At 26.2% G+C, this 144,179-nt stretch overlaps 4 protein-coding genes across 4 annotated transcripts; 1 reads left to right on the top strand and 3 right to left on the bottom strand.

Annotated features, from left to right (window-relative positions):
* Nucleotides 1-44,864: 44,864 nt before the first annotated feature.
* On the bottom strand, nucleotides 44,865-45,906 carry LOC145839828 (uncharacterized). The gene is made up of 2 exons (XM_082947246.1): nucleotides 45,452-45,906; nucleotides 44,865-45,183 (listed from the first exon to the last, which is right to left on the bottom strand). The coding sequence occupies exons 1-2, from the start codon at nucleotides 45,904-45,906 to the stop codon at nucleotides 44,865-44,867; spliced, it is 774 nt and encodes a 257-aa protein (XP_082803372.1).
* Nucleotides 45,907-66,618: 20,712 nt separating this feature from the next.
* On the bottom strand, nucleotides 66,619-78,418 carry LOC145839812 (ATP-binding cassette sub-family C member 3-like). The gene is made up of 25 exons (XM_082947245.1): nucleotides 78,293-78,418; nucleotides 77,923-78,084; nucleotides 77,566-77,724; nucleotides 77,225-77,362; nucleotides 76,673-76,819; nucleotides 76,239-76,323; nucleotides 75,935-76,001; nucleotides 75,746-75,872; nucleotides 75,170-75,403; nucleotides 74,661-74,828; nucleotides 73,994-74,192; nucleotides 73,263-73,395; nucleotides 72,824-72,929; nucleotides 72,631-72,714; nucleotides 72,284-72,413; nucleotides 71,544-71,698; nucleotides 71,263-71,418; nucleotides 70,425-70,624; nucleotides 69,939-70,065; nucleotides 69,544-69,645; nucleotides 69,333-69,479; nucleotides 69,002-69,160; nucleotides 67,479-67,645; nucleotides 66,887-67,081; nucleotides 66,619-66,730 (listed from the first exon to the last, which is right to left on the bottom strand). The coding sequence occupies exons 2-25, from the start codon at nucleotides 77,998-78,000 to the stop codon at nucleotides 66,619-66,621; spliced, it is 3,375 nt and encodes a 1,124-aa protein (XP_082803371.1). The 5' UTR covers nucleotides 78,001-78,084; nucleotides 78,293-78,418.
* Nucleotides 78,419-99,910: 21,492 nt separating this feature from the next.
* On the bottom strand, nucleotides 99,911-125,808 carry LOC145839796 (ATP-binding cassette sub-family C member 3-like). Its single transcript, XM_082947244.1, has 30 exons — nucleotides 125,789-125,808; nucleotides 123,206-123,263; nucleotides 113,614-113,751; nucleotides 113,093-113,154; nucleotides 112,802-112,930; nucleotides 111,822-111,999; nucleotides 111,452-111,613; nucleotides 111,041-111,199; nucleotides 110,700-110,837; nucleotides 110,237-110,383; nucleotides 109,806-109,890; nucleotides 109,502-109,568; nucleotides 109,313-109,439; nucleotides 108,736-108,969; nucleotides 108,187-108,354; nucleotides 107,520-107,718; nucleotides 106,789-106,921; nucleotides 106,348-106,453; nucleotides 106,155-106,238; nucleotides 105,808-105,937; nucleotides 105,064-105,218; nucleotides 104,782-104,937; nucleotides 103,939-104,138; nucleotides 103,454-103,580; nucleotides 103,059-103,160; nucleotides 102,849-102,995; nucleotides 102,518-102,676; nucleotides 100,776-100,942; nucleotides 100,176-100,370; nucleotides 99,911-100,022 (listed from the first exon to the last, which is right to left on the bottom strand). Exons 1-30 carry the CDS (start codon nucleotides 125,806-125,808, stop codon nucleotides 99,911-99,913), a joined length of 4,044 nt encoding a protein of 1,347 aa, XP_082803370.1.
* Nucleotides 125,809-142,914: 17,106 nt separating this feature from the next.
* Nucleotides 142,915-143,211, top strand: LOC145839779 (uncharacterized). Its single transcript, XM_082947243.1, has one exon. The coding sequence runs from the start codon at nucleotides 142,915-142,917 to the stop codon at nucleotides 143,209-143,211; it is 297 nt and encodes a 98-aa protein (XP_082803369.1).
* The last annotated feature ends 968 nt before the right edge of the window (nucleotides 143,212-144,179 follow it).

Here is a 144,179-nt window from a genome sequence, read left to right as displayed (position 1 = left end):
GTTGTAGCAATAGTAACTAGTTACAAAATAAGAGTCAATAATTTAGACTATTCATAATTCATAACTACTAGAAACTAGTAGCATTTAAAAAAAGAACAGACATAATGTTTTGTTGTTATAAATGTTCCATTCAAAAAGAAACTATGCGTGTATTTCAACGCTTCGTGATATTGAGGAAAACATTAAGAAATCAAAGAAAAATCCTAAAATAAAAATATAAAAGAGCAACAGGCTCATAATAGGTAAATAATATATTATTTGGCATTTGGCATTTGACATATGTTTTTTTAAGATATTTGGTTGCCGTGTTACGAACAGCTTTAGTTACAATGCTAATATTTATAGGCCTCAGTTCATTTTTAGTTTTCAATTTGTTGGTTTTACCTGAAGCGTCATTTAAAGTGAAAGTAAGACGTGATAAGTAGACTCTACTACACTTCAATTTATAATAAAAGAAAACCCCGTAATAAATTTAAGCATCTGAAGTTTTTACTCTAAAAATTAAATTTTACTTATCGTTATTATATATATTTTTTTGTTTTTATTTTTATCTTTTTTTTGTATTTTTTAAATGATTTAGACATTACAAAGTAATTTTTTTATTAAGCTTTAAGTAAATGGTGCTATGTTTTTGAAGAAATATTACAAAAAAGCCTATTCCTAAAAAGAATAAAAAAAAAAAGTTAGAAAAACAAATAGTACACTATTACATTAATTTCAAAACTATACAAAAATATGAAATAAATTACGAAATAACAATAAATTTCATCAAAAAGTATAATACTTGATGATAAAAACGGTGTTAGTATAACTATTTATAGAAAAGACAAAAACATTCTTTAGTTTTCAGAAAAAATTAACGTAAAACATTATTGTTAAATTTGTTATGTAATATTACTACTAGTTTAAAATACAGTTTAATTTAAATAATTGTTAGTGAGCTTACCTCAAAATTTTAAGCTTTATATCAAATACATAAATTTAGAACTACAACTAAAAGTTTTAAAAAATACTATAAGATATTTTTTAGAAATATACAAGTTTTCTGTCCAATTATTTAGATATTCAAATTGTTGTTTTTTAATTTTATAAAATTATCTTAATTATATAAAAAAAGATGCATTACAATAAACCAAAATCAGTATAATTTTTATTGTACAAAACGTCAAAAAACTTATTTTCGACAAAACAATTAAGACAGCTCGAAATACACGAAATGTTCTTCGAGAAACGTCCACAGCTGCTGCTCGAAATTTTCGGCGGTGAAACGAACTGGTGCGTGAGAGGGCGAAATTGCGAATGCTGCGGGCCGCTCCCCCTCACTCGTTGCCCCGCACGCCAAATCGAACCACCTGAAGAAATCCGAGGAATCGTTGGTTGAACACCTCCACACGTTGAAGTGGTTTGATACGAGGTCTCTGAACTTTTTTTCTGTAAGACATTTGAAATCAAATTGCCCCTCGATCGTCGGGTTTAACGCGAGCAAAAATTTCATCTTTCAGATGTTACTAGAAAAAAATATTTTACTAGTACATACAAAACGTTACTAAAATTGTTTTAACTTTTATGAAACGTTGTTTGAGAGTTTCGTAGGAGTTTTCGACTGTAATTTTTATTTAAAAAAAATTGCTTTATTTACAAATTTTATAATGCTTGTCAAATAGTGTTTAATTAAACTAGTTATAGAAGTCACCTAAGTACTTAATAAGACAAGTATCTAAGTAAATAAATTAGTACAACTTCCCTTAAACGCCAAATACGAACATTTCATAACATTAACGTGAATTACATACCAATTTTTTACTAACGACTTATAAATACTTTAAAAAAATTTTTCGCTCCTACTAAAACATAACAAGTTACAGAAATATTTTTTTTAAGTAATAAAATATAGTCAGTTTGTAAAACGTTTTTTGTAAACTTTAGTTACAAATCAAGAATATTTAGACTTACTTTCCCTCAAAATTAATGTTATGTTAAGAATTTTTTTCTATGTATTTTATTTAAATTTTACCTAAATTTAAAAAAAATTGTATTGTTTACTAAATCTTAAATCATTTTGTAACGATTAATAAAATTAGTCTGTAACAACAACTTTTATTAAAAGATTATATTTTATTAAAAATATTTTGAACAAAACTATTTTAAAGACAAAGAGACAGAGATTTTACTAATGCAATAGATCGTTAAACAGTTATTTTTAGGAGCCAAAATATTAAAGTAGAGTTTACTTAGTTGGTTAGAAACATTGATGATACTCTGTAATGTAGAGCTAAAATAAATTTCATTTATAAAAAAATCTTTTTTACAAAAATTCTGTTTCTAGTTTGCATTAAAATTTACAACTTGTTTGTTAAAATTATAATTATATTCAAAGCAGATATTAAACTTTTTTATAGTCATGAAATATTTTTTATTACACGAATATAAGAGAGATTTCTAAGTAGTAAAAAAAAAGAGGTAACAAAAAATAAATTTAGGTATAAATTTCGAATCATTAGTAGAGTTGTAAATTTAGCGGATGTACTTCTATGAAAATAAGTTAGTATTTTTATGGTCTATTTTCAACCAGTATCAGAAATAACAATTATTAGAAGTCTTCGTTTAAAGTTTCTATAAAAACTTAAACTTAAAATTAAATTAAAGATATTGTTATTTGTAAACTATATCAGAAAACTACTAATAGTAGTAATATTACATAATAAATTTATTTCTAATTTAAAGAAAGAACAGTCTAATTTAAAGAATTGTTGGTGAGCTTACCTCAAAATTTTAAGCTTTATATCAAATACATAAATTTAGAACTACAATTAAAAATTCTAAAAAATATACTATAATATATTTTTTAGAAATATACAAGTATTCTGTCCAATTATTTAGATATTCAAATTGTTTTTTTAATGTAATAAAAAACATTAACTGTATAAAAACAGACGCATTACAAAAAACCCAAATCAGTATAACTTTTATTGTACAAAACGTCAAAAGCTTATTTTTCAAAAAACATTTAAGACAGCTCGAAATACACGAAATGTTCTTCGAGAAACGTCCACAGCTGCTGCTCGAAATTTTCGGCGGTGAAACGAACTGGTGCGTGAGAGGGCGAAATTGCGAATGCTGCGGGCCGCTCGCCCTCACTCGTTGCCCCGCACGCCAAATCGAACCACCTGAAGAAATCTGAGGATTCGTTGGTTGAACACCTCCACACGCTGAAGTGGTTAGATACGAGGTCTCTGAACCTATTGCTTGTAAGATATTGGAAGTCGAAACTTTCCTCGATCGTTGGGTTTAACGCGAGCAAAAATTTCATGTTTCAGATGTTACTAGAAAAAATATTTTACTAGTACATACAAAACGTTGCCAAAGTTGTTTTAACTTTTATGAAATGGTGTTTGAGAGTTTCGTAGGAGTTTTCGACTGTATTCTAAATTTATAACTTTTAAAAGATAAAATAAACATATTTTTTTACAAATTAAAAACTTAATTCAAAAAGTTATAACAAAACAGTATAAACTTTTTAAACCTTACTTCACTATGAATTTCAACTTTTTTTAAGTTTTTTGAATTTACACAGAATGTAAAATGTTATATTTTTAGTTTTTGTATACTGGCACTAAGCATGTTTTTCACTAATGCCAGACTAAATTACACAAATTAACTAACATAATTTAGAAAAATCTAAAGTTACCTATTTTTTATATAATAAGTTCGAATAGTAGCTATTCAACAGTTCATACAAACAATTTTATTTCAAAATACTTTTAAATTATTACAACAATATCACTAATCGTTTTAAAATTACTTTTACAATTTACCAGAATAACATAAACAAGATTGCAAGAAAAAATTAAGTTTCATATAAGTCTTTTTCAAGTCTGAGTAATTTTACTCGCTCTATTTCAAAAAAGCTTAAGAAACTATCTTCGTAGTAAACAATATTTAAGTTTGTTGTGTTTATTAATCTTAAGTATTAGAAAATTGCAACATTTTGAAGAGTATTCTTTTTTCATTATATTAAAGTAAAGTTTAAAAGATTCAAAAAAATGTTTCACCGGTTTTTAAAAATAACAAATTACTAGGGCTTTTAAGATAAACATATCCTATCTGCTTGTTTCAATATCTTTTGTTTTGAGTCATACAACTAAAGCAAGTATGTTAAGTTACTTTTGTACTAAAAATTTTATACTCTGAATTTGTATCGCTATGTTTAGAGGATGATTTGATAAAAAAAAGAGCTTAGTATTCAAGTTATCATTAAATCATAACTTACAACTAACGTTCAAGCATTTAAGGATATTTGATTTGAATAAAGTTTTATTTTTACTTCACTAAACTTTCCTTAGCAATCTTAAAACAATTGCATCAAAAAATTTTTTATTCACAAATCTTTTAATGCGTTTCAAATAGTATTTAATTTAACTAAAGATAGAAGTCACCTAAGTACTTAATAAGACAAGCATCTAAGTAAATAAATTAGTACAACTTTCTATAGACACCAAATACAAATATTTCATAACATATTTATTAACGTGAAATACGTACCAATTTTTTACTAACCACTTATAAATACTTTAAATTGTTTTATTTTGCTCTTACTAAAACATAAGAAGTTACAGAAATAATTTTTTTTAAGTAGTAAAATATAGTTAATTAGTAAAATTTTTTTGTAAACTTTAATTAAAAATCAAGAATATTTAAACTTACTTTTTTCTCAAAATTAATGTTATGTTTAGAATTTTTTTCTTTGTATTTTATTTGAATTTTACCTGAATTAAAAGAAAATAATTTGGTATTGTTTACTAAATCTTAAAACATTTTGTAACGATAAGTAAAATTACTCTGTAGTAATAACTTTTATTTAAAGATTATCTTTTACTAAAAAATACTTTGAACAAAACTATTTTACAGAAAAAGAGACAGAGATTTTACTAATGCAATAGATCGTTAAACAGTTATTTTTAGGAGCCAAAATGTTAAAATAGAGTTTATTTAGTTGGTTAGAAACATTGATGATACTCTAAAATAAAGAGCTAAAATATATTTCATTTATAAAAAAATCCTTTTTTACAAAAACTCTGTTTTTAGTTTGCATTTAAATTTACAACTTGTTGGCTAAAAGTATAATAATGTTCAAAGTATACAGATATTAAACTTTTTTACACTCATGAAAAATGTATTTTTTTTAACCAATATAAGAGATATTTCTAAATATATAAAAAAAAAAGAGGTAACAAAAATAGATTTAGGTATAAATTTCGAATCATTAGTAGAATTGTAAATTTAGTGGATGTACTTCAATTAAAACAAATTAGTATTTTTATGGTTTATTTTCAACCAGTATCAGAAATAACAATTACCACAAGTTTTCGTTTAAATATTTCTTTAAAAACATTTAACTTAAACTTGAAATTGAATTGAAGATATTTGTAATCTATACTAGAAAACTACTAATATTTATATTTAAACAAACTACAATAATAATAGTTCTGCACAAAATAGAAAAAACTTTAATTTTCAAAAAAACTATATCAGTTTTTAACAACTTAAAAATAATTTAAAGTTCAAAACACTGATTTTTATTTTATCTAACTGTACAACTACTATACTCTTAAATGTTTGACCAATAGAACATTCTACACAAATTTATAGTGTTAATAAATGAGAAAGCTGTAATTGTAGAAAAAATATTGCATACAATTTATTTTTGTATTAATAATAAATTACAATCAGAAAAAGCTGTCTATTCGTGTAAAAATACGAATGGGATTAGTAAATAATTCGACGCAAGAAGGAAGCTGTTATTTTTAATCCGCTGAAATCGTCTGTAAGACAATGTAAATATTCGTGATGTATCAAGTGATAAGATTTTTGGTTAGTTTTTTATAAATACGAAATCTTACTCTACAGCTATACAGTATATGTTTTTTTATTCTAAAAAATATTTATTAGAAGTTAGTTATTGAAGGTTAACTTTTCTAATTTTTATTTGCAATGTGTATTTTGTAAAAATTAAATTAAATAAGCGTGTATAAATGAAAATCTGTCAATTTTCTGGTGTCTAACAGTATATTTTGTTCAAAAAATAGTATTGACAGAAGCACAAAAACTCAAAAAAAAATATTTGATTACGAATTTACGAAGTAGTAAAGTTTAATTTTGTTTTAATATTTCTTCAGTTTACTTTAAATACTGTTTTTTTATTTCGCAAGTATATTTTTATGTAATTGTTCAGAAATTTTAATTCATCAGTACTATAGCCTTATTCCTTTTTAACTAGTTACATTAACAAAATTCTGATAATTACATTCTATTTCAAATGTTTTCATAGACTTTTTATTATTAATATTCACGTTTATATAGTTTCAAAACTAATTTATATACTCTTTATTGTAACATCCTTTTACTATCTTAAGTTTTCTATTTACTTACTTATGCTTAAAAGTCTTGTGTATTTAATTTATATCAAATTGTTATCTAAACAGTATTTATTTCACATTTTTTTATTCAAACGCATCATAACGTATCCATTATCTCTATATGTTAATATTATACATGTCTTTCACACATGTTAATATTATATTTTATAGCTTATTTAAACACAATAATTGTCGATAATTTTGTTTTGAAAAATTTTCTATTAAATAAAAAAAAAACGCAACGTATTTGTCAACATTTTTTTGTAAATTTGTACGCCAAAAAAGTTATATCAATTTAAAATTGAGTTTTTTTTTAAAAACTAAAACTTTAAATAACGTATAAGTAATAAAACGTATGCTTGAATTAATTAATTTTCTCATCAGCATGGCTTTATTAACATTAAACAAGAGCTTAAGAACGACACTCGAAGTTTGTTAACATACTATTTTACAAAAATCAATTAATATAAAATCAATACATGAAATTAAAAGTCAAATTTTATTTGTTGTAGAACCCTTCTCAAACAAAAAAAAACTTAAATAGTTTTTCTTTGAACTAAAAAAGTAAAATAACACTACAATAATCCTTTCTTTTAAAAAAAAAGCATATTTGTATCTACAATTTTATATTTTAAGCGGATTTTAAAGTAAGTTCTGACATAAAAGAACAATGATACTAGATCCTTATTTTATCGGGTATTAGTACATTTTTTGAATTAGTTACATACAAAATGGCTGTACTGTAATTATTTTACTTCTAATTATATTTTAATCTAGCTCTTTACTGTATAGATAAAACTGTGCGATTGTTTATTAAATTAGGGTTTTGTGCATCAAACTTCATATTTGAAAAATGTTTTTATTTGTCAATGTTATTAATAATAAAATATTTTTAATCTAGTTTGTTAATACTTTTTTTAGAATGATGACAAAAAGATTAGTATTAAGAAAATTAAGATTTGATTTTTTTTTACTTTTTGTAGTTTTAAGCATAGAAAAAGGAACTACTTTTAGTCAGAGGTTTACTATGATAGTTTATCATTATCACATAATAGTAATGTATCTTATTTACTTTCGATTGAACATAGGTAAAGTTTCACTTTCAAGAGTTGTTATATTAAAGAACATATGTGAGCGTATGAAGTTTTCAAAAATGCCGAACTTTTTTAAAGAATGAAAGCATTAAAACTTATTTAACAAGCATAAAATTATTAGTTGTCACTTTTGAAATTTTTTTTTATGACTAATTCTAGTAATTTAAAACTTTTTTGCTAGTTAAAAACAAAATATCTTTAATAAAACTTAACAAACTTTATAATTTTTGTAAACATAATTGATATAAAACTTTTGTATTATGAATCGAGAAAACTAAACAAACATTTAAAAAAGTATTTTGATAAAGAAAATATATAAAAACTTAGAGTAAACGGCTTTGATTAAAAATTGTTTCAAAAGGTTGTACAAAAACGTACTTGTTCAAGCAAACAATCAATATTTAGTGGTTAATGTTAAAAATGTTTTGAACTCGGAAAATATTAATCTAAAGTGTATAGCAAGAGGTTTGTTATTACACAAAATATCATTTACCGACGAGATCAAACATAAAGTATTCATCAAACTTTTATTGTAAAATGAAATTTACTTACTTTTGATAGTACTTTAATTTTTACACGATTATACAAAATGTTACTTATAAGTTTTCAACTCGAATGTTTTACGGTATTTGATATAACAAAGTTAATTTTTCTAGATATATGAATATAAGTTGTCAAAGTTGCTAAGTATGATGTATTTTTAATATTTTAAAAAGTTAACTTAACTTTTGAAACGAAATTTAAAAAGAGCTGATGGAGAAAGAATTTAGAATGTTGAAAAGTAAATTAAATATTTCAAGTTGTATAAACAGTTAAAACATAGTTAAAAGGTAAACTTATAGAGCGTAAGTAGCTTAATTTTAATGTGTTTAGTTTAATCAATTTTATTTATTTTAACTTAAATAACTTAAACAATTATTAGGATGAGACTTTTATAGTAACTAATAAAACCTTATGCCAAATTAGTAAAAAAGTTGTAGTATTAATTTAAACAACCATGTAAATAAAATCATAAATAAATTATTAAGCGTTTAGAAATTAAAATTTCAAGATTTTCGTATTTTACAAAAAGAAGTTGGTTACAATAACAAGTATACATTTGATTTAAATTTATTAAGTTCATGATTTTATTTTTAAACCTACTTAAAATTATACTTTTTTAAAAACTGTGACACTAAGTGAACGTTTTTTTACTAAAATCATGTTAATTTTGACCAAACACTGAAATAAAAGACAATAAAAAATAATTTTCTTTACACTTATCATGCAACCACATGCAACAGCGTTGTTTAAAGTGTTTGACTTTATAAAACAAAAACTGCACAAAGAAAAGAAAGTATTTTGTTGTAGTTTTTAGTTAGTAAATCATTTTTCGAAATGTAGTATAAATTTGACCAATTAGAACAACGATTTCTTTATAAAATTAAACTTGTTTTTATTAGTTTTCGTTTGCTGTTTGATCTGCGAGAAATACAGCTACAATTGTTGAATGAACAAAGAAAAAAAAATTTAACATATTTATACTAAAATCGAACATACTTACTCAAGATAGAAAGGAAAATGGTAAAGTTTAAAGACAAAATACTTATAGCATTTTAATAGACAACATTTATAGTATATAAATGTTAGTCATTCGGTTAGGTATCTTAAATAAAAAAGTTTAAGGTTTTTTATATTTGATTAAAAATTCGTTGTATAAAATAAAACTTGAAGCAAATTAAGATTTGTATTGCAGAAAAGTTGTCTTTTGATGAGTACTTTAAATAAACTGTCAGTAAAGAAATTTATATAATATAAAACTTGAAATTTTATCTATACTAACACGATGTTGTAAAACAAAGTGCGAGAAGATTTTTAAACAGAATGAAAAGTTTCAAACAAAAGATGATACGAGAAATTTTCTTTTAATAAAATCACATGAGACGAAAAAAACAAGAATTTTTTAAAAAAGTAAATTTTTACTCATGTGCTAATAAGGCAATGCAAGTAGTACTAATATATATGATTTGTCGTATAGAAAATTAAAACAAGACAATTTTACATAAATTTTAAGGTGGAGTTCTCTTTTTTTTTTGTCACGTGAAAGTAAACAAGTGTTAAAGAATTTTAATTTACTTCATTAGTCAAGTTTAGACAGTTCTAGTAACACCTACTTTACTATGTACTTAAATTTATAATACAAAATACAGTTGATTACTATTAGAAGTATATTTTTGTGATTATTTAGTGGTAATATTTTAATTATTTTTTTAGTAAAGTTGGTAAAATAGTCAGTTTATACTTATTAAATTTTATATTAAGTAGAACTTTTTGATTGAAAATATGTGAAAAAACGGCATAATGTTTTTTAACTAAAATTTTGTACAATTTTTTAAAGTGGTAATTAAACTATTTATCTATTTGTAAATATTTATTGATAAATAGAAGTTTATTGTGAACAGGAGTTCGCAGCTTTTTATAAGGAACTAGCCATATTTACTGAAAATAAAGTTGCAGACCACAACAAAAATATAAATATCTCACCGGGCGGTAGTATTTTTAAAAGTTTAGCTTTAAAATAAGAGGTATGAGTTAAATTGCAATTGTCTAATGATCAGTTTACTCACAAGCATAAAAAGGGCGTATTTTTAAAACTTAGTACAAAAAACTTTAACTTAACTATTCTATTAGTTTTTATTGTGGTAGAAGCGCGTCGAGGGCTAGAAGTTTTTCCTCTTAGACCGTAGTTTTCCGACCCTCTTGTAGGCAGTTAAAAATTACAACAAAGTTTTTTTACCTAAACTTATATTTTTACAATTGAATATTTTCACTTAAATGATATACTTTTAGCATATATATTGGAAATTAAATTGTTACATTTTAAAAAACGTTTATACGCATTTGAATTGAGATGAAGTCAAAATTTATTCGGCTTAAAGGTTTTTAAACAAGTTTTCGTGTGGCAACGAAATAGGAAAAAAATAATTATAACAAAAGCTTAAAAATCTGTTAAGTTTTTATTAAGTCGCTTAATATCTAATTTATGAGAAAGTTGTGTATACAAACTGTACTTTATAAAACATCTCCTTGTTTAGTTTCGACTTAATAAAACGGTTAGTTAGAAAGTTTTTTGCTTAGCAACTGAAGTACTTAAAAAGTTTTTTATCAACATCAATTTAAGTTGTTATAGAAGTTAGTTTATTTATAAAATACACATTTAATACTATTACTATGCTAGTTGACGTGGATTTAAATATTTTTAATTTTTTTTTTAATGTTGGGCAGTGTACGACGCTCATAAATAAACTTCTAAAAACGCAAAAACAGTTATCTTTTTTCAAGTAGGATATTGTTTGAAATGCACAATATACTTTTTTTAAAGCGTAAAGACAGTACTGTAAAAATATCACTCATATATGTTTTCAATAGTACATCAAACTTTTTTTTGCTTTGTTCACATACTTATCTATTTTAAACGGAACTGTTAAGTGAAAAAAAGTAAATTAGTAGGAAAAAACTAAACAGTAGTGTTATAAAGACAAAAATAGTTTATTAAGATTCAAAAACATTCTAAAAGCTCGAAACCGATTATATATTACCGATCAACCTTTAATATACTGTAAACTCATTAAATAGCTAATAAAGGTTTAAGTTTAAAATAAGCACTACATATATTTAAAATAACATTAAATTTAATGATTTTGTTTTTAAATGTTTATTCTAATAAAAAGCTTGTAATGATGTTTAAAACTTTAATGAAAAAATTTAGTAAACAAGTTAGCCGGTTTTTTTTAAGCTTTTAAAACTAATAAAAATAGTTTTTAAGTAAAAAAAGGTTTTTGGTATCAAACTAAAAAACTATAGGTTTTTATCATAACAGACAAATGTATATACTTAGTGTAGATGCGTTTGTCAAAAAACTTTCAAACTTGAATTTCAAACTCAGATTTTTTTTAATGAATTTCTTTCTTTTAGTTTTAAAAGTACAAACATTTGAGCATACCTAATTCTTATTAACCTTTTTGAAACTTTGATACAACGTTTGTATTGTTTACATTCCTTAGCAAACTAGTGTATTTTTGTTGTAAAAATAAATTGTCAAGACATAACTAAAAAATACCTATAACTAAAAAATAGCTATTTAATCAGGTAAGCCTGTTAAATAGCATGAGCTCTGGTATGAACTGCAAAAAGCACGAGGCAGCCGAAGAACCGGCTGATCAGACAAACGAAGAATCTGAACAAAATACTTGCGCCGATAAGTCAACCCAGACTGAATTATCGACCCACACCGAATGTGCAGTTGATGATCACATCTTGTTTCTGCCGATAACTGTTCGCGTCGGAGTCCATTCCGACCACCAGGAGTCGCAGTCGATCGACGAGTTTTGCTTCGAAGCTTGCTCGAAGCTGAAGGAGCTTTTGCCGAGCTACTGCCCTCCCACTTCGTTGAAAAAGATCGCGGTTGAAGAAAATGACAGCGAAGATGATGGTTGGTACGATTAAATTATTATAAAAACATTTCTTCCTATTTAATTATAAGAATTACATAGGTATTGTTTAATTCAAAAACTTTGAAAAATAAATAGATAACTTTGTAATTAAAATCATAAATAGGTAGTCTAATCGATAAGTGTAAAAGTTTTTAATTTCTACGTTTTAATAGTTTTAAGGGATTACTTAGAAAGTTTAAGTCACATTTACATAAAATATTATATATATATATATATATATATAAAACGCTTTTATTTTAATTTGAATATATTTCAAAGATTCAGAACCGCCATCAAAAGTGTTGATCATTGACCGGGACGGAAGAATCCCGGATGTCATAAAGGACATAATCAACATGTTTGCGGAGTATGGAAGCATTGTTGATTCCCTTTTTATAAACGACGAGCTACTAGGCGTACTTGCGATTATATATTATGAAGAAGAACAATCTGCAAATACCGCGAGTGCGGAGATGAACGGAAAAATATTGGACGACCTCTTTTTCGAAGTTAAGAGATTTTAATTGAACTATCAGTTATCGTTTGCGTAAAACGGAGTTTTATGTATTAGCTTACTTTTACTTACATTGGCAATCGTTAAGTTAATAAAACAAAGAAAAATATTGAGTATATACAAATATAAAATGTTATTATATTTAAATTTTGTCTACACGTTTGTACGAAAAACATGCTGTAATTATTTTAATGTAGTTAAAACTAGTTTTCTTTAAATAAGTTTTACAAACAAACCTGTAAATGGTATATATTAATTTCTAGTTTTGGTCATAGCCAATATTTGTTTCGGCCATCATCAACAATGTTGAGATGTTTTATGCCATCGATAATAAACAATGAACTTTACCGCAAGATCAACAACAACAGCATCCGAGATTCGTAGGATTGTCTCGGATGCTGTTGTTGTTGATCTTGCGGTAAAGTTCATTGTTTATTATTAGTTTTGGTCATAAAATGTAACTTTTAAATTTAATAAATTTTCTAACAGCATACAATAAAAAAATGTTCAAAACAAGTAATAAAAATGGAATTATAATTCTAACCTAAATATGTTAAACAGAAACTTTAATCTGACGAAATAATACATATATATATGTCAATACAGCTTGTAGTAAAATATATTTTTAAATGAACAAAAATAACAAAACAGATTTCACATTGTTATTCAAACTTGTAACTTAATGTTTTAGTATAATAATACAATAAAGAAGTTTTTTTTTTCATGGTAAATTTGTTTTTAGTGCTAGGCTTTAACTTTTTGGTTTATTTGAAAAGAAATATTAAAAAATAAAAAAATACAAGGGTGTTAAAATTTTAATTTTAAGCGTGTTTGGCATAACAAAATTTTTCTTTAGAATGTTTATATTTTTACGGTGTTAAGTTTATAATGGTAAAACTATAAAAGTTTTATTTTAAATGACTAGGTAACAATTAACAGTTAAAGTAGTTCTAAATGTTATATACACACAAAAGTACTGATATTTTATTTGTTGTAACTGTTTTGAAAAGTTTAAACTAATTACAATGTTCACTTTAAAAAACATAAGTTTAATAGACAAAACATTAAAATTAGAAGAAGAAAGTACTGCGATGAGTTGAAAATAAAACACTTCTAAAAATAACTACTTTAATGACTATACTACAAATGGATCAGTGTAGACGTGTAGTACTTTGGTGAAAAGTATATTTTAAGTCCTATAAGAAAACTATATAAGAAATGTAATTTTTGACATTTTTAAAACTTTAAAACATTTTTGATATTTTTTTAGATTAAACATCATTTATTTTATAACGTTTAATGCTATGAGACTTTTTTAACAAATTAAAAAGTACTAGGATAAGTTAATGATAAAGATCTACTTGCTAATTGTTAAATTAGTTTATATGGTCTTAATTTACTACCTGTTTTTGCTTTTTAGTTTACTAAATGTTATTAAATCAAACAACTTAAGTTTCAGAAGAATGTCTAGTTCTATGATTTTTGCTTTCAAGTATCACAACTAACTTTAGTATACTAAAACTTAAATTAGTTTGTAAAAAAAATTTAAATAGTTTAAGAATGTATTAGACTTTATGGGTCTCAATAAATATTTCTGTTTTTGTAGATTATTTAAAGTTTAGGTTTAAACAACAGTTTCGTTTGTTTCCTTAAAGTTTTTGATTCACACACATTTTTAATTAAAACATTAAAAAGTTTTGTAAAACATTATGCACGTGACTGTACAACAATTCTGAAGAGTTATCTTCATGAACTAAAATTTTTAAATAAAACTTTGTCATCAGGATAGTATTAATAAAAACTCATTACACTGTAAATATCCAGTTTAACTTTCTAAAACTTTATTTTTCTGTGCAAGCTTACAGTTTTCTTAAGTTTTAAAAATCTCAAACAGAAATTATTTTTTTTTATATCTTCAAGGTCAACTGTTTTAGATAATACATGTTGCAGTTTGTTTTAATTGTACCACAAATATCATACATTATTATGTTACGAATCAAATCTAGTAAACTTCTAATTTTAACATGAAAACCTTCAATTTTAAAGTAAGGGTCGACAAACTGCGACCCATATACCGAGTCCGACCCGCCAAGCAAAAATATCTCGCCCTCGATGTGTATTTGAGTTTGAAAATATTTTATGCATAAGTATTGTTTGTTTAACGACAAAAGTACGCTTAAAAAGTTTAATCCAAAGACCTGGTCTATGAAAAAACCTTTTGGTTGTCGAGTCGTACACCAGAACAGTTTAAATTCATGTCCAGGACAGAACAATTTACTTTAGCTTTTCTTGCAACAAACATGTACAGATGTCCTCTGATTTTAGTTTTGAGTAAACAGTAGCAATTATTTTATGTTTATTTTATTAGAACTCTACTTTAAAAAACAATTTTTTTTAAACTTTAATGGTATGCAAAGGCTTTTTTTTAACACGTTTTGAAAAGTTTTTGTTCAGTTACTTACAAAGAGTTAACGATCCCTGCTTTTAAGTATGATCATGTACACTAAAGTAACTGCAGGTTGTGCTTTTGATTTTTTTTATGAACAAATATGCGCAGTATTTAGGACTTTGTTAAACTTTAAGAACTGTTGTTAAACCTTTTTGTACTTAGATAAATAAATACTAATGTTTGCTTGACAGACTTAAGAAATTACAGTAAACAATTTCTTTTGAAAACTTTTAAATTGTACTTTACTTTTTAATTTTATTTGTTTACAACCTTTATTTTGAAATTCACACTTACTTTATAAATATTACAGGTTGCCTTAAAATATTAGCAAGGCCATCTATAACAAAATCTTAACTTAGCAGTTTGTTACAGTATAAAGTAAGTATTTAAGCGATGCAGAAAAGTTGCTAATTTTTTTACAAATCATTTCAAGCTACAGAAAGTTCTAATTTGTTAGATGTTGCCAAAACTTTCTGTTCGGACCAAAAGGTCATATTCATAAGTAAAGATTATATTTGTGAAACACACACCATTAAATTTAAAATTTTATTACTGACTTTCAATACATATTAATTTTAAGCACCACATCAGTTTGTAAAAAGCTTTGATTGAAAATTTTAACTATGATTTAAGTTATAAAACGAATTACTTTAGTTTCCAGTATAGTTAATAGTATGATAAAATATTGGAAAACCTGGCTTTAAATAAGTTTAACAAAAGTTTGTTCACAATAAATTCGTCAAAAATAACGTTGTTGAACTTCATCTTGTGACTTTTGTTACTCGACTAAAAAAATGAACAGATGCTTAAAATACAGGATTAGTTCTGTTTGATTATTGCAAAAACACATAAAGGAGCTTTTAAGGTCATGTCCTTGAAAATGGTTTATGATTCGATCATAAGACCAATTATTTTGAGCGCTTTTCACCTCGTTCAATAAAATTTTTTAACACTTTCATTGAATTCTTAACTAAGCTTCAGGTTGATAGCTAATCAAAAATTCACTTATAGAAGTAACATATCTCATAAATTAAAATGATGTCGGAGATTTGCATCTGTTTGACAGTGAACTAAAAAAATTGTTATAAGAAATTTATAATCAAAAATTCCTTGTTAACATTAATCAAGTCTAAACATGTAGTTCGACATCTGTGTAGATTTTTTAGGAACTTTTTGGACACCATTATTCCCATTAAAAATATTTTACCATTAAATATTGTAAGATCACCTTTAATAAACTATTTTTTATTTCGTAAAAAAACATTTAAGAAAGTAATCACAATCTACAACTAACTAAAGTCAAAAAAAAAAACGTATCTTAAATATTATTTGTTTTGGTGCATACACTGACCTTACATTGAATATAGTTTTGTGTGTTTATTTTAATATAAAATTGCTAAATGTTGCCAGTACAGTAAGACAGAAAAATTATATTTATTTGCTCTCAAAAAAAAAAACAATCTACAAACAATACGCAAAAAAAATGGGCTTTTAGCAACTGTTATTGCATATTTATAGTCTTTCAGCTTTGCTTTATTTTGCAACTTTTCTAACTTTAACTACAAAGAATTGAATTATAATCTAGCAAGTATTTCAGGTCACAGTATCATTTAAAAAGCCAAGACTGCACTGTCGCTAAAAAGTCGTGCTAGTCAAGCAGAAGCTATGTGTATTTGCACGAAATTTGATGTTTGGACAAAAACCACGTTTTAAGCACTAAAGAATAGTTTGTGATTATTGCGACTACAGATACTTTAGAGTATACTGAAAAAAACGCAAGTACTAGAAAATATATGGTCGTTAATGAATGCTCACAAAGATGCTTTAAAGGCAATAATTCCTCACATGCTTCCTATGTAAACATAAGCCAAAAAATATAAAAATTCAACTTTTTCTGGAGATTAACAAAAAAAAACACTCTTCTAAAATATTTTATGTAGTCCCCATGTAAGAATATCTTTAAATAGAAAAACTAAACACTAAATTAGTTCTTCTTAAAACTAACTTAAAAGATGGATATCCAGAGCAAGGGACCTTTTAACATGTTACACAAAAATATAAGCCTCTAAATTACAATAGTCAAGTTTAATAAACATTTGTTTGAAAAAACTTGAATGTATTTCTGGCTTTTTTAAATTGTGCATCAGTGCTCAAAAAAATTTTAGAATTCTTTAACTATAAGTACTTTTTTAAATAACTAATTTTTTAGTATGATTTATCGAATTTGATATAACTTATAAGAAAAACTAACTTGCTATTAAATTTGAATAGGCTATTTAAAATCATTAAATAGTCAGATTAAAAAGTATATTATAGATCAATAATTAGTAGTTTTTTAAATATATAATTAGTTGTTCTTAAGAACAAAAAATAGCTGTTTAAGAGAACTTATATAGACCATAATTTATAAAATATCTTTTTTTTCCTCTCAATCTATTTTGTAATTTACTTTAAATTGGCCATTCATTACTAGTCACTTCTTTCGTTAAGCAGGTTTATAAATAGTGTAACTTTTAATAAGGGTTGCCAAAAGTTTTTTTTAATTTTTTCCAGGTTGTTACAACTTTCTATTATAAATATAGTTGAAGGTAAAAACTTTTTGAAGTAGTATAAAAATATTGAAAAGATACAGCAATGCTACTTCAATAGTATTTTAAATTAATTAAACCTTTAAACGATACAAAAAAAAGTGTTGTATATCATACATTTTTCGTACATTATCAAAATTTAGTCTTTTTAAATATAGAATTTGTTTAAAAGTCTGAATTTTAAGTAATTTTTGTTCAAAATTATATGTCTTTTTATCCAAAACTTTTTAAATTTCTTTTTCTTTTGCACAAAATGACAAATTCCAGGTGTTTTGGCACCCCGTAAAAAGTTTATATAGTCATCTTTTTTAGTTAGATATTTACTAGTCAGACAATTTACTATTAAAATTACAAATATTTTAATGATAATTTTTACTAGTTTCTATTTGAAAACTGGTCTACACATTGACCGTTAACTAGCTCTATGTTCAAATATAAATTTAACTATTTAGTTTCAAAGAAATTAAACACAGAAATCGATACACAGGGGGGATTGAAAATTAATAAATTATAAAACTATCTTTTAGATATTATAGCAAAGAAAAAAACAATATGAAAGAATAGTTAAATTAAATACCAAATTTAAATAAAATTTTATGTAAATAACAAACATTTACATGAAAATAGTAAACAAACTTTTCCTCAAAAACTAAGAATAAAAAAGTATTTTGTGTTATACTACAAAAACATTTTAGTTTTAATGAACAAATAAATTCAAGTATATTACTATTTTTAGTCAAATAATTATTACTTATGTATAATAATGCAGCAGCTTAAATAGTTTAAGTTTGAGAGTTAAATGATTTTTATCCTTGAATTCAAGTGATACTCACGATAATTTTTTTATATATATTGAACTTTTAACTTACATTTAATTGCATAGCTAGTTTTATCAACAAGATGTAAAAAATACACGTAAAAACATTTTATTAGATAATAAAACATTGATAAGTAAAGAGCTTATAAATAGAAAATTTTTAAAAATAAAAATATAAAATGCTACTTTCCAAATCTATAGTTAATGTTTTATTAACAAAAATGGCTACTAAAAAATAAAGCTTTCCTTTTATATTTTAAAAGTAAAAAGTAACGGATTAAAAAAATTTTTGAAGCACTCAAACAATTAAATGTCTTTTTTAATAAAAAATGGATGGAATAAATTATTTATACAATATTTCTTTTTTCTAACTTAGATTTTCCTCTTCAAATTCCAGACCTTGTATATAAAAAGTTTTTATTTTATTTAGACTTTAATATCAAATACTAGCTAGACTTCAAAATATAGTATCTAGAATTAAGATACACCTAGTTTATGTGTTGCTAAAAACATGACCACTATAGGCTTGCCACTGGTTTGTGGCAAACTTTTTTCAGGTTTTCAAAATTTCTTCCAGGTTCTTAAAAGTACTTGTTTTTGAGTTTATATTTAATTAAAAGTTAAGTTTAAGGAATAAAACTATTAAATGGTATAACAACGTTGAAGAGATACTGTAAAGCTACTTTAAATCTGTTTTTTAATAAATAAAAAATGATGATGATAAATTCTTTCTACCTAATTGATAGATTCTATGTTTTATATCGAAATTTCTTTACTTGACCTGAAAAAAGCTCAATATTCCAGGTTTTTATTTTTCAAATTCCAGATTTTTTTTTCATGATTAGTGGCCACCCTACCACTATCAAACTAAATAAAACGAAACAAAATTTTGAAATTTAAGTATATGTACAGTAAGATCTTTAAAAAAACTAATTAATTAATCAATCAATTACCATCTTAACTCAACTCTTTTACACAACTTTTAAAATGATTAAAAACAAAATTTAAACATATAATTAGTTGATTTATTTTTGAAAATAAAAATAATGCGTACTATTAGTACCAACATTATCGTTATTTTTAAATAACACTTACTTTAACAATGATTATCTCTATAGTTATATATACATCAATCTTTGATTTACCTTTCAAGTATATTATTTCAAAATAAACAATAATATTCTATATTATAAAAGTAAGTGATATTTCGAAAGGTAACTTATTTTAAATTATTTTGTTATGTAAATTGACAATTTAAACAAGTAAAACTATTTATCAAAGTGTTTATTTTTAGGTTCATATACAATATTTGTTTACTAAACGTTCAATTGCGTGTATTAGTACGGCTAAGTTTTACTAGCTAGTGGCAGATCTTTAAGTACAAATATTATTATATATATTTATAACTGAAGATCTGTCATTAGGTAGCAAAACTTCAGTTGTACTAATAAACGTTTAGTAAACATTCTTGCTCACCATTAGCGTTTGAGACTATGAATTGTCCAGTTTAAGACTTTTAAAGTCTATACAATAGTTGTTAAAACATTTAAAAATATTTTTTTTTAATTTAGTTTTCTACAAAACCTCAAAACTTATAAGCTCTATATTAATGCTTTTTTTTTTTTTTTGATAAAATCTAGAATAATCGAGTAGTGGGAACAAGTTAAAATAAACGGTGTTATACTAGAGTTATTACAAACAAAATGTAGTACTACAATAAGTTTAGATGACTAAAATTGAAGAGCAAGAAGTTCAATGCTACTGATTGTAAATATTAGGTCATGGATGGGAAACTTAAGACAAGAATAAAAATGACAGGAGCAAAATATTTATAAATCTTGAAATCTAAAGATGGAAAGAAAAATATAGTTTAGAATTTGAGAGTTATAATTTTCACTTTAGTTAAAAACAAAGGTTTAGGACTATTAGGTCAATTGTAAAACTTAGGGCTATATGTCGAAACTTACTTTAAGTCAGGGTTTCCCAAAGTGGACTGTACTGCCCCTCTGGGAGCGATTTTAGAAAGTTGGGGGGGGGAATAATTAGTAAAAGGGCAAAGGGATGGGGGGTTGGCGATTTTAAAATTTACACTAGATATTCTTGAGTTGCAGATGAAGAGCAAAAAAAAAGATCTTAGGTGTATTTGTTAGTAATTTCGTAAGTTTTACTAGATATTCTTGAGTTGCAGATGAAGAGCAAAAAAAAGATCTTAGGTGTATTTGTTAGTAATTTCGTAAGTTTTACTAGATATTCTTGAGTTGCAGATGAAGAGCAAAAAAAAAAGATCTTAGGTGTGTTTGTTAGTAATTTCGTAAGTTTTACTAGATATTCTTGAGTTAGTTGCAGATGAAGAGCAAAAAAAGGTCTTAGGTGTTTTAAATGGTAGTCTTGTTGGTGCAGGCAATAACCTTATTAATTTCTTCAAAGGGGGCAACTTGAAAGAAAAGTTTAGGAAACCCTGCTTTAAGCAATAGTTATTATGACTTACGGTAAATAACATATTCACATATTATCAAAATGTATAATGGAGGTTAGGGTTAAGTGCAAAAGTGGCATTCGAGTAGAAATACTCACCGTGCTAGTCAAACACTTACCCTGACTATTTAAGTTCACAGACTAATTTATCTAATTTTTATTTTATACATTTATATTACATTTATAGCAAGATTAGTATTAAAATTAAGGGTAACATTTAGACCACTAAACTACATAGCTAAATTGGCATCTAAAATGTGGATATAATTTTTAAAGGCCAACAGATAAGCACATACTGCCTTAATTTAAGTCTTTTTCAGTAGAATTTTAACAAGCTTAGCATTAGAAATATTTTGAATCATTTAATTTTGCTTCGTAGTTAGATTGTGTTAAGATAAATTATTAAATGTGTAATTAAATTAAAATACATAGTTACTTTATATCAATAAAGTGTTGATAAACTTGTCATATACAAAATTGCATATACAAAAAACAATTTGTTATGGAAAATCTTAACTACTGACAATAAATTTGTCATAACAAATTGTTTTTAATTCTTTTTTGGCTGCAGTTAGTGCAATTTTGTATATGGCAAGTTTATCAACACTTTATTGAATTAAAGTGACTATCATAATTTATTTATACATTTAATAATTCAGTTTAACACAATCTAACTACGAAGTAAAATTAAATGATTCAAAAAATTGCTAATGCTAAGCTTGATAAATTTCTACGAAATAAGACTTAAATTAAGGCAGTATGTGCTTATCTGTTGGCCTTTAAAAATTATATCCACATTCCACATTGATAGATGCCAATTTAGCTATGTAATTTAGTGGTCTAAATAATACCCATAATTTTTTGTTAAAACATTAATCTTGTTATAGATGCATAAAATGAAACTAAAAAACGTCAGTCTGTGAAAAAAGAATTAAAAACAATTTTTTTGTGGAAAACTAACTGTTGACTACTGTAGAAATTTTCTTAACCTCTAAAAAAGTTAAACGCAAGTATAGTCTGACTAATTACAGTTGTTAAATACCTAATCAAAATACTTAACTTGTTTCTTTAGTTTTTTTTATGATGTATAAGAACATTAGCAAACTTTATAGTGTATTTGATAAAAAATCATTTAATACAACACAAAGTTTCTCAAAATTAATACAGTACAGTTTTAGTCAAAGTTTCTCAAAATTAATAGAGTACAGTTTTAGTCAAAGTTTCTAAATGTTTTATTTACTGTAATCTAGTTGACTTCTTTTTTAACAAAAACTAACTTTATCAACAACAGAGTTTTTGAAGTCAGGGCATGAAGACTACTTCTGTTTTCTGTTCAGTGATAAGTTCTATTGAATGCATGCAACAGTTAATACTTTTTTGCGAGTGTTTTGTAGTTGCTGACTGCTGTATTTATTTTCAATTTATTATACTTATATAATAAAATTAAACATTAAAAGTTGTAAATTAAACATTTAAGTTTCTCTTCTCTCATTCAAAAAACAAGAAATTTTCAAGGGCTTTAAAGATAAAAGACAAAAATTTTAGGCATTACATTGTTACAAACGCTAGAAGTTAAAAGTGTTCATTATATAAATAAGTTTGAAAAAGATCTTTACAGAAACAATCAAACTTTGTAACTGTAAGGATCACTGTGGAATTTTTAGCGAGAAAGTTTTGATTTTAGTTAGATAAATAATCTCTAGTTCTTATTTTTTTAGTTTTACTTCGGACCAACTTTTGTATCTGGGTCTCTTGTTTACGGTGAAAGTAGTTGCCTAACTTCTTGGTTTCGTATTTCTAATGGACAGCGAATTTCTTCAGGTCATTTTTTCCTTCGTCTGTGAGCAAAGTTCTTACTTTCAACATAACTAGAATTTTGAACTGTTTTAAAAACTATTTCAATGAGTTGTTTTGACTAATTTAGTATACTTTTTAAATTTGTAGTAAAGTTTAAAATTTTATGCTAAATGTTTTCCATAACTGTATCTAAGATTTGTCAGAACAAAACTGTCTCCAATTTGTTGATATAGTAATAAAAGTAGGTAAACTAAAACAAGTTGTTTTTTATACTTTACTAAATGTTTTTGTGATAGTAAAACAAACTACTATCAACAGAGATACTTAATTAGCTTGAAACTTGTAACACTTAGTTGTTTGGTTTATTTAATATTAAAATATAGCTTTGTAATGAATAACATATATCTTTAATAACATTGATCTAAACTGCAAACTTGTTATTCATAAGTAAGTATTATCAAACATTACCTTAAAATTAATTAAAGTCAAAAACTACAAACACGATAAAAATATATTTGTGTAGTAGATATGCTTCAATCATTATAGGTTATAAATTAAACGCTTAAATTAGTATATCTTAAAAATTTGTGAAGTTAATATCTTAAAGATATGAAACTGAGCATATCATCAATATGCTAAGTTTATTATTATTGGTTAAAAAAAATAAAAATTTATATATACTAGTTACTTACATATAGTTTGCTAAAACAATCTATTTATTGAACATGTAATTGTATGACAAAAGTGTCTAAAAGAAAAAAAAAAGGTTTCAATCAAAAGCAAATAAAAATATATTCCACTTAATTTAATTATTCAACATTCTTACCAAGGATAGATCCAGCCGAACCCTAAGTATCTGGACCCGGATCCGGTCAAATCCAAACTTTGTAGATCCGTTAAATCACTAGTTTTAGCATGTGTTATCCTAAAAGTAGCAATTTTATTAATGCAAATCTGAAAAGTGGCCAGAAAAAAGTTACAAATTTTAAAAATACCAAATATCAGGTATAATGTCATAATTAAGGTAAAAGGAATTGGTTGTTAACTAAAAAATTTTACACACAGTTTCGAGTCAAACTAGACATTGGTAGAATTACTAAACTTTAAATTGTTCGTGGCTTTCTAATCACCATGAAATTTTTTCTGAAACATTTATGGTTATCACTCGTTATTTCCAAATTTCTTCTAGGTTTCTCAGACTTTCTTCCAGCACATGTTTTTTTGATAAATTTTAGTAGTAAGTTATGATTTAGTTTAAAAAAATACTGTTCAAAAGATATAAATTACTTAAGAGTTACTGTAATTATTGCAATTTCTTTTATTATGTTGGAACCTGTACTAAATTCTTCTAAGATGGTTGTTCAAAAACAGTTATATTGGTTTAATACAAATAGCTAAAAGTCTACTTGAAATTTTTCTTAGTTTAAACGTGTTATCATTTATCAATTTATGTTAAACTATTTTTAAAATGATTATTTGATATTTTAAAAGTTGCAATAATTAGTTAAGCCCTGAGTTAAGGGCATGGGGGGGTTAACACTAATACAGCAAAACTAGATTTTTTCACTAAAAATCTATCTCCTCCTACGTTTCTTGAGATAACTACCTCAAACTTTCAGGAAATGTTCCTTGCATGATTTAGAAAATTCAGTCGCAAGGAATTTTCTAAAATTAAAAACAAAATTACATATAAAAAAAAACAAAAAAAAAACAGTTTATTAGACTCGAACATTAATTATAAAATATGATAATGTTTCTTAATCTCTGAGATAATTATATATTTAAATGCTATTCAAATGTTTTCGTCAACCTAATAACTGTATTTAAAACTTCACCAAAACATATATATGTACAATCTTTCATAAATATCAAACAAAAAATACTATAAGTAAAAATATTCTTATTTAAAACAAAAGTTCAAACTGTTGAGTTTTTCATTTTCTTTTTTAGTAGTTATTGTTTAGCAGATTGCTATGTTACAAGCTAGCTGTCTTCGAAAAAAAGATTTATTAAAATATTCATGATAAAACTTCGAAATTTGAGGGTTTGTTGTTTTAATTTAGAACCTCAGCCACTTAAAAAGTGAAGTTTTTGTGAAATGACTTTTATATTATCCCATCAGCATTAGTAAGCATTATGTAATGTTCAAAATAAGTAACTCTACAAAACACAACAGACAAAACTACTTAACTTAACTTGGTTACATGACATTTCAAATTTGGACAACTCAAATTCTTAAAAAAAAATTAAAAGACTATATCTCAAAAAGTTATATAAATTTGAAAAAAATAAAAAATGCGTATGTAGATCTTATTAATATCTACAAGCCACTTTTATCTTTTTTGAAAATCTAAAATATTCTTTAACATAGTTTAAAATTACTAAAAATAACTATATTTTTCACTTTAAAAAATCCATATCTCAAAAAATATTTAATTTTTTGCAAAAAGAAAAAAATGGCCTGTAAATATTAAAATGATTAACATATGCGTTTTTTATTTTAGACAAATATACCTTGCTTTTTTTATTTTCAGCCCTTTCAATTTTTTATTATTTCAAGAATTTGAATTGTTAGAATTTGAATTGGCCGAATTTGAATAGTTGTGTACCCAACTTAACTTATATGACAGTTGATTAGAACAAAAAAATAGTCATCATTATTTAACTATTCATAAATGATAATTTTTTTACTATTAATTTAAAAACAAGGTTTAGATTCAGATATGACTGAATCCGGCCTTTTTCACTGATATTCGGATCCGGCTGGGCATTATTTTTTTATTGATCCGGATTCTAATTTTTAAAATAGATCTGGATCCGGCAAGATCTTAGTTTTGTAGATCCAGTAGATCTTTAATTCTAACATAACTTTTCAAAATGAAATAACATTTTATATTATTATACAGCAGACTACCGCTTAAGTACGTAAATTGAACCCGACCAAAAAATGCGTACTTAGCACGGGTAGTGCGTACTTTTTGACGACATAGTATAATATGAAATTTAGTTGTTTGTTTTCTTTTTTACAACTAGCAGCCAAATATTTAAGCCAAATGAACAAGTCTTTTTATTTTAAATAACATTTTATACATAATTCTAATATGCAAATTTTTTTAATAGATTTTAAAATGATCTATATTTTCTAAAAAAGGTTTCTACATAATTAATACATACATTTAATATAGAAAGTCAATGATATGAAGAAGAATATTAAGCCATATTTTCCATATTTTGTTTTGTTAGAGGGAAAGTACCAAACTATATTGTGTTTACCAAACTATATTGTGTTTACCAAACATTTTCACAACATCAATGTGTGTACATCTAAATTAAATTACGACTTAATTATGTTGTATTTGTAGGTCTTTTTAACTTTGTCATCTAGATTTATTTTATATTTAATTTTTCTAGTTTATATTAAATACTTTTCAATTTTTTTTAAGAGCATTGAGTAATGTCAGCTGCTAAAAAACGATTAATTGTGTTTGAAAGGTTGGAGATCATTAACCACCTTGAAAGGAAAAATCCACCTAGTAAGCGTTATCTTGGAAGAAGCTTTAATGTTAGTCAATATGCAGTTAGAAAAATTTGGCAGAACCGAGATGAGATTAAAGACGATCTGCTGACATGTCTGAGCAAAGAAAAGGCAAAAAGCTAAGATTTTCTTCTGCTAAGTACCCTGAGTTAGAGTCTCAGTTTTATGACTGGATTTCAGTGATCAGGAAAGAAAGTTTGCCAATTTCACATTCGATCATAATTGCAAGAGCCAACGAGACTCCGTAACTCGTAAGTGCGTACTTAAGGCGTGGTGCGTACCAAAAAAAAAGTACTTAATAGGTAGTCTACTGTAACAATATTATATAAAATAAATGCAAGATCATAAAATGTAATTGGTGATTATGTCTCAGGGAGTATAACAATTGTACAAAGAAGAATACTAGCACAAGGCATATTATTATAAATAAACAAATTGTTCACCTAACTTTGCTGTGAATGCTTTACAAAACTAAAAGTCCGGCTGTTGTTGTAGTTCTCAAAAAACAGCATTTGTGGAAAGTTCAACTATGATTGGATTAGTATAAAAATATTAAATACATTAACAAACGAGATTATATCAAATGGAAAATTTAGATTTTCAAATACCATTTATTCTGACCATAAAAGAGAATTATAAATTTCTTTTAAATAGTCATTATATATATAAGTTTTATATAAAGAACAAATAATGATAAAAATTTCAAAAACTTTTAATTCATCTTTTATTTTGTTTTAAAAACAACTATTTAGTAAAATTTTAGTAACTTGTGAGTACATTGCACAGCAATAACTTTTTTGTTCTAGGTAGATAAGTTTAATAATTAAATGCACATTCAGCTGTTTAAAAATCAACTATAATTTTTTATCAAGTATAAAAAAGAGAAGTGTTAAAATAGTCTATCATCAACTAGGGTTATCACTTCTTCAGGTAGAAAAAGAAGCAATAACAAATTAGCCAAAAAACAATTTTATAATAATAAAAAAATTCTTTTTTTTTTTGTTAATAACAAAATTTGCATTATTATATTGAAAATTATTAGTACTTATATTTGTTAAGCTTCAACAACGTTTTTGGCTGACTATTTATTTTTTTATCACAAACCGTAATTTCAGCACTTAAAGAAAAAACAAAATTTTAGACAAAAAAGAATTACTTAATTAACTCATTTATTAGTGTTTAAATGAAAACCAAAGTATATCAAGAAATAATTAAATTAGCATTAAGTTCTGAAACAAGAATAAAACTAGCCTGAGTAAGCCTAACTTTTTTAATAATATCAAACTAGCCTAAATTTCCTGAGTGTATGGCAAAAGTATAAATAGCCTTGCTAATTTAAAATTCAAATAAAGCTGAAAAAAATTGGTTCAAAAACGATATACAAAGTAGTTCAAAGATGAAACACAAAAACTTTTTTAATTAAATTCAAATGAAAAAAAAAATACATTCTAATAACTTATGATTTTAATATACAAAATTTTTAAAATTTAGTCTATTTTTTCATTGACAAATACTAATTAGTTTACTAAACATTTCCTGTCTATGATTAAAAGCTATTTAAATAAACATAAAAGAATATTCGTATTATGTTGCTTTTAATAAGATCTAAAACAACAATTCAAGAAAGTTGAAATAAAATAATCATAACATATATAATAAAATGATAACTTGTTTAAATTAGTTTAAAAAAGCTTGATTTTTTATAAACAGAGTAGAGCAACATATATTTAGTATAAACAAACACTAGTTTACATATTTTTGGACAAAATGTTCAATGTATCAAGACTTTTTCTTAATAAGCGTTTATTTTGACGTGTAATTAGCACGTATACATTCTTTTGAGTAATATGAGTATATGATGTAAGTCTGTAAGTATATTCTGATAATATAAGGTAAATTTAAAGCATGAAGTTCAAAAACATATAAACTAGTGTATGTGTTATATCAAATAAATGATGCCCTACTTTTCTATTAGGTGTAGGCACTTAATTAAAATTTTAAAAACAACATACTATCTGTGTACATTTTTTGTTTATTTTATTTGAAGCTTCTAGTAGGGATAGGGAGTAATCAATTGTTTCTTTCATCTGTTTAAGCTTTAAAATTTTTAGTTCTGCAACCCACCTTTGCTCCATCACATTCAGAAATTTTACAACTTTATCAAATATTTTGTATGTTTAGACAAGATGGACCACCTCATGAGAGTTCAAGATAGAAATAATTTGAAGTTAAAACACCCACCTAAACACAATTTGCTGAACTTGCATATAATTTTTATTCTTGTACGTAAAATTGAAGGGGAATGGAATGTTTCTAATGAAAGATCTATTACCATTTCATCGAGAAACCATATCCAAGTAGATTTTTTTAGTAGAACAGATGTCTTATACAGAAAGTTAAATGATAGTTTTTGAAATATTTAATAGTATTATGTTTACTTAGTTATTTCAAACAGATAGTCCATTAGATTTTATCAATCATGTGAAAGTTTTTTTATAGTAAAATTTAAAAAAGTATCAGTCATTTTGCAATAATGTTAAGTGTCAATACTAACTGATACAGTATAATGTTCGTTTTATTTCGAAATATTCTTTATTTCTCTGTTAAAGTCTTTATTTTGCAGTCATTAACTTAATGTTGAATGCCATACAACATTATCTTGCCTATAGTAAGTCTTAACTTTTTAATATTTTGTTAATTTGTTGTAATGCTAATTGAAAAATTATTTAAGGTTTTTTTAACACTTAAAGCTAAATGAACTATGACATCAAATATCCCGCTAATATACATACCACATCACCTAAATTTTTAAAGGTAAGTAATTATACCTAAAAAATATTGTTTTACAATAATTTTTTTTTTACTAAAATCGGTACCAAGCTATGCTTTTTAGTTTTCAAAAAGCACCATTTTACAGACAAAATTTGCACATTTAGGGTGATTATGACGTCATAATACATCAAAAGCAGTTGATATGTCTTTAAATCTATGTCAATAAGTATAAGCTTTAAGATATAAATTATAATTCTAGTATATGTATATGTGACTTTATCACTGTTTAAGTCACTATTGAAAAATATGTGATTTTTGGTGTCAAAAATTTTTTTTGTGCAGCATACTTTTTTTTGCAAAGTTTTTTTAATCAGATTATTTTTAATGAAGCAAAAACACTTTTATATCATATGGACTCATAAGTCCAGCAAACATCACCTAAGTACTCCCCCCTACCCCTAAATCTAGATACTTTTTAAGATTAAATATCATATTTCTAGGCATAAACTTTATAAAATGTTCATTAATTTTTCTAAAACTATGCTATTCAGGGAGAGCTGCAACTTTTTAAAGCAAAAACGCTAGCCTGAGTCAGCCTTATTTTTTTAAACCTTTTAAACCCTTTTTTTATTTTTGTGTGTTTAGTGATATAAAGGGTTAAAAAGGGAAGTAAAGCAGCAAACAATTTTGGTTACTAGAAAATAAAACAAGTACTTAAACATAGTTAGATAGAATTTTATTTTTTGGTTTTAAAACTGACTTTATTTCTATTTTGCTTCAAGTATTTCAGAATTTATGTTATAAGTTTAAATACAAATAGTTTTTGCTATTATCAGTTCACAAATTATTAAAAATTTGTCATAGGTTTTGTTTTTAAGTTACTAACAAAAACAAAATAAAAACACGAAAAACACCAATCTACTAGTAATCTTTTAATAGTTGTTATAAAATATGGTATGTTGTCTTGATAAAATAAGATAATCTGTTAAAAAAAAATGTAAAACTTTAATTTATTTTTTTTAAAATATATTTTTAAAACAAAAATAATTCTATAATGAATTGCTTACAGAAAACTAAACAAAAATTGCTTTAAAAGTAGATTTTTTAATAAATTAAATGATAGCTTCTGTATGATACATACTAAAAGTGTAAGTTAAAGTAAAAAAAATATAGGGTGTGTACATTATAAAATTAAATTATAAGACCCTTAGTGTTAACTAAATTATCTTATCTTAATTCCTCTTAAAACACTCCTGAATTTCATACAAAACAATGGCAATTAAAAAAATATATACGCAAAAACTTTGAGTTTTCAAATAACTTATGATATTCTTCAATGGGTACTATAAAAATTAGGATAAAAAATGTAAAAATATTAGACATATATACTTATTTCAGGTATTTTTGGTTAGTTAATCTTTTACAAAAGTAAATGTACCTCACAAGCTAATTACAGGCTTGTTAAACTTTTTTTTCTAATTTTTTCAAGGTTTTTTAATTTTAAAAGTACAAGTTTTTTGTCCATTTTTAGTGTAAGGTTAATTAAAAGTAAAAAATAGTCATAAATAATATTTACATATTAAGAAGTTACTGTGTTTGATAGTACTTTAAATGTGGTTTATATCATATTTAACTCTAAAAACTACAAAAATTTTCTGTGTATATGATAGATTTTATGTATAGTTTTGAAAAAATGTAAAAACCTCTTGATTTTTTTGTATTTTTTTTCTAATTCTTAGTTTTCTATGTTTTTGCAAAAATTGGTGAATTCAGGATTTTTGCAACCATGTAATTAGAATTTTATATACTTAGAAACTGACTTATAGTTTATACTCTAGCTTTCATACAATATACAAAGCCTTTAAATATTTATAAAGTTTGTAAAAAAAAACTTTATAAAAAAAATAAAAAAGAATGAACTATTTAACAAAAGAAACTAAATTTAAACAAAATTTAAACTAAATTTAAACTAAATTTAAACTAAATTTAACAAAAGATAATATCAAAAACTTTATGCTATCATTATTAGTCTTAATTGCAGCAAACTCTAATTGTTATATTATTATAAAGCTAGTTGCAATTTTTTTAATTATTTTTGGAGATAAAAAATAAAATTAAAGAAAACTAAATTGTAGAGAACATGAACTTAAAAATAAGGATCACTAAAAACTGTGTTAACACAATATCATTTTAGTCTTATCAGTATAAGAAGTACAGTTTTTGTTAAAATTATAAAGTTTGGTATAAACACTAAACCAGGGGTGGCAAAAGAATTCAGAATTTTGTTTCAACTAATTTTATACTCTTTTTTTTTCCAAAACAAAATTTTAAAAAAATAAGTTTTTTTATTAAAATACAATAAATTGCCAGTTTTTTTTTAATTAGTAAAATATGTTTTTTTAGCAAATTTAAATTGATCCTTTTTCAACTAGCCGGCCCCTGTACAAAACCAACAATTATAATTTTGTTTTTAAATAATATCTTTGTAATATTATTAGTAGATAAAAGTCAATTCCAAAGTTTAAGGTTCTATTTGAATAAGATTTCTTTTATAATTTTAAAAGTACAACTTCCAAAATAAATAAAAGTTTAAGGTTGACAGGTTAAATATCCTTAGACAGGCCGGAATTTTGCAGATAAATCTATAGTTTGGAAATTTACAAACATTAAATTTATATAGCCTAAGATTATAATTGCTAAACTATTTAAACTAATATTAGAATATATTCTTATTATAGCAAAAGATACTGCTTGTGAGTTTGATTTTTTACAAAACTCCATTCTCTATTTCCAGTCAAATACCAGTTGGGCCCACTGTAGATCTAAGGTTTTTGTATGCAGTAATTTTCTTTAGGAAATATTTTATACAGCTAACTTTATTTTTTGATAAACACTATACTATATTTAAAAACTGAATATTATTTATAAATAATCATTTTGAGTTTTTTTAGGTAGCTTTACAAATCACTTAAAAAGTATAAAAAATTCCTTGTAATTTTTAAACTGATAAACAACAAGATTTGTTAAACTTCAACTTTGGAAACACTTGAAGAAAAAAGAAACAAAACCAGTTTTGAAAACAAGCAATAAAGTTTAATTATAATCGTGTATAACAAGTGGCTTTATTTTCTATCCTAATAATTATTACTTTGTACTCTGCAGCTTGACCACATAATAGAAGCATTCTTGCTTTAAAATTATAGAAAAAAAAAGGTAAGAAAATAGTCAAAAACAAGTACAAAACAATTTAGAAATTGTAATTTGAGTTATTTTTTTCAAACAAACAAACTTCTTATACTAGACAGGGTTGCCACTCTTTGAGCCAAAAAATCTTCCCTGAGTGACCAAAAATTTCCCTGAGTAACCTTAAATTTCCCTGAGTTTCCCTGAGTATTTTTCAAATCTTAAAAAAAAATTTCCTCTTCTAACACAAATTATTAATACCTCATTCTCATTTTTCTTCTTTAATAATAAAAGGAAGGTTGTATGTGTATGCTTCTGCATTAAATTTATGAAAAAAAAACTGTTTTCAAAAACTCAATCTTAAAAGGTTTAAACCAATTAAAATTAAAAACTAAATTTTTGCACAACTTTGTGTAAACTTGTTAGTTAACTTTCTACATAAAAGAATAAAGTTTAATTTGTTTGACATTTTAATTGACAAAATTTAATTATACTATAATAATAATTTCACATGAAGAACTGCTACTACCATTACTGCTACTACTTTTGAAATTATTATTTATAAAGAAAAATTTAACCTCTATTTTTTTAACAAAAGTAATACAAGTAATAAAGTAATCTGTATTCATTTTAATTTTTTTTACTGAAAACAAGTAGTTGTAACAAATAACAAATAACTTTATTATTTAAAAAATAAGAAATAATAGTAAAACATAGTGTTTTTTAAACTACATAAGTAACTAAAAATAAAAAGTTTATTAGAACTTTTCAATGAATAGTTAACAACAACTTTCATTTCTCTAAACTGTTTGATTTTACTTAAGTAAATATAAATTTAAAACTAAAAAAACTACAATGTTAATACTAAGAATATTGAAGAACTAGCTGCAAGGCTAAACAAATTCTAAATAACGACTTAAATAATAATAATTACTACTTTTGAACAAAATATTGAAACTGGATTAACTAAACCTCATTCTAGATCTAGAAAAAAAATTCCCTGAGATTTTCAAAAACTTCCCTGAAATCTAGAGAAAAAATCAAAACTTCCCTGAGTTTCCCTGAGTTAAAAGAAAAATACCGAAATTCCTTGAGTTACCCTGAGATTCCCTGAGTTTCCCTGAGATTTTCTACAGTTTGAAAATTCCCTGAGTTCCCTGAGTGTGTGGCAACCCTGACTAGAGAACTAGTCACAACTCAGGCCGTCAATTAATGCTGAACTCCTAAAACTTTTCAGATTTAAAATTTAATTGTTTAAAATATTTTTTTTTTATTTTTGTATTTTTTCAGAAAATAGTTTAAAAGGTTTCTTATAATGGATTTTCAAAAAATTGATCATAAAATATCAGACTACAGGGTTTCCACTCTTTGAAGCAGAAAGGCCAGCCTGAGTTACATAAAACTAAGTCAGCCTCAATTAACAATAGTATCTGAAAAATATTATACTTTATAAGTCTAAACTACATAGGATGAATAAATCATAAACTTTATTTATTTAAAAATAGACAACTAGCTAGAGTTTAAAAAAATCATTGAAACAAATTAAATAAGACATGTATGTTAATGTTATATTTGTTAGTTAAATTTGATAGTGCAAACACTACATTTGCTTAGTATTTGAGTTGTACAAAGAAAATAAGTTCCTTAAAAAATTTAAGAAGGGGATAATGTTTAGAAACTTAACATAAAATAAAAACATAACAGTTTTTTAAAAAGAACTTAAATGAAATATTTCTATTTTAGTCAAAACAGTTTGATAATAATTGGTATAAGAATAATAGTACTTTCAAACCTGTATAAATGCACGCTAAATTGGTTTCAATGCTGCTTGATTTTTCTTTCTCATATTTTTCAATAATATTTGATTTGAAAATATCCTTAAGATTATTTACATGATTGATTTTATGCATGAATGATCGCTCAATAATATATCTAATAAAATGTCACATTAGTCTGTACAACATTAAATCAAGTACAAACATTTATAAGCTCAACTAGCGAAATAAAAAGTATAGACGAAACAAACACAATAAACTAACACATAACGCTATGTTCAACTTAACTCCTACATTTTTATTATTATTTTAAATATCCTTTAAATGTTTTTTTATTGTCCTGGACATGACATTAAACTGTATCCTGGTGTATGATTCGTAAACCAGGTCTTATAACCAAATTTTTGAGCTCTTTTTTTCGTTCAGTAACAATTTATTTCTATTTTACAATATTCAATATAAAATAAACAAAATCGATTAATCAATATTCTTTATTGAACGAAAAAAAAGCGCTCAAATACTTGGTCCCAGGACCTGGTGAACGAAAAAACCTTTTGGTTATCGAGTCATAGACCAGGATAAAGTTTAAAGTCATGTCCAGGACAATAATTAACAAAGTTTTTTAAATGAAACCTTTCTAATGTTTTTTATAATTATTTTCTGTCTTGCAAAATGATTTCTAAAAGTATTGTAGCTTTTTATGTTGATTTAAAATAGGGATGGAGTATGGACAACGTTGATATGTATGAAGAAGTTTAAATGTATAGCTAAAAAAATGTTTCTTTTTACTTAAACCTATATTTTCTTTGGGTGCACGACTATTAAAATTCCGACAATTCAAATTCTTAATAAAAGATTAAAACAACTAAAAATAAAAAAGTAATGTGTATTTGACTTAAATAAAAAATGCATATGTTAATCATATTAATATCTACAGGCCATTTTTTTCTTTTTGCAAAACATTAAATATTTTTTGAGATATGGTTTATATAAAATAAAAAACATAGTTATTTTTAGTAATTTTAAAATATCTTGAAAAGTATTTTAGATTTTGAAAAAAAAGAAAAAAAAGTGGCTTCAGATATTATTAAGATCTACATATGTATTTTTTATTTTTTTCAAATTTATATTACTTATTGAGATATAGTCCTTTTAATATTTTTTAAGAATTTGAATTGTCGGAATTTGAGTTGTCCGAATTTGAAAAGTCATGTAACCATTTTCTTTACTGTTTAAGTAAAATATTAATTTTGAACACAAAGCTTTTCAGGTCAAAAGGGCGTACTTAAAAAGTCTACCTACACTAAAGAGAAAGATTACTGTACTAGTTGATTTAATACTATACTTGATAATATTTAAGAATGATCAAAAGTCTAGTTTAATCAAACAAAAATTTTTGTTTATTGAACGACAAACAAAAAAACTCGCAAAATATTTGGTCTCAAGATATTTGGTAAACGAAAAACCTTTAGTTTACGAGTCGCACACCACAGGGCACAGATACCTTTTTTATGTCTGTCCAGGACTTAATAAAAGACTATAAGACTAGTTCAAAAAAAAAATAAAAGCATCAAATTAATCCTTAAGCAAAACAAGAAGAAATCTTTTATAAAAAAAAAATTTTTAACTTAAAAAAATTTAAGATGTTTTGTTTTTTATTCATTGTTCTATATAAAGTATAAAATTCTTTATACTATCAAAACATATTTGTAATAACAAACATCTATATAGTAATTAATGTCAAGAAGAAATATAGCTTTTCGACTTTTTTTATTTAGTACTAAAAAAAGAACAATTGTCAATGGCAAAAACTTAATGGTTTTTGAACTAATGTTTAAATAAAAAAAAATTAAAAAAAAAAAACAGTATTCAGAAATCTATAATTTAGTAGCAACCATGCTAAAAGGTTATATAGTTTAAATTTGTCTTTTGAAAGTATGACTGTGTTTAATTTTTAGTACTTGAGGGGATAGTTTTAAAAATTATGTCAGTCTTGCTTAAGCACAGATTCAGAAGCGTCTTAATTTTGCAATCAACAAGTATAACGACTTTAATACTCTCTTAGTAAAACTAAAGATATAGACGAAATAAGCTCACTACAGTAACTTGCAGCATAACTTCGATTTAAGTACAAAAACTACTTACATTTTGTTTAAAATCAAAGTTGTTAATTTATAAAAAATATGTTTATGAAATGACTTATCTTAAGTAAAATATAAAGTATACCTTAACTAGTTTTTTAAGTTGCATATTATCTTGAAACATGTTTTTTAAAATACTGCAGCTTTCTAAGTTTACTTATGAATGTAAAACCCACCGACAGCAGTCTCTGGCCTGCGAAATAACTTTTAGACTGAGAATAACTTGTAGGAATCAAATACAATATATATATTGTTAATTGAACGATAAAAAAAGCGCTCGAAAACTTTGGTCTAAGAACAATAGATTTTTTTTAACTAGCTATTATTAGTATACTCTTACTTAGATTTTCAGAACAAGTTTTATTTTTATTGTAAACAATTCGTTAGGTACAATTTTGAATGAAATGCTTTTGTTATTCGTTAAAGTAAATGTTTTTAAGCAACTTATTTTTTAAATACCCGTCTTGCCATCAAATTTTTTAAGAAGTTCGGCTGTAGATTTTTTCCGGTAAGTATTGCCGGTAGACAAAAAAATTTGCCTATCCTCTAGTCAAAAGCGATTATTTTAACTAAAACAACGGTTAAAGGGAATCATTGCCTACTTAAGATGGTAATCATTTAAAAATAGAAAATGAGTCAGCAGTGCGTAACAATTTTCACCTAAAATTAACGATATACTACCCTTTTTGAGAAAACTCAGATCTTTTTTTATAAAATCAATGTTTTCAAGCATGGTAACAGCAATCCTTTGCTTGTATGTACGGTTTAAATATAACCCAAAAGTGCGTTTTCTAAAAGTTCTTTTCCAAGTTATATACACCACAAGTCAAAAAGTAAATTATAAGTTAATTTGTAGCAATAGACGATGATACTAGTCATGTGTTTAAATATAAAGTTTTGAAAAAACAAACAGTTTTTTAACAACAGCAAGCATAATTTAAAATGGAACATTAGATAAGCAAGAACAAATGAACATTGAAATAATTAGTCGATTGTTTCAAGATAACAATGATATTTTATTCTAGAAGGATACATTCTTTATGATAAATGCAAACTTCTGTCGGAAACAATTATGAAACAACTTATTTTAAATAACTGTTTAAGTTCTTGAAAAAGAACTTCTAACCTCAGAGGAGTCTGCAAAATCAAATCTCAAGGCATTTTTCTAGTTTTAAGTAAATGTTAAAAGCCCTGTTTTTTTATTTTCGTTTATTAAAGTTTAATATGGCTTAGAAATTACTTTGAACATAGTACCATAGAAAACTGCTGTAATTTAGATATTTATTTTAATTTTATATTTTTTAAATCAGCTCAAATCCCGATTCCGAATAAGCTTGACTAGTCAAACTTACCAAACCAGATGCTAATATATTCCGAAGAACCGAGTCAGCCATTTTAATTGGGCGAAAACCATCAAGGTATTAGTATATCTTTCAAAACAGCATTTTTTATTCTTAAATATTTTTATTGGAGTTTGTTTGAATAGACTTGATATAAAGAATTTACTTTTGTCGTTCAGAAATTATAAAAGAAGAGCACAAAAAGACTTTTTTTTAGAAATTATAAGCATACCGTTGTTTTTCTGTAAAGATTTGTTTTTAGTTTGTTTATAACTTGTAATGTTTGTAAACTTTTGTTGAGCGATAAAAAAAAGTTTGGTCTAACGACCTGGTGTAAAAAGAAACCTTTTGGTTATCAAGTCAAAGACTATCTATTACAAGCTATTTTAATAACTTTTGTAATTTTAAGTTTAACTTTTAACAACAAGTTAAAGCACACGATTTTTCTTTGTTTTTTTAAGGTATTATAACAAAGTTCATATGATAGTTAATATTGCGTTTTTAAAACGAGTTTATTAACATATTCTCAAATGCCAAAGCTCAATAATCAAATTACTAATGCATCAAGTAAAGATTTATGATTTGCGTAATTTAAAATCTCATCAAAGTTATAAGTATTATCATAAAAACTTGTTTGTCTCAAATAAAATTTATGTTCTGACTGGAAATTAAAAAGAAGTTTTACAAACTATAATTTTATTAAAAGTAAAATGAAAAACACTTAAGTTTTAACAAATTCTACTGATGAAATAAAAACCTAACTTTTAAAATAACAGCTAAAATGAATAGGAGAGTAAGACTGATAAACCAACTAAAAAAAGGCAAAATTGATAACATAATTGTAAATTGGGAAGAGCATCAATCAAGTTTTTATAGAAAAAATTTTCAAGGTAATGTTAAATTTTATTATAATTATGAAACTTTACTTTGTAATTTTTTCAAACCAACTGTTAAGTAGAGAAAAGATAAAATGTTTTAGTTTTGAAATTAGTTTAAGATTGTTATAAAACCGCTTGCTTGGAATAACGTTGAAACCTTATTTTTATCTTATGAAAGATTTTTTGTGAACAAAAACTTTGAGAAATTTTGATTTGTAAAAATATTTTTAAACAAACAACCTCAAACTAGCATTACTGAACTGTTTTCATGATGTCTTACTTATTGTTAATATTTTAGAAGAAAAATAAACAGCCAATGAAAAAAGAACAGCAAGTCAGCTAACGGCAAAAAAATCAGAAAATCTTAAAAACTGAAAACTTTGAGATTTTTGTTATTATACAACCTCTTCAACCAAAACCAAAGTTCGCCTTATTGAAAACAATTTGACAATAGTTTAACTTACACGAAAACTTTAAACTTAACTTTAGAATAAAGCAAACACGAGTACAAACAAAAACTAAAAAAACATCCTAGTTTGAGTAGTAAAAACTGTTCTTAGCTTGACTTTTTTTAACTGAAATTTCAGTGGAGCAGCTGTCAAAAATGAAAAGGACCAATTTCTCGTGGTCTCCTATCTTATCGCCATCAACAACGAGGCTTTTGCAAAAAAACCCTATCTTAAACCATCAACCACGAAGAACCAATAAAGAAATATTAAATCAACGGATTCCTTAAATACTTGTAAATCTTCCGCACCTATTAGCAAAATCACCACGCATCTCCAGTGGTTGTAACTTAGGCCAATACTCTAACTAACTGCATAAGCCAAAAAAATGCTCTTAGTTTTCTTACGTTTTACAACTCAAATATAATGCGACCAACTAAAAATAAAAAGCCTAAGAAAACTTTTATTAAATTAAATAACAAATTGCAACATCACAACTTTACAAATGTTGCAAAAATTTTGAAAAAGTTTTGAACGAACGAAAAGCAGTAAGAGATTATCAAATAAAGATGTAAGAAAACTATTCAGACTCAAGTGAATTTATTAAGAAAAAATTGATGATTTTATTTTATCTGTTATCATAATAACTACTTTTAATCCAAAAAGTTCTTAAACTTTATAGTTCAATTACTTGAAACTTGGCTTGACTCATTTACTTTTTTTTTTAATCTAACATTCAAAATTCTAAACTTCACAAGCAGCTAAAGATTAACACAACTTAAAAAAAATTATTATAACTTGTATGACCTGGTTTTTTAAAGATAAAACACAATTATGCGTATAATTTGTAAAAAAAGTAAATACTGAAAAATATGTCTTTTAAAGTTTCTTAAACTACTTATACATGAAGTGATTTAGATAAGAAAATTAAAATTTAAAAGTTTACTTTTGAAACTTTTACTGAAATCTATTTAAAACCTAATCTATACTAATTTACATTCTACCTAATCTACACTAAAACCTTTGATCAGTATAATAGTTGTTTAATAATTCAAAATTTAACTTTAAAACTTTTCAATGACCTTTGGAGCTTTATACTTAATAACAATTACAAAAAAATGCATTTCTCGTATTTTTCTACAATGATATTAAAGTTGAAAATAAAACATATGAAGTTAAAATTCCAAAAAAAAAGTCTAAATAACTATAACTCAACTAACTATCAATTAAGCCCACTTACTAAGTTTTGACAAAAATACAAAGGTGCTATAATCGTTTCAGTTGCTAAAAACTTAGCTGTGGTAGATAAACTATTATTTTGCTCAGGACAAACACAAAAATCTTATTTATTCCGATGAGTTCTGCATACTTTCTGTCTCTTATATTTATTTAAACTGAGTTATTAAAGACTTTATTAACCACTTAGTGTTACGAGTGTTTATCTATTTATTTGCTTTTTTATTTCCGAAGCTTATTATTAAGCAGGTAAGGTTTTTATTTCAATTTAGTAAAATTTTACAATTCAATACAGTTATTGCAAGAAACATTTAATGTAATAACTAGAGGTTTGTAAGTAATATTGGTTGTATTTAAATCAGCGCTATAACTATTTCCTACTTAAACGGTTTTTATCATTCATTATTTGTATCCTTTCAAATTCGATCAATTAAGCTCGATTATATCTAAAATTAGCACTAGTTAAGTTAAGTTTACAAATTTGCTATCATTTCAAAATAAATCGGTATAAAAAGTATCTTAAAAATAAAATATCATTTAGAAAAAAAAAACTAGTGTATAGATAATTTAATCAAACAACTACACGAAAAGCAGAAGAAGTACATACATAAACGAAACAAAGTATTACTTTAGAGTTTGCTGAAAACGTTTGATAAAAAGAATATTTAAAATTGTTTTAAATAATAAAAAGATTAAGTTTTTTCATTACTAACCACAAAACTTTAACCAGTAACTAAAAATAAAACAACTTAGCTATTGAGTGATAAAAAAAGTTAAAACAAATAACACTAAAAATATATTTTCCTCGTTTATGTGCCTTCAAGTTTTCGAATCATTTTCTATTCTGCATGGAGCCTAATAAAACATATTAGATGTTAATTCACATTAGACCTTAGTTTTAAATGTTCAAAAGAAAAAATATTAATCAAAGTATGAACTATAAAAGCTTGAAATGACAAATTTATATATATATATATATGTAAGTTTTTTATTTATTTCTAGATAAAGTAGTTTTAAACTTACTGTTCATACGTTTCCATTGTTTCATACGAACCGTTGAAATGCTCCTCTGCTTTTTGCTTAAGATTCATATAGGCTGCAATAAAAAGAAATAATAAAGCTTTAGCAAAGTTTAAGTAAAAAAGGAAACTCATTATACTCTAACCAAATAACTACAAAAGGAATTGAAAAAATAATTACAGTTTACAATATGCTTGTCATTTACATTTACAAGCGTTTGCAAAAACTAATCGAGCATGAAATAATAGAGCCTGCTAAACTAAAACATTAAATCTAAACTGAAAAAGTAGGATTTATTTCAAAGCAGTTTTTCAACTAACTCAGTTTCAGCCTGAGACTAAAATGGCCGTCGGTCGAATGAAGTGGCTTCCCCGTCCTCTTCCTGGCGACCACGCTCATCATGACGTCGAACAGTGTGACGTCATGGGAAATCAGCGGGTCGCCTCGGCGCTCGTACCATTCGTTGTCCTGGTCAACGATGGCATCCACGTATTCTGTTTTATTTTTTGTCTTTTTCACTTTTTCAGTATTTGCTAATACTTGTTTTCTATAAAGTACAGGCGTTTAACTTGAAACACGAAAAAAAATTTGAAAAAATTTAACTCAGCTTTGGTCATAAAAACCAATCAAGTGAATTTTAATAAACAAGTATATATGTTAAGTAAAAAAACATTACCATTTATTTTGAAAGCTTTGCAATAAATTTCTTCTATTTTAATAAACTTACGCGGCTTAAATTCTTTTACGTCACCTAACGCCTCGAAAGTTTCGAACGTCGGTAAGGCTTGTAATGCTATTTGCCTAACGGTTGTCCTATCTTGCCACGTCTTAAAAAATTTCGCAAAATCCCACTAAAGTTAAAATAATTACTAGTAAAGTTTTTTGCCAAACACCTATAGTTATTGAAAACAATGAATATTAATTAAACGAACCACATTAAAATTAATTAACAAAAGCTGCAACTAACCTCTTCACCCGTCTCAGTCCAGCAGTGGAGGTCAACGAAGCAGCCTTTTTCTATCGAGTCACTCTCTAAGTATTTGTATGCACGCGGGTTTTTGAATATTCTGTCCGGCTCTCCGTCCTCGTAGTCTGCGTTTGGAGCTTCTTCGTTTAAAATGATTGCTGAATCGCTTTCATCGTCAGTAGTTACTTCCATGCTTTCGTTTTCCCTTGCGACGCCTTCTTCATTTGTGGTTGTTTCTGCCATCGTTCTCAAATTTCTTAAAGTTTAAGTTGTCTGCGCATACTGTTATGTTTTTGGACCAACACAGATTAATTTTAGTTTCTTATTTTAACAACTAAAAACATTTTTTTAATTGCCCTAAGTTTAAACTAAGCATTGTTTGTTAAATTGAGTTTTTCTTTAAATGTATTGAACTTATAAAATTCGGTCATTTACATTTGATACAAAAATATAAAAAAATCAAAACTCTCATGCGTACGACTTTGCAATTGGTTCTGAGTAAATCAATTGAAAACTAAAATAAAATAGTTTAGTCATTGCTATACTTTATAAAAATTTAATGAAAAATAAGTTTAGGGGTACAACTTTTTGTACTACATAACACAACTGTTAACTTTGTAATCAAGTTTTAAAAATAAAGTATATAAATAAGAAACAATAATGTTATTACTATGAAATAATTTAACTTATATCCAACTGATGTGTGAACATAAAATATCTATTTGTAACTTTAATAGCTTTAATTTTAAGCTGAACACTTTTTCCAAACATATTTTTTGTTTTACCAAGTTGTAAGAAAAGATAAAAAAAAAACTCTAAATATACAACTCAGACAGAACATTGCTTATTAAAACTCGAATGAGTTAAAAAAAGTTTTTCAAAGCAAGTAGTCCGTTACACTTCATTGAGTTTCTGCCCAACTTAAAGCATGTTGATGCTGAAGTTTTTCTTAAGTTCATTTTGTTAGTTGGTATAAAAAAGGTATACAATTTTTTGTATCGAAAATCAAACATTGCTAAGTGATAATAGTCATAAATAAAGAAAAGCTAATAAATCTTGCTGTTAAACCTGATTTGGTTTAAACAAGATTATGTTTTCACAAAAACTTAAATTCTTATGTAAATTTAATAACCTATTGAGAAATTACTGTAATATACTCGCATCATTTGTAAACTTTTTTGAATGAAAACAACAGATTTGTTTTTTTTTTCTCTCTCTCCTATTTTTTTTTTGTATTTTGTTTCTATAACGATCTTATGATGTTAACTAATACATATTTTTTTTCTTTTAATTTTAAGTTTCTTTAAGAATTTTGTTATAGTGTAAATTTTTGTATGGAAAAGTACAAAAAAAAACTGTTTTGATTGAATTTTATTTTTTACTATTTTAAATACTTTTTTTTGAAGGTTGTTTTAGTTTTTAAACAAGATAAAAAATGCGCAAAATTATCTAAAACTTTTAAACTATATAAATGATAAAATAAACTAAAGTTTGTTTAGTCAATTAACCAGCAGAAACAAAGTTTTTTAAATTTAAAGTAAGTTTATTAAATAAAATATTTACATACTGATGATAGTTTACTAACCGTTTGTTTTTAATTTAAATCTTCAATTCAAGGCTTTCCAAAGTATTAGACCTACTGTAATTTTCATTTAAAAAAAAACTATTGTAGAAGCTTTAGTTTTTTTTACAGTAAGTATTTAAGAAGTATAGTTTTTAATTTAAATTTGATGAATAATTATTAAAATATTTTTTATTAAACATGTTGCATTAAAAAAAAGAATATTTGTTAACTTTCTGATACATAATAAATGTATAAACTGTTTCTTAACTTTATAAACAATCTTAATATTTCGAAAAAGACATTTCAGTTTCTTTTTAATTTTGTAAAAACTTTGATTTTGTTTCTGTTTTTACAGTATAACTAGTAAAACATAAAGCCTTTTTTCTCTTATCATTTTAACATTAATAAAGATTGAAGCGACATTGTAAGCTTTTTGGTTAGCCAAATTTTAATATATAAATGTAACTGATGTATTGAATCATTATTTGTACAAAAGTGAAAAGTTATAAATTCAACTATTTTACAACTATAAAAGTCAAACCCTAATCCTTAGGCACAAAATAAACTAAAACATTTGTTTATTCTAATACTTAAATCTAAGAAAAATAAGTTCGGTTTCTTTAGTTGATCTTTAGTCTATAAAAAAAGCAAACTAAATTATTTTCATTTCTTAATACTAATAATGATTATTTTCCATTTAAAAGAACGGGTGTGTGACGCAAAAGGTCAAAAACATTGCGACTGGAAAAATTTTGTTTAATCAAGGTCAAATGCATAAATATCATTTCAAAAAACGAAGTTATTAATTATAAATGTTTTTTAGCAAACGGCTGTTACAGAGAAGCTGTAAAAGTCGAATAGTTCTTTGAGCTTTGTTTAAATGCTAAGATAATTTGTTCAACAATTAAGTTTAATATTGAAAAATTTTAGAAGCATAACATTTAAAACACTTACAAGCAAGACTGCTCAATAGTCGTTGTAACTTTCCTACTTCTTAAGTCTTATATGCACAAATTTTGGTTATACAATTTTGTGGAAAAAATATTCAATTTTTAATTTCTAGCGAAATATCTTTTACATTCTTAAGACCCAGGATTAATGATTAAAAAATAAGAATTACTAATAGTCAGCAAACAGTAAGTAGCATAATATTTCCTATCAGCTAACTTTTATAACTAAGTTAAACTGAAGATTTCTACCTTTTTGAATCATTTGAAGCATGTTTTTACGTGTTATTTATTTTAAATCTTATTAGAATCTAACCTTTAATTTGAAAATAAGCTATTTTTATCTCGTAAACAAACTTTTACATGCTTTATCAGTACCCTTCTAATTTTATAATAGTAAACACACAATGAAAATTTCAAAAAATTTTATTAAACAAGTCAAGTCAGACTCCACAGTCGGTTGCCGAAAAACTCCACGTCACTGAGCCGCCTGCAGAGAAAGAAGTACAATGATGACGTCATTTCGGCGTCAGCACCCGAGTTGTGCGCGTCAGCGGGAACTTTCAGGTGGAAAATTCCAACCAACTTTGTCAACCCGAACTGCCTGACGTTGGTAAGAAGGCAATGGTGCGTGACGAGGTATTTGAGGTCGAGGAAGTCGGGAAAGTAGGTTTCCACCTGAATCAGGAAGTCATCGACTTTTTCGGGGAGGTTTCTGCCCGTCAGCGATTTTATGAGGTACGCTTTGTCCTTTATGCTGTAGTTTAGAAAATGTATATAAATAGCTTGTTTAGTTAAAAAAACATTTATAAAATTACAGCTTATGAAAGTGTTTTTGTTAGAAAAATTTTCGATACTTAATTTTGTTGTTTATGTATTTAATTGTAAGGAAAAAGTTTAAATGAAAGCTGTACTTACCGTTTGAAATAATTAACATAATTAAATAGAAAACAACGCTGTACTAAAATTTTGCTTTTAAGCCTTTCAAACTTAATTTTGCCTTCTAAGCATATCAAAACACTCACCCCTGGAAACTGATCCATCTCCTGCTTTTATCGGACATGATGCACCTCAAACCTTCCGCAACCTGCTTCTGGTCGCACCCGTGAACTTTCAACCTTTCAAAATCAACCCCGTGACCCCTAAGAAACTCCAACGAGCTCGCGCTGTGCGTCTCAGCGTCCAAATCCCACTTCATGTTGAAGTGAAACGTGTGCAGCTTTCCCTTGTTGCCATAGCGATCGCTAAAGCTTAACCCCAAAGTGACCATGTTGGTCGCATTGACGTTGTTGCGCATGACGTCATACGCCCCCTGCCTCCTCCCCGGGATCATCCAGCACTCGTCGCTCCCCAACGGGTCCCCGGGGAACTCGGTGTCTATGGCAACCAGTGGGTTGGTTCGAGACACCATTTCCACGGTGACCAGGGCCGACTTCAGGTTTTGGGCCCACACGTCCAAGTAGCCTTCTTTGCCAGCCATTTTTTTTTTGAGAAATTCTTGCGTTTTGCTGCAACTTGCTGCTATAAAAACTAGCTTTTGTTAATAATTGGTAGTAAACTTCTTTTATACTTTCTGAAAGGATTAAATGTCTCGTGACTGCTTTTGTTTTCACAATAAAGTTACTTACTTTTAAGTCGTTTTGTTTACTTTAATTTGTATTAAAAACCAATCATTTTTACTTTTAATTAGTTTATGTTAACCAGTTTAAACTACAAGAACGATTAGAAGAAAAGTGCTAAAGTTGTATTATTATGCAAAAGTAAACGCAACTTGCTGACTACTTTATTAAGTAGAAAATATTATGAGCTTTATCTAATCAATAAAAGTAGCTTTTTTTTATCTGTCACTTGAAACAATCTTTTAATAAACACACATGCCGTAGACAATACAAGTTTTAGGTTTGAAAGTGTTAGTCATTTTTAATCAAGTTATTTGTAAGGTCTTTCTTTTAAATATTTTTAATATTAAGCGTTGCTATGAATTCGTATACTATATACTAAAAAGTTAGTTGTGGTAGGTATTTATAAATTATTTAAATTATTAACTTATTAATTTAATCTGAAATAAATGTAAGTAAAAAATAACGTTTTATCGAAGTTAGTTGTTTTCAATTTTAAAGCTTTATCAATCATTTTTACACTGTACTAAGTTTGTTTTACTATAGATAATTACTTTTAAATGTCTTAAGTAAAATCTGTAGTTAAAATCATTATTTTTCTTTATAGGCATTGTATAAAAATGAATCGCAATTTATGCTAAGTATTTTATAATAATTCCCACTTGGTAGAGTTTCATATATATAATTTACAAAACACGTTCTTTACAGTACCTAGTCGTCCTGTATAAACTATTGAACAAAAACTTCCATTTCAGTGTTTTCTATGTTTGATAAGTAAGTTTTACTGTTGAAAAAAACACAGTTCTTGAACATAATAAGCTAAATAATCAAACTAGTAATTTTTAAGAACCTTTAAACAAATTTTAGTCATAGTTTTTTAGCTGAAGACTAAAATTAATGTAAAATACTTCCTACAATGGTTAACACTTTGTTATATAAATCTATAAAGTTTGTAGCGTTTGCATGCTCTGCTAGTTAAATTTAATAAATTACTGCTTGAGCAAAACAAAGATAGTTAACAAATTTAAATGTTGTTTTAGCAACTAAACGTGTAAAATTCTTTTTATCTTAATGGAATCGTTTCAATGGTATTTGCTTGAAATTAATTTTTGCTAGTGAAAAGACAAAGCTCAGAATTACTTGGGTCGGCTTAATCCAAAATTCGGCCTATTAAGCAGTGATGTTTGTCCAATAACATCTTTTGTAGACAAATCATATTTGACTTGAATAATTTCAGAATTTTTAATTTTATACATATGTATTTCATAAGCTTTATCAGTAGTTAGTTAAGTTAAAAAGGTCTTGAGTTTTATAAACTGAACTAAAAAAGTAAACTAATATCTTAAATCATTATGAATTTGTTAAAACTATTGACTCAACTTGCTTAGAAAATTATGCAAAACAAGAAAATTAAAGAGATAAAGTTAAAAAAATTATAAAAGTTTGTTGGTTACACAGAAAGCAAACTATGCAGTCTATATCTGTTTGTTTTTACAACCTAGTTGTAGGTTGAAGATTAATTAGTTGTGTTGATATATTATGAAGTTACAGTGTTGCTGATGAAGCCCAGGCCGTTTGCTTACAAACCTTTTCATAGAAATCATGTTTGTAGCAAATCATCATAGTTTGAGTTTAAATCAAGCAGTATCAGTCGGTAAGTTGTTTTTAATTATTTTTTGTTTATATGTTATTTAATTTCTTTTTTATTTATTTTTTTTTTACTATCACTGTTACGGTACAGTTGCCAGAATTTTATAGCTATTTTTGCCCTTATATCATTGTTAAGGTAAATTTGACATACAAATTATTTTAATCGTTTTGTATCGCCCAAGAGCTAAATTTGACTTTCTTTGAATATCAATGAATGCTTAGCTTACTGTTAAAAAGTTATAGTAAAGTGCTTTTCTCACAAATTTCCAGATTATGAAAGTAAACTTTTTCATGACTAAATACTTAAGCTATAGCTTTTGCATCAAAGCAGAACAAATTACTATATTGTTTTTAGGTGATTGAAAAGCTACTTTAAAAAGTTATAACTTTTTGTTTATAAAACTAATAATTATTTCTAAATGGAGAATTTTGTGTATTCGCACAGTCGCTTAAATGTTCAAGTTATGAGTTCGCACTGCTGCTTAAGTTTGCATTTTAAGAAACTGTGTTAAAAGCATTTTAAAAATTTTTTGCTAAAAAATTAAATTTGAAAACTCTATTTTAATATAATTATTTTTAATTCAATAATTTTTATTCAATATACTTGAACGAAATATACAAAAATTATTATGATACAAAGTAAAAATTTCATTAACATTAAATGGTCTTACCGACAAAAACCTTTGTTAGTATGCAATTTTAGTGATATTAAAAAAATTAAATTTCAAAATAGTAGTAACCAATACTTATACTTTTAACACAAAAATTGTTCTAAATTTTTTGTTTCTTTATTATAAACTTATCATATTTGTAAAAAATATTGCATTCGATGTTTAGATTTTAATCAATACCTAAACTATTTTACATTACCTTTAACATTTATAACCTCTCAGAAAAAAAATAAAGCTTTTTCAGTGTTAACATTTTTAAAACATGTGAAAGTCATGTAAACGTTTTAAATGGTTAACTTTTTAAAAAATGTAAATTAACCCTATGGACAGTAAAATCTATTCAACAACAATAGTATACATATAAGAATTTTTATTTAAACTTAAGCTGGTCTTATAATATTTTTTGTTCATCATAACAAAGAACAATATAAAGATTAAAGCTATTGAAAATAGATACTTTTATTAGTATTTATTAAAACTGAATCATAGAAAATAGATTTTGCGATTAACGCTTATTTTTTATTGATTATTTTTATTAATTTGAAAAAAAGTTCAAATTATATAAGTTAATTTACAAAAAACGCTGTAAAAAAGACTAATAAAAACTAAAGCTTTTTTACAAATAAAAATAAAGAAAAAGTCAATGTCAATATATAAACTGAAAAAGTTAAGAAACAGTTTATTATTTATAACTTAGTAAAACTAAAAGTGTGAAAACACCCTAAAAACATTAAAATCTATTAAACAATGAAAGATACATAGAAGCTTTATTTTTAATTTGAAGCTGGTCTTATAATCTTTTATGTTCATCATAAAAATGAGAAGACATATGGATTAAAGCTATTTTAAAAATTACTTACATTGGTATTTATCAAAATTATTTAAAAAAAAAATTATTTACTTTCTTTGTCCAATAGTTTTATGCCATTAACTTAAGTGAAAATGAAAAAAAAAAGTCAAACAACATCAGTCAATATACTTTAAAATGTAAAAGTTGATTAAGAATGTTATCTACACTGGTAATTAAAATAGTTAAATTTTAATCAAAATGTAGAGCGTAAAAATATAGTTTTAAAAATTTAAGTAAAAACTTTCATTGTGTAACAAAAAAAAACTATTTTTTATCCATACTTTTAAAAATAAATAAAAACGATGGGAAGATATAGCTTAAAAGACTTTTTACACTCATATAAAATTGAATATCAAAAACTACAGCATTAATTGAACGATTACACACTTAATCTCCAATGTACAATGTAAAAAATGTAATTAGTTTAAAACATTCATATATTACCAATGATGTAACAAAAAATAGAGATTTAAAAAAAACTAATTTAATAATAAAAGTTTAAAAAAATTACATGAGCTTAGTTTATTTTCAATGATTAACAATAAGGTAGTGATTTGCAAAAAAAAAAAGAAATAAATATATGTTCCTTTAATCTTATCAATTTAAAATTTACTATACAACAATTTTGATCATATAGTATATATCAATTATGTCTTAAGTTTTTTTAATGAGATTTAAATAAATCAAATTACATGTTTCAAATAACTTACTACAATACAACTTTCAAATACAGTAACCTCTCGCTTATTTACGCACATTGTGTCCACAGAAAAAGTGCGTAATATGAGAGATCGTAAAGAAACGAGATGTACCAAACATACTCACTAAAACGGCTGTTTTTTAATATTGCTTCTAGTTAAAAGTAGACTGGGCACTTTCCTACTTTTAACAATTTGTTTACTCTATTTATAAATATGAAAACAACAGATAAAAATTTATATATATTAAAAAAAAGGATTTGACTTTCTATAAAATAATAATACGAGTAGAAATAATTTTACTATTTTAATAATAAGTAGAAATTATCTTTACTTTTATTTATATGTGACATTTATATTCTATTCTACTTAGCATATTCAATTTATAATTAAGCATTTCTTTTCAATTATAAATGGTGTTTATTAATATATAATGCAAGACTGCTGTATTATTTCTTTGTGTTTTAAACTCTCATTATTTCATTATACTTTCATTATTAAAAACAGTCATGTTTATTTCAGAATTTTAATTTAATTTAATCTCTTATTGTTTACAAAATTTTTGATATACTGAGGTATAACTAAATGTTTATCAAATAGTCAAGGAACATAAATTTACAAAGTCTAAAGATATAGAGAGGTGTGTTAGCATTCAAAAACATATTTTAATTTAAAATATACATTAAACCTAATTTGTGCAATATTAAAAAAAAAAAAAATATTTTCTGATTTTATAGAATTCTGAAATGCGTAACTAAACGAGAGTGCGTAACGTCACGAGTGCGTAAAGATCCGAGAGGTTACTGTAAGTTTTAAATTGCAAGCTTAAGTAATTTTGTTTGTTCTACACAAATATGAAAATCAATTAAAACAAAGCATTTTGAAATCAATTTTTAAACATAAACTTAGTTAAATGTAGTTTAATAAAAATAAGTATAAAAAACACTATATAATAACCTTTTTGTCGATATTAAAGTTGACTTAAAAAGTAAAGAAACTTTTAATGCAATCAAAAACTAAATTGCTTTAAACAGTTACTTTTTTTAAAGTCACCTACTTCTTTAAAAAAGCTTAAAATAGCATTAAAGTTAAAAGAAAATTCACACAAGACGGAACTTTCTTTTGAAAATTTTACCTTTTCAACATAAAACTCTTATATGTTTGATTTGTTATTAACAAGAAGAAAACAAAAACAGCAAAAATATATCTTTTTGTTCAATTTAAAGTAGATTAACACACTCTTATAGTCTAATACAACAAAAAAATAGAATTCAACAGGAGATTTTAAGCACATTTAAAGTCAAAAAACACTACTTTATCTAATTGCTAAGATTTTTACACAAATCAGTGATTGATAAAACTATAATTCTAATAAAAATGATAAAACAAAAGAGGAAAATTTTCTTAAGATTTCAAATTCAAATTTGTTTAAGAAAAATTTAAGTTTAACTTTAAAAAAAAAAATGTGAGCGATAAAACTATAAATATGTACTAAACTAAGTAACTAAAAAACCTATCTAAAAAGTTCTCATTTCCTAAAAACTCAGATGAAATATAACATTAAGAACAAACTATTTTAATGTTTCAAGTATACCTAACTCTGAAGTTTGTGATTTTACACTTAAATCTTAATAAAGATTGCAAAACCTCTAGGAAACACAACATAATAATAATACATACTGTTATCTTTAATTAGAAGACATGTATAAAGGTAATTTAAACTTTTTTACAGAGTTAAAATTTCAGCTTAACCATTTAAAAATGTATTTTAGCATTGAAACATATTCTAAAACAACAAGTTTCAAACCTCTTGAATTATATTTTTGGGTAGTTGAAGCATCTGGTGTAGGTCTGCTGTTTTTTGATTTGAACTTTTTTATTTCAGACAAAGAAGCTAATTTGAGGTTTCTATCCAACCACTATCATTGGTAGTATTTTTCATATCAACCTACAGAATATAAAAAGTAATTATTCTCCCTTTAATAAATACATACTAGTTTTGAAAAGTGCATGAACAAGGGTATTCAAGTAGACCAACTAAAGTCAAAAATAAAAGTCAAGCTAAATACAATTTATTCATATAATTTTTGAATTTATGATTTAAGAGACTTTGATAATACTATTTAAATGTTCGAGATGATCAACAGAACTAGAGTTGACTATTTTCTAAAATTATTTCATAAGAAAAGCGTTACAATTTATATGTATAATTTTTGTTGCTTGTTTTACTTAATTTGCTTTAAACAATTTTTACTGCTTTTTAATTTAGAAAAAATTAACAATTTATAATAACAAGGTTTTTTTTGTATAAAAAACTGTTACTTGGTTAAACCCATTCATATTACATAAGAGTCTAAAAATATGTTTCAAAATGATTACAAATCAACAATAATTATATATAATATTATTACACATTTAAAAAATATAAACTGAAAAATTAAATAAGAATTTGAAACCTTTCTACTAAATAACTAGAAAAACTTAATTAAATTCTAAAAAAAATAACTCTTAATTAACAAGCAGAACCAATATTACATAATGTTAATAAATTTAGTATATAAAAAATAGTTACAACTTTTGGATGCTTACCAAAATAGCTTATTTTGCCAGCCTTAAAAGTAGCCTTGTCAACAAAAAGGGAAAATAAATCTTCTCCAAATTAATTTCTTTTTGAGTAATCCTTGCAAAGGGTAGGGTTTGAGATTGAAGTTATATACCTTAAGAAAATTTTTAGAAAATAAATCAGAGTTTCCACTGAAATTTCAGAAAAATTCTAGGATAGTGATATTAACTAAAAAAATTGTGGCAGACAATTTGATTTTTCAGATAAAATTTATATCCAATAAAATTTTACTTAATTTTGAAAGGTTTTAACAAACCATGCATACAAAATATTTTTTATATATTTTATGATCATGTTGTGTTAACAAAAATTAATTTATATACTCAGTACAGATTGTTAGGGTTAGAGAATAACGAGTTTATTAAAACACTGTGGGTCACTAGTTTTTGAGAAATTTCTTACTGATTTTTGAAAGTAAACATTTTTGAGTTTATTTTTAAACTATAGTTAAGGTTAAAAACTGTGTTGAGTAGTATAACAACATTAAAAAGATACTGTTAAGTTACTTCAAGTTTGTTAAAAAAAAACTTTTGATGATGTCAACATTTTTTTATATCTATATGTAAGATTTTTCATGTCAAACCAAAATTTTACTACTTAAGGGCATAGAGGGGTCCACCTTGATTTTTACAAGTTGATCTTATTTTATAGAGCTTTATCTGAGTTATCAGACATTTTTAACCACTAATTAAAAGTAATTTTTGAGATATGAGCAATCAAAGTTGGTGACCTCAATAGGTTCCTTTATTTTTTAATATTTCCAAAATCACAACATTCAAAGTCTTTTAAACTATAATAGGAATGTTTTCTAAAAGTTTGAGGTCTCTAGCTCAAAACATGAAGGAGAAAATAGATTTATAGTGATTTTTTAAACTTATGAAAAAATTGACCCAGAAAAGTTTGAGGTCCGTAGTAGAAACTTTTTATAAATATTACAATATCTCAAAAGTTAATAAGATTTTTTAATAATATAAAAACTTATTTATAGTTTGTACTTTCAATATAAGGTCTATTATTATTTTAAGTAAAAAAAAAATTGCACTCCCCTATGCCATTAAAATGTAAAATTGTTTAGAATTCCAGTTTTTCTAGTGATTTGTTTTGAATATTTCAGGTTTTTCCAGGATTCAAGGTTTTTTAGACACTCTGTCAAAAGTTTATTTTAATGTTTCACTTAATTTCAATAATAACTTATTAGTTGGGTCTGTTGTACATTCCATACCACCTTTAAAAAAAGTTATTTAATAAATCGGGTGGCCATAAATTTTGTAGAAATTTCTTCCAAGTTATCTGATTTCGTTCCACATTTTAATTTTAAAGTACAAATTTACTTGTTAAACTAAAATGTGCAATATTGTAACTACAAGTAGAATTTAAAAACATATACATATATCACTTCTATTTATTTTTTGAATAAAAATATCTTTTAAAGACTATTCTTTTGTAACAGTTAAAAATTTATAATCATTAACTAATATATTTACCAAAAATTCAAATTTTCTAACTTCATACAAAGTTTGTTTTAAATATAAGTCCATAAGCAAACAAAGGTAAAGCACATTTTCAATCTCTAACTTAGCATTTATTAAGAAAGAAAGAAAAAAGAAAACTGCAAGGCTCACAACTAAGGTCGATGGATTGGTGTGCAGAAAGACTTTTCAGTCATGAGCTGTGCACCATTTGATTGTAACTAATACTTTGAGCTAAATTAAAAAAATAAAAAATACATGGTTGCCAGTCATTTTTTCATTTTTTTCCAGGTGTTCCAAATTTATTCCAGGTTATTAAAATTACATATTTTTTGGTCTATTTTTAGTTTAAAATTAAGTTTAAGGTAGAAACTGTGTTTAATATTTAAAAACATTGAAATATACTTTCAAGCTACTTTTTAAATTAAAAAAAAAATGTTGATGATGACAAAATTTTTTTATTTATATGATAGGTTTTTGTGAGTCAAATCGAAATTTTATTACTGAACATGTGAATTGCTAAAATTCAAGGTTTTTTTTTTAGAATTTTCTAAATTCCAGGTTTGTTTTGTCTAAATTATCAAATTCCAGGATTCCAGGTAAAGTGGCAACCCTGAAATAAACAATAAACTTAAAAAGTAATTTTATACACAATAGAAAAATGGTAAGCTCCCTTTTTAACCCATTACTGCAAACATTAATTATGAAAAGCATAGTCTACCATAGACTCCACCCACACTGCCTCCTACCCTATATTTTTATAATCATTTACAATTTTCTTGTTGCCCTTTTTACAAGAGCAACCAAAAAACTGCAACTAATAACTGAAAATTAAATAAGAGGAAAGAATAGGTAGTGTCGCTACAATAAAATATTTAGTATAATCATAATACTGTAAGAGCACCACGTATTCAAATAGTGTCTATAAGTTTTTGTATATGTAGGTAGGTAAAAATTTAAAATACTTGCTTAACTGTTATATTGATTTGTAAACTTTTTTTATTGATTAAAAAAATTAATAAGTTCAACTTGCATATAATTTGGTTTAATTTCAGTAAATTAAATGAAACAATATTTGAAAAAAAAAATTAAGTAAACAATGAGTTTAAAAATCTGCTTTTTCACGTTGCTTATGGATTAATATTTCGATTATTAATTATTATGGATAATAATAAGAATAATTTGTATAAGATGAAATGATAAAATACTTTCTATCTAGAAGAATAGACTTTGAAGATGTAGTATATACAAATAGTTAAATAAAAATTAGGGAAATTAATTTATTTCTAAAGTTATTGAATTTTTCAACTAATATACTTATCAATTGAACTATTTGATATTTTTCTTTATGGTGAAAAAAAATCAGTCTCAAGCTCTACCCCTATTTTGTTCTAATAATGGAATTATTTCTATTATTTTATACAAAAAAATACGATTATCATTTACTTAACCTTCTAATAACAGCTATTAATAAGCTTTATAAATTTTCAAAATTGATTGTAAAAAACTTTACTTATATTATTAAACAAGACCTTTAAACAAAGATTCTATAAGTTAAGTCAGCATAAACTTCATATTTAACATGTTTTTCATTATTATATCTTTTTACTTTCTGTTTATTAGTTATTGATGTTGTTTTAACTTATGTAATAGGTTGTCTTAAAGCATAAAGCTATTTTTTGTTGAGCTAAATATTAGAGTTTTTTTTTACTCTCGTGCAAAATCGTCTTTGAGCTATTTTGTTCCCTCGTGCAATTTCGTACCCTTGTGCAAATTTGGCTTCGTGCAACTTTTTGCACTTCTGAATTTTAGTAATCTCGTGCAATTTGACTTCGTGCAATTTAGACCCGTTCCCTACGTAAACGTTTGGTGCGAAAACTATGATACGCAGAAAACTAGAAGTTTAAAAACCGATAAATATATATTTTCTCTATTTTTAATAACTTCGATCAAAAACAAATTTCAATGCCAATCAATTAAGTTGTTAAAAGATATAAAAGTAAGTTAAAATAAATAAAACTTGTAATTTTTTATCTTATTAAGTAACTTATTGCTATTACTTTGTATAGTATAACGACGTTTTTTTTACTAAACATCATAACTTGCTCCCGTTGTGAGTTTTATAAATATAAATATTTTTAATTTATTGATTTTTGCCAAAGGCTTTATAAATCTTTGCTTATTTTAGTTGCTACAGTTTCTTAGACTTAACATAAATTCATTTTAATATTTAAGTTGAGTTTAAAAGTTTTCGCTAAGTTACTAGGTATTTTCGTTTTCAATTCTTTTTTTTTGTTCCCATACCATATTGACAGTTTTAATTTAACTTAAGCCTAATGTCTAGTGTCTAAAGTTACCACACCTTTTTCAGATTTTAACATTTTTGACCGTTTTTTGTTTCGAATGAAACATTGTTTTGATAAAATAAAATCGTAAAATTTTGAGAGTTATAGCTGCATTTCAACAAAACAAAGATATTTATAAACATACTTGCGGTAAAAACCCAACTGCTCGTACTAATTCTTATTTTCAAATAGACTTAAAACAATGATTATTTGAACGATTTCATTTATTAATGTTTTTTTTTTGTCTTTTCATCAAAAACGTTTAGTTATTTTTTGATAGCTATAGCAAAAAAAAATCTCACAACTAAGTTTGTAGTCCTGCGCAATTTAATAAAAAATCAACAAAAAGTGAATGTAAACAAAAAAACACGGAATATTTTTTATAAACTGTTTATAACACCAAGACGTTGAAGAACCCGGATGCCATCTTCTCGTAATACTTTGAAACTCTAGCCATGGTGTTTTGGTAGAAAGTGTTGAAGTACACCATGGCGCTTTGAAAGGCACCAGAAGACTTTTCTTGGACTTCACCTACGATCTTTGATCCTTGTTCTGCAGTTGCTGAAGCAACATCATTGACTACATTGACTAAGTTAGCTGCTACTTGTTGAGAACTTTTGTGTGCGTCAGAAGCAACCTCCTTTGCGGCTTTGAAAACCTTTGCAGATTCATCCTTAACTTTCACATACACGTAAGAAGATCCGACTTTTTGACCAAAATAAGAACACCTTCCATGCATGCAGTTGTAACCGTTCTTCACCTTTTTAACGAGGTTTGCGGTTGCTTGCTGGGCAGCTTTGTAAACCTTGAAAGAAATTTCTTCGGCCGTTTCATAAATAACTACAGCAAATTCTGTGGCGCTCTCGTAGGCTCTATAAGAAGAATGTTTCACAACTTTAAAATGGTTATATAATGCTTCGTTGGTGTATTGAGCAACTGCAAAAGCACGCTCTTTAGATTCCTCAAAAGCTTCAACAGCGTTGCTGTGAAGGGCTAAAGCATAATTTTCAGTTGTTTCTTGAACATTTTGAAAGTAGCCGGGCACAACTACTTCGTAAAAGTTCACGCTGAAACTTTTAACACCCTGGGCGAACTTGGAAATCTTGTTCAGACCGCCCTGGTAGAAATTGTAAGTGAAATCTTCAATGCTCTTGTAGTAATCCTTGAAAACAGCCTCCTCGAATTCAGGAAAAAATGAGGAATCTGGTTGATTTGCGTGATATTCACTTGGTGATACTACTACCAGTCCAGCGCCATCAGCTCTGCAGTGGGCAAAAAACAAAGCTACCAGAATCAAATTGAGAATTTTCATACTGCTTATCTTACTTACAAACCTGAAATTATTTATTAGAAGTGGTAAATAGTTTTAGTTAGATATAAAATCAGTAACTAAATAGACTTGATTTTAAACGTTTTTCTATAGACCGTTTTAAATTACTAAATTTAACTAAATTTAATATGTATAAAAATACAATATCAAAAAATACTTTTATAAATGCTAACGAATCAAGGTTTTAAAACTGTATATAAAACATTTATAATTTTTTTTATGTTTTATATTAAAATACACATAAAAACCAAAATAATCTGAAAACTATAACAAATTCAAAGCAACTAAAAAGAGTTCAGTAACCTCTTTTATAAAATATGAATGGAAAACTTAAAATAACAAGAAGTTTTATCGAGAAGTATTTCCAAAACTTAAAAAACAATAACATTTTTTAATTAGAAAGAAAAAACATTTTAAATGGTAATTAGCGAGTACTTAAAAACATGTTAGTATTAAAAACATTATTTAAGTAATATTATAAAGCACTAGCAGTTACCAAAGAATAAATTAAAAAAAAGCACTGTTGTAACATATAAGCAGTAAAATTTTCAAATAATGAGAAGTTTTATCAATTTAAAATGGCATTCAGAATTTATAAGTCTATAAACAAAAAGCATATTTTTTCGATCTATAACGAGTTTCTCAAAATGGGCCGAGTGACAGATTCTCAAGGGGCAACGAGTTGTAAAGGTGCCAGAGTAGGGCCATGAGCAGTAAAGGAGCAACAGGGGGGAATGAGGTCATTATTTGACATTTAAGCTTGAAATTCTTGAGTTGCAGATGAAGAGAAAAAAAAAGGTCTTAGGTGTTTGTTGAGTAGCTTAATTGGAAGGGGTCATACTAATTTCATTAAAAGGAGCCATTAAAAAAAAATTGGGAAACCCGGATCTATTAGGAAAGTAGAGTTTTACAGGGTTTTAACTTTTCTAGCTGCTTGCTCTCTCTCTCAGTTTACAGCTCTTGTTTGCGCTCTTCAGTTAAATTGTAATATGAAAAGCTTATTTAAACAGAATATCCCAAATTTAGAGCAACATATTTAATTTATAAAGAGTTTTGGTGCACTTTTAAATTTTTTTTTCAATTTTTTAGTGATTTTAGATTGTTGTAGGGTTCTAATGTAGTCAGGGTTGCCACTCATTTTTTCAAAATTTTTTCAGGTTTTCAAACTTTCTTCCAGGTTTTTCAGATTTCTTTCAGGTTTTTGAAAGCACATCTTTTTTGATAACTTTTAGTAGTAAGTTAGTATTTAGTTAAAAAACACTTCTCTTCAATAGAAATTAGTTACTAAGAGTTACTGAAAGTATTGCAATTTATTTTATTATGTTGGAACCTGTACTGAATTCTTCTAAGATGGTTGTTCAAAAGCCGTTATGTTGGTTTAAAACAAATAGCCAAAAGTCTACTTAAATTTACAAAGCACAACAGTATAATGTAATGTTTTTATTTCTTTCCTAAGGACTTCCACTCACTAACAATATTTACAAGAAGTTAATGTTGGAACATTATTGCTTTTATAACAACAAAGTTAGCTAAAATTACAGCTTAGTAACAGGTCTGCAACTCGTTTTTACAAAAATATTTCCAGATATACCAAATTTCTTCCAGGTTTTTATTAAGTTTTTATTAAAGTAAAAATTTTTTGGTCTATTTTTAGTTTAAAGTTAAGTTTAAGAAACTGTATAAAAACATTGAAAAGACAATGGAAACCTACTTTAAATATGTTTTAATAAAAAACTTTAGATTATATTATAACAAAAAAATTACATCTACACGACAGATTTTTGGAGTTAAATCAAAGTTTAGTTCCTGACATGTTGAAACTGTTAAAAATTCCAGGTTTTTTCGGCGTAAATTATCAAATTCAAGGTTTTTCCAGGTTTACAGGTAAAGTGGCAACCCTGATTATACATGTTAAAAACTAAAAGTATTTTAGTTTTATTTGTTTAATAAAAACTAATAACAACTAGAACTTAAAAAATTCAAGTTTTTTTACTAAATTCAGGTTTTTCAGGAATTTGACAATTAAGGCAAAAAATCCCGAAAAAATCTGTATTTTTTTAAGTTAGAGTTGTTGTTAACTTTAAAAAAAATAGATAACATTAGAATACTTATAATGTTTTAACATTAACTTTTGGTTGATATTGTTAATGAGTGGAAGCCATTAGGAAAGAAATAAAAACACTATTTTGTACTTCTAAGAAAAGTTTTACAAACTTTTTATTGAAAAATAGTAAAGGAACACATAACTCTTAAATTTTTTTCGACAAAAAATTTAGTAAACAAAACAATGTAATTTTTGTATGTTGTCTTCTGTTTTAGCACAAGATGAATTTAATATACTTCATACAATTTTTTTTATAGTTTTTTTCTAAAGGTTTTATAAAGCTTGATTAGTAATATTTTTAAATTAAAATTTAAGTTTTACTTTGAAAGTTGTTAAGGAAGAAAAGTGTCAATAAAAGCAAGTAGAAATCAAAGAAAAATAGTAAAATATAACAAATTTTAGTTCTGCCAACTCGTTAAATTTTATTACAATTCTAGCACTTACTTCTAGGACTTAGTTCTTGTCTAAAAAAAATAACATTTTAACTAATTATTGCAACTTTTAAAATATCAAATAATCATTCTCTAAAATAGTTTAAGAAGAATTAATAAAAGATAACACTTTCAAACTAAAAAAAAATAAAAAGACTTTTAGCTATTTGTTTTATACCAACATAACGGCTTTTAGTACAGGTTTTAATATAACAAAATAAGTTGCAATACTTACGGTAATTCTAAGTAATTTATACCGTTTGAATAGCAGTTTTTTTTAACTAAACAATAACTTACTAGTAAAAATTATAAAAAAAAGATGTGCTTTCAAAAACCTTGAAGAAAGTTTAAAAAATCTGTAAGAAATTTCGAAATAATTTTTATTATAACAATCTGTTTTATTAAATTATTATTTAATATTGTATATTTGCAAATATAATATTTTTTTAAACAGGAACTAAGTGCTAGAGTTGAAATAAAATTTAACAAGTATCCAGAACTAAAATTTGTTACATTTTACTATTTTTCTCTGATTTCTATTTGCTTCTATTGACAGTTTTCTTTCACAACAATGTTTAAAGTAAAACTCAAATTTTAATTTAAAAAATAATACCTTTAAATATTTATAAAACCTTTAAAAAAGATTTAAGAAAAAAAAATGTCTGAAGTATATTAAAATCATCTTGTGTTAAAATAGAAGAATGACAACATACAAAATGCGCTTTGTTTAGTTTACTATTTAAAAAAAAATTGAAACGTTATGTGTTCACTTCATATTTTTCTGTAAAAAACTTGTAACATTTTTGTTACAAGTACTAAGTAATGTTTTTATTTCTTTCCTAATGAATTTTACTCACTAAAAATATCAACAAAAATTTAATGTTAAAACATTATTGTTTTTATAACAACAAAGTTAGCTAAAACTACAAACTTTTAAGTCATGAAAACTACAATTATTTTAATTCGATCTATTTCATAGAAAACTAACAACAACTCAAACTTAAAATATTTCAGGTTTTCCAGGTTTTTTTTTGCCTAAATTGTCAAATTCCAGGTTTTTCAAGGTTTTCATTTAAAATGGCAACCCTAAGTAAACAAGATGACATTCTTTATCTTTTCATAAACTTCACTAAAACAGATTTTTTATAAAAAATTTTATACAAGCAGAGTAAAAAATGTTAATTTATTTTTTTGACTTGAGACAAAAAATACAAATGTTTACCTTACAATTATGTTAAAATAGTATAACTAAACTGCAGTAATATTGCTAATATTTTGTGGTTTATTGAACAAAAACGGAAAATTGCTCAACAATGACCAACTGTTGGTTCAAGGACCTAGTTACGCAAAAAGACCTCTCGGTCATCGAGTTGCATGCACAACTTAATCAAAATTATAATGAGCTACAAATGAAATAAAAAAGAAAAAAAAAAACTTTACAGTTAAAATTTAAACTCTAAAACTTTATCATAGATGACTCTATGTAAAATTAAACTATTAAACTTTACAAGATTGTATACTAAAAAAAAATTATACACACATATATCTCACATTTTATACACATTAAATATATATTGAACTCTACGTCAAAAGGTAAAGTTTCTATCTGAAATGTTTATAATTTTAAAATTTATCAATAATTTAACATTTTATATCAGTTATAAAAGAGAAAAAACTAATTACATTATTTAATTACTTATTTATTACAAGTTTATACAATTTTATTAATTTTATTATGTTATAAGTAAAATATTTAAGTTATGTATAAATATCTTTGCTTTCCTAGATAAAAATAAATTATAAATTTTCACATTGTTTAATTACAAGTTTAAACATTTTATTAATGTTTTAAGTAAAATATTTAAGTTATGTAAAAATGTCTTTGCTTTCCTAAAGAAAAAGATATTATATAATAAATAAAATTAGAAATAGTTAAAAATTAGCTTAATTTATTATTTTAAATGAGTAAATTTATTAAACATTTAACACAGTTTAATTTTGTTAGATTACATTATGTTGGCTACAAGTAACATTCAACAAAATCTCACAGTTTTTATCTCTTTTTCAGTCCTCACCCCTCGGCTGCCAAAGAAAACTAAATCTATTTAAAAATTTAAGTTGTAGCTCTGATTAACACAAAAATTGAAATGACCGTTTTATCATCATTCAAAATTTTTTCAGCAGGGCCTAGTAACTATTCGCAGTACAAATTAAGTTAAAGAAGAACCAAAACTGTAAATTGTATAGGCTTGGTGAAAAAATTTTAATGTAAACTTACTTTAAGCGTCTGACTGAAAAAAAAACGAATTATTATAGTTAATAGACTAATCATTTTCTTTGGTTTTTGTTAATGGTCACTCGAAGATACAGTCACTAATTTAATAATGCTAAGGAAATCGTTTATCAACGGTTAATATGTATTTGTTTATTTACTATACTAATGAAAGTATTTAATTGCTGGTAGAAACTTTAAAAACTAAAAAAAGATTTGTCATTCATATTGTACATAGGTTCTTTTTACAGCACTTTTTAACTTATTTGTTTTGAACTATTTTATTTTGTTAATAAGAATAAATAATTTAGATATATAACACAAAAATTTTAAAAGTTTTCTTTTTCTTTTTTATTGCAAAACCGATCAAATTAAAGTATTAGGAAATGTATCATGTACGAATCTAAAAACAATTCTTAAATATTCGAAACTTGTTTCCAAGCTTTTCTTACATTATAGTTTACTGAACGACAAAAATGTGCTCAAAAAGTTTGGTCCTAGGACCTGGTGCCCGAAAAACCTTTCGGTTATCGAGTCGCAGACCACGGATACCTTTTAACGTCTTGACCAAGACATTAGGAGCATGTATATATGCAACTTTTAATTACTGCAAAAAGTTATAAACTATCAATCATTTAGATGAAGGTTTTACTACTAAAAGCGTAATGTAAAGAATAAATGCAAGTTACTATGGCGAAAAAAGTAGTTTTGGTCATAGTAACTCTTACATTTGTAGCTAACTATTAAGCAAAAAAGAATTACTGTTTATACCGTTAGAAAGCTAGTTGATGATGTATGAAGTAAATTAAAAAAGGAAGCTTCTTTACTTACTTGAATTATGCTTAAAATAACTAAAAAACCACGAAATTATATTACTTATCTGGCTAGCACTTTAGTAAACAGTAAATTGAGACTATTTTCAATTTAGCGGTTTCTCGTTATTTGAACTTCGTGTAGTTCGAATTACAGAGAGTCGCCGTATAAAATTTTGTGCTTATAATTTTCATTTGAATGAGTGTAGGTATACAAATATTTGAACTTTGTATAAATCTTTTCAATTTTCTAAAAGTCTGAAATATACACTTGGTTGCTTGTTAGGTAGCACAGGGGTAATTTTTATTAATCTTATCAACGAATTACGATACAACAGTTCTTTGTTTGTTTAAAGTAGTGTTTAAGTTAAAAAAAACTGTGGTTTAGTTTGATTTTATTTTGTAAAAAGTACTTTCTTGCAAATTAAAGTTATTGCTTGTTTGTTTATATTCTTTTTACAAGTGTAATGTAGTCTTCAAAATAGAGTTTTCTAGAAGGATTTGAACTTTCAAAAAAATCTGCACTTTTTTGTTATTTAATTTAAATAGTTTCTAATTTGATTATAAACTTTAAATAACTAAACTCTTTTTTAAAGAATTATAATTTTTTTAGGACATTTTTACTAAACTTGTTTACTAATAAGAAATATTGATATAAACTTTTATGTCCAGAAAGTAGTTTAATCTGTTGTATAATAAAAAAAATTTTTTAAGTTATTTTAGTTGTCCATTTATTTGTTTTTCATTTAAAATGTAACAACAACATTTTACCACTAATCAGTCATTTTGTTGCATTATTATTAGAAAAACACATGGATATTAGATCTTACTTTTTACTATCGCATAATTTTAAAGTCGAAAAATTAACTTCTGTTATATGAATACAAGTTCTTTTCTCTATACTAAAGTTGTATCTTATTGATATTTTTAAACGACCTTTAATTAAGTGTGTTTTATTTCTTAAGTTTTTAATATTACAAATTATTATTTTAGTACTACAGCTCTACTTTGCAAAAACAGTATGTACTACTATGGAAACAAAACTATTAATATTTATATTTCAAACTATCACAAGCTGTTCGATTCTTCGCTAAAAAGGACAGATTACCTGTAGACTACACATCTTTTTTTTAAAGTACTTACTTACTACTAAATACATTTTTAATTGTTCATAAACAAAATAAAATAAAAGTATAAAATCTAACTGGTTCAAAAATCAAATTTACTTGTTATAAATTATCCTTTACATAACTTAATAATTAATATTTCTAAATTGGGTTATAGAGATATTTTATTCACATTTTAGTAAAAAAGGTTTAATTTTAAAGTTAGTATCAAAATATTTCTATGAAACATATATTTTTTTCCAAAAAGGTATAATTAATAACAATGTGTTTAAAAATATCTATGTAAAAGTTCCATATAAACAAAAGTTTTTTTTGGATTTAGTGTAAAAAAAATTTACACAAAGAAGAATTTAGTTTTCTAAATTCATTTATAACTTACTTAATTCGTATGGTAAAAATAAACAGTTGTTAAAAACAATTCTAAGATAGCAAATAAGTTTTTATCGTTTAGTCAATCAATTTTTAACCTTTAAAATAGATAATTGAAGTTATTAAAAGTATTGTTGCTCTTGAATCTATTATGAATTTTTTAGGCGGAATAAAAACTTTAGTTCAATAGTCTGTGATGAGCTAGATCAGGGTTTACCTAGCTAATTATCATAATTGCCCCTTTTTGTGAGATGTCGCTATATGACTAGTTGGTTACACTTTTGCTTTTTTCTCTGGTAGCAAAAATTGCCCAAAGATGCGATTAACAGTTTCACGTGTATCTTAAAAGCAACAATTTATATGCGTTGTCTGATATATTTTAATCAACTTTTTAGCTTAATTATAAGTGTTTTGTTTGTTTATAAGTAAAAAAGTAGTGTTCAAAAACATTAAACGTTTCGTATATTCAAAAATACTCTTCAACAGCAGTTTTCATTTATGTAGTGTACTAAAACAAGGGTCGGCAGTATTTAGTTTTCGCGGACAAAATTTCAACAATAAAAATACTCGCTGGCCGCAGATGTAGTTTATGCTTTTAGTAACAAATTTAAAATGTCTATTGTAAGTTTAAAACTTTTTAAAAATACATCATAATAATTTGTTGCTCTTCATTTTGGTTCAAAAGTTTCATGTGTAAATTCTATAATTTTCTTTAGCGGGCCAAATTTGTATTTCTGTGGGTGGCAGGCTTTACCTTTCATGGGCCGCATTCTATTATAATTAAAAAATTCTCGCGTGTCGCAGTTTTCCGAACCCTGTATTGATATAAGTATATATTTCTAGCGTAAGTATCTTAATCAGATAAAGAGATAGTTTTCTTGTTTGAATACAATGCTGAAACTTTAGACCTTAACAATTTTTCTTAAATTAAATATAAAAAATCATGTATGAAAATTTAAAGTAGAAAAAAAAACTACAAGTTAATTTTTTTTTGCAATTTAAAAAAGTGAAAAAAGTATCAAAGCACGCAAACTACTTTAAAACAATAGGTTCACTCCCATTACCATATGATTGCCTCATTCTTGTAACAAGTTCAAGTGAACTTCAAGCGTCTATCAAAATTGTAAGTTTAACTATTCCATAGAATAAGTTGCAACGCTTACAAAATTAACTAGGCGTGCAAAATTCAAACACATTTTACTACCCGATAAAATTGCTTTGAAGTTTTCATTCAACTATTTCATATTTTGCATTGCTTTCAAATCAATAAAAATGTAAAATTACTAAACTATTAAAGACATACATTACCATTTAATGATTATTACGATTCAATGAACTTGTCAAACATATTGTTTAGTTTACTGTATGATTAACTTTGATATCTTAGATCAAAAGGTATATGTTTATGGAAGTGTTAATATGATATTTGAACATTGTTGCATCATTGACAAGTAAACGAATATAATAATTGAACTTATTTATATTTTAGCTTCAAATAACCTTAAAAGTACTAAAACCAACATCTTCAAAAAACAACTAAATGCAGAAATTGTACTTCAATATAGGTTTTAATTAAAAACTATTAAACAATATATAACAGACTTTCAAATAAACACAACTAAAAGAAGTTTATTACTACAACACTTTTTAGTACGAGAAAAACAAGTGAATGGAATATTATTCTAAACATTTTATACTAAAGACTTAAAGAATGCGACTTAATTGTTATAGCTTTAACTTAGATCTAAATTTATACAAAAACAAAAAATAAACATTTCAAGAATAAATACCAGAACTTTAAAAAATAAAATCAAACAACTCGTTATACTATTTTAGCCTCTTTAGCCATTGAATAAAATATGGAGCTTTTATTTGCGAGTAAACTTTTTGGATTGTCGAATTCTTCAATTTCTCCCTCACTCAAAACGATTACTCTGCAAAAGCAAAGTTTTTAAAATCAAATTAAAAAGTTTTACATACAATTTTTCACGCTAATTGAAAACTATACTTATGTTTTGCTTTTACCATTATCTCTTAAAACAGTTTTCTCAACTAAAATGACATTGAACAAACAAACATAAACTTTTCACCTGTCATAATCGACTATTGTGTTGAGCCGGTGAGCGATCGTCAGAACGGTGCTTTCCCTAAACTGAGACTTTATAGTTTGCTGTATCAGCTCGTCGGTTTGCACGTCGACCGCAGCCGTGGCCTCGTCCAGTATTATTATTTTCGGTTTCCGCAGCAGCGCTCTGGCCAGGCACACCAGCTGACGTTGGCCGACACTGGAGTTTAGTTTGTGTCATTTGTGCAAATGTATACTAAGTGGTAGTTAGTTTTGTTTATTAAATTTTTTAACTAGTTTTGAGATTAATTAAAATATTGCGTTTGTGTTAACTAAACTTAAAAATAAATAGTTGTTTGATTTTCTGCATCATTTTGTTAAACATGTCTTTGACCTTTAAGATAAATGATAATCTTTTTGTTACCTGTTAATAACTAAATTACTTTTTTTAGGTAATTTCACGCTCTTAATATATGTATTGTATTAAAAAAAATACATTCATTACAAAGAATAGAACTTTCATTTCCGTATTTATAAGCAGCATAGTAAACAGTATTCTTAAACCAACAACTGAAAATTAAATTTTTTAAGAAATATTCGTTGTAATCATATTCAACCTGAAATTTGAGCCTCCTTCCAAGCAAGTGTGCATGAGTTTTCCAGGAAGGTGTGAAACGAAAGTTTTCAGGAAGGAAAGATCCAGAGCGTTCCAAATTTCGTCGTCGGAATGCGTTTCAAGCGGATCGAGGTTCATTCGGAGGGATCCGGAAAACATAAATGGATCCTAAAAAAAATTTTAGTTAAAAGTAACGATTTTCATATTTAAAGGGACACTAAGTTTTTTAAAAACTAGTTCTGGCTATAAACATAAAAAAATTATAAAATTAAATCTAAACTAAGCTTGTTTTTGCTTCATTAAAATATTATAATAGAGTACTACACAATTTTTTTTCCAAGCTGTAAAATTTATCTACTTTCTTGTTAATAATGTTTGAAAATAAACAAAAAAAATTCACTTTAAAGCAAAATAATTAAAAGTTCTTTTAAACCGATTGACATAAATCCTAATAACGCTGTGTAACTTTTTTGAGTAAATTGCTAGTTCTATATAAACTTATTTCTTTGACTTGTACTCAAAACTGTAATAGCAATACGGCTTTTTTAAACTGCTTAACAAAAATTAATTTCTACAAGGTTTAAACGAATGGTTTGTTATTGTTGTGCTTTAGTCTTTTTAAATTTAATTGTTATGATTTTAAAAACTTGACGAGTTTATTCTCCTATAAATTATTTGCATCAAATATTTAGAAGCTTTTGTTTTTGGTGTTAAGTCAAACCTTTTTTGTAGTGTATGCCAGTATGTTCATAAAACCGTTATTGGAAATTACAGTTTTAAAATTTATTAACTCATAACAGCATTTATTTTTCTACATGTATTTTGTTTCAACTATGATTTTTGTACATAGTGAACTTTTCGGTAGTTGTATGTTTAGTCTTACAAATTTTTCATTGGATATGCCTGTTGTCTTTACATATGAAACTTTTATCAGTTCTTTGAAATTTGGTTAGTTTGTAGACTTGTTTCGTGTTCAAATAAAATAGAAGTTTATCATACCTAGTATCCCCACTCCTGTGGATGTAAATGACAGTCTACCTTAAGTTGATCTTTACAGATTAATGAATTGTCATTACTATTATAATTAAAGCTGTTTCCTATTAATTATTTTTTTCGATGTTGCTAAATTAAGGAGCTAATAAACTACACGTTGCAATGAAATCTATTTTACGGTAGACTTTGTGAATACAGAGTAGAAACTACTTTATAAGCAAAGCTGTATGACCTTATGTACTTTATTTTTGTTCCGGTTTTAAACGTTTTTCTTGTAAACTGAACTTAGCAAGTCTTCATTAAATTGACTTTTAGAATGAAAATATTCATATCTAAACAAGGTGTTTGTATGTTTTGTTACTATTTTAGAAATAAATTTTACAATTTTAGTAGGGTCAAACTAAAATTATTAAGATGACAGACTTTGAAACAGTAACAAATTTTACTAAAACATGCGTAGTTTTTGTAATACAGTTATATTTATCTATATAATTGAAAATACTGCTTCATGTACAATTTAGCACAACTCACTTGAGGAATAATAGCAATTTTAGATCTGAGATCGTGAAGTCCTACTTCAGCTATATTTACTCCATCAATCGTTATGTTGCCTTTCTCCGATTCTAACATACGAAACATTGCTAGTGTCAACGAAGATTTTCCTGCCCCGGTTCTGCCTACTACACCTATCTATTAAAGTTTTTAAAATACATTTCATTTTTAACATTTTTGAAAAAAAAGTAGTTTTAAATATTTATTGCCGAAAACTAAAAGCATGTCTTTAAAATTTTTTATTTTTTCTAATAACGATTTTAGTAAATTAAGTTACTTGTTACACTTGTACTAAGTCAAATTTACTAACTTTTTCTCTAGCTCTTATGTCTACTTGAATGTTTTTAAGCACTAGATCTAGGCCTTCTCTGTATCTTGTGCTGTAGTTGTTAAACTGAACACTGCCATGTTCAGGCCAGCTACTTTTTGGCTTCTTTCCATTAATCGTCCAAGGAGCCTGAATAAAAACTGAGTAAGTTGATAGAAAGTAGAGTTTTATGAAAAAGCAAGTTTTAACAAACTTCTGGTTGGATTTCAGAATATTCTTTTATTCTTTCTACAGAAACAACTTGATTTTCAGCTGCGGTTGTTTGTCTGACTAGCCAATTTAACTGTTGTGTCATCTGTTTGAAAGTAACTTTAGTTGTACTTTGATTTTGAAAATATTTATAATTTGAGCATAAAAAAAAAAAGAAACTTTAAGTAGTGAACTTATTGGAATTATTTACTTGTGGTACTTAAATATGTCATAATTACACTTTTAGTTGTAGCAATAACTTGTATTTTACTTTTAAAAATGTTAAATTCTTTTATGGAAGAACTTAAAGTTAAAATAAAATCATGTGTTTCATAAGGTGCAGTTTTAATGTTTATCTTTTTTTTCGATGTAAAAACCTATCAATAAACATTGGCTCACTTGTAAAGCATACGTCACAGAAAGACCGACGACAGCGCCGTTAATGGTGTTTCGTTGCACAACAGCGAATAATGCTGCGAAAAAAACAACTGCGTTTCCGAAAACTGCAAGCCATACACCATTCCATCTGTGTAGAAACGATTTGTTTAGAAAAAAGTTTAAAAAATTACTAAACGTATTATACATCTGTAAAATAATTGAATAAAATATTTACTTATATTTATAAATTTTGAGCAAAAGAAAAACATGTAAAGTAAAACTATGTGCTATAAAAAAATATATAAATCAAAATATAAAAGTCGTAAGAATTTTGGTTGACAAAAGTATAATTTACAGTAAACCTTAAGTACAAGGATACTTGGACATTAGGTACAAAGTACATTTAGTATTAATATACTTAGTTATGGTTTATTGCCTTTTAATTAGTTTTTTGAAAAGTTAATTTAGCAGGCTTTTGTAAAAAACATTTAAAGCTATAAAAGCAACCTTGTTGATATTGTGTTGGAGTAGTAGCATTTTTGGTTCATGTCGATTTTGTCGTGCGAAACTTCAGTGAACTGCTCCACCATTCCGAAGGCTCTCACCAAAGTTGATCCCGACAAGGTCTCGCTGAAGTGCGAAAAGATGGGAGACTTTGACACACTTTCTATTCTTTTCAGTTGCCTCGAAGTTTTCACGTAAAACCGCTGTTAAGTGTGATTTTGTTTTGTTGCGTTGTATGATGAAACTTAGAAGCAAATAACCACCAACACATGTTGAAAATTATGGTTCTAAGTCAAAAAAAAAAAACTAGAGCAAAAGCGTACTATTTTAAAGCGTTTTCATAAGTTCTTACTCGTAAGTTAACATTAAAAACTCGTTGTTCTATTTTTCGATGACCGCGAGGTCTTCCTATACATCAGGTCCATCGACTATAATGTCGAGCGTCGATTGATTTATCGTGTTTGATAAGCTAACTAATAAAAAAAAGCATGAATAATGGAACTACTAAATTATACATTTGGAGAAACTATAGTTTATTTAATTGGTTTAGTTGGGTTTAAAAACGGTGGTTTTGTATTCTTTCATAATTTTAGCTTAAAACAAAACTATCTCCAAAACTTGTAAAAATAGTTTATCAGGTTTTGCTTGTTTTTGTTTATATCTTTACATATTTCAGATGCTTGTAAGATATTATAATAATTTTATTTAAACATTTTAGCTTTCATTAAAGTAATTTTATTTAAACTGTGGGAATTTAACAAATTTTAAGTATCAATAAAATTAATACAATCAAACAAAGATTAATTTTAATGTGTTTGTAATTTTAGTAAACTTAACTTACCTCTAGAAAATAATAGAGAATGCCAAGAGGTAAAATTACGACACCAAAAATAGGAGTAGAGTACATAATAATTATCATGATGCTTAAAACTGTGTATACAGCTTTTGTCCACACCAATATAGTATTCGGCAAATTATCATCGACTATGAACATGTCCTAGTAAATTAACAAGTATTTTGCTTTTAATTTTAAAAACAAAACTTAGATTTTAGACTTAATGCTTTCAATGTAAGTTAAACAAATGACTTAAAAACTGCTTATCTCGTTAAGTTTAAAATTACTTGAGAAAATCTGTTGATAATTCTTCCAAGTGGAGTTGTATCGAAAAATCTTGTAGTAGCTCGCAATATGCATCCGAGCAATCCTTTGTGTATTTTTGCTGACGCTTTCAAACAGCCAATAGAAAGAGTGTACGCATTTATTACAACGGCAAAGGCTGTTAAAATTATGTATGTAAAAAATTGTATTTTCAACAAACTAAACTAAACTTTGTGTATATTTTAGTAACTCACGTTAAGGTTTTAATTGAAATAGTCAGTTAGGTTTTAAACAATTATAAAAAAAAGTTCTTTAATCACAATATCAGAGGGTGTTTAGCTTTTTTGAAATGTTTCTGTTATTTCTAACTTATTTCTAACATTTTAAGTTGTTTTCAATAGTTTCAGTTTACTTTATCATTTTTATTAAAATTCATACTTTGAAATCACAACATGTTATTCTATTTGAATTACGGTATATACATAAATGTCTATGTTTAAGTGATTTTTTTTAATTGTGTTTTTTCTCACAAAGCGTGCTTAAGAAAATTTAAATATATGAACTTAAAATGTGTTCAGTTATAAAAGCACATAAATAAAAATACAATTTTTCTAACAAAATAAAGGTTTTTAATTTGCACATATGATTTTTGATAACAGTAAAATATTAAAACTAAAATCTTTCAATATGAACTGAATCACTTTTGTACAGAGCACAAAAATAATTTAAATTAACAAAATTATTAACTATTATTAAAACCAGCCTTGAACTGCGCCCAACGCGCCCAGCACTGCTATTCTCACACCGATGTTGCTTCTATACTCTTCAGCTGGTAAAGAATCCCCATCAGCCGACCAGTCGCTCAACCAAATCGATATTCCCATTTCAGACGACTAAAGCATGTTTAAAATTTTAGGGCTAAAATTAAAATTAATTGTTAATGGCTTTTAGTATCCTTAAGTTATGGTTTTCAAAGTAGTTACGAGTTTTAAATGTTTAAGCAAATAGATAATGATTTTCTCTGTATAACAACATTATTTTCAAAATTTAATTAAGTTAAGATATTTTTAAAAATACTCTTTGTCAACTAAAAAGTTAACTGCATAAAACCTGTAGCAACACCCCCGTAAAAATAATAGCTGCACACATTATGTATCCAATTGCTTGCATGTAAGCAATGATAGAAGTTTTCACCTTTAAAGACATTAATACATTACACATTAATAATAACATAACATTTTTAGTATACTCTTGTAAAACGTTTATTAGGCAAACTTGAAATGTAATAGCATGAAAAACTTACAGAGCCTTCTTGTGATGTTTCCTGTTTTGTTAAGGCACCTTTAGCGACGGAAAGTTTTTTTAAACGTTTTGGTTTTACAGATTCTTCACTTGAAATAGAATACAACCTGTTTTTATTAACGGTTTTAGAAAGTATTAAAGTACAGTAATCGTTTCCTTGATTGTGCAATTTGACTACTGTCTTAAAATGCGTACTCATCACAAAATGCGTATCTAAGAAGTGTTAATTTTCTTTAACTCATTGTTTAAATAAATATTTTTTTTTGTTTTTTCATGTCAAAGAAATAAATAATACAAAAAAACGATATGGCAACTATTAATTTGAATTTATCCTTTACTTTCATATATAAACATATCTAATTTTGCTTGTATTAACTATTTTTTTGTAGCTGTTAAATTTTTTATAATTTTATCTTTTAAACTTTAAAAATTAAACTAACCCAGATTTACTCCTTCTAACATTTTCTTTTGACATTCTTCTTAGCTGATCTTCAGAATCTTCATCTTCAAGCTCCTGGACATCCGAGTAGTCATCAATAAACTCTGACACACTTGCAAGATCTTCTTCGTTCACTTGATCAATTAAAAAAGTTTGAAATTTTCTTTTTGTTTTATGTTAGTATCTTTTTGCTAGCATGTTCGAGTTTAGCATATCTTTAAGCTTTAACTTAATGCAGTTTTATGGTTTATAAATATTATTGTATCACAAAAATTTTTAACTTTTTAGTTGTTAAGTTAATTAGTAATAATTGAATACCAATTAATACTTTTGTTAATATCAGGCTTAAATTTGAAAGTGAACATTAAATATTAAAATTAAAGTAACTTTAAATTGGTTGAAAAAGTAAGATAAAATAAAATAAATTCAAAAAGTATACACCTTACACTCGTAGAGTTATAAAAAATTAAGTTAAAACTGAAAAAACAAATAAGTTAATGCTAAAATTTTATAGACAAAAAAAAGAGCTACGAAAAACTGTAAAATTTTATTCAACTTCTGTTTTGCAACTATTTTTGAATTTTAGTTACACTTTTTATCTACAAAGAAAAACCTTAAAAAGTATGTTAGCAATGTCTAATCTGAGTCAGTAAAATAGTTTTAAGAAATTTATTTCTAAAAAACTAAAATTGCTTCTAATTTATTTAGCTTTCGCAAGTTATTTTAAACCACCTTCGTTTTTGTCAAATGCTGTCTTTTCTTCCTCGCACTGGTTTTTCGTGGCATAATCGCTGATCAAACTGTAAAAATCTGCTTTGTTTTTCAACAACTCATCGTATGTTCCCACTTCACTAATTTTTCCTTGGTTCAAAACTATTACCTTGTCGGTTTCAGACAGATCATTCAGTTTATGAGTTACCAGTATACGTGTCTAAAAATTAATTTTATTTTGAGTTTTAATTTTTTTTTTACTTTTATACCTGTCAAACAGCAAAACACAGTTTGAACATGATTGGAAAATTTTTTTGTAGTATTACAAAATTGTATGATTCATATGAGTACATTTAAAGCTTGCTTTGAGTGAAAATAAATCATATAAATTAAAAGTACTACGTTTTATTTGTTCAGTAAGTTTATTAGAAACACTTTGGTTTTTTATCTTTGCAAATCCTTAGCTACATTGATTGTTTAAAATTATTAATTTAAAACAAAAAATTAAAGTTTAACTACAAACTAAATAGTCTTAAATAGAAAAAGTTGAAAGATTTTAGGAACAGCTTTTTCTAGAAACAAAATTTACAAGCCCTTTTTTCATATTCCGGAAAACTTAAACTACTTAGTTTAATATTTAAATGTTTATAAACTTAGAACAATATTTTTGTTTAAAATGACATTTTACCTTGTCTTTCAAAATTCCGTTCGGACCAATAACATTGTCGAATATGTGTTTTCCCACGTGTGAGTCAACGGCAGACAGGGGGTCATCCAACAAATAAACTTCTGAATCTTGCAATGCGGCTCTTGCAAGCGACACTCTCTGTTTTTGACCTCCGCTCAAGTTCGTTCCCTTTCAATGATAAATTGTTTGTATCAAACTTCCTTTTTTATGCAAAACACGTGTTTAAGGCTGTTTAATAGTTGTCTGAACCTTAAAAAATCTAACAGTTTGATTTATTTTTGTAGCTTTAATTTGTTTTTATGTTGCAAAGTGCAGTATCTATTTACCTGCAGAGACCTTGTATATAGTTTGAAGTACTAAAAATAATATGATAAAAGTGGTTAATAAGGTTTAATTTTATTATAAACTTGAACATTGAAATACAACTTTTTGATATTTTTTAGAGTTTTTGTTAGACTTTAGTAAAACACTGATTTAAATAAAGGTTTTAATGTTTGTTGTTTTGTTACCTTTTCTCCAATTTCTGTTTCATCACCGGCTGGTAAAATATCGAAATCAGATCTCAAAGCAGTGGCGTCGACAACTTTTTCGTAGACTTCTTTGTCAACATCACCAAAAAACTTCTTCCCTTCATGTGCTTCAAATATACAAATTTCTGATTTTAATTGTTTTCCGAACAATATATTTTCTTTGAGAGTTGCATTTTGAATCCACGCTTGTTGAGGCACAAAAGCTACTGATCCCTGAAGAAGTTTAAAAGTTTTTATGATTTTTAGCTATAGTCAGGCTCAAATTAGTTTTACGTTTTCTTTTATATTGTCTTTTGCGTAAAACTTGAATAATATTTTGATTTAATATTTTAATTATTGCTAACCTGTTATATTATGATAGCTAAAATATTAAAAAAAAGTAGATTCAAAACTAAAGCAGTTTTATATATATTTAAAAAAAGAAGATTTAAGGATGTTAACAAATAATCAGTTACTTTATTAAAAAAAGGTGTGGTATGGATTGAATAAAAACTGTAAGTACAATTAAAACCGTAATTAACAACTGATAACAAAAGTTTACTAAAATAAGCATACTTTCATTCCAACGTATCCGTTATTCTTCTCCATTTCGCCCAACAGAGCGGAAATGACGGATGATTTTCCACTTCCGACGTGGCCCACTATCGCAATCAGCTCTCCACGTTTCACTTCGAAAGAGACACTAAAGTAGGTTTATTATATAACATTACATCAAACACAGTAGTTTTATTTTTTAAAGTTTACTTGTGAAGAGTGTTTTTTCCATTTTCTTCCCAAGAGAAACTTCCATCTTTCACAACAATTTGATGTTCTAAAAAGAGTTTAAGCAATTTAGTTTGATAGTTATCAAAATTTTTAAAGGCTGTGCAATGCACAGTAAATTGTTAAATAAAGCATTAACGTTAAGTCTTTTAGTATTCTCAATTCAAGTTAAAACCAGTATAGTTATCTTTTTAGTACGCTCTTGTAGGTACGCATTTTTGGCGTTTTTTAAAGTGTGTATTGAAGTGGAAGATTGATTTAATATATATAATTTTTCTTTCCAAACCTCCAACATAATCACGGTCTACTGCATTCACATCTACTTCTGAGCTAAGCAAATAGTCTTTTATTCTTTTTGCAGAAACTTGAGCCTACAATATACCTTGTTTGAACTTAAACTAACTTTTAAAAATCTTTTAACTTATACAATGTTGTACAAAAGTGAAGCTGTTAAGTTTAAAGTTTTATGTATGCAAAAACTGAAAACAAGTTCAATAAGTTGTCCTTAATCAACTAAATTTTTACAAGTTTTTGCTCGCTAATTTTTTTAATAAAGTTTTAAAATATTTTTTCTATAAAAGTATACTAAGTACTTATAAGATCTAAAAAAAAAATATAAACTAAATAGTACTTTTCACTATAGAAAATATCTTTATGTATGTAACTCTTATACCGAAATTATCAACTTAAAGTTTTTAAGTGTATTACAAAAGAACTAACGTTAATGACAGCAGTAAAAACTTTCGGTATATTATTAAGTGGGTTCCTTATAATATTGAAAAGCGAAATTGACACAAAAATTTTAGTTGAGTCGAGCACTCTTTCTGGATAAACAGCCAAGTACACTCCAAAAGATACAACAGTGACCTTGAGATATAAATTAAAAAGTTAAATAAACTTCTTTAAATGTTTAGTTATAATTATTTTAACAAACAGTAGTTACTTATTTTAAAAAATTTATAAACAAAAACTAAAATGAATTTTAGTATATTTCATGTATTATTTGTTGCTATTTCTTGATTTTGGACTCTTTACTTTAAAACTAAATTACAGTATTAAGAGTATATAGGCTTCTTAATTGTGAAGCTCTCTAGAAATTTATTGTTTAAACCTCAATCTCCTTACTTTACACTTGTTATTAGTGTTTTATAATTAAGCATTTTTTACGCACAAGTGTACATATATAGTTAATATGCAAAACACTGCAGCTTTACAACAGTAAACTTGGTTTTATTGTTTGAATTAATATAAATTGATTTCGGAGTCACTTACAAAATATGCTGTCATATTGCATAAACCGGTACAAGCTGCTTTTAAGACAGAAATTTTTTTCAAGTTTTTTAACTTTTCTGATCTAATTTTTTCTACTTGTTTCTCAAAAGAAGGTTCCCAACCGTACATCTTAACCACCTGTGGGTATGTGTAAAAAATTAAGCTTAAAACATAGAACATATCCTTTTAATTTTCTATAAAACTATGAAACTAATTAATATACTAAAAGTTCATTATTATCATACAATTTTATAACTGTTACCGAGTGTATTAACTAAAAACAAAATTAAATTGAATAAATTTTATCTATAGTAACTTTAAATCAAAAACTAATATATTACTTTAATTCCATTCAGAACTTCGTTTATTAGTTTTACCCTCTCATCTTTTAGCTTCATGTTTTCCATTGAGTAAAACTTTAATTTTTTCATTAAATAAGCATTCAATGGCATTATGGCAACCATGATTGAAATTCCAGCTATTGCAGCCACTTGTAATTGCTGTATTTGATATTTTATTAAACAAGTCTTTATACTAACAAATTAGAATTTACAACACAAATAGTTAAAACAGAATAAGCATACTTACTATTTACAAAAAACAAGTAAATAACGTTTAAGAGTAAACATACAACTATAAAATAACTGAAATTAAACTAAAACTTGCAAAAAAAACATTCGAAACTGTCACAAACACACCTTCCACAGTAGTAGGGTGCAAACTGTTATTTGAACTGGTCCGGACCACATTACGTTCAAAAACGTCATGAGTTCCATGAGTCAGTGAGTGTCGGTTGACATCAAATTCAATATTTCGCCCAACGTAGACTTTTGCTTGGCGTAAGTTGAAATTTTTAATGCCTGAAAAACAATTTTTTCAAAATGCTTATTAAAAGTGTTGTATTGGGGTTAAACTACTTGCTTAAATTGAAAACACAAGTATTTAGAGTTGTACAAAGTAAATGTACTTTATTGTTTTTAGAATGTTTAAAATACGTATTTAACAATAAACTTAAATGTTAATTTCAAAAAATATATATGCTCAAAAAGTAAACAAGCAAAAATAAACCTTGTCATAAATAACAGTGATGAGTGAAGTCCTAAGCCTCATGCCAACCAAATAACACTTGTGAACATACTGCTGGAAGCAAATTGCATCCACTATGGATACTAAATACATGCAGACAGCCAACAGGTATCCTTGATAAACTGGTGAGTCCTTGCTGCGGATGAACTCTATCAAGGATCTACATAAAATAGGGCAACATTATATCGTGCAACATCATATTTGTATACGATTTAAAAAATTTTTTAATATTACAACTAAAAATATAAAAATAAAGTTTTTGTGTATTAGTTTAAGCTGAAATCAGAGTTTATAAAAGATTTTCTGAAGCTTAACATTTTTTATTACTCATTTTAGGGACCAGTATATATATTTTTTTTACTTTTTAGTTTAAGCTATAGACTTGCTTTTAACATATAGAATAAAATTTTAAAATAATACTTTTCCCGAGAAATAAATAAATTTCAATCTTAAAGAAATGTAAAAGCATTAAAAACAAACTTTATTTGAATTAATTAATGCATCTTCATTAATGCATATACATGTGAACTTCGTACAGATGTAGGTCCATTTTTAATTATTTCATTTTTATACTTTTTATATAAATCTGCAAAACACGACATTAAAAAAATTGCACAGAGTAAAATTAAACACTGCATTTACTTACAACTATTTTAAAAAGTGCACAGTTCATATAAACATGCTGATTATATAAGCAGAAAGTTGTAAAATTTGCATCATTTATTTTAAAAAAATTATACAGCTATATAAAAGTATATTATTTACCCTTAAAATATTGTTCTATATTTAATTATATTGTTTTTCATGTGTGATGATTTGTTGTAACTATGTAGACACTTGGACAACAGAACACAACACACAATGTTATTTCATACTTTGATTGCATGATGGAGGTTGATTGACATGAATTGAAAAAATCAGCATGAATAGGGAGTGACAAAGAGCTTTGGGATAATCATGAAAACAAGCTGAAATTTGGTGACCTGACTGTGGTGGCTGTCCATTTCAGCTTGGACCTCCACCACCACAGTTACTGTGTTCAGGCAAGACTGGCCACCAGTGGACCATTCGCATTTTAGTGTGTACTTTACGGGAGTGCGTACCTCTTAAAGAACGTACCTTATCTATGTATGTAGTGTACTTGGTAAACTTTATACATTTATACAAGTTAAATAAGTATAAGTTATGAAAAAATTGAAATTTTGGTTTTTGACTCTCTTGAGGTAGCCTAATGGAATATATCAAACAACTGCATTTGAGCATGATACGCGTATGCATAGTGTTACACTATTAAGAGAGGCACTTGCAGTGTGCCAGAAAGCAAGCTGACGACCTAGTTAGCTTAGGGATTTTACAATGTAAAGCTGTATAAGTAAATCCCTAGACGTCTAAGCGGGTAGACGTCGTCAAGGCGAGTTAGCTGTTTTGCAGGCATATAGCATATAAGCTCGAGTCGACGTGGCCGTCGACTCGAGCTGGCGTCAAACGACCGCAGCTGGGCGGTTAGAGGTTGTATAGCAGACTTCATTGAATAAGTAGCGAGGGAAGGTAAAGTGAGAGGCAAATCGTGGTAGGTACCGTCCGAAGTAAGCCATGTAAAAGCTCTCACAAGAAGTAGCAGTCGGTAAACGAGCTCTGATATGATTCAGCCCAAATAAAAGAACGAGTGCGAAATGAAGAGAAGCATTTCTAGAGGTAAAGCTTTGGCCGGGGCGACTGAAGCAGAGAAGGCGAGGTACTAGAAAATGCGCAGGCCAATGGCAAAGCACTCAAAATGTAAAAAGCGACTGAATCTCACGGCCGCTTGAATGATCAGAGGTCATTTGCAGCGAAGAATTTTGCGTGCGAAGCAGAGGCTCTGAGAAAAAAAAAATTAAAACAGCGGGGAGGGCTGTTTTTTCGAAAATTTGTTGAAAATGAACTTTAGAAATGTGAGAGAGGTTAATAGAATAAGTTGAAAAAAAATGGGAAAATTTTGCTACAAAATTTTCCCATTTTTTTTCAACTTATTTTTTTTAATGGCGTTCGTCGAAAGACGTTCGCCTTTTTTTTACCAAATTTTTTTTCAGGCTCTGTCATTATATTTCAAATCTTTCGAAAAACGCTTTTGAAATATAATGATAAAGTCTGAAATTTTTTTGGCTGGTTCAAGAGAGTTTCTCCTAGTAAATGACTGTTTTTTTTTTTTTTTGCTTATATCATAGATTTTATGCGGTTCCGCCGAAAGGTGAGCATCGTTTTTTCCCAAATTTTGTTTTGAAGTTTACTAGGGTTTCAAAAAATCATCTTTAGCCTTATTAGTACAATGTTATTTGTTTTTGATACTTATAATAAATTATGTTTTTATTCGTATAACATACAATCAAAATAAAGATGGTAGTTAGGTTTAATTACTTTGAATCTTGCAAAATGAAAATTTTACAAGTTTCAAACCTACTGTCATCTTTTTTTTTTTTGATTTTTTAACTAGTTATGTTAATTTTTATTTTAACTGACAATACTAGACTTATTTTAATACGTTTAGGTAATTCTTTATTTTATTAAAAATTTTTTTTTGAAGCTTAAAGATAAAATAATAGTCATGTTTATAAATAAAAATTTATAGTTTTATTAATTTAACGAATATGTGAGTTTTTGTTATATAATGCTTTATTTAACTGAAACAGATAATTGTAATATAAAATTTTTAAGCAAAGGCAAGCAGTATGGCTTTAAAAAGTTGAACAAAACTGAACACCAATAAAAAACAAAAATCAAACTTTCAACCAAAGACAACATTTTATTAATAACATGGACAAAAGGTATTTTTTGTTTTAGTATATTCTACATAAAATAATATATTTTCTGAACAGCTTTAAGGGTGTTTAATTTAGTGACCAGTCATTTAACACAATTAAGTTATGTTATAGATGATATTTCTTTTGTCTATTATAAAATGTTTAAATTAATTGTTTGCTTTTACAACATAAGTATGTGGTTAATTAGAAAATTAATAATCTATTAGTTTTACAACTAGCTTGTAATAAGTTTATATGTTTAAATGCTGAAACGTTTTTCATATAAATTGGAAGAGTATGGATATATTATTTAAGGTTTCTAACATTTTCATTTATAATCATCATTTTAGTCCATAATGTTACTTCAAAACATGTTACACGTTACTTTTCTAGTTTAACATTTTGTTTTTTAGAATAACAAGTTGTTTAAGTTATACTAAGAGTTACAAAAATAACCAACATTTTATACATAATGTTTATTCAGTTTAATTATTACAAACCGATAGTAGGCTAGATATCATTGTATTTGTATTAATACTTAAAATTTCAATGTTAATTTTCAGAAACTCAACTCACGACAAAAAAAATTTGAACATTTTTAACTTAATAAGTTAAAGCAATCATCAAAAACAAGAAACTAACTTAAGTGTTTTAGAAAATATACAACTTAAAATCGATGCTACAATAAATTGAATTTAATAGTGTAAAACTTCACATAAACGTTAAAGAAATTTCAAGAAGAATCCTCATCAGTAAACATCTTCCAGCAAAACTTATGTAATTTGTTGAAAGTATGAAATAGTTATTAATTTTTGTAAATACTTACTAAAATTATTGACTTAAAAAATTAAAAAGGTGATAAACAATAAACATACTCAAATATAATTTACACTTGTGTATCTAAACAAATACGTATGTAATAAAATTACTTGTTACAATTTCTTTTATAGTTAGTTGCATTAATAATTAAGTTATATTTCTATACGACGTGCATGTTTTAATTTTAAAAGTTCAGAATAATAAAGCTAATTATGAATAGTACTTAAAGCCTAATAATAACAATTAAAAAAAGTCAAAACTTAAATCTGCGAGAGTATCAAGAAACAAGCATATTTAAATTCATAGCAGCAATCAAGTTACTTCAAATTATTTCAATACATATCATATAACGTTACTGAAGTATAATTAACTACAAGAGTTAAGCCCAACACAAGAGCTGATGGCCACCTTTTTAACCTCGCTCGTCTGAAGATTATCTTACTAAGCGATCTTTTTTTGCTGATGATGCTGCACTCGTTGCTTATTGTATCTGAAACGTACAGACTCTAAGTCGGTTTTCATCGGTATTCTCAGATTTCGACCTTACAATAAGATTTAAAAGAATCAATGTCTTGAGTCAAAAAACATGTATTCTACCATCAATCAAGATCAATGACAAGGATATAAAAAAAAAGTTTGTATAACTTGGCTAAAATGTTGCGTCAAACGCATAATTGAACACAGATACTAACAATCAAACTTGTTAGGTCTCAGGCATTACGCCCGTTTGACAGCAAGAGTTTTGGATAACTGAATTTAAGCATTCGCATTCTTAAGCTAACGTTTATTGTTCTTGTATATGCAGTACTATGCTATTGTTCTTCTATATGCAGTACTCTGCTATACAGTAGCGAAACAAAACGTCTTTCGTGTACAGCGATCTGCTGTACACGAAAGACGGAAAGCAAAAAAAAAACAATACTTTAAGTAACCGAAGGAGACGAAATGAATTATAATAAGAATGACTTTATTTTTTATTTTTTCATGTTATTACTTATTGCATCAATAAGTTTATAATTGGTTTTACTGCAGTGTTTTCTAGACATAACTGTATTTACTTTTATTCTTCTATGAACTATCCCAACAGATCTTTTTAAACTTAATCTTTTTTTTTGTTTTAACCTATTTTTAAACAACTTTCAAATTAAAATTTTGCATTGAAATGTCAGACAAGCAGATTTTATTATCTGTTGTCATTTAGTAGTCTAAATTAATCTATATAAATTGAACACATATGTAAACATAAGCAGTTGCTAATTAATAATGAAAACGAACTTCTTTTTTACAGTTTTTACCGTTTAAATAAAAAATACTTTTATGATTTTTATTAATTATATTAATTTTTGGTATAATAAAATCGACGTTTAAACTATTTTCAACGTAAAAATGCATGCTAAATCCGTTTTAATAAATCTTGTTTACCTAAGTACATAATCGCAATTAAAATAATAGCAAAAGACCTTAGCACAGGGGTCGATAGGTCGAAAAAGGAGCATTTTTAATGTGCTCAACTTTTTAAGTGTTTTAAACAAAAATAAATAACACGACAGATTATCATTTAAAAAAGACGTTTTTTTTTGAAAACGAAGTTATTCTAAAACAGTTGTAACAAAACTTTGATTTCCGTCCGAGGGTGGTAATTTGCCGACCCCTGTTTGGCATTGTACAAAAATGCAATCCATTCAAACAAGAGAGAATTTTTTTTGACAATTATTATTATTTGCCGCAATAGAGCATAAATAAGGATCTCACTAAACTAGCGAAACTTACATTGGATATTATAATAAGTAATGAACTTTACCACACGACCGTCAACAACAGTACTCGAGACAACTTACGACCAATTTCGTCCTTATTAGGACTCATCAGGCAGGTATAATCGCGAAAAACTGCTGCTAAGATCTAAACCAAGCGAGATTAAGTGCATATGCATTGAAGCTACCGTTTGTGGGTTAAGCCCGGAAAATTGCAGCCAAACCGTTCACAGCCCATTGTAGTTGATGGTCGTGTGGTAAAGTTCATTACTTATTCTTGATGGCGCCAAGCATTTCAACTTTGTTGATGATAGCCGTAATAAATACTGGTTAAAATAGATATTGTTGTACCAAAGAGTGAATAAAATATAGCAGCTTAAGCTTACGGAATGAAACTTACACACTAGATATTCTTTGGTTTGAAGTTGAGCAATACAAACCCTTCGGGGCGATCACTATTAAAGCGATGCAAGTAAATTACACTAAACATTGTCAGATTTGCAATGAAGAAAAAAGTCTTAGACAAAATAAAAATTTGAAACTTACAATAGACATACCGGGCTTTGGAAATTTAAAATCGAACAATAGATATTTTGGGGTTTGTAACAGAGGGTAAAAATATGTCGAGTTAAAAAGTGTATTGTGTAATTCAAAATTTAAGGTGCGTTTTTATAAAAGCATATTGTAAATTTCTAGATTAGGGAAACGTACACACGGGTTTTTATGAAAGGCGCAAACTAAACTAGCAAGCAAATCAAATAAATTTTATTCTTAAACGGAGAAGTTTAATTTTAATTAAAATTTTTGCTATTTTATAGTTTTATACCGACTTTAACAAATCTTTAGAAAATATTGGGTATATATATGTTTAAAATAACCTTGAAAAAAATTTTGTTATAAATACATTAAAACTGTAATTATCTTCAAGTTTTAGTGGTCAACTGGATACAAAGGACCACCAACTTGACAAATGGACAAAAAAAAGTTTAAAATATTTATTGCAAAATGTAAATTATAAGCCAAGATTGTAGAGCATTTTGAGCTCTTGATTTTTATGCCTTTAAAAGTAAAAAATCAACTGTAAGAGAAAAGTCGTTAAAAAATGCACTTTTACTTAAAATTATTATCTATTTTATCGAAGTTTAAAATTGGTATTTCAAGGTATTGTTTAACACAGGGTGACCAATTTTTTTTGGCAAACTATCTGGAGTTTTCCAAAATTTCTTCTAGGTTTTGAAAGTAGATCTTTTCTGTTCACTTTTAGTAAAAAACAATCTTAATTTAAAAAAGATGTTTTTTGATAGATTTAAGTTACTAAAACTTACTTAAAACTTTTATTATTATTAGTACTGGAACTATCAACTATTTTGAATGAAACAATACTATCATAATATCATATTTACTATATTTTAAATTTTATAACACTCTAGAAAAATAATTAAATCCATACCAAACGTTTTCTATCGCTAATCAAAGCTCAAGTGAAGTTTTAAACATTCGTTGAATGACCAGGAACATTTAGTTAAATATGCTTTACAGTTCTTTTGGTTTTTTAAACAGTTGTTATACTTTTCATACACTTTACAAAATCAACAAACCTTTAACACGTTGTGGTATGTTTGAATTATTCCACCAGCCTGACACTCAATGATACCCTCATTTAACAACGTGTACTTGCATTCATACTCGACTACCAAGCCTGTCAACCTCTTTCTACTTCATATTTAGTTCTTTTTCACCAGATATTGACGGACTATTGCACTCTTTAAAAGGTAAATGTTTTGTTTAATTCGTAAGGTTAAAAAGTGGTCGTTTTAAACGTGTAATAAATAATTCAAAGTTAAAGACAAAAGTAACAATGTGATGCTTTTCATAATAACACAATATACGTAATAAGCGATAAGTATCAATAAAAGAAAAAAGCAGTACGGAAATAAAAATGTACAAATTATTTTTTTAAATAACCTAAATACTTAAATTCTAATAACTAGAAACTTTCTAAAATCGTAAGTAATTCAAAAAGAGTTGTAGTTTTAAAATATTAACCTTACTAGATTATAGTCAGTGTATGAAAAAAAGACATAAGACTCAAGGCTCGCAGGCTACAAATGAAAATAAAGGAAATATTTTTCTTTAATGTATATGTGGCAGATATTTAAAATATAACTTCAACAAGTGTTATCAAGCTTTGCTTTATACATAAAATACAAAAGAACTTAATGAACCATAGAGATGCGATCCAGCAAAATATTTTTTATTAAACAGGAAAACATTACATTTCACGTCTGCAAGCTGAAAACAAAATTAGTAAAGCTTTCTCTTTTCAAACTAAATAAACACCTACATTTTTCTCAGAAAAGCAATCACAAAAAACATATTAGAAAAGTACTACTTAAACTTTTATTCAAAATAAACGTTTTTAAACAAAATTAACAATAACCATCAGCAACAACTCATGAAACATTGTGCGACCTCATCAGGACTGACTGAGGAAGAAACAAGGTCGCAGAGTATCTTATGGATTGTTGCTGATGGTCGTGCTATTAAATTGCTAATTTCGGTGGCTGAGATTGATGGTCAAAAACTCCAGTTAGTAAATTTGAGAACTGTAACAAAATCTCAACTACAAAATTATTTCTTTGGTGAAATGGTATAAAAATACTAACGTTTAAAAGTATTTCAAACAAATGTAGTTAAAATTCACCGCCATTTTAACTTGTGTTTACAAAAGTGTCTATATATCCATTACAACTTCAAGATCAGCATTCAAACAAAAATTTTAAATGTCACACCAAAGTATACCTAGCCGCAAGCAAGAAAACTTACCTAACAACTGAAGCGATCACTGTAGAACTGTATCAACGTTTTTTTCAAGTGAGCTACAGTTGATAAATAAAATATTTGTTAAAGTTATAGTCCTATGCTTTATATTGAACGTAATGTTTTATACATCGGATAATTTACACAATTACGGTCGAAATTATCCATTCTTATTTCTTTCTCAACAGTACAAAGTTTGTAAACAGTAAAATAAAAAGTAATAGATATATATATAACTACATATATATTTGATGTTTAAATTAAATCTGGTATACAGTGCTCAAAACTTTGCGTTCAAAGTTAAGCAAACTATACATATTGTAAAATAAGAAAAAAACAAGTTACAAGTTTTGTATTTTAGGTGTAAAAAAATGTTATCTGTTGTTTATTTTTGACGATAAATGTATGTTTAAACATATACAAACTAAAAATAATGATAAATTTCAATAATTTTTCAACACTAACTTAATATAAAAACTTGTAAAGATTTACCTATATCTAGAATTTGAAAACTCTTTTTTTTCGTGTTAAAAAGTTACTTATAATTTAGAAAATTTTGTGTGCTTTCTTTAGGCATGCCACTACATTCGGCAGTTATATGAAGTTATCAATTGTGTTAGACAGAAAGTCGAAAAATAATACATACCATAAAAAATTATAAAGTTGAATTGTTGAAATTAGTACAGCTTTTAAACTGTCGTCTTATTTATAACAACAAAAAACAAAAACTAACGATCGAAGTAGAACGTCTTGTCAATTACTATGTCAAAGTATTCTGATTTGCACTCGGCCCAGCTGGCAACATTTTCGTGCTTCGGAAATCTTCCGGTCAGCAAAACCCACGAATGGTGGTCATCTGTTGAAAACAAATAACATGAAACTTCTCGGTTATTTTCTAGTTTAGACAATTAGCTGTTAGTCAGTTGTGTTTTTTTGTTTTCAAAAGCAAGACTGAAACTTTTCATTAAGATCTCTACCACCGAAAAACAAAAAGAAATAATACACAAAAAGTTTTGATCTTTATATTATTTGCAATTATAAGCCCAAATATTTTTGTTTTCGCTATTTAAGTAGCTTCAAAATCAAAACTGTGACTGATGTATGGACAAACTTTTTAATAATTGACTGTAAAATACATTTAATTTAGATAAACACTTTAGCCAGTGATTTTAAGATGAGCATTTATTTTACCTAAAATTACACAATAACCAAAATTTTCAACTTAAAAAGTCCTTATTATATAAAATTAACTTTTATATCTTTGCTGTATTAAGAATGTACTTAAAATGTTCCAAGAACTTTAACCTCTTAACAGTTAAGTTTTAAAGCCATCAAAACTCTGACTTCTTAAATTTTAATTGTAACAAACACAACTTGATATTTATACTTTAAGAATTGTAAAAATTCAAGGGGAAAATTGACCATTACGTTAACTTGTCCCTAGCAAATATTCTATCAATAAAATTTGAACAAAACAAACCGCTACACGAGATTGAGAAGCCTGAAATTTCGTCAATTCCGAAAACTCTCAGTGTTGTTTTGGTCTTAAGATCGTCGTTGGCAACGCAAAGTGCTGAACCACTTATGACGTCACAAAAAGTTGTTCTTGATGAAAAGGCCCATTATCTGTGATATGTAAATGGTATTAAATAAGTAGAGAACAAATTAGATGCATATTTTAAATATCAAATTAGAATTTTTGTTTAAAGCAGTTTTCAAATTGCACAAAGACAAAAAAACTGTTGCGGTTTAACAAAAATTGGTAAAAAAAATTTGATAGCTTTTTTATTTACTTAAAAAACAAACACCAAACGACTTTTACACTGACCCGATCAATTTCTTGAGTGTCAAACTTGTCGTATTGAATTTTAATAGTCAGAGGATTTATGATGGCAACTACATGTCCTCTCATTTTCTTAGCGTCCAAATAATCACCCCCTTACCACCTTATAACTGCAAAATTTTATATAACTTAACAGTGTATAAAAGTATTTACTTAATAACCTGTGGTGCACATGAACTTTTCTTTACTTATTTTCATTTTAAAGCTGATTTTCAATATAAAACTGTTTCTATAAATCTTGTTTGTTTTTATTTTTTTATCGTAGGGAAGAAAACTAAAATGTTTGTATGGAACACAAACTCAGATTCGTTCCATGTTCAACATAAATATTGCATAAAAACTTATGAAATTTATTTAGGACAGTAATAAACAACACATACTACCTTGATTGCTAAACCTTAACACTTTTATTAAAGGTTACTACGAGCAATATTAAGCAATTGTAGGTACCAAAGGAGTTATCTTAATAATTTCCGATGTTGACAAAATAACTCGAACAAACAAAAATACTTTCTACTGTTTATTTACAACTTGTTGAGCATTTTAAGAAATAACTCTTACTACTACTAAACAAGCACATAAGTATAGTAGAAAAGAATTAGTAGTAAATAATTTACGGATAAACTCACAATGGAGCTTATTAAGAAAAACTCAAACAGCTTTGTAAACGTCTTTTAAATAGTAAGAGAAAGACGCTAAGAGCAAATACTACAAAATAAAAAAATTGCCACAAACCTCTTTTGTAGTAATACTTAGGGGAGTTGGTAGCAGTGTGGTCACAGCAACAATCTTTTTCAGCATACTCCTGATTTGTATTAGTATCGCAGTCACCTGATTTATTCTGGTAATGCACCACACCCATCTAGAAAACAATAATAATCTTAAATAGTACAAACATAAATTAAACAGTGAGAAATCAAAAACAAATGAAGTTTTTAGGAACAGAAAACATCTTGTTCACTGAAAATTAACTTATTAACAAATGACGGTCAAATCTAGAGAACCGCAATGTAAAAACATAAGTTGTTGTAGCTGATTCTGATTGCAAAACATGTACATTATAAAGTATGAAAACACTACAGTAGTCACAAACTTAAAAGTGTTGGGTTAAAAGTATATCAATGAAAGTGGCACGATCCGGCTAGCAACGTACTTTTCTGCTTCTTGAAAAAGTCAAACAAAACTATTTCATAACAAACTTTTACTGTAACTAAATTTCAGTATGAAGTAGTTCTTAGTAAATAACCATTTATTTGCAGTGTAACTTTGAAGTATTACTTAAATTTTTTAAATGTAATTTTCTAAATCACGAGGTTTGCTAAAAAATTTTTTGGTCTATCTGGATCGCCAACTAAGAACGTTGCTCGACATACTTTAGAGAGCACTCAAAACCCAAGTGTTTCTGTTGAAGTAATCTCATGTGAACTAATTTTGCTGAAACTAATAAATTATAATTCTTATTCGGTTATTGCTGATTCCGGAAAAGTAGTCTGCATTATTTACTTGGTGCCACTGATATAGCTCAGCTAATGTAAAGTTCGCATAAAAATTTGATTTTTTTTTCAAATTTCTATTGAAAGTATAAAGATTACAATTAAAACTCAAAGGGCTATCAAAATAACAAAACATCTACAACAGTTATGTTTTTTTTTAATCTAAAAGATCAAACCAACCGTCTTTATTAAATTTATTTAGTTTCATTAAAAATTCAATCCATAACCAAACCATGACACCCAATGTAGCACGATTAAGTTTCTTATGTAAATTATAATTTCTTATGTTAATAAATATATAGTATAGAATATACTGAGGAGTATATGGGGTTTTATATCCCATTACGAAACGGTTGTCTAAACTATTGTTTCTATATAATTAGATAAATATAAATAATAATATCAAATTATACAGTATTCTTCTTTTGTTACACTGACATATGTTTCTGTGTGTTAACGGATTAACAAATTTTAACTGAGCTCTGTAAAAAATACTGTGAGGAAACAATAGAAGCTAAAGTAGGTGTATACATGTGTTTATTACAATAAAAATAGTTGTTGTTGATTTTTAGAGGTTAATGGTTAATAATAGAAAAAATACTTTATCTTCTATTCCTTCCTTTACAGTATTTATTTTTACAGAGCTCAGTTGAAGAGTGTTAATCCATTAACACACAGAAACATATGTCAGTGTAATAAAAGAAGATACTGTTTAATATATTATTATTATATATTCCAGTAAACTTATTTAACTAGGATCTTTTTTGTTAACAAACACTTAAATTTATATTTTGAATAGATAAATATAAATAGATATTTATTTAAACTCCACGAAAAAACAACATAACAAACCATCGCAATTTAAACCTCGCAATTTTTTAAAACGCTAAAGATTTTAATTTAAATAAGAAAATTAATAATTATTTTTACAAATATTTTAACCATTTACATCACCGTTGCAATTATCTTAAACTATTTCAATAAGCAACCAACTGCAAAAAACTAACATATTTTTTTAGTAAACCGTCAATCCGCTACTTTTATAAATAAGTTATTGTTATATAAAAACAATTATTTATACTTTTTAATAATAATCAAAAAAGTTATGATAAAATGCTTTTATTTAATCTCAATATAAAATGTAATCAAGCCACCTAAAAACTTAACTATCTCAAGATTGTTAAAATAGAATTATGACGTAATTAAAATATGCTTATAATACACTGGTCACTAATATAATCTTTTGTGAGATACGAATGCAACAAATTTGTTTTATTAGAAAAAAATCAAAACAGTTTGGAAAAATAATTAATCATTAAATCTAGGTAGTATATGCATAAGAACACGTTTAAAATATTTGATATTTAGTTTAATTTGTTTTGTTTTCATTGTTTTTAACTAAAAAGTACATCGTTGATTTTGCTCATAGGTGTACATTGCTCAACCCTAACTTAAAGCTTAAATATTAATACTAGTTTTTAATTAGTTTTAGACCTAGTGTTGGTTGCTACTTGCCAATTATGCTGTATAAATAATATATATTTGCTTATTTAAAAACTTTACATACAGAGCTTAAAAATAACAAAAATATAGTTAAATTTAATTTGTTCCCTTGGGTATTATCTTAGAATCACAAATTTTTACAACTTTAAAAATTCAAAGTAGTTTAGAAATAGTAAGTATGTAAATGTTACTATTTTAAATTTTGAAAAGTATTTTTCATGATAACAAATAGATAAAAACAATCATAACCGCCTAAATTTAACAAACCTCGTTCACCAAATATTATATATAAACTATATACACTTAAAACAGGTTCTTAAAAAATTCCACAAAAAAAAAAAACAAACCCTCTTTATCAGTGAAGCAGAGGTCTCCGTTGCACACTTGGATCTGACATTTGTCAATTCTCCTCTATCATGTACATTCAATCGTTGAATTTTAAAGGTGGCATCTTGAATGGATCGTGGCAACTTCCCCGGTTGAACTGTGTGATGAAGTTAAAATATTCATAATTTAGGTTAATATATTTAAAGTAACCATGATTAAGTCCTATTGAACTGTGGGATGAAGTTAAAATATTCATAATTTAGGTTAATATATTTAAAGTAACTGTGTTTAAGTATTAAAATCTTAAATGATTGAAAACATTCTGAGTTTCTATGAAAAAGACAATAAGTAAGGCTTAAAATAAATACTAGCAAAATGTTATTTAGTGTTAAGGTTAATACCATTAAAGGATAACGTTTATTTTGGAAATATAATCATTAAGAGCATGAAACAAAACAAAACATTTTGGAAGACTTTTTGGTGACCTATTGAATAAAATAAAATACACATTGTTAGAAATTTCGAACACAAAATAAAGTGCTTTATGTTAACTTTCTGTCAACTTATACCAATATATAAAAAAATCATTTTCTTAAAATCTAAAGCTAATTACTTAAGAAATGAAGAAAAGTTTGAATTTTCGAAATTTGGAGAAGTTAGCACTGAACAAATCAGTAATTGACTTTATCTCAAAACTTAATAAAAAAAATTAGTTTATTAAAAATTATCTAATAATACTATGCATATAAATTAAGCTTTTAAATAAAAGCTAATGTTAGTTTATATATTATAAGTTTGTATCACCTTTGCATCTATTAATTTTTATCAAGGTTTGTATTTTGTAATGATACTCAAACAATTGTACTCTAATTGTACTCAAACAAATTAAGTTCCAAAAACTCGAATTCTTTAAAAAATAATTAAAGGGCAACAACTTCAAAAGTAGTATATACAGTCACCTGTCACCTAGGTATGCACTTTGTGTACAGCGCAACGCACCTAACCGGCTGTGAGTGCCATGGAAATTTTGGCCTTTAACTACCAACATTGAGCCTAATACAAATATTTTGAAAGCTACTTAAGTATAACCACTAAACCGAAATCTATCAAAGTAAAAAACTTGTTTAAAATGTATTAGAAGTCTTAAGTATCTATCTAATAATGTGTTTGTATGGAAATATTTATTTATGTACTTATGTTTTATATTCATCCTACAAAGATTTTTTATCCTTGTTTGTTAAAATTTTACACATTACATATAATTATTTACAAACTTTAGATAAATATTTTTGAAAATATTTACCATGCTTTTATTAAATTGTGTTTTTCAAAAAAGCTAGTTTACAGTTATAAAACTAACTCATGCTTGATTATTGTTTGCCTATTTTTTTCTTTTTTTTTTTACATTTATGTTGTAATCATAGGATATGATAATGTCAATTGCACTGAACGTTGTTTTAGTTTATTTAATTTTTTATGACTTTTTAAGTATTTTTTATTCTTATGCTTTAATCATGGAGGAGTATGCAAATTTAAATTGCACTGTTTACTATTTTCTTTAAATGAACTAACTGTAATATTTTGGTTTTAAAAATTAGATTTGATATAAAATTTGTAAGTTCATAGCTTATTCTCTGAATCCTTTACTTTTAATTTTATTTAATTTAAAACAGTATAGCTTTTTTCAAAACGTAACAATTTTGTACTACTACTTTTAAACAAATGTATTTTTGAACACACTGTTTTTCGGCTGAAAAGTGAAAAGTAGTGCGTACCATTCAGGCAGTAGGTACCTAGCTTGCAGGCAACTGTATTTAATAAAAAGCTTATGTAGGTGTTATTAATAATTACAAGCACTTTTTTTGTTTAGGCTAAAAAGAATATTTATTTAAATTGAATTTTGTTCATTACTAAAAATTACATATTTCTTAACTTAAAATTTAAAAAAAAATTAAATGAAAAAAATAGTGTTTGTAGTAAAAACTTAGACCTACATAGGTATTTTTTCAAATATTTGTCACTGCTTGAGTTGTGGCCCTATAATAAATTTTTCAAGAATTTTAATTTTTGGAATTTTAAATTCCTGAATTTATTCCAGCCCATTCCCATGATCAAATTCGAGAACTTACTGACCAAGGGTATGGGGGGTTAGTAACAACGATAGTAAAATGATAAAATAAATATAAAATAATTTAAAAAATAAAATAATAAAATTAGAAAAAATTGGTGAGAATTGTGAGTATACTTCTGATGACATATATGGGGGTGCACGACTATTCAAATTCGGACAATTCAAATTCTCAAAAAGAATGTTAAACAGCCACAAATAAAAAACTAATGTATATTTGTCAATTATAAATAATACATATGTAAGTCATGTTAACATCTACAAGCCATTTTTTTTCGTTTTGCAAAACATTTAATATTTTTGGAGATATGGCTTTAATAAAGTAAAAAACATTATTATTTTTAGTAATTCTAAAATATCTTGAAAAATATTTTAGATTTTGAAAAAAAGATCAAAAGTGGTTTGTAGATATTAATAAGATCTACACATGTCATTTTTATTTTCCTCAAATTTATAATACTTATTGAGATATAGTCATTTAAATAATTTTTAAGAATTTTAATTTTCAGAGTTTGAGTTGTCCGAATTTGAACTGTCATGTATGCCATATATGGTAAACGTAAAATTTTTATAAACTTCTTTTGAGAGGACATTTCTGGTGTAAAACAATAATTTATCTTTGACAAAGTTACTGCACATATAACTTTAAAGATTAGTTCCAATTTGTAAACTTATACTTACCTCCTTATGGTAATTAATTAATAACTAATCCAATAAAGTAACAAAAGAGCTACTTGAATTAATGAGCTATAAGTAAACAATTGTTTAAATTGAGTTCCACCTACTCAATTACCATAGGAAGGTAAGCAGAAGTTTACAAATTGATTTGATTTAGGACATTTTAAAGACATGTAATCTTCTAAAAACTTTTTAACAAAATCTTTTTTGCACCTTTTAAAAATTCCCTAAAATTTAAAAAGAAACAGAACTGCCATGAGTTTCCCTGAGTACAAAAAACAAATCAAAATTCCCTGAGTTTCCTTGAATTCCTTGAGTTCCTTGAAAGTGTGGCAACCCTGAAACTGCATATGGCATCCTGAAATTATTTAGAAATGGAATAAAAAAATTAATTTGAAAATGGAATATTAACTAATATCATTAGAAATCAAATATCAGTGTAGCATACCTGCACATTTATAGTTGTATATATGAATTATATATTTATACTGAAATAAGTTGTATATTTTATACAAAATTTTAGCCAAGGAAAAATTAAAACAGACATTAATGAAAAAATACTGCTTTTTATATTTTTTTCCGTAAAATATAGCCTACGATTTTTGAAAGGAATCTATAATAGCCTGGGTTTATAAAAATAAAAACTACAAACAAGCCAAGTTGTACAAATAGGCTGAATAGTTTTTATCAAGCCATAGTCTCAAAAATAACCAAATAATTAGTACAATTGTAAAAGTTTAAAAGGAATTTGGAATAATCCTAAGACCTCAGAAAGGTTTACTCACATGTATTTATTTATAGTTTTAGTTACAATAAGTAATTTATTAATTGCACCAAAAAATATATTTTTGTAACATAATATACTGTAATATAGGATTAATTTAAATTTTTATTCTAAATTAACTTGTTTTAATTCATAAAATCATCATTTACAACTAAATTACTAAATAAAACACAACTATTACCTGTAGTTCCAGCTTGTTTTCCAATATGATTTGTGGTAAGAGAGTTTTACAGAAATTCTAGAGAATTGGCGGTTAAAATGAGTTTACTTAAGTTTACTAAAACTAAAACTTTTATTTACCAGGGATAAATTTGTTAAGTAAATATCAGTGTTTTCAAAATTATTTTCAACTTAACTCACGAGTTAATAAATGCTTTACATTTTTATTTTCGAAAACTATTTTTAAAGTTTTTTTCAACGAATCAAATAATACATAATACAATTTATAAGACTAAATGTACAATTTACTATTACCGCAAGTGCAAAATAAATACGGATAGCTGTCTGTATAAAGTTTAATATGCAACATTCGCCTAATTTAAAACTAAAATGATTTTATTTTTACTGCTACTAGTTTAGTTTAGCTTACAAAATATCAAAAAATGTTAGAAAATTTTAAATAAATTCGAAATAAATTAAATTGTTTGTATCATTCGATTACAAATTATCGCAGCGAACTATTACAATTCACAGCTATATGTAGTATTAATTAACTGTTTAAAGTAGATTAGTAGACTCAGGGATGTTTAAATTACTTTTAAAGCTAGTTTAAACTTATGTTTTAAATATGCTGGTTTAGAAGTTACTTGTTAAAAAATAATAAAAATCAAAACCTATGTTAAATTAAATAAAAGATTTGAATAGGTTTTTATTATTAATGTTATGCTCTATCTATTTTTTTTTTGTTTTTTAAACAGTGTTAATCAATATTTTTACACTGCATTTGTTTCTGTTAACTCTGTTTTAACGCAAAACTTAAAATTTCATTTAGTGATATCTAATATATATGTATAGTTTATTAAACGAAAAGACGCTTAAATATTTGGTCCTAGGACCTAGTGCACAAAGAACCTTTTAGTTTTAATTCAAAGAACTACAATTTGTTTTGCTAATTTGTAGCAATATACAGTATTACAAGCTAAAGTGCAAATGAGAAATAATATCTCAAAGCAGACTTCTGTGATAACAGTAGGACCTCAACTAAGTAACTTTAACGTTTCCTATCAATTTTTGATTGATAAATTTGGTTTTTTTGAAAAGAGAAAACGTTTTACCGATGGGAAGCGTTCTTATTACTTTTTAACTATTTCTGAATCTGTATGGAAAAACCTAATAGACTTTATATCAATAGGATAGAATTTTAGCGTTAAAAAGTATGAAGTAAAAACAATTTCTACTTAACTAACTGACATTTTATTTTGTTAGATTTTTAAATAATGTATAACTAGTTTGTTTTCTGTGCTTAGCTAAAATACTTCAGTTTAATTACATTTTTAGCTGCCTTTAAAATTATTAACAAAATTACTAATTGATGTACAAAGTGTGGCGTTTTTAAATAAATACTTTTTTAAATAAGATCAAGTTAATAACAATTATATGAATGTTTAATTATATGAGAAACTGAACTTCATTAAAATAACGTGACAGGTCTGCTTCAAGCTGAAAGAATTTTTGAAAATTCAAAGTAAAAGCAGTACATTTGCAAAATAATTGCTGAATGAGTAAACGTGAAAAACTACTTGTTTTATTTTGAACTTTCCATAACACGTTATTTAAAAGACTTGCTAGACACACTGTTTAAAACGTTGTTTCAATGCTGTTTGAAAAAAATAATAGCAAGGTTTAATTACGATTTTAAACACTAGGACTTTTTAATTCTTGTTTGGTCTGAGCTGAAACTATATTTGGAGCTGGAAATATTCAACGCCATAGTGGACTGGACAAATTATAAAGACAGTGAATATAAAGTTTACTCTGATGAACTACTTAAAAGAGTTAGGCTGCCGTTATTAACTGAAGAAATTATATTTAATGTAACACAAACGCACCTACTTTTCTCAAACAGGTTCAATTATTAAATTTTGTTCTAGCAAAAGTTTCTATTAAGCGTTCTGTTACAAAACCGGTGTTATTTCCGCCAAATTGACCACAAAGAAATCAAGTTCATTTTTGGTAAAAAGTTAACAAATTCATCGGAACACCTGAAGCGAAGAGCAGTCGCGTACAAAATAGACGGCTCGTCGCTTAAACAAATTAGCAAAAAAGAATCTGATGTGTAAACAAACAAGGCTGAGACGAGCAGTGGTGGTAGGAAGGGATATATACTGCATACGAGCGTAAATTCAATAGGGACAACGTTTGAAGTTTACTCGAACGGCAAGTAGACCAAATTAACCCCGGTCCCAACTCACCAATGCGGTGCGCGTGCGCCTTCATGGGAAAAATTCACGTTTTCAAGGGCTATTTCGCCGCCAACAGTTTTGCACAAGATAAGTGGGAGCAAACTGCGGAAATGGTTTTAAGTTGAGGTCTCGCGCGGTTTTCAACGGAGAGTGTGCGGTGGTGGGGGGTTACGCTACGTTGGGGCGCAACTTGGACCGCGTCAAAGTTTACCACCTCGATAAATGGTTGCTTCTTCATTCGCGAATGCTGATTGGTCGCATCGCAACAGGCCTCCTCCCCGTTGGCAACGAGCTTTACGTGGTCGGTGGTCGCACGGGGCGCTAGAGAGGCAACCACGAGGTTTACGATGCGCTGACAGGGCGATTCAGCATCTTCGCCCCAACTTCAATCTGCTTCTTTCAAGGGCATCCGCTTGATGGGGAGCGGGACCTAAATTTTTGTGCACATGATGAAAGCAGTGAATGACGAAGTTAAAGCTGCAACTTACGATGTGGCGATGAACGAGTGGTAAGTTACGGTGATGAAGATAGAAGCATGTAAAGACTATTTTGCTTACTCGGCAGTTGTATTGCGAAAATGCTTGGAAAACTTAATAGCTTTTATTGGTTCTTTACATCAAAATAAATTCAAATAATTATAGGTTTTTTGCAACGAGTACTAGTCTATTTAAACTGGTAAATTGATATTTTTAACTTGTTCTGAGGTGTTTTCTAGAAAACTGTATTTTTAAAAGAAAAATTCACTACTAATTCTTATATTATATTTACTTAAGGAGAAAAGGTGTACTTTTTTTAAGCAGTAATTAAATAAAAATATGATAAAAATAATTAAAAAGTTTGTATTTAAAGATTTAATAACCTGACTGTGTTAAGTGTTTGATGATATAAAATAAAAAACAAAGTTAGCTTTAAGTTGATAAGCGTTTTTACAAAACTTAAAACAAACTTATAAAAAATACTTGTTTTTGCTCTGGTAGCAAAAGTTGCCCAAAGATTCGATTTACATTTTCGTGTGTATCTTAAAAGCAACAATATATATACATTTTCTTGTAGTTTTTTATTTAAGTAACAGATTCGAAATGTCTATTGGAAGTTAAACATTTTTCTAAAATGTATCATAATATTTTTTTTTGCTTTTAATTTTGAATTCCAAAATTTCATGTGTAAGTTCTTAATTTTCTTTAGCGGGCCAAATTTGTATTTTTGCGGGTGGCAGGCTTTACCTTTCATGGGCCGCATTCAATTATAAATAAAAAATTTTCGCGTGTTGCAGTTTTCCGAACCCTGTTTTGATATTAGTATATATTTCTAGCGCAAGTATATAAACCAGATTAAGAGATAGTGTTCTTTTTGAATACAATGCTGAAACTTTAGATTTTAACAGCTTTGTTTTAAATTAAATATAAAAATCATACGTGAACATTTAAAGTAGAACAAAAAACTACAAGTTAATATTTTTTTGCAAAAAAAAAAAAAGTAAAAAAAAAAGATTAAAGCACGCAAACAACTTTAAAACAATAGGTTCGCTTTCATTACCATATCATTGTTGTAACAAGTTCAAATGAACTTCAAGCGTCCATCAAATTGTAAGTTTAACTATTTCATAGAATAAGTTGCAACGCTTACAAAATTAACTAGGCGTTCAAAGTTCAAATACCTTTTACTACCCGATCAAATAGCTTTGAAATTTTCATTCAACTATTTCTTATTTTGCATTGCTTGCTAATTAATAAAAAAGTTAAATTAATAAACTATTAAAGACATTCTTTACCATTTAATGATTATTACTATTCAATTAACTTGTCAAACATATTGTTTAGTTTACTGTTTGATAAACTTTGATATCTTAGACCAAAAGATATATGTTTGTGGAAATTTTAATATGATATTCGAACATTGTTGCATCATTGACAAGTAAACGATTATATTAATTGATCTTATTTATATTTTAGCTTTAAATAACTTTAAAAGCATTAAACAAACATCTTTAAAATACAACTTAATGCAGAAATTGTACTTTAATATAATTTTTAATTAAAACTATTAAATAATATATAACAGACTTTCAAATAAACACATTTGATAGAAGTTTATTACTACAACACTTTTTAGTACGAGAAAAACAAGTGAATGGAATATTATTCTAAACATTTTATACTAAAGACTTAAATAATGCGACTTAATTGTTATAGCTATAACTTAGATCTAAATTTATACAAAAAAAAATTAAGAATAAATACCAGAACTTTTAAAAATAAAATCAAATAACTTGTTATACTATTTTAGCCTCTTTAGCCATTGAATAAAATATGGATCTTTTAGTTGCGAGCAAATTTTTTGGATTGTCGAATTCTTCAATTTCTCCCTCACTCAAAACGATTATTCTGCAAAAGCAAAGTTTTTTAATCAAATTAAAAAAAATGCATAAACTTTGCATGCTAATCAAAAACTATACTCATGTTTTGCTTCTACCATTATCTCTAAAAACAGTTTTCTCAACTAAAATTACGATGAACAAACAAACATAAACTTTTCACCTGTCATAATCGACTATTGTGTTGAGCCGGTGAGCAATCGTCAGAACGGTGCTTTCCCTAAACTGAGACTTTATAGTTTGCTGTATCAGCTCGTCGGTTTGCACGTCGACCGCAGCCGTGGCCTCGTCCAGTATTATTATTTTCGGTTTCCGCAGCAGCGCTCTGGCCAGGCACACCAGCTGACGTTGGCCGACACTGAAGTTTAGTTTGTGTAATTTGTGCAAATATATACTAAGTGGTAGTTAGTTTTGTTTATTAATTTTTTGAACTAGTTTCGGTAGTTTTGGGATTAGTTAAAATATTGCTTTTATGTTCATTAAACTTAAAAATAAATAGTTCTTTGATTTCTGCATCATTTTGTTAAACATGTCTTTGACTTTAAAAAAAATTCGTTTTGACAATCTTTTTGTTACCATTTAATAATTAAATTAGTTTTTTTTAGATAACTTTACGCTGTTAATATTTGTACTATATTAGAAAACTTACAATCATTACAAAGAAGAGAGCTTTTATTTCCGTATTTATAAGCAGCATAGAAAACAGTATTGTTAAGCCAACAACTTAAAATTAAATTTTTCAAACGCTGTAAACATATTCAACCTGAAATTTGAGCCTCCTTCCAAGCAAGTGTGCATGAGTTTTCCAGGAAGGTGTGAAACGAAAGTTTTCAGGAAGGAAAGATCCAGAGCGTTCCAAATTTCGTCGTCGGAATGCATTTCAAGCGGATCGAGGTTCATTCGGAGGGATCCAGAAAACATAAATGGATCCTAAAAAATTTTGGTTAAAAGTAACGATTTTCATACCTAAAGTGACACTAAGTTTTTTAAACTAACTCTAGCTATAAACATAAAAAATTATAAAATTTAAACTAAACTAAGCTTGTTTATGCTTCATTAAAATATTATAATAGAGTACTACACAATTTTTTTTCCAAGCTGTAAAATTTATCTACTTTCTTGTTAACAATGTTTGAAAGTAAAGAAAAAGTTATATAAAATAAAATAAATAAAAGTTCTTTTAAAACCGATTACATAAATCCTAATTACGCTGTTTAGCTTTTTTGAGTAAAATACTAGTTCTATTTAAACTTATTTTTTGATTTGTACTAAAAATTGTAACAACAGTACGGCCTTATTAAATTGCTTAAAAATTTTAAATTTTGACAAGGTTTAAACGAATTGTTTGTTATTGTTGTGCTTTTGTCTTTTTTAATTTACTTGTTACGATTTTAAAAACTTGACGAGTTTAAGTAATTATTATAATATAATATTAAGGGGTAATAGGGATAAGTAAAGTAGATTAGTACAACAATCAAAACAACACTTATATTTTATGTAAATAAACTAAACAACACAAAGATACAATTACATTACTCTATACTAGAACTACATTTAAACACAAATGAAAATATTAGTTCTTAAATCTAACATGTTTAAAATGCATATTAACTTTAAGCATACTAATAACTGCCGAATGCTCTTAACTTTCAAAATGTTGTTTAGTTTATATCAAAAGCAAAGAAAACTTCTTATTTCTTACGTATTCATTGAAAAGAAATTAACTCCAAACGATAAAAAATGTTTTTTTTCAATACTGGAAGCACGTCACGAAATCTGCGTAAAACAGTTTACAACATCCGCTTTTAAATAAATATATCGCGTGAATATCGCGACAGTTGTATGTTTAGTTTTTAAAAGTTTTTATTGGATATGCCTGTTGTTTTTACACATGAAATGTTTACCAGTCCTTTGAAATGTGCTTAGTTTGTAGACTTGTTTTGTGTTCTAATAAAATAAAAATTTATCAAATCTAGTATACCTAATCCTGTGGATGTAAATGACAGTCTACTTTAAGTTGATCTTTACAGAATAGTTTATGAAATTAAGAATAGTGAATTGTCATTACTATTATAGTTAAAGCTGTTTAGTTATTTATTCGATGTTGCTAAATTACGGAGCTAATAAACTACACGTTGCAATGAAATATATTTTACAGTAGACTTTGTGAATACAGAGTAGAAACTACTTTATAAGCAAAGCTGTAGGACCTTATGTATTTTTGTTTTGGTTTTAAAAGTTTTTCTTGTAAACTGCACTTAGCAAGTCTTCATTAAATTGACTTTTAGTATAAAAACCTCTAATATCTAAACAAGGTGTTTGTATGTTTTGTTACTGTTTTAGAAATAACTTTTACAATTTGAGTGGGGTCAAACTAAAATTATTAAAATGACAGACTTTGAAATAGTAACAAATTTTACTAAAACATACGTAGTTTTTGTAATGCAGTTATTTTTATAAACATTATTAAAAATACTGCTTCATTTACAATTTAGCACAACTCACTTGAGGAATAATAGCAATTTTAGATCTGAGATCGTGAAGTCCTACTTCAGCTATATTTACTCCATCAATCGTTATGTTGCCTTTCTCCGACTCTAACATACGAAACATTGCTAGTGTCAACGAAGATTTTCCAGCCCCGGTTCTGCCTACTACACCTATCTATTAAAGTTTTTCAAATACATTTCATTTTTAACATTTTTGAAAAAAAAAGTAGTTTTAATATTTTTATCTGAAAACTGAAAGCATGTCTTTAAAAATTTTTAATTTTTTCCATAACGATTTTAGTAAATTAAGTTAGTTGTTACAAATGTACTTAGTCAAATTTACTAACTTTTTCTCTAGCTCTTATGTCTACTTGAATGTTTTTAAGCACTAGATCTAGGCCTTTTCTGTATCTTGTACTGTAGTTGTTAAACTGAACACTGCCATGTTCAGGCCAGCTACTTTTTGGCTTCTTTCCATTAATCGCCCAAGGAGCCTGAATAAAAACTGAGTAAGTTGATAGAAAGTAAAGTTTTATGAAAAACAAGTTTGAACAAACTTCTGGTTGGATTTCAGAATATTCTTTTATTCTTTCTACAGAAACAACTTGATTTTCAGCTGCGGTTGTTTGTCTGACTAGCCAATTTAACTGTTGTGTCATCTGTTTGGAAGTAACTTTAGTTGTACTTTGATTTTGAAAATATTTATAATTTGAGCATTAAAAATTAAAGAAACTTTAAGTAGTGAATTTATTGGAATTATTTACTTGTGGTACTTAAATATGTCATAATTACACTTTTAGTTGTAGCAATAACTTGTATTTTACTTTTTATAATGTTAAATTCTTTTATGGAAGAACTTAAAGTTAAAATAAAATCATGTGTTTCATAAGGTGCAGTTTTAATGTTTATCTTTTTTTTCGATGTAAAAACCTATCAATAAACATTGGCTCACTTGTAAAGCATACGTCACAGAAAGACCGACGACAGCTCCGTTTATGGTGTTTCGTTGCACAACAGCGAATAATGCTGTGAAAAAAACAACTGCGTTTCCGAAAACTGCAAACCATACACCATTCCATCTGTGTAGAAACAATTTTTTTAGAAAAAAGTAGAAATTTTTACTAAACGTATTATACATCTTTATAATAATTAAATAAAATATATAATTGTATATACAAATTTTAAGCAAAAGAAAAACATGTAAGGTAAAACTATGTGTTATAAAAAATATATAAATCAAAATATAAAAGTCGTAAGAGTTTTGGTTGATAAAAGTATAATTTACAGTAAACCTTAACTACAAGGATACTTGGATACTAGTTTCAAAGTACATTAAGTATTAATATACTTAGTTATGGTTTATTTCCTTTTAATTAGTTATGTGAAAAGTCTATTTAGCAGGCTTTTGTAAAAAAAGTTTAAAGCTATAAAAGCAACCTTGTTGATATTGTGTTGGAGTAGTAGCATTTTTGGTTCATGTCGATTTTGTCGTGCGAAACTTCAGTGAACTGCTCCACCATTCCGAAGGCTCTCAGCAAAGTTGATCCCGACAAGGTCTCGCTGAAGTGCGAAAAGATGGGAGACTTTGACACACTTTCTATTCTTTTCAGTTGCCTCGAAGTTTTCACGTAAAACCGCTGTGAAGTGTCATTTTGTTTTGTTGCGTTGTATGATGAAACTTAGAAGCAAATAACCACTCACACGTGTTGAAATTTACGGTTGTAAGTTATTAAAAAAAAAAAATAGAACAAAAGCGTACTATTTTAAAGCGTTTTAATAAGTTCTTATTCGTAAGTTAACATTAAAAACTCGTTGTTCTATTTTTCGATGACCGCGAGGTCTTTCTATACATCAGGTCCATCGACTATAACTTCGAGCGTCGATTGATTTATCGTGTTTGATAATCTAACTAATTAAAAAAAAGCATGAATAATGGAACTACTAAATTATACATTTGGAGAAACTATAGATGTTTATTTAATTGGTTTAGTTGGGTTTAAAAACGTTGGTTTTGTATTCTTTCATAATTTTAGCTTAAAACAAAGCTATCTCCAAAACTTGTAAAAATAGTTTATCAGGTTTTGCTTGTTTTTGTTTATATCTTTACATATTTCAGATGCTTGTAAGATAATATAATAATTTTATTTAAACATTTTAGCTTTCATTAAAGTAATTTTATTTAAACTGTGGGAATTTAACAAATTTTAAGTATCAATAAAATTAATACAATTAAACATAGTTTAACTTTAATGTGTTTGTAACTTTAATAAACTAACTCACCTCGAGAAAATAATAGAGTATGCCAAGAGGTAAAATTACGACACCAAAAATAGGAGTAGAGTACATAATAATTATCATGATACTTAAAACTGTGTATACAGCTTTTGTCCACACCAGTATAGTATTCGGCAAATTATCATCGACTATGAACATGTCCTAGTAAATTAACAAGTATTTTGCTTTTTAATTTTAAAAACAAAACTTAGATTTTAGACTTAATGCTCTAAATGTAAGTTAAACAAACGATTTAAAAACTGCTTATCTCGTTAAGTTTAAAATTACTTGAGAAAATCTGTTGATAATTCTTCCAAGTGGAGTTGTATCGAAAAAACTTGTAGTAGCTCGCAATATGCATCCGAGCAATCCTTTGTGTATTTTTGCTGACGCTTTCAAACAGCCAATAGAAAGAGTGTACGCATTTATTACAACGGCAAAAGCTGTTAAAGTCATGAATGTAAAAAATTGTATTTTCAACAAACTAAATTAAAGTTTGTGTATGTTTTAGTAACTTAGGTTGAGGTTTTAATTGTAATAGGAAGTTAGGTTTTAAATAAACATAAATAATTTAAAAGTTCTTTAACCACAATATCAGAAAGTGTTTAGCTTTTTTGAGAACTATATTTATTTCTGACATTATAAGTCATTTTCAATAATTTGAGTTAATTTTTATCATTTTTATTAAAATTAATACTTTTGAAATCACAACATGTTATTCTATTTTCAATTACGGTGTATACGTAAATGTTTAAGTTTAAGTGATTTTTTTTATTGTATTTTTTGCTTACAAAGCGTGCTTAAGAAATTTAGATCTACGAACTGAAAGTTTGTATAACTATTAAAACATATAAATAAAAATACAATTTTTCTAACAAAAACAAAGGTTTTTAATTTGAACATATAATTTTTATCACAGTAGAATATTAAACCTAAAATTTTTCAATATTAACTTAAACATTTTTTTACAGAGCACAAAAATACTTAAAATATTTAAAATTAACAAAACTATTAATTATTATTAAAACCAGCCTTGAACTGCGCCTAACGCGCCCAGCACTGCTATTCTCACACCGATGTTGCTTCTATACTCTTCAGCTGGTAATGAATCCCCATCAGCCGACCAGTCGCTCAACCAAATCGATATTCCCATTTCAGACGACTAAGGCATGTTTAAAATTTTAGGGCTAAAATTAAAATTAATTGTTAATGGCTTTTAGTATCCTTAAGTTATGGTTTTCAAAGTATTTACGAGTTTTAAATGTTTAAGCAAATAGATAATGATTTTCTCTGTATAACAACATTATTTTCAAAATTTAATTAAGTTAAGATATTTTTAAAAATACTCTTTGTCAACTAAAAAGTTAACTGCATAAAACCTGTAGCAACACCCCCGTAAAAATAATAGCTGCACACATTATGTATCCAATTGCTTGCATGTAAGCAATGATAGAAGTTTTCACCTGTAAAGACATTAATACATTACACATTAATAATAACATAACATTTTTAGTATACTCTTGTAAAACGTTTATTAGGCAAACTTAAAATGTAATAGCATGAAAAACTTACAGAGCCTTCTTGTGATGTTTCCTGTTTTGTTAAGGCACCTTTAGCGACGGAAAGTTTTTTTAAACGTTTTGGTTTTACAGATTCTTCACTTGAAATAGAATACAACCTGTTTTTATTAACGGTTTTAGAAAGTATTAAAGTACAGTAATCGTTTCCTTGATTGTGCAATTTGACTACTGTCTTAAAATGCGTACTCATCACAAAATGCGTATCTAAGAAGTGTTAATTTTCTTTAATTCATTGTTTAAATAAATATTTTTTTTTGTTTTTTCATGTCAAAGAAATAAAAAATACAAAAAAAAACGATATGGCAACTATTAATTTGAATTTATCCTTTACTTTCATATATAAACATATCTAATTTTGCTTGTATTAACTATATTTTTGTAGCTGTTAAATTTTTTATAATTTTATCTTTTAAATTTTAAAAATTAAACTAACCCAGATTTACTCCTTCTAACATTTTCTTTTGACATTCTTCTTAGCTGATCTTCAGAATCTTCACCTCCAAGCTCCTGGACATCCGAGTAGTCATCAATAAACTCTGACACACTTGCAAGATCTTCTTCGTTCACTTGATCAATTAAAAAAGTTTGAAATTTTCTTTTTGTTTTATGTTAGTATCTTTTTGCTAGCATGTTCGAGTTTAGCATATCTTTAAGCTTTAACTTAATGCAGTTTTATGGTTTATAAATATTATTGTATCACAAAAATTTTTAACTTTTTAGTTGTTAAGTTAATTAGTAATAATTGAATACCAATTAATACTTTTGTTAATATCAGGCTTAGGTTTGAAAGTGAACATTAAATATTAAAATTAAAGTAACTTTAAATTGGTTGAAAAAGTAAGATAAAATAAAATAAATTTAAAAAGTATACACCTTACACTCGTAGAGTTATAAAAAATTAAGTTAAAACTGAAAAAACAAATAAGTTAATGCTAAAATTTTATAGACAAAAAAAAGAGCAACGAAAAACTGTAAAATTTTATTCAACTTCTGTTTTGCAACTATTTTTGAATTTTAGTTACACTTTTTATCTACAAAGAAAAACCTTAAAAAGTATGTTAGCAATGTCTAATCCGAGTCAGTAAAATAGTTTTAAGAAATTTATTTCTAAAAAAATAAAATTGCTTCTAATTTATTTAGCTTTCGCAAGTTATTTTAAACCACCTTCGTTTTTGTCAAATGCTGTCTTTTCTTCCTCGCACTGGTTTTTCGTGGCATAATCGCTGATCAAACTGTAAAAATCTGCTTTGTTTTTCAACAACTCATCGTATGTTCCCACTTCACTAATTTTTCCTTGGTTCAAAACTATTACCTTGTCGGTTTCAGACAGATCATTCAGTTTATGAGTTACCAGTATACGTGTCTAAAAATTAATTTTATTTTGAGTTTTAATTTTTTTTTTACTTTTATACCTGTCAAACAGCTAAACACAGTTTGAAAATGATTGGAAAATTTTTTTGTAGTATTACAAAATTGTATGATTCATATGAGTACATTTAAAGCTTGCTTTGAGTGAAAATAAATCATATAAATTAAAAGTACTACGTTTTATTTGTTCAGTAAGTTTATTAGAAACACTTTGGTTTTTTATCTTTGCAAATCTTTAGCTACATTGATTGTTTAAAATTATAAATTTAAAACAAAAAATTAAAGTTTAACTACAAACTAAATAGTCTTAAATAGAAAAAGTTGAAAGATTTTAGGAACAGCTTTTTCTAGAAACAAAATTTACAAGCCCTTTTTTCATAGTCCGGAAAACTTAAACTACTTAGTTTAATATTTAAATGTTTATAAACTTAGAACAAATTTTTTGTTTAAAATGACATTTTACCTTGTCTTTCAAAATTCCGTTCGGACCAATAACATTGTCGAATATGTGTTTTCCCACGTGTGAGTCAACGGCAGACAGGGGGTCATCGAACAAATAAACTTCTGAATCTTGCAATGCGGCTCTTGCAAGTGACACTCTCTGTTTTTGACCTCCGCTCAAGTTCGTTCCCTTTCAATGATAAATTGTTTGTATCAAACTTCCTTTTTTATGCAAAACACGTGTTTAAGGCTGTTTAATAGTTGTCTGAACCTTAAAAAATCTAACAGTTTGATTTATTTTTGCAGCTTTAGTTTGTTAGAAAGTTGTATTTTTTAGCAAAAAAAAAAGTTCGCAGTTTTATGTTGCAAAGTGCAGTATCTATTTACCTGTAGAGACCTTGTATATAGTTTGAAGTACTAAAAATAATATGATAAAAGTGGTTAATAAGGTTTAATTTTATTATAAACTTGAACATTGAAATACAACTTTTTGATATTTTTTAGAGTTTTTATTAGACTTTAGTAAAACACTGATTTAAACCAAGGTTTTAATGTTTGTAAGTTTTGTTACCTTTTCTCCAATTTCTGTTTCATCACCGGCTGGTAAAATATCGAAATCAGATCTCAAAGCAGTGGCGTCGACAACTTTTTCGTAGACTTCTTTGTCAACATCACCAAAAAACTTCTTCCCTTCATGTGCTTCAAATATACAATTTTCTGATTTTAATTGTTTTCCGAACAATATGTTTTCTTTGAGAGTTGCATTTTGAATCCACGCTTGTTGAGGCACAAAAGCTACTGATCCCTGAAGAAGTTTAAAAGTTTTTATGGTTTTTAGCTATAGTCAGGCTTAAATTAGTTTTACGTTTTCTTTTATATTGTCTTTTGCGTAAAACTTGAATAATATTTTGATTTAATATTTTAATTATTGCTAACCTGTTATATTATGATAGCTAAAATATTAAAAAAAAGTAGATTCAAAACTAAAGCAGTTTTATATATATTTAAAAAAAGAAGATTTAAGGATGTTAACAAATAATCAGTTATTTTATTAAAAAAAAGGTGTAGTATGAACTGAATAAAAACTGTAAGTACAATTAAAACCGTAATTAACAACTGATAACAAAAGTTTACTAAAATAAGCATACTTTCATTCCAACATATCCGTTATTCTTCTCCATTTCGCCCAACAGAGCGGAAATGACGGATGATTTTCCACTTCCGACGTGGCCCACTATCGCAACCAGCTCTCCACGTTTCACTTCGAAAGAGACACTAAAGTAGGTTTATTATATAAGATTACATCAAACACAGTAATTTTATTTTTTAAAGTTTACTTGTGAAGAGTGTTTTTTCCATTTTCTTCCCAAGAGAAACTTCCATCTTTCACAACAATTTGATGTTCTAAAAAGAGTTTAAGCAATTTAGTTTGATAGTTATCAAAATTTTTAAAGGCTGTGCAATGCACAGTAAATTGTTAAATAAAGCATTAACGTTAAGTCTTTTAGTATTCTCAATTCAAGTTAAAACCAGTATAGTTATCTTTTTAGTACGCTCTTGTAGGTACGCATTTTTGGCGTTTTTTAAAGTGTGTATTGAAGTGGAAGATTGATTTAATATATATAATTTTTCTTTCCAAACCTCCAACATAATCACGGTCTACTGCATTCACATCTACTTCTGAGCTAAGCAAATAGTCTTTTATTCTTTTTGCAGAAACTTGAGCCTACAATATACCTTGTTTGAACTTAAACTAACTTTTAAAAATCTTTTAACTTATACAATGTTGTACAAAAGTGAAGCTGTTAAGTTTAAAGTATATGTATGCAAAAACTAAAAACAAGGTCAATAAATTGTCTTTAATCAAGTCATTTTTTACATTTTTTTGCTCGCTAACTTTTTTAATAAAGTTTTAAAATATTTTTCTTTATAAAAGCATACTAAGCATTTATCAGATCTTAAAAAAGGTAAACTAAATAGTACTTTTTACAATAGAAAATATCTTTATGTATGTAACTCTTATGCCGAAATTATCAACTTGAAGTTTTTAAGTGTATTACAAAACAACTAACGTTAATGACAGCAGTAAAAACTTTCGGTATATTATTAAGTGGGTTCCTTATAATATTTAAAAGCGAAATTGACACAAAAATTTTAGTTGAGTCGAGCACTCTTTCTGGATAAACAGCCAAGTACACTCCAAAAGATACAACAGTGACCTTGAGATATAAATTAAAAAGTTAAATAAACTTCTTTAAATGTTTAGTTATAATTATTTCAACAAATAGTAGTTACTTACTTTAAAAAGTTCATAAATAAAGACTAAAATGAGTTTTAGTATTTTTAATATTACTATTTGTTGCTATTTCTTGATTATGGATTCTTTACTTTACACTTGTTATTAGTTTTTATAATTAAGCATATTTTTACGCACAAGTGTACATATATAGTTTACATGCAAAACACTGCAGTTTTACAATAGTAAACTCTGTTTTACTGTTTGAATTAGTATAAGTTGATTTCGCAGTAACTTACAAAGTATGCTGTCATATTGCATAAACCGGTACAAGCTGCTTTTAACACAGCAATTTTTTTCAAGTTTTTTAACTCTTCTGATCTAATTTTTTCTACTTGTTTCTCAAAAGAAGGTTCCCAACCGTACATCTTAACCACCTGTGGGTATGTGTAAAAAATTAAGCTGAAAACATAAAACATATCCTTTTAATTTTCTATAAAACTATGAAGCTAATTAATATAGTAAAAGTTCTTTTATATCATATAGTTTTATAACTGTTACCGAGTATATAAACTAAAAATAAAACTAAACTGAATAACTTATATGTATAGTAACTTTAAATCAAAAATTAATATATTACTTTAATTCCATTCAGAACTTCGTTTATTAGTTTTACCCTCTCATCTTTTAGCTTCATGTTTTCAATTGAGTAAAACTTTAATTTTTTCATTAAATAAGCATTCAATGGCATTATGGCAACCATGATTGAAATTCCAGCTATTGCAGCCACTTGTAATTGCTGTATTTGATATTTTATTAAATTAGTCTTTATACTAACAAATTAGACTCAACAACTAGAATAAGCATACTTAAATTTAATAATACATAGTTTGTTATTGTAAATTAATAGTACTTTTCGCTCTTTAATTTTTATACAAAAACAACTATTTACAAATAACAAGTAAATAACGTTTAAGAGTAAACATACAACTATAAAATAACTGAAATTAAACTAAAACTTTCAAAACATTCGAAACTGTCACAAACACACATTCCACAGTAGTACGGTGCAAACTGTTATTTGAACTGGTCCGGACCACAGTACGTTCAAAAACGTCATGAGTTCCATGAGTCGGTGAGTGTCGGTTGACATCAAATTCAATATTTCGCCCAACGTAGACTTTTGCTTGGCGTAAGTTGAAATTTTTAATGCCTGAAAAACAATTTTTTCAAAATGCTTATTAAAAGTGTTGTATTGGAGTTTGACTACTTGCTTAAATTGAAAACACAAGTATTTAGAGTTGTACAAAGTAAATGTACTTTATTGTTTTTAGAAAGTTAAAAATGCTTATTTAACAATAAATTTAAATGTTAATTTCAAAAAATATAAATGCTCAAATAGTAAACAAGGAAAAATAAACCTTGTCATAAATAACAGTGATGAGTGAAGTCCTAAGCCTCAAGCCAACCAAATAACACTTGTGAACATACTGCTGGAAGCAAATTGCATCCACTATAGATACTAAATACATGAAGACAGCCAACATGTATCCTTGATAAACTGGTGAATCCTTGCTGCGGATGAACTCTATCAAGGATCTACATAAAATAGGGCAACATTATATATAATATTTGTAAACGTTTTAGCAATTATTTCAAGATTACAACTAAAAATATAAAAATAAAATTTTTTGGTTATTAGTTTTAACTGAAACCAGGTTTTATAAAAGATTTTCTAAAGCTTATCAGTTTTTATCAAGCATTTTAGGGACCTGTATATTTATACTTTATTTTTTACTTTTTAGTTCAATCTATAGTTTTGCTTTCAACGTATAGAATAAAAAATTTAAAGTTTTACTTTTGCCGAGAAAAGAATTTTATAATACTTTTTAATCTTAAAGAAATGTAAAAACATTAAAAAAACTTAATTTGAAATAATAAATGCACCTACAGTTTTAAACAGTCTTTAAAAACTAAAAATTAAGATGTATTAGCAGAAAATTGAATAAAACGGTTTAGAAGTCGTTGTAGAAGAAATACAATAAATCACTAAAAAATTGTGAAAAACATTAAAAACTAAACTTAAGTTATACAATACACTGTATGTACAAGTTAAATTCTTGAAAAAAATCTTGCAGAATTTTAACAATTGCAAGCTTTTATAGTTTGTTTAAATAAGGACTAACTGTAGTAAAAGAGGTTTAGAGAATTGTAACACATCACACAACAATTTAAAAAAAACTCCAGCAAGACATGGTTTCCAATGTTGATACCACAAAGCTTTCCAAATACTTGGTTCGTAGGAAGATGCTCTAAAATGTTTAAAGTATTTAAGGTTTTGGAATAAAACTTACTAAAGATTGAAGTGATGCTTTTAATTACTTAGTCTGAAGAAACTTACTTTGCTCTTTTTCGTTCTCGATCCCAGAAAAACTTGAAATTTTCCCCTACATTTCTTGATCTATCATTTGTATTCAATTCCCATACGTCATCTGTCGTCAGTGGTTTACGGTGACCTAACATGATCACTCTGAAAAAGAAAAAATCTAATAATGTATAATTAAAAAAAAAAAGCAATGATTTAAGTTTAGTTCTGTTTAGTATCTAAAGATGCACGTAATAGAAATAATATTGAGCACAATCTTGTTTTGTAAAGTTTTTAAACTTCTTATAAGTTTTGCTAGTTACGTACGGGTTATACCACCAGAAAAACAGTCTGTTGATGAATGACGAGTATTCTTCAGGTGATTGGTTCTGTTATAAAAATGAGGTTAATATATTAGTGTTTTGTCAAAATGTTGAAAAACATTTTTTTTAATTTTTATTTTAAAGAAAATTTAGCTATGAAAAGTTGCAAACCTTTTTCTGTGTTGTTTTTTCTGCAAAGCAGTGCAAAACAAGCATAAATAAAATCGAGCAAAAGTAGCAGATAAAAAGTATCATCTCTACTAAGTCCAACGCAGATCCATCCTAAAATTTTATTAAACTGAATAATTAGTTTAAAAACATTTTTATACTTTTTAAGCTACTTTATAATTGCTGATAAGAAATCTATTAAAAAAAATCAATAGCAAAAATCAAATATGTTGTGTTTTAAGAATCTTAAATGTGACTTTTAATATTTTTTCAAAACTATAGTACTTACAATTTATAAATACTTTAATTAAATGTTATTTCCTGAAGAAACCAATATAAATATAAGAAATAAAATACGTTGTAAAAGGCGTCTTTGAATTTTTGCGTGCCCATCACAGCTGCACTCAAGAAAAGTAACAACCAAAAAATAAACATAAATCCACTGGAAACTTTCCCCTTGTCTCTTTGGTACTGTTGCATTTTCATTGCGAGAATCTGGTAAATAAATTTTTTAAAAGTGGTAATTTTTAGTTGTACTATTCTAAACTTGGTTAATATTTATTCATAAAAGCAGTTTTAATCGTTCTTAAATCTTAAGTTAGAAAACATTTTTTTAAACCTGAAAAGCTTTTTACATTGCTTTATGTTATAATTTAAAAAAGAAATTAATACAGATTAAAAGTTTCATTGTACTTCTTAATGCTTCCTTTTTATCAAAACAAATTTATCAACTTCATTTAGAATTGAGTAGTTTTTATTTTTATAAGTAAAACATTATTGTTATGTTTAAAAATTTACTACTTTATAGACGGGAACGGGTCAAAGTTGCACGAACACAAAATTGCACGAGGGGACCAACTTGCACGAAGACAAATTTTCACGAAGCGGACTTGCATGAAGGGTCAGTTTTGCACGAAGACAATTTTGCACCATGGGTCAATTTTTCACAAGTGACAATTTTGCACAGAGAATCATTTTTGCACGAGAGTAAAAAAAAAGAAAATAAAACTAAAAGATAAACTAATATTAAACGAAATAATAAAAAAAAAGATTTTGATCAAAAGGTAAGGATTAGGGTAAACAGTGACAGTAAAAATGATTATTATTAAAAAAAACTAAGAAAAAGAATAAACAAGAACATAAAAAAACAAAAAACAACTATTAAAAAAATCAATAAGTTACTGACCGAGGGTAAGGGTTAGGAGTAACAGTGATAGTAAAACCAAAAACAAGAAACTAAAATAAAAAGAATTAAACCTCATAAAGAAATTAGAAAATAAAAGTAAATAAAATTATCTGCTCGTGCAAAAATATCTTCGTGCACTTTAGTCCCGTCGTGAAATTTTGTCTTCTCGTGCAAATTTGTCACCTACCCTTTATAAATAACTAAAATTGATAAAACTAAATATAATATATACTAGAGAAATCATAAAAACATTTATTTTTTATTGTACTTTTATTTAAAAAGTTAATTTTAGCTTCAATTTTAAAAAACAGCTTATATACTAATTAAAAAGGTTTGAATAGTTAGTCAAGTGTTAATAGTGGGTTAAGCAAAAAAACTTTATATATATAATACAAAACGCAACTAACTTTTTAAAAATTTATTTCAAGGAGGCATGTCATTATTAAATACTTTTAATAGCTATTTATCAATCAAAAAAAGTAGTCTGTTACATTTTAAAGACTTAATGCGTTTTAAAAATTATTTTCAGTCGTTGATTTTTGAAAATAAAGTTTTAAGTTATTGATACTTTGAAAAAGACAAATAAGACCAACTAACTATCAAACTGTTAAAATAAAAAAAAATTAAACATACAACAATGCTGAAATTTAAAGCGTATCTAACAAGTTAGAAAAATGTTAGAATCTTATACAAATGTAAAACATTAAATAAAAGTTTTAACTTTTTTTTTTTTTCAAAAACAACACACTTAAGCTAACGATAAATTCAATTACAATTTACTAACGCAAGAGGCAGATATTAAGCAAGGTGTAACGAAACTTGCTATTGAGTTTTCAGCACCATAAGAGTTTTGTCCAATCCTGTATACTAGTTGGGATAAACAGGTGGCTAAAAGAAATGAGCTAGTTGTCTGTAGGGGATAATAAATGTCTTAATATATATTTTTAAAACTAATAATAGCTGAATATTTCTTAAACATTAAATGTTGTTTACTGCTTTATGTTTAAGTAAAGTTGAAAGAATAATTTTCTCAACATAACTGAGTTTTTTTGATGTTGTTTTATAAGCTTTATTTGCTATAAATTTTATTAAATTTTTTAGAATTACTCTTTAAAAGTTTAAAAGTATTTGTATAAAAACTATGAAAACTAACCGTTTTCAAAAAGTCAAGTCTGGTAAGTTTTAACAGACTTTCTTTTGGTTTTTTGTTCATATAGAAAAAAATAGGTGATAAAAAAAATAGGTAGGCGCACGGAATCCAGACTAGAAAAACATGTTGGAAACAATCGGTAAACTTCGGGTATTCCAACGATGAAAAGTTCTGTTCCTGTTAAGTTTAAACATGATCATGACTGATAATTTTTATGATTTTAAAAACTTAAAGTTGAGCTACGAACAGAGTTTCAACTGTAATAAGTTTGTTTTCTATAGTATAACTATTAGGGTGGTTTAATGTTTTTATTGAAATATCATACGACAGTTGACTTTGTCTTAGTACAAAGCTATAAAATTAGCTATAAAGCAAAACTTAACAAGAATAAAGTTTACGTTCTTTTACTACCATAAACATTTTTTGTGGTACTTAGTAATTAGTTTAACCTTTTTTTTTTGGTTTACTGAATTATTTTATATTTTAATAAATTAGATTGATAAATATGTATTTAAAAAAATAATTAGTTTTATTTTATTACTAATTTTTGTCTTGTTTTTTTTTACAAAAACAAAATTAATCTTTACACTAGTTTTATAAGTTAATATCGTTAAAACATAACTTAAAAAATTAAATTATCCGTCATTAGATAAATGTACACAGACAAAACATTAATAATTTATATTAAAATTTTTGTTCAAAAAAACTATTCAAATTTATTAATGCTGTAAAGCATTAGTTTTAGGTACTAAGAACATTAAAAGTTTTTATAAAAATATTCCTTAACTAAAACCTGAAAAAATTGTAAAATTTTGTTTACATTAAGTAATAAAAGTTAACATACAGCTTTTAAAATTCCATATGAAATTAACATTTTTGTTTTTAAATTACATATAGATCGTTTCTAAACTATAACCATAGTATTTTTTTTTGAATAAATTAAATTTAATTTTTAATATTTTCTGACTAATAACAACATATAAAAATATTTTACTGAAAGTAAATATTGTACTTGTAAACATGTTCTAAAATATAAATAATAAATACTAGTAAAACAAGTATTAAACATATTTTGTATTTTAAAACACTTACCCACAAACTGGAATTACAATAGTTAATAAAAAAACTGTTGTTTTCCATGTCACGAGTTAAAGTATTTTATGATTGTTTGATTTAACAAAAATCTGTTAAAATTAATTCTGTTAGAAATACCTGTCTACTTAATATAAATGAATACTTTTAAACTTGTTTGAGTAACTTAAGTAAACTATTTTAGTAACAGCTTCAGCCAGTATCACAAATTGAATTTATTTAATAATCATTTTAAGTTAATAGTTTTTAACTTAACACAATTTAAATTAACTATTAACACAAGTTTCCGAAAAGTGGCTTTGAAAAAACACTATTTTAGGAACTATTCAGCATAAAACAAATAAAAAAAATTTAGATTTTACTGATACTTGAGTTTCAGATATTAAACGCTGTCTTTGTCAATCAAATTTTGCAGTGTGCTGTTTTACGGTTTATAAAGTGTAACTTTACAGTTAAAGCGTAAAATAATTTTTGACCAAGGTATGTTTAGGGCTATTTTTGGAATAAATGTTTTTAGTTAATATGAGTAAATGTACAACTTTTTGCCTACTTAATTTTTATTTATACTACGATCGTGCACTGAAAAAGCTGTATTAACTAAAAAACCAAATACACTGAAATAACAACAGAAAAATAATGAAAAAATAAATTATACAAAAAGTTATACAAGACACAAAATTTTAATAAAACTAAATACATTTCGAGCAATTCTCATCAGTAGAGTACAAAGCTAACAAGTTATAAGATTTTACAAACTTATATAGTAACCAAGTAATCAAGAGATTAATAAACAATATTATATATTGAATTGCAATACTTACAGTAACTCTAAGTAATTTATATCTTTTAAACAGCAGTTTTTAACTAAACAAAAACTTACAACTAAAACTTATCAAACAAAGACGTGTTTTCAAAAACCTGGAAGAAAATCTGAAAAACCTGGAAGAAATTTAGAAAACTTGGAAGAAGTTTGGAAAACCTGAAAAATTTGGAAAAAACGAGTGGCAACCCTGTGTAATGTTGAACAAAATTATGAACATTGCTATATAAACCAGCCACAGTGATTGGTGAAGCATTCTAGCAACAGCCTTTGGCAGTATAAATGTTATTCAAGAATAGACATTTATATTGTTTGGTTGATTTGTGTTAAGTTTTTTTTACAATGTTTTATTCTTATAAATATTTATATAATTTTAGTTTTCAGCAGTTAATTCTTATTTTAATTTAAACACTCTCAAAGTATAATCACTTTTAGTTTTTTGTGTAAAAGCTTTGACCACATTTTAATTGTTTTAAAATTAGATGTTCTTTATTTATTTGTTAGTGTTTGAAATTGTTCCTCAATAGAACATGTTCATTTATTGTCATGCCTAGTTTTATATAGAGTAGTCTAATTATTGTTTATTATTAGCATTAATTTTAAGTCAGGAATATATTTAATTATGGTTTTTATTGTGGTTGTACACTACATAGGGTTGCCACTCTACCTTGAAACATCGAAAAACCTGATAATTAATAAATTAAGCAAAAAAATTAAAATCTAAATTTTAAAAAACCTTGAAAAACCTAAACTAATTAAAACTCAAAAATTTCCAGGTGTTTTTTTTAAATTCAAGTTTTTCTAGGTTTTTTCAAAATTTCTCAAACTTAAGTTTTCCTAGGTTTTTTTGCTGAAATATTAAATTCCAGGTTTATTTATGTTTCCAGGTAAAGTGGCAACCTTCTGTAGTGTACAATCAAACTAAAAACCGTAACTAAATTTATACTTAACTTATCATTAATGGTAATAGTAAACAATACTTTAAACTACTCCATATAAAACTAGGCTTGACAATGATTGAATATCATCTGTTAAAGAACAATTTCAAACACTAATAAATATATGAAGAACATCAAATTTAAAAACAATTTAAATGTGGTCAAAACTTTTACACAAGAATCTTACAGTGATTCGACTTTAAGGGTGTCTAAATTAAAATGAGAATTAACTGCATGAAACTAAAATTAAAAAAATATTTATGAGAAAAAAACATTATTGAATAAAAACTTTACCAAAAATTTAAACAATATAAATGTCTATTCTTAAATATCATTTTTACTGCCACAGGCTGTAGCCAGAATGCTAAATTTGATTTCAACATTCAACACAGTTTAACTTCGTTAGGTTACATTATGTTGGCTACAAATAAGATATTAAAAAAATTCAATAAAACTTCACAGTTTTCATTTCCTTTACAGTCCTCACCCCTCGGCTACAAAGATAAAACTAAATTTATTTTAAAGTTAAAGTTGTAGGTCTGAAGAATACAACAATGAAAACTGGTTATAACTGCATTACAAACCAAAAAACAAAGTTGTTCTTTAAAATTAAACAAGTTATTATATTTATTTTACTAGCATTGTCGTATAATAAGAGTAACAAATTAACTCTGTTAATTGATTTGCTTATCAAAATACTTCGTAAATGACTTAAAATTTTAAACTTACTTAAACTAATATTTTTTGCTTTTTTCAAAATTTAGGATTTTCCAGGTTTTTTTTTTTAATTTCCTAAATTCCGAGTTTTTCTAAGTTATTTTTGCCTATATTCCTAAATTCCAATATGTTTATTAAGAAAGTTAAATTCCAGGTTTTTTCATTAAAAAAAAATTAAGAAAAAATTAACTTGTCTGAAGTATGTTAAATTCATTTTGTGCTAAAATAGAAGAATGACAACATTCAAAATGTGCATTGTTTAGTTCACTTTATTTTTTGAAGTCAATAAAACTATAAGTATTTTAATTTTATCTATTTTATAAAAAATAACAACATTTAAAACTTAAAAAATTGTAGGTTTTCTTGCCTAAATTGTCTAATTCCAGGTTTTTCCAGGTAAAGTGGCAACCCTAAGTAAAGAAGGAAACATTTTTTATTTTTCCATAAACTTCACTAAATCAGATTTTTCTATAAAACATTTTATACAAACAGAGTGAAAAATGTTAACTTATCTTTTTGACTTGAGACAAAAAATATAAATGTTTCCTTTACAGTTCTGTTAAAATAATGTTACTAAAACACTAAACTAAAAGAATCGTGCAACTAAACTGTAACAATATTGCTTATATCAAACTACAAGTTTACACGATTTTTCTAATGTTATTTTATTATAAGTAAAATGTTTAAGCTATAAAAAATATCTTTGCTTTTCTAAACAAAAATAAATTATTTAATAATTCAAATTACAAATATTCAAACATTACCATTGATTAATTATTTCAAATTAGTAAACTGATTAAAAATTTAACACAGTGTAATTTTGTTAGGTTACATTATGTTGGATTACAATTAAGATATTAAAAACATTCAACAAATGCTTACAGTTTTTGTTTCTTATCCAGTCCTCACCACTCGGCTGCAAAAAAATACTAAATCTATTTGAAATTTTAAGTGGCAGCTCTGATTAACAAAAAAGTTGAAATGACTGTTTTATCCTCAATAAAAATTTTTAAATCAGGGCCTAATTAATTAGGCCATCAGATAATTGTTTATAATTACATTAAAACTGGTTATAAATTCATTACAAGCCTAATATAAATAAAATTGTAATTCAATATTAAATAATTTAATATATTTAGTTTGTACTATCATTTTCCTATTTTAAGAGTGACAAATTAAAAAAACTCTTGTATGAATTTTTTCTGTCAAAAATTTATTTTACAAACTAAGTTTCGGTCAAAGACCTCGTCATTGCTTAAATAAATCTTGTTCAAATAGAATTCTATTAATGAGTTTTAAATCGTGAATGAACGTATAATTTGAAAGTATTATCTGTATTAATTAATTGAGAATTTCATGCTATTGAAAACATGTAACGATTTTGTCATAAACGAATCGTGTGGCGATACAGTCAAAGCAAGTTTGGTTACTGTCATGCATAAGTTTTAAAACTATTTAGATTTGATTTTTATTTAGAAGTTAACTAGTGGAATAAAATAACTAATTGCATTAAGTGTCTTAGTTTTCTTTAACCTTTCTGAATCGGTTACCAATTAATAAGAAAAATCGAAGTTTAGTAAAGACTGATAGCAAATAAGTTTGACAGGTATCATAGATTGTTCTGTAAGTGAGTTATTGGTATATATTTATTTCGTTATTAAGACAAATATAAAATGTAAGATGAAGTTAATTTGGATATAGTTGACTTGAAATTAAATAAAATATATTTGTCATCTCTGCTATGTGTAAATGAAAAAACGGGAAAATTTTTTAAATTAATTACAAAAAAAAATGATACACGAAATTTTACAAATTTGCATAAATTGGCTCGGACAAGATGTAAAAAGGTAAACGTGGTGTGGTACTCGATAACCAAAAAGTTCTTCGTTCACCAAATCTTAGGACAAAATATTCTGAGCGCCTTTTTTTCCTTCAATAAACTATAGTTAAAGGGACTTTGTCTAACTAGCGTGGGTTTTTAGTTAGTTTTTATAATATTTAACTCTAACCTAGTGATTAAGAAAATAACTATGCAAAACTACATTATCGAATATCGGGTAATAAAGAATATTGTTTAGTGACAGTAACTTTAGTTACTATTAAATTCATATGTTCAGATATAAACGCATATAAAAAAAGTCTTCTATAAGTTAGGATACTAAAAATGCAATCAGTATTAGAGAACACGAAAGTTTGTTTTCGATTTTAGTAGACATCAATAAGTCCAACGTAAATAAAATACTTCACATTAAGGTTAAGCTAGATCAATTAAGTTGAAACAACAAGTAATTAGCTTCTTTTTTATAAAATATACTACTTAAACTAAACATGGCAAACCTTAGACAATAAATGGCTTTTCCGGGTAAAAGTGTTTCCCATTTAAAGGTTTACAAAGGCTTCTGGTTTATGGGATGCTTTGTGGTTACTTGACTCAGAGTTTAGTTAGTGAAAATTGAAAGCATACTTTGAACTGTACAAATGGCTTTAAACTTTTTAGTTATTAAAAGATTTGCTACCTAAAGCTGACTTTACTGATGATAAAAATCAGAACACACATTTAGATACTTCAGCTCTTACATGCAATTTTTACCAAAATAATTGGCAGTTCTCTCGGTACTTGGTTTTCTTTTTAAAGTTGGAAATTTGTCTTATAATGTAATAAGGGTAAAGGAAGAACTTTTCAAAGAGGAAAATGTCATTAAGATGAAAAAGGCGATATATGGACGAACTTTAAAAGTCTAAACTTGTCATAAAACTATAAAAGGAGATACATGGATGAACTTTTCAAAAAGGAAATTTTTCATTACATTGAAAGAGGAGACATATGAATAAACTTTTCAAATATATATTAAAAGACGACAAGTCGACACACTTTTGAAAATGAGTATTTATCAAATACATTGCGAAAATGACAGTCATCGGTCACTGTCTTTACAGTATTCATTACAAACTGTAGATTGTAAGGATAAAAATATAGATCTTTATCACTATGATCTATATTATTTGCAATTAGATTTAGCTGCGAAATTGACACATTTAAATCATTCACAGCCCAATGTCTCAGACATTGTCAGCTTGTTGTTAGAATATAGTCTACGCTCGTTTGATCAGTTTTAACCAGTAGTTATTACGGCAATCATCAACAGAGTTGAGATGTTTCGCGCCATCATTAATAATTAAATAACTTTACCGCAAGGTCAACCACAACAACAGCATCCGAGACAATCATACGAGCGGTTTCGTCCTAATTATTACTCATCAGGCAGGAATAGTCGAAAGAAACCGCTATTGTGATCTAAACCAAGTGGGCTTAATTACAAAGTACTGGTGCGACAGTTTGTGGGTAAAGTTGAATGTTTTTTAAATTGGAAATTTGTTGTATTATGTAATAAGGGCGATATATGGACAAATTCTTCAAGTTGAATTTTGTCATTAAATTTTAAAAGGAGATATATGGACAAACTTTTTAAAGTGGAAGTTTGTCATATATTTAAAAAGAAGACAAGTGGACACACTTTTGAAAGTGAGTATTAATCTTATACATTATGAAAAAGACAGTTATCGGTCACTGTCTTTATAGTATTCATTACAAACTGTAGGTTGTGAGGATAAAAATAGAATTTAAAATCTTTATTACTATGATCTATATTATTTGATACGCTTTTGATTCTAAACATGTCCAGATTTAGTAAGAAATCTTAATTTCAAGACATTGAAAGATATATTTAGTTACTTTCGGCGGCAAATTTATTGCCATGAATTTGTCTTCCAAACTGAATTTTACAGAAAATCTCATTTACATGAAACTTTGTTCCCTATTACAAAATCTAGTTTGTTGTTTTATTATTACGAAAAACTACTTAAATAAAATGTTTAGCTGTACATAATATAACCAGTTAAAATAACAACAATTTATTTCACAGGAAGAAAAAATAATTGTTTTATTTGGTCGTTTTATTGCAATAAAACAAAAATATAGTTTTCATCTGGAAACATTGTTGTTGACCTTCAAACATGGCAATTGATCTCGAAACACCGTTGCTGACCTGAATTGGATCCTTGATTGATATGTCCTGGTTACCATCAAGAAGCGAAAATTTGATCCTGTTGTCAATATAAAATATTTTTAAAGTCTAATTTTACAAAACAAAATTTATAGTGAAATACTTCTAATTAAAAAAACCTTATAAAGAATTTAAAAACTGTACTTTTAATAAAAATACATATTTAATGTCATAAATAAGAATAAACTGACACTGGTAAAATTAAAAAGTTAACTACTAAATTGGTATTTTTTTTATGTTTGACACAAATATATGTGTCTATTAAATTGTTTATTATTACCATAGTATATACGTATAAAACTGTAAAAATTCATTATAAAGCAGGGTTTCCCAAAAAATTGATCATATAACCCCTTAGGGGTTTTATTTTTTAAAGTTAAAGGGCCATAGTTATGATATTTATGGTAGATATTCTAGAATTCACAATGAAGATAAAAAAAACACTAAGGATAATTCGATAACTTAGTATAAGTGGTGAAATACCTCTATAATGTAGCAAGACTTAAAAAAATTATTGTAACTTTAGTCATTAAAGTTTTATCAAAGTACTTTTGTTCAACTTATTAGTGTTTTTTAACATGGAAATGAAGAAATACGAAAAAGTATGAATACTTGCCTAATTGTATGTAACAATGCTAAGTTAACAGAATATTTTACACAATTACTATCTACTTTTAAAAGTAGGCCAAGTTATCCCCTTGGAGGGCCATGAGAATATTTACAAAATTTGTATTTTAGTTTCAAAATATTTTATACAGAAAATATGTTGAGTTTAAAAATATCAAAAATAAATAATACACGATAATATTGTACTAATAACACTTAAAAGATACTATAAAGCTACCTAAAATTTGATTTTAAATTAAAAAAAAATTTGATGATGACTCACATTTTTACGTATGTAAAATTTGATTTTTCGTGTCAAATCAAAGTTTTACTACTTAAAATGTAAAGATTGTTTTAAATTCCAGTTTTTTTTTGTGATTTTTGATCAATGTTTCAGGTTTTTTAGCTGAAATTGTCAAATTCCTTGATTTAATGTTTTGTGGCAACCCATAATTATCTATTTAGTCAGTAAAAGTTTATATTAGATCATAAAACTTGATCTAAAGTTTAAACCAACACTTTATTTTTAGTACTGTAAAATTTGCACTTTATATTATAGTTGCCAGATTTTAAAACGTTGAGGGTCAAACAAATCAAGAAAAAAGTTTAAAGTAGCTCTATAATAACATTGTACTAAGCTAAACTAATAAAACAGTAAATCTTAGTAAAATTTTAAATTTTGATCAGATAATTTAGAGTCAAACTTGATATAAATTTGGCTAGAGTTAACAATTTTAGTCGAAACTGACCACAACTTTAAACTAATTTTAAGGCAACAGCATTATAAAAATTGCAGCTCATTAGGCATAAAATTATTAATCATGTTTTGATACTTTAAAATAATTTCACTGACATAAAAGTTATAATTAACTACAGCCATCATATTAGCTTTTTATGTAGTTTGAAATACTGACCAGGGTATCAGAGTCCAAACACTATCTTGTTAGTTTTGTATCTTTTCTTACTTCCTCTTCCTTCCATTACCTTTATAGTTGTTTAATATAACACATTATAATAACAATAAAAATATCAATAATAAACGTTTTTTATAAGCACCTTTAACAGAAGAAAAAAATTAAAGTAGATTTTAAAGGGCAATAGGTTAAAGACAAGTAAATAAAGAAATGTCAAAACTGAATGAAAACTTTATAATATAAAAATAACATATGTTTTGATAAATTTCTAAGACAATACAAGTTAATTTCTTTCTATTAAGGGCGCATAGGTAGTGTCCAACATTTTTTTTACTAAAAAAACATTTGCTTTTATATAAAAGTTTTAAGAACAAATTATTAACTTGCTGTTTTAGATTTAAATATTTAGTTTTTAAGATATAGTTTTTTTTTGTTAAAAGTTTCCCGACTAATTTATGGACTGCAAATTTTTAGGATTATTTGTCTCAAAAATTTAAAATATAACTAAAAATCTTTGTTATACTTCATTTTCTGAGTTAGACACTTCAAACTTTTAAGAAATGTTCCTTTTATGATTTAAAAGGTTAAGACGGTTGCTATTTTAAAATATTGAAAATAAAAAAATAAGATAAAAACACAGAAAAAAGGTGGTTTTTTTTATAAAAAAAATTATACCTCGAAATTTAAAAAAATCCTTTATTCAATCTTTAATAAATTTCATAACGAACTCCCTTTAAAAACTTTAAGAAGGCTGGTTAAAAAATGAAGGAGACAAAATGTTTTTACAAAATAGTCATTTTATGCGTTTTTGGTTTGTGTCTTCCATAAGGAACCTATTGAGGTCATCGACTTTAATTGCTTATACCTCAAAAACTACTTTGGTTTTTTTAGGCAGTTAAAAATGTCTTATAGCTCAGATAAAACTCTATGAAATAAGAATAACTTGTAAAAATCGAGGTGGACACCCCTATGCCCTTCATATTTATACTTTTAGTTAATTTCATAAAGAAAACTTTATATCTAAGTATATAAAATTTAAACAAACTTTTTCTGCAGTCCATTCATTTCCAACACCTACAAAATGAAAACTAAAATGTCATGAATGTCTTTTTTATTGAGTACTTCTTGAGGTTACCTGTTTGTACATTATTTTATCTGTATGTTTTAAAAAGTTCTTTACAAAAACAAATACTGGCACCATCTACCTTAAATCTGTTGTATATTTATTGTAAAAAGAAATTAAATGGCAATTTTGGACTAAACTGTAATAAAATGTTATTTAATTCATACTTGAACATTTTTATACACCATTTTGATTATTTTGGAACATGTGTTTAATGCCTGGCCACTGGTTTTTGAGAAATTTTTCTAGGTTTTCTGAATTTCTTCCAGGGTTTTAAATGTACACATTTTCCGTCTATTTTAAGTTTAAAGTTTAGTTATATACCATTGGCATCTTATTATAACAGATCACTCATTTTGTTTTATATTTTATTTTACAAAGCTTTTGAAAACTATACTAGTTTCATTTTCAACAAGTAAATGTTAAATGATTGTGAAATTTGTTTTGTTTAGTAAACATTTAAAAAAAAAAAAATGATTTATGAATAAATTCAAATAAATAAACACTTTAGAGATTTAGCAAGTAAACTTAAGTAAAGATAAGTTTATTAATAAATAGCAATAAATGGAAAAGTAAAATTACTAACAATTTATTGATAAACACACCTTTCCTTGCTAAATCTCTAAAGTTTGTATTTCTTTGAATTTACTCATATTTCATAGTTTAAAGTTATTTCTTAAACTGTTTACAAACCAAAACCTTTTTAAATTCATTTAACATTTACCACTTGGAAATGGAACTAGTATAGTTATGAAAAGTTTTATGAAATAAAATATAAAACAAAATGAGTAATATGTCAATAATAAGTTGCAAATGTTATATAAGTAAGTTTGAAAACCTTCATAAAAAAGTTTATTTAAAGGTTAAAAATTGTCTTGATTAGTAATACAACGTTAAAAGGATACTGTAAACTACTTAAAATTGTTTTTTAATTAAAGAAATATTTGACGATGAGAAATATTTTTTATCTGATTCATGGTTTTTTCGTGTCAAATCTAAATCTTACTACTTGACATCTAAAAAGTTTTAAAACTTTATGTTTTTTTTTCAGGTTTTTTTCAAAATTTCTCAAGTTTTAGGTTTTTTAGCCGAAATTGCCGAATTCCAGGTTTTTTTTTTGTTTTCATGTTGAGTGGCCACCTTTTTAAGACCGTATAAAACTTAAAAAAATTATGTTTTACTTACATATCACAACTTGATCATTTTTTTAAATTAATCAAGGTTACCATTCTTTAAATAAAAAACTATCTAAAAAAATTTATAAATAATCAAAATAATTGAAGCAAATAAAGTATTTTTTACTTTAAATTCAAGAAGGTAATCAAATTTAGAGAGTAAACATAAAATTATATACATAACTTTTTATGACTAAAAACTGATGTTTTAGCTATTTTCAAAATGCTTTTATAATATTGAAAAGTTCTAAGAATAATATTGCTAACAAACCTGTACAATCATCTACTATATTCAGTTTATTGCTGCTAGATATTAACTTATAATAATCGAGTTGGAACTAGCCTTATTTACATGTTGTATTGGAGAGTTTTCAGTTTTTACCAAAATTCCCCTAGTTTATGTAAACTGTTTTAATAATTTTTGAAGCAGGGCTCAAAAGTGAAATAAAGAATGCAATAGCAAACAATGATAACTATAAGATCGTAAACAATATGAGAGGAAGTGAATAATCTTAAGGAAAATATCGTAATATAAAACATTACTATAGGTATAAAAATAGAATAATTCAACATGTTTACTTAATTACGGTAAAATTTAAAGAAACTTTAGTTAAAATTAATTTAAGTCATTAACGAAGTATCTAAATAAGCAAATCAATTAAACGAGCTTTTTTCAATTTTTTTCTTTCTTATTATAAGAAAGTGATAGTAAAATAAAAATATTAACTTGTTTAATTTTAAAGAATAATTTTGTTTTTTGGTTTGTTATGCATTTATTACAGTTTTAATCTAATTATAAACAATTATCTGCTATCCTCAAAAATTAGGCCCTGGTTAGAAATTTTTTGATCGTGGATAAAACGGTCATTTCACTTTTTGTGTTCTTCAGACCTAAAACTTATACTTTAAAATAGATTTAATTCTCTTTTGCAGCCGAGGAGTGAGGACTGGAAAGGAATCGAAAACTGTGAGGTTTTGTTGGATGTTATTAATATCTATTTGTAGCCAACATAATGTAACCTAATCAAGTTAAACTGTGTTAAATGTTTAAATCAAATTTAGCATTTTAGCCACAGCTTGTGGCAGTAAACATGTTAATCAAGAATAGACATTTATACTGTTTGATTGTTTTGTGTAAAGTTTCTATTAAACAATGTTTTCTTCTCATAAACATTTTTATAATTTTAGCTTCAAGCAGTTTATTCTAATTTTAATTTAAACACTCCTAAAGTATATTAACTGTTAGATTTTTGTGTAAAAGATTTGACCACATTTGTGTTTTTAAAATGTATGTTATTTATAATTTTTTTAGTGTTTGCAATTATTCTATAATTGAACATGTTCATTTATTGTAAAGCCTAGTTTTATATAGAGTAGCCTTAAGTATTGTTTAGTTTAGCACTAAGGATAAGTGCAATATAAATTAATTATGGTTTTTAGTATGGTTGTACACTACACAGGGTTGTCATTTTACCTGAAAACAAAGAAAAACATGGAATTTAATAATTTCGAAAATAAAAACCTGGAGAATCTGAAATTTGAAAAGTTTATAAAAAAAATGAAAAAACCTGAACTTTTAAAAATTATCTGGAATTTTAAAGTTTGAGATTTTTTCAATTCTGTTTTTCCAGTTTTTTTTTTTAATTTTTCGAATTCCAGTTTTTTTCCGGTTTTTTTTCCTAAATTATTAAATTCCATGTTTACATGTAGAGTGGAAACCCTGTGCAGTGTACAAACACAGTAAAATCTATAATTAAATTTATACTTAACTTACACTTTAAGCTAATAATAAACAATACTTGAGGCTACTCTATATAAAACTAGAAATGACAATGGAGGAACATGTTCTATTAAAAAACGATAGCTAACACTAACAAATATATAAAGAAAATCAAATTTAAAAACACTTTAAAATGTGGTCAAAACTTTTACACAAGAATCTAATAGTGATTACCAGGGTTTCCACTTTACCTGGAAATCATGAAAAATCTGAAATTTGACAATTTAGACTATAAAACTTGGAAAAACCTGGAATTTGCAAAATTTTGAAAAAAAAAAATGGAATTAAAAAAAAAATACTAAAAAAACCTGGAATTTTAACAACTTTCACACTTTCAGTAGTAAAATTTTGACTAGAGTATAAAAATCTATTATATAAATAATTTATTTTGTCATCATCAAAAATTTTTGTTGTTAAAAATCATATCTTAAGTAGCTTTACAGTATCTTTTCATATGTTTTTATACTTAAACGAGTTGCTTACCTTAAACTTTATGTTAAACTAAAAATAGACCCAAAAAAGTATACTTTCTAAAACCTAGAATTCTAATTATAAATTTTGAAAACCTTGAAAAAAAATTTGAAAAAACGAGTGGCAACCCTGGATTATACTTTAAGAGTTTTAAATTAGATTGAGAACTAACTGCTTAAAACTAAAATTATAAAAACATTTATGAGAAGAAAACATTGTTAAATAAAAATTTTCACAAAACAATCAAACAACATTTATGTCTATTCTTGAATAAAATGTTTACTGCCACAAGCTGTGACTAGAATGGCTGGTTAATATAGCAATGTTCATAGTTTTATTCAACATTACACAGGGTTGCCACTCGTTTTTTCCAAATTTTTTCCCGGTTTTTTAAAACATTTTTTTTTAATTCTTAGTAATAACTGTTGTTTACTTAAAAAACTGCTGTTTAAAAGATATAATTTATTTAAGAGTTACTGTAAGTATTGCAATTTTTTTTATTATATTGGAACCTGTAGTAAATTATTCTAACGTGGTTGTTTATATGCCGTTATGTTGGTTAATAGCTAAATTTCAAATATCTACAATTCCACTCATTTTTTTTTAAGTTTTAGTGTGTTATCTTTTATCAATTCTTGTTAAACTATATTATTAAATTGTTATTTGACATTTTCAAAATTGCAATAAATACTTGAACTATTTCATTTATTTTGAACAAGAACTAAGTCCCAGAAGTAAATACTAGAACTGAAATAAAATTTAACAAGTATGCAGAACTATAACTAGTTATATTTTTTATTTGTCATTGATTTCTAAATGCTTCTATTGATATTTTTCTTTCACACCAATTTTCTAAGTAAAACTGAAATTTTAATTTAAAAATAATACTCTTCAAGCTTTATAAAACCTTTAAAAAGTTTAAAAAATAATAATTTGTTAAAAGTATGTAAAGTTAATCTTGTGCTAAAATAAAATTATGACATCATACAAAATGAGCATTGCTTAGTTTACTAAAATTTTATCGAAAAAAAAGGGAAGAGTTTTAAGTTCACTTCTTATTTTTCTGTAAAAAATATGTAAAAATTTTGTTACATGTACAAATAAATGTTTTCATTTCTTTCCTAATGACTTCCACTCACTTACGATATTAACAAACGAGTATTATAATTCTATTTATTTTATAAAAATTAACAACAACTCGAACTTAAAAATTTCCAGTTTTTTTTTTGCCTTAATTGTCAAATTCCTAAAACAACCTGAATTAAAGCAAAACACGTGAAAATTTTTAAATTTGAGTTTTTGTTAATTTAAATAAAGTAGATAAAATTAAAATACTTATAGTTTTTATCACTTAAAATCATGGTTGCCACTCAGGTAAACCTAAAAAACCTTGAATTTAACAATTTAAGCCGAAAAAATCTAGAAAAAACTGAAATTTTTATCAATTTCAACATGTCAGTAATAAAATTTTGATATAATTCAAAAACTCTATTGTGTAGATATAAATTTTTTGTCATCATCTTAAATTTATTTTATTAAAAAAACATATTTAATAACTCCTCAGTGTCTTTCCATGTTTTTATACGATTTCTTATAGTTAAACTTAATTATAAATATATCCAAAACTGTGTATTCTTAAAAACCTGGAAGAAGTTTGGAAAACCTGTAAGAATTAATAAAAACAAGTGGCAGCCCTGTTATAAAACTGTACTTTTAGCTAACTTTGTTGTTATGGAAACAATAATGTTTTAACATTAACTTCTTGTTGATATGTTAGTGAGTTGAAATCATTAGGATAGAAATCAGAAAATTACTTTGTATAATTGTACTTTGTAAATTTAAGCAGACTTTAAGCTATTTGTATTAAACCAACATAACGGCTTTTGAACAACCATCTTAGAAGAATTTAGCACAAGTTCGAAAATAATAAAATAAATTGCAATACTTACAGTAACGATTATGTAATATACATCTTAAGAACAGCAGTTTTTTTTACCTAAAAAGTAACTTATTATTAAAACTCATCAAAAAAATATGTATTTTCAAAAAATGGAAGAAAATCTAAAAGACCTAGAAAAATTTAGAAAACCTGGAAAAAATGTTTTAAAAAAACGAGTGGCAACCCTGCGTAATGCTTAATAAAATTATGTACAATGCTATATTGACCAGCCTCAGAGAGCTGTGGGAGCATTCTAGCAACAGCCTATGGCAGTAAACATGTTATTCAAGAATAAAAATTTATATTGTTTGATTGTTTTGTGTAAAGTTTTTATATAACAATGTTTTCTTCTCATAAATATCTTATAATCTTAGTTTCAAGCAGTTAATTCTCATTTTAATTTATCACTCTCAGTATAATCACTGTTAGATTCTTGTGTAAAAGTTTTGACCACATTCTAAAGTGTTTTTAAATTTGATGTTTTTTACATATTTGTTAGTGGTTGCAATTGTTCTTAATTGTTCATTAATAGAACATGTTCATTCATTGTCATGCCTAGTTTTAAATAGAGTAGCCTCAAGTATCGTTTAGTATTAGCATCAAGTATAAATCATTTATAAATTTAATTTTATTATTACACAGAGAAACCTGGAATTTAACAATTTAGGAAAAAAAAACCGGAAAAACCTGAATTTTCAAAAAAAAACACCTGGATTTTTTAATTCAGGTTTTTTTTTTAAAGTTTATCACATTCCAGGTTTTTCCAGGTTTTTTATTGCCTAAATTATTAAATTCCATGTTTTTCCATGTTTACAGGTAAAGTGGAAACCTTGTGTAGTGTACAACCACAGTAAAAACTATAATTAAATTTATACTTAGCTCATACTAAATAATACTAAGGACTACTCAATATAAAACTAGTATAATATGAATGAACATATTGTATAAAAGAACAATTGCAAACATTAACAAATATATAAAGAACATCAAGTTTAAGAACCCTTTAGACTTTTAGAGTGTGGTCAAAACTTTTATTCAAATAGCTAACAGTGATTATGTTTGAAGAGTGTTTAAGTTATAATGAAAATTAACTGCTTGAAACAGGGTTGCCACTTTACCTAGAAATATCTGGAAAACCTTGAATTTGACAATTTTAGCAAATAAACCTGGAATTTGAGAAATTAAAAAAAAACCTGGAATTTTAAACAAAAACTTACTAAAAAGTAGTAAGTTTTGTTTTGACTCAAAACATATGTAAAATAAATAAAAAAGTTTGTCATCATCTAAAATTTTATTACTAAAATAACATATTTAAGTTGCTTACAATATGTTTTGAATGTTTTATACTTATCATTACAATTTCTTACCGTAAACTTAACTCTTAATTAAAAATATTCCTGAAAATGAGTATTTTTGAAAACATGGTAGAATTTTGGAAAACCTGGAAAAAAATTTAAATGGTAACCCTGTTGAAACTAAAATTTAAAAAGTATTTATGAGAATAAAACATTGTTAAAAAAACTTAACACGTATCAACCAAACAATATAAATGTCTATTCTTGAAAAACATGTTTACTGCCACAGGCTGTGGCTAGAATGCCTCCACTACTCTCTGTGGCTGGTTTAGTTAGCAATGTTTATAATTTTATCAAGTATTACGCAGGGTTGCCACTTGTTTTTCCGAATTTTTCATTTTCCAGGTTTTCCAAATTTCTTCCAGGTTTTTCAGAGTTTATTCAAGGTTTTTAAAAATACATCTTTTTCCGATAACTTTTACCGGTAAAATAATATTTACTTAAAAAAACTGCTGTTATAAAGATATAAATTATTTAAGAGCTACTGTAAATATTGCTATTTATTTTATTGTATTGTAATCTGTACTAAATTATTCTAAGATGGATGTTTTAAAGCCGTTATATATTGGTTTAATACAAATAGGTAAAAGTCTACTTAAAATTTCTTAATCTGAACGTGTTATCTTTTATTGATTCTTGTTCAAATATTTTATCAAATGATTATTTGATATTTTAAAAGTTCCAATAAATAGTTAAAATTTTTAATTTTTTAAACAAAAACTAAGTCCTGGAAAACTGAAACAAAATCAACAAGTATGCAGAATTAAAACTTATTATATTTTACCATTTTACATTGATTTTTAAATGCTTCTATTGACACAAAACTTTCACACCAATCTTTAAAGTATAACTTAAACTTTAATTTTTTAAATGCTACTTTTTTAGCTTTATAAAGTCTTTTAAAAAGTATAAAAAAAACATTCATTTGTCTGATATATGTTAAGTTCATCTTGTGCTAAAATAAAAGAATGACAACGTACAAAATGCACTTTTTTTACTATATTTTTAAATAAATTGAAGAGATATGTGTTCACTTAATATTTTTCTGTAAAAAAATTGAGAAATTTTTGTTACAAGTACAAAATAATGTTTTATTTTTTTTCTAGTGACTACAACTCATTATCAATATCAACAAAAAGTTAGTGTAACATATTGTTTCTATAACATGAAAGTTATTGAACAAGGTCTCAAATTGCACTTGATGACTTTTTAAATTGGGTAGCTGTCTAAATTGCACGAGGGGACAAAATTGTACAAAGATACTTTTGCACTAGGGGATAAAATCGCACTAAGATAAAATTGCACGAAAATACTTTTGCACAAAGAGACTTTTGCACAAGCAAAATGTTTTACATGGGTTAAATTTTTTATTTAATTTTATTTTCTTTATTTATTTTATTAATATTATTTTTTAGTTTCTTTATTTACTATCACTGCTATCCCTAACCCTTAACCTCGTTCGGTAGCTTTTGATTTCTTTTTCTTTAATAGTTTTTTTTTGTTTACTTTTTGTTTTTATTTTGTATTTTTACTCTTGTGCAAAAATGTAACACGTGAAAAATTGACCCTTGGTGCAAAATCGTCTTCGTGCAATTTTGTTCAATCGTGCACTTTTGTGCCCTCGTGCAAATTTGGCTTTGTGCAATTTTGTGCACTCGTACAATTTTGTTCTCGTGAAATTTTGTCCTCTCGTGCAGTTTAGTAACCTCGTGTTATTTTGTCTTCATGCAACTTAGACCCGTTCTCGTTTAAATTTTATTGAAATATTTAGCTAAAACCCTAATTCATCCATGCATTTAAGAGATAGCCCGTAAGGTCATGTATAAAACTGGTGCAAGATAAGATAAGGAGAATATAAAGCAGATAAGCAGATATAAAGTTCTTGATGTAATGTTGAATAAAATTATGTACATTGCTAGATAAACCAGCCACAGTGAGTTGTAGGAGCATTCTAACCACAAGCTGTGGCAGTAAACATGTTATTCAAGAGTAGACATTTATATCTTTTGATTAATTGTGTAAAGTTTTCATTTAACAATGTGGTTTTCTCATAAATGTTTTTATAGTTTTGGTTTCAAACAGTCAATTCTTATTTTAAACTCAACACTCTCAAAACATGATTACTGTTAGATTTAAATCTTGTGTTAAAGTTTTGACCATATTAAATTTGGTTTTAAAATTTGATGTTCTTTATATATTTGTTAGCATTTGCAATTGTTCTGTAATACAACATGTTCATTTATTGACATGCCTAGTTTTATATTGAGTAGTCTTGAGTATTGCTTAATATTATCATTTAGTATAAGTGTGGTTGTACACTACACAGGGTTGCAATTTTACCTGAAAACATCGAAAAACCTGGAATTTGACAATTTAGAAAAAAAAAACTAGAATTTAGAAAAACCTGGAAAAAAACCTTACACTTTGAAATAAAACCTGGATTTTTTTAGTTTAAGTTTTAGTTTACTTTTACAAATAAATAAAATTGAAATATTTATAGTTTTCATGACTTATAACAGGGTTGCCACTAGAATTTGACAATTTAGGCAAAAACAAAACCTGGAAAAACTTGGAATTTTTAACAATTATGTCAGTAGTAAAATTTCAATTTGACTCAAATGATTATTAGATATTTTAACATTTTAATACTGATTTAAAGTAGCCATCCAGTAACATTTAAATTTTTTATACTATTGAACACAGTTTCTTACCTTAAACTTAGCTTTAAATTAAAAATAGGCCAAAAAAATGTGTAGTTTTAAAATCCTGTTAATTTAGAAAAAACGATTGTCAGCCTTGTTACAAATCTGTAGCTTTAGCTAACTTTGTTGTTATGGAAACAATAGTATTTTAGTATCTTCTTTTTGTTGATACTGATAGTGAGTGGAAGTCATTAGTAAAAATTAAAAACAGTACTCGGTTTTATTGTATTTGAAAACTTAGACTTTTACCTAATTGTTTTAAAACAACATAACGGCTTTTAAACAACCATCTTAGAAGAATTTAGTAATAGGTTCTAACAAAATAAAATAATTTGCAATACTTACATTAACTCTTAAGTAATTTATATCTTTTGCTAAGAAGTTCTTTGACTTAATAATAACTTACTACTAAAAATTATCAAAACAAGATGTGCTTTCATAAACCAGGAATAAAAACTAAAAAACCTTGAAGAAAATTGAAAAACCTGAAAAATTTTTGAAAAAATGAGTTGCAACCCTGACTACATTAGAACCCTACAACAATCTAAAATCACTAAAAAATTAAGAAAAATTCTTAAAAGTGCCCTAAAACTCTTTATAAATTGAATATGTTGCTCTAAATCTGGGATATTCTGTTTCAATAGGCTTTTCATTTTACAGTTTAACTGAAGAGCGCAAACAAGAGCTGTAAACTCAGAGAGAGCGCAAGCTTCTAGAAAAGTAAAAATCCTATAAAACTCTACTCATCAAACACATAAGACCTTTTTATTTTTGCTGTTCATCTGCAACTCAAGAATATCAAGTTTAAGTTTCAAATTATAATCTCATGACCCCTGTTGCTCCTTTAATGCTCGTGGCTCCCTTAGAATCTGTCACTTCGCCAACTTTGAGAAACCCTATTATAGATCGAAAAAATATTCATAATGTTGATAAGCTCATAGAATACAAACGCCTTGTGAAGTTGATAAAACTATAATTTGAAATTTTTAATGCTTATATGTTACAACAAGGATTTTTTATAAATTTATTATTTAGTGACTGCTAGTGCTTTACGATATTATTTAATAAATTATTTTAATACTAACATGTTTTTAAGTACTTGATAATTACCATTTAAAATTATCTTTCAATTCTATTAAAAAATGTTTAAGTTTTTTTTTCAATTATTTTCAATTTTTCTCGATAAAACTTGTTGTTATTTGTGAGTTTTCCATTCATATTTTATAAAAGAAGTTACTGAACCCTTTTTAGTTGCTGCTTTGAATTTGTTATATTTCTTAGATTCTTTTGGTTCTTACGCATACTTGAATATATAACATGAAAACTTTTCTAAACATTTTATTTACAGTCTTAAAACCTTAATTCTTTAAGCATTTATAAAAGTATTTTTTAAGAATATACTATTATACATTTTTGAATTTAATAAAATTTAGTCGTTTACAACGGCCCTTAGAAAAAAGTTGAAATTCAACACTATTTAGTTACTGATTTTATATATAGTCTAAAACAATTTACAACTTCTGTTAAATAATTTCAGGTTTGTAAGTAAGTAAGATAAGCAGTATGAAAATTTTCTATTTGATTCTGGTAGCTTTGTTTTTTGCCCACTGCAGAGCTGATGGCGCTGGACTGGCAGAAGTATCACCAAGTGAATATTACGCAAATCAACCAGGCTCCTCAGGTTTTCCTGAATTCGACGAGACTGTTTATAAGGATTACTACAAGAGCATTAAAGATTCCACTTACAATTTCTACCAGGGCGGTCTGAACAAGATTTCCAACTTCGCCCAGGGTGTTAAAAGTTTCAGCGTGAACTTTTACAAAGTAGTTGTGCCCGGCTTCTTTCAAAATGTTCAAGAAACAACTGAAAATTGTGCTTTAGCCCTTCACACCAGCGCTGTTGAAGCTTTTGAGGAATCTAAAGAGCGTGCTTTTGCAGTTGCTCAATACACCAACGAAGCATTATATAACCATTTCGAAGTTGTGAAACATTCTTCTTATTACGAGAGCGCCACAGAATTTGCTGTAGTTATTTATGAAACGGCCGAAGAAATTTCTTTCGAGGTTTACAAAGCTGCCCAGCAAGCAACCGCGAACCTCGTTGAAAAGGTGAAGAACGGTTACAACTGCTTGCATGGAAAGTGTTCTGATTTTGGTCAAAAAGTCGGATCTTCTTACGTGTATGTGAAAGTTAAGGATGAATCTGCAAAGGTTTTCAAAGTCGCAAAGGAGGTTGCTTCTGACGCACACAAAAGTTCTCAACAAGTAGCAGCTAACTTCGTCAATGTAGTCAATGATGTTGCTTCAGCAACTGCAGAACAAGGATCAAAGATCGTTAGTGAAGTCCAAGAAAAGTCTTCCGGTGCCTTTCAAAGCGCCAAATCGTACTTCAACACTTTCTACCAAAACACCATGGCTAAAGTTTCAAAGTATTATGTGATGGCATCCGGGTTCTTCAGCGTCTTTTAGTAATAAACAATTTATAAAAAATGTTCCGTGTTTTTTGTTTACATTCGCTAACTGTTGATTTTTTAATAAATTCGCGGAACTATTAACTTAGTTGTGATATTTTTTAAAATAGCTATTAGAAAATAACTAAACGGTTTTAATAAATAGCCATAAAATAAATATTAATAAATTAAATCGTTAAAATTAGGCTGAAAATAAGAATAAGTTCAACTAACGGGTTTTCCCTTCTCTTATTACTCCAATAGGATTACAAATATCTTTGTTTTGTTGAAATGTAGCTATAAGTAAGAATTTATTTTTTTAGAACAATGTTTCATTAAAAAAAAAGACAGGTCATCAGTTAATTTTAAAATCTTAAAATTTGGTATTGTAAAAATGTTTAAGGACATTAGGCTTATATTGATGTAAAACTGTCCATAATGAATGAGAAAAAAAATTAAAACGAAAATACCTAGTAACTAAGCGAGAAATTCTTAACTCAACTTAATGATTTGATATTAAGTTTAGCAAACTGTAGCTACTAAAGTAAGCAAAGATTCATCAAATTTAAGACAAAAATCAACAAATTAAAAAAAACTATATATTCTTAAAACTCACAGTTTGAGAAAGTTATGATGTTTTAAGTTTTCCGAAAATAGCCTTTAAAAATTTGACACACATAAAAATTATTAGGAATCGTCATGTACATCAGGGTTTCCCAATCTTTTTTTCATAAGGTCCCCTTTAAAGAAATAAAAAAGCTACTTTCCCCCGACAAGAACATTACAAGGTCTTTTGAGCAAAATAAAACGTTATAAAATGCAAAGTTTTTTTGTTTCGCTTCAATGTTTACTTAAAAACAAAAACGTTGTTATACTATAAAAAGTAAACCTATTTTTATCTATAAACCAATATTTTATTCAATAGGATGAAAAATTACAGCTTTTTTTTTAAACAAATACTAGAGGAGGCAAATCCTAATTGATTGGCATTGAAATTTGTTTTTGATCGAAGTTATTAAAAATGGATAACTTAAAGTAATTTTTTAGTTTTCTGCGTATAATAGATTTCGCACCTAAAGTTGAGATTAAGTTTTACTTGTTTTAAACTCAAATTATGGTGATTTGCATCAAACATGGTTTATATGAAAAGGTTTTTTAACAAACGGTCTGGGTTTCATTAGCAACTTTGTAATTTTATATTGTATATTATATGTTAGTTTATCTTAAACCTACAACTAGGTTGTAATAACAAATATATAAAAAGTGCATAGTTTGTTTTCTGTGTAACCATGTAACTGTCCTCAATAATGCAATACTGACTGGTTGGGTTTTGATGAAATAAGCTGCTTTTATATAAGATTTCTAAAATCAGTTATTTAAAGTATTACGGACGTTCAGATGGAACGTCGGAAAAATTTAATATACTAGTACTTACTATAAAAATAAGGTTATAAAAATGGTCATACTAGTGCACTTGATTTATGTTTATATACAAGATTGATAAACACACTGAAATAAATGAAAAAACAAATAAAATAAAACACTTTTAAAGAGCCCAGCAGGCACATATACTAACTACTAAACGTTTTCTTGACATGAACAGAAAATAGACTCGACGATAAAGTTTTCTATATACGCTCTGCTGTCTATTATCTCATTGACTGACCGTTTTCGGTTCCATTACAAGTTCTTCGTCTAGTTTTCTTCGTGAGTGGTGAGCTTAGATATCTAAAAGCTCCTTATTTTTTTCAACCATTTTTATTATGACTTCTTTTAATTCTTAATAAAGATAATGAATTGTTCTTAGTTTAAAAATAGATAGAGGTATTTCTTTTCTCTTTTTTACATAAAACTGTTAAGAATTTTAGAATTAAAATTAAATTGCACCAGACAGCAGGCTATATCATTAAAACTCAAGTTTTAATTTTCGTATACAAGTTTTGTTCCTCACAAAGTTGTTGTTTTTTTGTTAGTAATTAGGCGTAAGTAGTCCAATTAACTTTTTAGTTAGTATTATTGTCGATGTTTATCCTTTCAAATTATTTTAGAAATTTTTTCCCTCAATTAGCCTACAATTTACTGAATTTTAATGAAAACTCTCGCAATTACAAGTTGAATAACAAAAACTCTGCTGACCCTAAAAAATGCAAGTCTTTAATGCGAAAAGAAAGTATCTTTATGATAGTTTTAAAAAATTATTTGCGCTCTCCAGGCGTATTTAAAAAAACTGTATTAGAATAGTTCTATTCCCATGTCCTTCAATAAAGTGTAGCTTTGAATAAAGTATTTCCCCTTTCGGGCGTCTTAAAAAACTGTATTATAATGGTTCCTCTCCCTGTTCGTTTAATAACTTTTAGTTTGTGATTTGTTTAAAGTTTTACTTAATCAATATTTTTGTGATTACAAGCCTGCTGCTGACTAATGCCTGATTATTTTTGTGAAGTAACTTTGTGAAATAATAGTACTAAAAGGTATGCTTTTACCCGATTATATTCAAAAAAGTATATATAAACATTTGTCTGTCGTAAAGTATCAAGTTTTTTATTTGAAAATAAGAATTATAAAATTAGGAAATAAAAATAATCTAATTTCTAAACTAAATACTTCTATTTTAATTGACAAATCACTACTTTTTTAAACACTTCTGTTTGTTTTTATTAACTTATATTTAATTTTTTTTTCTATGAGCTTAAACACTCGTAGTTAAAATATTTTTTTTTAATAATTAAAATTATATAAAACAAAGTGTAATATACTATCTTAAACTATATATATTTCATTAGTTGAATACTTGAAATATTTATTAGAATAAGTTCACCTATAAATTGATAGAGTAACAAAGAAACAAGAGTAACTCGGACGCTAATTTACCGTTATAATTTTTAATATAACACTTAAAATTTTGTCACTTGACGAATTTAAAAAAATTAATTTGTAGTTTACTTTACACGCTTAAATTGAAAAAAAAACTAAGTTGTATGTTAGTTTTTTGGTATACAAAGCACTAAGATTAATATAGTTAAATGAATATTAAAATAAAGTGTTATTTTTAGTTACAAAATACATTCTTATACTTAGAAAGTCAGTTTTGCGTGCGTAAAAGTTAGTATTTGTACTATTACAATATTTTTAAAAACAAAAGCAAATATAATTTATCAATCAAAAGTTTAAAAAAGAGATTACAAACTTAAAATTTTCTCTAAAGGAAAAAGTTAAACATATTTTTTTATTGAACTTGACATTGAGTTTAATAACAAAAACTTAAGATTCTCTTTTGTCATTTTACGAGCAGTTTGAGAAGCTGAAAATTCACTGTTAACATGCCATGCGAAGTTGCTTACGAGTTAAGTAGATAAACTAGTAATTAAAAAAAGTTCAGAATATTTCGGGCTTTCATCAACACCAGAATTTCTATGATATAAAATCATATAATATAAACAGTATTCATACAAGCAAAAAGAATGAAGAATAATTAATGCAAAAACTGCAACAAACAGGCCATACATAAAGTAGATATAAATTATAAAATACTTTTAAACATGAATGATCGAAAATACACAAAATAAGTAATTTATAGTTTAAGACAACGAAAGCCTACGATGTCTGCTTAAATTCACAAAAATACTTATGCATAATATTTATCTTATTGCTACCGCAACAAATCACAACTGCTCGTAAAGCTATAAGCAAAAATTTATACAGATTCTTTATATACTTTAAGCAAACATTATTGGAATTTGTTATGCAATAAGTAAGATTATTAAAAATGAATAAAGCTAATTTTAATTTACGGTTGAGAAGATAATGTTTTTTTTATTAATTTAAATTAATGTAAACTACTGTTCAGAATTTTAACTTGAATAATATAAATTTTACAACAGCACAAACATGTATTTAAACAGTTTTATAATTTCAATAAAAGTAATCCCAAATCTATAAACCACACATAACTATAAATTTAAGGTTAATTATCTTTTATATTGATACATTATATTATTACAAATATAATTCAAGCCATTTATTTTATAGAATATAAAAAATTAACAATAGGATAGTCTTAAGTTTGGAAATTGTTCAAACGGTTTTGAGTTTCTTTAAAAGATTAGCTGTCGATATTTACCGCTGAAGAATCAAACGAAGGAGAAAAATTTCTTACGTGAATCGAAAATCGCAAGCTATTAACAATTTGCAACTTTTTTTATCTTAGATGAAATTTAAAAAATAAATGGTTTTTAAAGCACTTATAACCTCAAACTTAGATATCAAAAGTTGTTTAAGTATTATTATTGACTATATCTCAAGAATATAAAAGTTTAAAGTATAATAATTAATTGTTATAAAAATATTTTAAGGATAATTACTAAACTACACATTAGTCAATTCTAATATAAAAGTTACTTAATACATTATATAACCTCATATGTATAATGTGTATTAGTTAGATATTTCTCGTTTAAAAATATTATTATCTTTAATTGTTTTTTATTTTTGGTTGATAAACTAATATTTTAAATTATAACATATTTATTCAAAATCTTTTTTTTAATAAAATAAACTACTAACTTCATGATGATTAAAAGCGTTCAAACCTCCCTATAGTCTTCGTGGGTCAATTGTTATTTGTCTTCGTAGGTCGGTTCAAAATGCATTGCAAATCTTTGCGCGTTCGACTGTGATGGTATGTTCGGCGGCCGACCGCTTGCACACGGTTCACTTCAACATAAAGTGGAATTTGGACGCTGAGAAGCACAGTGCAAGCTCGTTAGAGTTTCTTAGGGGTCACGGGGTGGATTTTGAAAGGTTGAAAGTTCACGGGTGCGATCAGAAACAGGTTATGGAAAGTTTGAAGTGCATCATGTCCGATAAAAGCAGGAGATGGATCAGTTTTCAGGGGTGAGTGATTTGATATGCTTAGAAAGCAATAATAAATTTTAATGACTTAAAAGCGAAATCTTAGTACAGCTTTGTTTTCTCTTTAACACTTTTAATTAGTTCATACGATAAGTACAGCTTTAATTTCGAATTTTGTCTTTTAATTAACTACATAAACAATTAAAAATAAGTATATAAATTTTTAAAACAAAACAAAAATACAAGTTATATTTTTATAAGTGTTTTTTAACGGAACAAACAGTTTATATTTGTCCTTTAAAAAATAAATAACAATGCGTACCTCATGAAAGCGCTGACGGGCAAAAACCTCCCCGAAAAGGTCGACGACTTCCTGATTCAGGTGGAAACCTACTTTCCCAACTTCCTCGACCTCAAATACCTCGTCACGCACCATTGCCTTCTTACCAACGTCAGGCGGTTCGGATTAACCAAGTTGGTCAGAATTTTCCTCCTGAAAGTTCCCGCTGACGCGCACAACTCGGGTGCTGACGCGGAAATGACGTCATCGTTGTACTTCTTTCTCTGCAGGCGGCTCGGTGACGTGGAGTTTTTCGGCAACCGACTGTGGAGTCTGACTTGACTTGTTTAATAAACTTTTTTGAAACTTTTATTGTGTTTTTTGTATAATAGAATTGTATAATAGAATATATGAAATTAGAAGGGTACTGGTAAAGCATGTAAAAATTTGTTTACAAGATAGAAATAGCTTATGTTCAACTTAAATGTTGGATTTTATTAACATTTAAAATAAATAACACGTTACAAAATATTAAGACATCAAAAAGCTAATAATGTTTAGATTAACATACTTAAATTATTTTGTTGCTAAAACATTTTGCTGCTTACTGTTTGTTAACAGTCAGTATTTCTCCTTTTTATTTAGTGCTTACCAACATTAAATTAAAATCAGCAAAAAACTAAACATTTGTTAGTTTTTCATGAAATTGTATAAAAACAAAACTTATGCATATAGGATTAAGAAACTGTACTACAGCGCCTATTTAATTTCAGTAGCCTTGGCTGTAATTGTTTTTTTCTTTAAACTTTTACATTTCTAAAATCTATCAATATCAGACTCAATATTTAAGAAAATCAATTTGTTATTTACAAAAAATTGGCAACAGTTTATATTTTACATCTTCATTGTAACAGCCACCATATATACCGCAGCAAATAATTGTGTGAAACATTCTGTTAATTATGCATTTTTACATAAAATTATGTAAGAATTCATATTTTTAGTATTTCTTCATTTCCATGTTGAGAAATACTAATAGGTTGAAAAAAAATACTTAGATAAAGCTTAAATGACTAAAGTGATAATATTTATTTTTTTAATTTTGCTATATTCCAAAGGTATTTCAACACTGAAACTAAATTATCGACTAAATATTTTTGGTGTTAAGTTTATTCCTTGATATTTATCATTCTACACATTTTTTGATCTTCATCGTGAATTCCAGAATATCCATTATAAATTTCATAATTATGTCCCCGTAACTTTATAAAACGAGACCCTAGGTGGTTATATAATCAATTTTTTGGGAA

Source organism: Thalia democratica, chromosome 1, assembly GCF_965202585.1.
Source record: "Thalia democratica chromosome 1, ktThaDemo2.hap1.1, whole genome shotgun sequence".
NCBI classification, from domain to species: domain Eukaryota; kingdom Metazoa; phylum Chordata; class Thaliacea; order Salpida; family Salpidae; genus Thalia; species Thalia democratica.
The sequence above is the reverse complement of the archived record's forward strand: the minus strand, read 5'-3'. Positions and strand labels throughout refer to the sequence as shown.

Excerpts from the sequence above, each read along its gene's own strand:
- LOC145839828 (XM_082947246.1), bottom strand. The coding sequence starts at position 45,906 with ATGGCTGGCAAAGAAGGCTACTTGGACGTGTGGGCCCAAAACCTGAAG. Across the intron at positions 45,184-45,451 it reads AGATGGATCAGTTTCCAGGG|CATAAAGGACAAAGCGTACC; the intron begins GTGAGTGTTTTG and ends TCTAAACTACAG.
- LOC145839812 (XM_082947245.1), bottom strand. The coding sequence starts at position 78,000 with ATGGAACTCATGACGTTTTTGAACGTAATGTGGTCCGGACCAGTTCAA. Across the intron at positions 77,725-77,922 it reads GCACCCTACTACTGTGGAAG|CAATTACAAGTGGCTGCAAT; the intron begins GTGTGTTTGTGA and ends TATCAAATACAG. Across the intron at positions 67,082-67,478 it reads GAAGGAGGCTCAAATTTCAG|TGTCGGCCAACGTCAGCTGG; the intron begins GTTGAATATGAT and ends ACTAAACTCCAG.
- LOC145839796 (XM_082947244.1), bottom strand. The coding sequence starts at position 125,808 with ATGAATGGACTGCAGAAAAA. Across the intron at positions 111,614-111,821 it reads TCACTGTTATTTATGACAAG|GCATTAAAAATTTCAACTTA; the intron begins GTTTATTTTTCC and ends ATTGTTTTTCAG. Across the intron at positions 102,996-103,058 it reads ATTCTGAAATCCAACCAGAA|GCTCCTTGGGCGATTAATGG; the intron begins GTTTGTTCAAAC and ends GTTTTTATTCAG.
- LOC145839779 (XM_082947243.1), top strand. The coding sequence starts at position 142,915 with ATGAAAGCGCTGACGGGCAAAAACCTCCCCGAAAAGGTCGACGACTTC.